The sequence below is a fragment of the Homo sapiens genome, chromosome 1 (assembly GCF_000001405.40).
Source record: "Homo sapiens chromosome 1, GRCh38.p14 Primary Assembly".
NCBI lineage: Eukaryota > Metazoa > Chordata > Mammalia > Primates > Hominidae > Homo > Homo sapiens.
Window position 1 is genome coordinate 153,597,631 of NC_000001.11, and position 123,676 is coordinate 153,721,306.

Consider the following 123,676-nt stretch of genomic DNA (forward strand, 5'->3'; position numbering starts at 1 on the left):
TGAGGCAGGAGAATTGCTTGAACCCAGGAGGCGTAGATGGCAGTGAGCCAAGATTGCACCACTGCACTCCAGCCTGAGCCATAGAGAGAGACTCTGTCTCAAAAAAACTTTTGCCAGGTGCAGTGGCTCACACCTGTAATCCCAGCACTTTGGGAGGCTGAAGCAGGAGGATCGTTTGAACCAGGGAGTTTGAAGCTGCGGTGAGCTAGGATCATGCCACTGCACTGCAGCCTGGGTGACAGAGTGAGACCTTGTCTCTAAAAAAAAAGAAAAGAAAGAAATCCACTTTTGTGTGTGTGTGTGTTTGTGTGTGTGTGTGTGTGTGTGTGTGTGTGTAGTCTCACTGTGTTTTTCAGGCTGGTCTGGAACTCCTGGGCTCAAACAAACCTCCCTCCTCAGCCTCCCAAAGTGCTGGGATGGGAGCTCACAAGTGTGAGCCACCATGCCGAGCGAAAAACAACACTTTTAACACTGGACAAAGAAAGTATGTTTAGTTTTTCAAAAGGGACTTTACTAGGAATCTAAATGTAAAATAAAACCAAATTTACAGAAAATACAAAAGTTGACACAGATAGTTTCAGGTTTCTTACCCTATGTGACAAAATGAGCTAGGCTCTCACCCTAAAGAATGATAGATCTGAGGCCAGGTGCGGTAGCTCACACCTATAATCCCAGCACTTCGGGAGGCCAAGGTGGGAAGATCACTTGAGCCCAGGAGTTCAAGACCAGCCTGGCCAACATAAAGAGACATCATCTCTACAGAAAACTTTTGAAAATTAGCCAGGCATGGTGACCCTGCACCTGTAGTCCTAGCCATTCAGGAGGCTGAGGTAGGAGGATTGCTTGAACTGGGGAGGTCGAGGCTGCAGTGAGCCGTAATCACACCCCTACTCCAGCCTGGGCAACAGAGCAAGACTCTGTCTCAAAAATAAAAAACAATGACAGGTCTGCTATAGATGGGTTTGACAGGCACAACTTATTGGGCACCCACCACTTCAGTCCCAAGAGGGTCAGACACTGGGCCAGGCCAGCGCTGGACCCCAGACGGAGGAAAGGCCTTCTCTGCTCCACTGTGAGGCCCCACAGAGACCTGCTTCTGGTTCTTCTCTCTCCTGATATGCTCAGGGAGGCACCTGGTTCACAGCTCCTGGGTAAGGGAGGCATGCCCTTCTCTTGCCCCAGCAGTCCTGAGGGAGGCCACAGGCTGAGCCCACTGACCCTCCAGTGGCTGCTTTTTCTCCTTTGGGATCTCTGTGGCTCCAGGCTCTGAAGCCAAAGCTCTGCCTGCTGTTACAGTCCTCTGACCTCCTCTGAAGTTCGGCTTCCTCCCCAGAGCCCTTAAACCCCCTAGCAACAGGCTTCTAATTAGCATCACACACATACTCATTTCCTGCCAGCTGTCCTACAGTCTTGGTAGGGTGGAAGGGCTGGTTTCATCCAAGTACTGCGGGCAGTGAGGGGAGCAAAGCCCATCTTCTCTCAAGAAAGCAGAAGTGGTCCTGGGGACAGAGATGGGGCTGGCCCAAACAGCCTGCAGCTGTTCCCTCACCCCTCCTAAGAGAGTCTCTCTCTTGTCTCTGATGCAGAGATAATATTGCCCTCTCTCACCAGTTTCCAACTCCTTTTATTTATTTATTATTTATTTATTTATTTATTTTGAGACAGAGTCTCGCTCTGTCACCCAGGCTGGAGTGCAGTGGTGCAATCTTGGTTCACTGCAACCTCCAACTCCCAGGTTCAAGCGATTCTCCTGTCTTGGCCTCCTGAGTAGCTAGGACTACAGGTGTGCACCACCACGCCCAGCTAATTTTTTGTATTTTTATTAGAGACGGGGTTTCAACATCTTGGCCAGACTGATCTTGAACTCCTGACAATCTGCCTGCAATCTGCCTGCGTCGGCCTCCCAAAGTGCTGGAATTACAGGCGTGAGCAACCACATCTGGCCCCTTCTCCCTTTGGAAGGAAAGATGGGAATGCTGAGTGGGGTGAGAGGGAACAGGCACAGTATTGAGGACTGGAAAATGAGAGAGGAGGCAGGAAGGGCAGCTCTATCCTGAATTGCCTCCAGGATTTTCCAGGAGATCCCCCATCCCCTGGGCTTCGAGGAGCCACCTCCTTCACCACCACAAGGCCTTGGCACCATCATCTTTGCTCTGTCTTCTAGAAGGCTCTTTGCCTTTTTCCTCCTCACCCCCTCCAGGCCTGCCCCTCTCCTGCCTTCTGTTCCAGCCCAGCTCATGCCTCCTCTAGGAAGCCTTCCTAGGTAGCACCTACTCTGCATTGCTGGTGACCCTGCTGTTCCCTAAAGCAGTAGTCTGTCTTCACAAGGTTTGTTTCTGTGCTCCCTAAAGGAATTGTTCTTTTCTTGAGCCCTAAAGGAATTTCGTAAACTATGTACTGGCTTGCACATTTTTCAGGTTGACAGCTAAGATTTTTCATCATGCTTAAATCATTGCCAAGTGTGCAGTTTCTGAAGTGTTTTACATATTGCAACGTTTTAGAATATAACTGCTAAGATTCTGTTCTAAATATATGTTCAATTAAATCTAAATATCAGGCCGGACGCGGTGGCTCACACCTGTAATCCCAGCACTTTGCGAGGCCGAGGTGGGCAGATCACGAGGTCAGGAGATCGAGACCATCCTGGCTAATACGGTGAAACCCCATCTCTACTAAAAATACAAAAAATTAGCTGGGTGTGGTGGCGGATGCCTGTAATCCCAGCTACTTGGGAGGCTGGGGCAGAGAACTGCTTGAACCCAGGAGGCGGAGGATGCAGTGAGCCGAGACCGTGCCACTGCACTCCAGCCTGGCGACAGAGTGAGACTCTGCCTCAAAAAATAAATAAATAAATAAATAAATAAATCTAAATATTACAATGACTTGATACCCTCCACCATCCATTTATTTATTTAATTATTCATTTATTTTTTGAGACACAGTCTCACTCTTTTGCCCAGGCTGGAGTGCAGTGGCATGATCTCGGCTCACTACAACCTCTGCCTTCCAGGTTCAAGTGATTCTCATGTCTCAGCCTCCTGAGTAGCTGGAATTACAGGCATGTGCCACCACATCCAGCTAATATTTGTATTTTTTAGCAGAGACGGGGTTTCAACATGCTGGCCAGTCTGGTCTCGAACTCCTGACCTCAGGTGATCTGCCCACCTCAACTTCCCAAAGTGCTGGGATTACAAGCATGAGCCACTGCACCCGGCCTCCATCATCCATTTAAAATATGTATGTATGATAGAACAACCATACAGGAGATCAATAAGGAAACAGAGAACCTAAACAACATTATAGACCAATTGTCCCTAAGAGTATATATAGAATACTCCACCTGATGGCCGGGCGTGATGGTTCACGCCTGTAATGCCAACACTCTGGGAGGCCGAGGCGGGTGGATCATGAGCTCAGGAGATCAAGACCATCCTGGCTAACATGGTGAAACCCTATCTCTACTAAGAAAAATACAAAAAAATTAGCCGGGCATGGTGGCGGGTGCTACTCAGGAGGCTGAGGCAGGAAAATGGCGTGAACCCAGGAGGCGGAGGTTGCAGTGAGCCGAGATCGCACCACTGCACTCCAAGCCTGGGTAACAGAGCGAGTCTCCATCTCAAAAAAAAGAAAAAAAGAAAAAAAAAGAATACTCCACCTGATAGCATCCGAATACACATTCTTCCTAAACACACACTGAATATTTTCCAGGAGAGAGCACATGTTAGGTCACACAGAAAACCTTAACAAATTTGAGAAGATTGAAATCATGCCAAATATTTTTTATGATCACAATGAAATCACACTAGAAATCAATAGCAGTAGGAAAACTAGAAAACTCACAAATATGTGGAAATTGCACAACACACTTTTGAACAACCAGTGGGTCAAAGAAGAAACCACAAGGGAAATTATAAAGTATCTTGAGAAAGGCCTGGCATGGTGGCTCATGCCTGTAATCCCGGCGCTTTTGGAGGCCGAGGCAGATGGATCACGAGGTCAGGAGATCGAGACCATCCTGGCTAACACGGTGAAACCCCGTCTCTACTAAAAAAAAAAAATACAAAAAAATTAGCCGGGCTTGGTGGCAGGCGCCTGTAGTCCCAGCTACTCGGGAGGCTGAGGCAGGAGAATGGTGTGAACCCGGAAGGCAGAGCTCGCAGTGAGCTGAGATCGCGCCACTGCACTCCAGCCTAGGAGACAGAGCAAGACTCCATCTCAAAAAAAAAAAAAAATTGAGAAAATAAAAGCAAAAACACAACATACCAACACTTATGAGATGCAGCAAAAGTAGTATAAAGAGGGAAGTTTATAGTGGTAAATGCTAAATTTAAATAAAAGAAAGATGGCCGGGTACGGTGGCTCACACCTATAATCCCAGCACTCTGGGAGGCTGAGTGGGCGGATCACCTGAAGTCAGGAGACCAGACTGGCAACATGGTAAAAACCTTGTCTCTACTAAAAATACAAAAACTTAGCGGGGCCTTGTGGCATGTGCCTGTAATCCCAGCTACTCGGGAGGCTGAGGCACGAGAATTGCTTGAACCTGGGAGGCGGAGGTTGCAGTGAGCTGAGATCGTGCCACTGTTGTCCAACCTAGGCGACAGAGCAAGACTCCATCTCAAAAAACAAAACAAAAGAAAAAGAAAAAGAAGAAAGATCTCAAATTGACAACCTAACTTTACACTTTGAGGAACTAGAAAAAGAAGAATAAACTAATCTCAAAGTTAGCAGAAGAAAGGAAATAATAAAGTTTAGAGCAGAAATAAGTAAAAGAGAATAGCTGGGCACGGTGGCTCACACCTGTAATCCCAACACTTTGGGAGGCCAAGACAGATGGATCACTTGAGGTCAGGAGTTCCAGACCAGGCTGGCCAACATGGTAAAACCCTATCCCTACTAAAAATACAAAAATTAGCTGGGCGTGGTGGCATACACCTATAGTCCCAGCTACTCGCGAGGCTAAGGCAGGAGAATCACCTGAACAAGGGAGGTCAAGATTGCAGTGAGCCAAGATTGTGCCACTGCACTCCAGCCTGGGTGACAGAGCAAGATCTGTCTCAAAAAAAAAAAAAAGAAAAGAAAAAAGAAAGAAAAGAAAAGAAACAGAAAGTAAAATTGTATTCACTGTGGGGAGGGAGAAACAGTTGTTGTTCAAAGGGTATAGGGTTACAGTCGTGCAAGATGAAAAAGTTCTGGAGATCTTTTGTACAATGTATATACGGTTAACAATACTGTAATGCACACTAAAAAAAGAGGTAAATTTGTGTCTTTTTTACCAGTTGACAGATAGCGATAGATAGATAGATAGATAGATAGATAGATAGATAGATAGATGATAGATAGATAGCAGATAGGTAGATAGGTAAGTAGATAAATAGATGATAGATTGATAGATACATAGATGGATGGATGGATAGATAGATAGAACCACCCCCCTCCCCCCGCCACCAACAAGACATGTTAACTCATTCTTTATCATTCAGTCAAGGTAGCATAGTAGGCCGGGCACGGCAGCTCATGCCTGTAATCCCAGCACTTTGGGAGGCTGAGGCAGGTGGATCTCTTGAGGCCAGGAGTTTGAGACCAGCCTGGCCAACATAGTGAAACCCCTTCTCTACTAAAAATACAAAAATTAGCTGAGTGTGGTGGCGCCAGCCTGTAATCCCAGCTACTGGGGGTGGGAAAGGAGGAACAGTACAACACCTTGAGTGCCACCCTGTTCCAGGGCAGATCAATTTTAGAAGGCTGAGGATCTGTAAGTGGATGCCAATAAAACTATTGTGCCTGTGCATCTTTTTGGAAAGTCTTAAGCTGTTCCCATTTAAAAACTGCTGATGCCCAGTTCTGCAGGGTGGGTTTCCTACTGGGATCTCCCTCAGTGCAAGAGCAGGGGAGAAACCAAGGAACTGGCAATGTCCCCTCCAGCAGCTGCAAGTCATGGCTTCCATTCCACCTGGCCTCCCACACTCCTTCTTCCTTGCACCTCTACTTCTCCATCCCACAACTTCTGTCTGTATCGGGATAGTCTACTAATGAGAATTCAGAGCCTCAGTGCCACTCATGGCTCAAGACTAAGGGTCATGGGGGTTCCCTCTCTTGGCTTTGGAGCCCCCCTCCCTCTGTCTCTGTATAGGGGAGCTTCTTCCTTCTCCCTTCCTTCTTGTCCCTCTTGCCTATTAAACTCTCCGCTCCTTAAAACCACTCCACGTGTGTCCATGTCGTTTTATCTAAACTGGCATGAGCACCAAGAACCCTGGTGTTCCTCCACTCATCAGAGCCGTATCATTTTAGTGCGTTGGCCAGGAAAGGAAATTCGTTCATCAGACTGAGTCAAGGAAACTTATTTTAAGCTATTTGTGGCCTTTAATAATTGAGTAAGGTGTACTCCTATGAACAAAATTTGGAGCATGTTTATTTCTCTGCCTGGTTCCTCTAGAATTTGGAAACTATCTGAATCAAGCTTGACAAGCAGAGCCAATAAAAGCCGCTTTGGGAGAACTGGCCTCATACCTTGTCTACACAGTCTCTGGACAGGGTTCCTAATCTGTAGTCAGTAAAGAATGTCATTTTTTAACACGTCTGGGAGCTCCGAGTTTATCTTGGGACCTCAAGAGGAGAGGATCACCCAACTAACAGGTATTTGAGGTTTGTATCCTCAAATACAAACTTTAGGCTTTAATAGTCTTATCTGAAATTCCTTGTGAAACAGAGTTTCATCAAAGCCAATCAAAAGGCCTGTGTACAAATAACCATTCTTGCTGCACTTTATGCAAATAATCAGGGCAAGTATAAGACTACAGTTTATTCATAACTTGTTTTTACCAAGAACGAGGACTAGAGAGAAAAATTGTGCTCCAAAGCTTATCATACATTTTTTTGTTTTTTGTTTTTGTTTTCAAGCTTTTCGCCTACATTTTAGACTAACCCTGCTTATTCCTGTGAATCAAGCAGTGATCTCCTGCAGCTTGGAAGAAAAATTAAGGGATGGGTAATATAAAATCTGAATCAATATATTAGTTCTGGGCAATTATTCTGCAAATTCTACCAGGTAATAAAAGTGAGTAGGGTGCCCATAACCCAGAGGTTTCTTCGTTTAGGAAAATAAAACCAAGGAACTTCATAGACCCCCAAAGGGGAATTCTATATCTTGACAGGTAAAAGTTTAGATGGAAATTATCTACCACACCACACTTATGGAAATAGCTATACTCACTCTATTATTTGCAATAGGATTATACATGGTAGCACCTTCTAACTGAAATATTAAACAGAGAGTTTCCATTGCTGTCATATTTTGCTTAATCATTATCCTTATAGCAGGGATAATAGCTACTAATGAAAAGGAAGCATAAAAGTTTTACTACCACTGAATCTGCTAGGACTTTTTATTGGGTTTAGTGATGCAGTTTTCAATGAAACATGCTGCTTTCGGATTAATGCCTCTAGTTAAAAGAAAATCTACAAGTACTTAAAAATCAAATCAAAATTATTGATCCCCGAGTGGCTACAATGCCTCTTTAATAAATTCCAGTCTTCTTTATGGAATTGGTTAACCCCTTTATTAAGCCCTCTCTTGCTTATGTGTCTTGTATTGATATTTGGACCCTGTATACACAATACTATAACTCAAATTGTTTCTTCTCATCTAGAAGCAATCAAACTCCAAATGGTGCTGTAAACAGAACCACACATAGACACATCATTCTTCTGAGGACCCTTAGATTGACCCCAGGAGGAGCCCTAGCTGCTCTTCCCCATTCGACGCCCTTTTGCAACAAGAAGTAGCCAGAAGGAGTCGTCGCCCAAAACTCCCTAACAGCAGTTAGTGTGGCATCTCCACAGGGGGGAATGTTGTAGGAGTTATTAAGAAATTATTTTAGGCAGATAGAGAGGAAAATGGGTCCTTGGGTCCTTGGGAAGTTTTTTGTTTTGTTTCTTTTTCTTTTTTTTTGAGACGGAGTTTTGCTCTTGTCGCCCAGGCTGGAGTGCAATGGTGCGATCTTGGCTCACCACAACCTCCGCCTCCTGGGTTCAAGCGATTCTCTGGCCTCAGCCTCCCGAGTAGCTGGGATTACAGGCATGCGCCACCACGCCCGGCTAATTTTGTATTTTTAGTAGAGACGGGGTTTCTACATGTTGGTCAGGCTGGAGTTTTCATTTTTTTGAAGCATCTCCAGAAAAGTTTCTTGTAAAGCCCCGGCTCTTAGAGCCAGGTTGGCAACCTTTGATATGCAAATGCAAGCCCTTAGAAACTGGGTCCACCCAAACATGGTGATTCCCCCGGCCTTCTTGCCCTTTCCCCACATGTTCCTGGCAATGTGGCTGCCCTCACATATCCCCAGGTGTGTAGACCTGCATTTGCATATTAAAAGGCTAGGGTGGGGCAAGGTGCGGTGGCTCACGCCTGTAATCCCAACACTTTGGGAGGCCGAGGCGGGCGGATCACCTGAGGTCAGGAGTTCCAGACCAGCCTGACCAACATGGAGAAATCCCGTCTCTACTAAAAATACAACAAAAATAGCGGGGTATTGTGGCACATACCTGTATTCTCAACTACTCGGGAGGCTGAGGCAGGAGAATTGCTTGTACCCGGGAGGCGGAGCTTGCGGTGAGCCGAGATTGCACGCCATTGCACTCCAGCCTGGGCAACAAGAGTGAAACTCCATCTCAAAAAAAAAAAAAAAAAAAAAAAAGGCTAGGGTGTGAGGGCCAGCTTTTTCCGAGGGCTACGTGAATGACACGCATAGTCAAACCAATCCCCTGAGCCCTATACAAATCAGACTCCTCCTCCTCCAGCCTCTGTATATATACCTAGATGGTATCTGTGGCAGGTGGGGTTCCCTCTCTCAGCTTTGGGGCCTCCGTCCCTCTGTCTCTGTACAGGGGAGCTTCTTCCTTCTCCCTTCCGTCTTGCCCCTTCTTGCCTATTAAACTCTCCGCTCCAAAAAAAAAAAAAAAAAAAGACTAAGGGTCATGGTCCCTCTCTCGTGGAATTGCAGTGAGGACTAAACGGGACTTACAGTGTGCCTGGAAGTTGAATTTGAGTCTGAGTCTGGGCTAAAAGGGCCCAGAGATGGTGACCTAAGGCCTTTGGCCCTTTATGGAGGAGGATGGAGGGAGCTGCTGGCCCACAGCTGACAGTGCCTGTTGGAATTTAGGAGTTCTGGCTCCTTTCTTGCTCTGCCTTTGAGGTTCTTCTGTGAGATTCTCTCTTATCACAGGGCCCAAGGGCTAAGACCACCAAAGCATAAAACGTTTCCAAGGAGTGGGAAGGTTTTAATGAGCATCCCAGAGGGACCAGGGGATACAAACTCCAAATCCAGCCTTTATATCATCATTATTTCAAGCAACAGGAGGAGGCTCAGCCTTGCTTAGCTCATTCCCAGATGAAGAGGCAGCTGGAGGGAAGTCCCTGAAAGTGCCTCTCTACCCAGCAGAGGGGCTAAGGGAAAGTGGAGAGGTCTCTGCTGCTGCTGCTGCTGCTGCTGCTGCTGTTGCTGCTACCACTGCCACCAAGAGCAGGGAGACCTCAAGCACCAAGCTGACCTTTGGAGGTCAGGACGGACCCAGAATCAGGCAGGAATTTGGCAGGAACATCAGACATTGGAAGGTTAGATGAGACTGAACAGGTGAGAAAACTCTTAGGGTCCCCAGACAGCATTGAGATCTCACAGAGGGGCCCCAAGGGCCTGCGACTCCAGGAGCTGAGACCCCCCAGGGAGGGAGGTACCTCTAGACTGAGACACTCACAAAGGGACCCCAGTTCAGCAAGGGTCAGAGGAAGGTCTGGAGGGAGAAGAGAGTAAAGGGCCCTGGGTGGGCAGGAGGCTGAGGAGGGAGCCTGGGGAGAGCACCAGGGCGGGGCATCAGGCCAGTGCCTGGAAGGTGTGGCCAAAGGGGTCTCTAGCTGCTGCTCTGCTGCTCCTGCTCATGGATGAGTTTGGCGATGGGGCCGGTGATGCCGCCTATCAAGGTCCAGTACTCATCGAAGCTGATGCGCCCATCATGATTGGCATCCAGGTTCTGGATGAGCTTATCCGCAGCCTTCCGGTTCCCTGTGTCCTGGGGAGGAAGCAGGGTCAGCAATGCTGATGGTGGAAGCCCCAGAGAGACTCCAGGCAGGACCCTAGGCAGAGACCCAGGATCTGGCCTGCACAGCTGCTTCCCTTGGGAAATGCAAATATAGCCCTCACTGGCTAGGCCTAAGCATCCTGAGAAGACAGAGGCCTGGGGGTGTAGAAGACCCTGGAGTTAGCGGGGACACTGGAAGGATAGAGGCCTCAGCAGGGAAAGACACCCTCAGAGGCCAGAGGCTTGCAGGGGAGGGAAGGGGAGAGGGAGGCAAGGCCCTTGGGTGAGAGGCCTTACCGACAGCATGTGGTTCAGCTCTTTCTGGAGCATCTCGCGGAAGCTGCTCTTGCTGATCTTGTTCTTGACCAGGCTGTACTTAGACACATATTTGTAGAAGTTTTCCACCAGGACAATGACTGCCTTCTCCAGCTCCGTGTAGCAGTCTGACATCTCCCTGCTTCGCCTGCTGGCGGGGCCTGGACACCAGGAGGAGGGGAGATGAGAAGAGACACCCACAGGCCATACCTCCTCCTCCTCCACACCCACCCTAGGCCCTGGGTCCCTCCTCCTGCCTTGTTTCTGGTCCCTGGAGAAGAAGGTGGCAGGAAAAGGGGAACAGAGTGGGTGGGGGAGAGTGAGCCCTGGAATGAGAACTATGCGGCTCCTCTAATCCAGGTGCTCCCCAGCTCAACCGCCTCAACAGGTTCTCCAGGCCCTGCCCCAGCCCCAGGCACCAGGTTCCAGCCCTAGGGAGCAAGATCCCTAGTGTCAGAGCCCTACGGGGCAAGAGGCTCTCATGGGAAGAGAAGAGTCCACCTGTTCTCCCACCCTGCTCCACAGCTGGCCCACCTCTCCCGGGGCCAAGCATGGCTGGGACAGCTGGGATGAGCCATGGAGGTTAGGGGCAGAGGCTACTGCCTCCCACTCCCAGGACTGGCTGAGACCCCAGCCCCAGGCAACAAAGCAGAAAGGAAGATGTAGGCCTTCCCCAATCCCTTGCCGGGCTCCAGGACAGTGAGTCCCGGGTCTCAGAACCTGGCTGCCCCTTATGGGAAAGGACAAGGTCCAGATCAATTGGATCAGATTTTGTGCAGCTCTCCCAACACACCCCGCCACACCCTGCTAGCCTCTCCTCCCTTATTCCCATCCCTAAATACACAGCAGGACCCAAGAACACCCCCACCCACACATCGTTACCTAAGGCGGGGGCCAAGCCCAGTTACAGCCCAGCTGGAGTCGGACTCTGGACACAGCAGCAGACTGCCAGAGGGCACATGCGTCACCCTCTCACCCCAGGACAAAAGACACTTTCTAAGCGGATACAGCCTTCTGAATAACAGGATATGAGGGGAGCAGGCGGATCTGGATCTACTCTGTGAGTCACGGCCCATGCCCAAAACCCCCCCACATCAACCCCAGGCAAATCAGACTCCCTTCCCACCCCCAAGCCCAGGAATGTGCTCCAGTCACCCTCACCCGGCGGGTCCTGGTGAAAGGAGATGGACAAAACAGGGTCACAGCCACCATAGGGGCCTGAGCAAGCCACAGTCAGATTTGGAAGGAAAGGCTGCTCGGTCAGGCCCCACCACAGCCTCCTGTCCTGCCACCTGCTTTCCGTTGGCCACTTGTGGCCATTCCTACTCCCATGCCGGCTGCCCTGCCCTCTCCAGCCAGCCTGCCAATCACTCTCGCCCCGCCCAAGCCACGCCTCCGAAGGAAGCCTGCCTTGACCCCTGCACTGGGTGCCATCCTCCCTGACTCCCACAGACGTGTCTGTCATCACCACTCAGCTAGCACTGGCTGGGGCCCACTAACTGGTGAGGCCACGGTGTCTTTCTGGGTCCTGTCTTGTTCCTTGAGACAAGCATAGTTTTTCTTACACATGGCCAATGTATTTTCTGAACCAAGCGGCGGGACTCAGACTTTAGGACAGTTTTTTCAATCCTGGATATACACCACCCCCTGCTTTTAATCTCTGCATCTCTCCAGCCCACATTGCCTGGTCCAGTGCCTTGCTCAAGGTACACGTTCTATAAATATTCCACCTCCTTCCAGCCCTGATAACGGGTATTGCACGTCCTTGACCACCTTTTAAGCTTTTTCTTTCATGAAGCCTCTTCTGAAGGAAGGGTGGGACCAGGAGGGAACAGGCCAGGAAGCAAGAAGGAAGGAGAGTTGAGAGGAAGAGTCAGGCTGCGGCTTCTCTGAAGGGAAATCCTGCCCTTGTCTTCCCTCCTCCGCCTGCCCAAACCCTCTGGTCCTTGGCTGGGAGGATGGAGCAGAGTACCAGGATGGCAGGAAGCCACACGCTTTTCCATATTCTTTTATTTAAGTGTGTAACTGCGTGGTTCCCTGTCTATACCGCTGCAAGACTTTCATACAAACACTTTAACATTTACAGTTGAAGAGGAAGACCATTGTTCAACCTGTGGTCTGTCTGCTGTGCTGCCCTTGGGTTGGAGGTGGCTCAGGTTCATGACCAGTGTTCCAGGTGATTCTGAAAACCGTGCCCATTTCTGGAAGGACTGTGCCAAGTCCACTCCCAACCAAGACTTGGAAGTGGGAAGATAATTCAGAGAAACTCCCCACACTTAACCATCCCAATCCTTGTTCCCTAAATGAGGGATCTTGTGGGAAACGGTCAGGGAGAGGAAGAGGGAAGGAAATGGGTGGTGCACCTCCCTCTGCCACTCTCCCCACAAGCTAGCCCACCTCTCCCACCACCTGCCTCCTTGGAGTCATTTCTCTGAGCTGTCTCCTCCTGGCCTTCCTCAATACCATGACTCAACCCCTGCTTGGCCTCTGGCAGCAGCCAAGTGGCCAAGACACAGATGAGCCCCAGAGATGACTCTGCCACCTGCTCCCAGGAGTACTGGGAGACCCAGAGCGGGAGCTCCAGTGCCTCAGGGCTTCAGCTCCCAGCCCCTCCTCCCAGGAATCCACCCGCTCCCCACCTTCGGTAAAATGGACAGTGCTGGAGATAACCATCTGACAAGTGCTTTTCTGGAGCTTTTTCTGAAGGAAGGATAGGGTAGCAGGCAGGCAGGGATCGTTATCCTCCTCTGCCTCCCTCCCCTGGAGGCCAGGAGACAGGATCTGCCACCCCACCCACCCCACAAGCCACCTGCTCCTCCCGCCTGCCCCATTCCCCCACCAGCCAGGCCCCGGGTCTCCTGGTTCAGGGGTCGGGCAGATGTTCTATCCCATCAGCCGCTTCCTAGAAAGGTCAAGCAGGAGGTCGTTCCTGCATTGGCCCTGCCACAGGTAGATCCTGGCCTGAGTGGACAGTGTACACAGGAGCCTTCCAGAAATGTGGGAATGGGAGGACCACGTGTCCTCCAATGGGCCCTCTCACCTCAGGCCTCCAGCCCTACCCCAATGTTCTCATTGTCTTCCCCTTGGCTGATTCATCATTGAGCAACAAGCAGTCTCCCACCCCCACCCCACCCACCTCAGCCCAGCTTGCTGACTTCTCCAAAAGCCCAAATTGCCCTGACTCCATGCCCCTGGATCCCAGCCACTCCAGCCCCACCCTCCCACCCCCAGGTTCTGGGCTCCACGCCCTCCAAATGCCTCCTAACCACCCCTAGCATCCCCAGGCTCCTTCCGTCTGGAGCTCCAAACATCCACCACACCGTCCTAAGTCCACCTTCTCTTCTCACCCCACAGACACCTCTGGAGTCTTAAGTTTTTTCCAAGTGTTGGGATGTGTCCCTAGACTCCTGTCCCTCCTGGTCACTGTTCTCTCCAGAGCCTAGCCCACTGTCAAGCCTAAGTATGGATTCTCTGTGTCCCTTCCATCTACCTGGAATTCATTTGCTCACTTAGGCACCATGAGTTTGCTTACTCATTCATTTATTGGCTCATTCATTCACTCTCATTCATTCACTTGCTCATTCAATAATGCATTCACTCTCTTGCACATTCATTCATTCATTCCCTTTTTCATTTACTCATTTGTCCTCTCTAACTTCAATATATAGGGAAGGTGCCATCCGAACTGGGCTGACAATGCCACCTCTATCAGCAAGGCTGTTTCAAATGAAATTTCTCCAGCCTCAGCTGTTCCATTCTCTGCTCCTTCCTGTGTTCTTTCTCCAATTCCACAAGGCCCTCTCCAGGAACAGCTCCCGGAGCATAGTGGGGCCTGCTTGGCCCTGCCTCACCCCTTACCATCCTCACAGGATTCTGCGTCTAACTCTCTTTGTCTCTCTCTCACACACACACACACACACACACACACACACACACCGAGCAAGGACCTCGGCCATTCCTGATCCCCTCTGCTTGGGTGACCCATCACCCTTCCACTCACTTCAGTTCTTGGAGCAAGAAGCCAGCCTCTGAAATTTTTCCAGGCAAGTGAAGTTGGAGGAGTTCAGTGTGGATCTTGCCCCCGCCTCCCCCAACACACACACAGCTACCCCAGCCTCAACAACACTTACTAGAATGTGGGGAAAGGCAGAGCCAGCTCCCCAGCACCCCTGCCCTCACCACCATCCCCACTGGGCTGGGCAGGGGAAGGCTCCCATAGTGCAGGTGGCTCTGCCAAGAAAAGCAGCTCAAGCCGGGGCCTGCCTGGGTCCTGAGGTGGAGGAGCTGCCGAGGTTCAGCCCCCCTCTCTCTATCTTTCCCTCTCCCAGGGAGCTTGCAGGCTCCCCACAGCCTCACTCGGGTTCCTCCCAGATCTCATCATCCCTCTCAAGGAACAGCTCCTGGAACACAGTGGGGTCTGCTTGGGTCGTGAGGTAGAGGGGACGCCACCTCAGCCCCCGCCTCCTCTTCTCGGAATCTCAGGCTCCCTGGAAACTGCCTGGTTCCTTCTGGACCCCATCACCTCCCCTAGGACACAGCTCCCAGAGCCCAGCAAGGCCTGTGTCCAAGCTCTGACCACCCCCAACCCAGACCAACACGCATTTGTCCTCTCCTTTTGGGGAGGATCGAGTAGCTGTGGTCAAAGCTTCCAAATACTCTGCCCCTGGAGAGGAGCTCCGTCAGCTGCTGCGGCAGGGAGGGGGTCTCACCATCCCATCCATCCCTCTAAAGGCCTCACCCAGCCCCCAACCCCCCAGGACTCCCCATTCCTAAACTGGCCTGTGGGAGAAAGTTAATAATTACCAAAATCTTCCTGCCTGCTCTCTGGCAGGCCCCTCTCCCCAGGCCCCCTTCACTGCCCCTTCTCCTGGCCTCCCAATACTGTGGGGCCCTCCGGCAGCCGAAGACCTCCCAGGCCGGGCCCAGGGTGCTCACCTGCTGCCTCAGTCTGCCTCCTCTCCAGCAGGGCTCTGGGGCCTGGGCTCTGGCACTGCCAAGCAGCTCCCTGCGCTCAGCCCAGCCGGGACTCCTCCCCGCTGCACTCCCAGAATCTGTCCCACTCCCTCCCAGCCCTGCCCGCTGAGCTGGCTCGGTGGGGAGATAGTGGCTGAGCTCCTTCTTGACTTGGCCCTGGGGTTGGGCCCTTGTTAAAGGGATACACACCTTTTTTCACACCCCTCTACCCCCATCCCAGAGGGAGTGGTGAAAACTGGCACTCCCCCAACCCCACCCTCCCAGCCCCGCAGGGGCTGAGCAGAACCTGACAGGGTAGAGAAAGGAAGGGAAGGACTATCACCTGCCTTTCTCACCTGGGTCACTGGGATCCCAGTTTCAGGGGCTCCCAACAGACAAGTTCAGTTAACATTCCAGGCCAGCCTAACTGGCCACAGAAACCTCCTTGCCACTGGGGTTTCAGGAGTAACGCCCGACTTCTGTGCTCAAATCAGAAGGCAGATGCCAGGGACCTGTCTGGCTCCCTGGTCTTCTGTCTCTAGTCTGACCCATCAGCTCTACTGAGACCCAGCCCTAAGATCCCTCATGTACACCAGAAGACTCCTCTGGAAACTCCCCACACCCCACCGTTTCCCTAAGATACCCAAGGAAACTGGCCAGCTCGACCTCCCTACACTAGGGCAGCAGCTGAAACCAAAGAGGGGCCCACTTGCCCACTCCAGCGGGAATGATATTGGGTCACTGGGCACTCACCATGTGTCAGGCTCTCTGTAAGTGCTTTACATGATGTGTGGCATTGTCCTCCTGGCAATCCTGTGGAAGTAATATTCATATCCCCCATTTTACAGATGAGGAAACTGATACTAAGAGCATGCCCAAAATTCCAATGATAAGTGGCAGATCTGAGATTCAAACTCAGGCCAGTCAGCCTGTTTCTAACCGCCCCCCACCCCCACCCACCCCATTTCCCTGGTTGTGCCAGCCAGGGCTCAGAACACCTGGACTAATATCCTTTTCCCCAAGTGTGCACACATACCCTCCTCTCCTATAAGAGGGCCCGCCCATTGGCAAAGAGGAGCCTGTCCCTCAGAGAGGACCATGTTGCCCTTTTGGACCTGGTACCACCCTCAACCCAAACCCATAGGGAAAAGTGAGTCCCCATTCACTTCCACAGCCAACCACTCCAGCCCCACGTGCCCCACCCTACCAATGACTTTGCCTTTCACCCCCAAGCTCCTCTCACCCGTGGACCCTCAGGGAGGGGGTGTCCAGTCAAGACAACATGTTTCACTTTTTTCATTTTTTTTTATTAATCAAATGATACAAAACAACCATCATTCTGTCAATGCCCAAGCACCCAGCTGGTCCTCTCCCCACATGTCACACTCTCCTCAGCCTCTCCCCCAACCCTGCTCTCCCTCCTCCCCTGCCCTAGCCCAGGGACAGAGTCTAGGAGGAGCCTGGGGCAGAGCTGGAGGCAGGAAGAGAGCACTGGACAGACAGCTATGGTTTGGATTGGGGAAGAGATTAGGAAGTAGGTTCTTAAAGACCCTTTTTTAGTACCAGATATCCAGCCATATTCCCAGCTCCATTATTCAAATCATTTCCCATAGCCCAGCTCCTCTCTGTTCTCCCCCTACTACCAATTCTTTGGCTCTTACACAATTTTTATCCCTCAAATATTCATCCCTGGCCCAACCAGTCCCCTGAGCCTCCCTCTGGTGGAGACTCCTCCACCCATGAGCTCCCCAGAGCATCCAAGACAGAGTGCACAGAGACCTGGGGAAGGAAGCTGAACTTTGCAGAGATGAGGACAGGTGCAGGCTAGGGTACAGGGTGGTGGTAGAGGAGACAAGTTTTATCTCCAGGCCCACAGTCTCTCCCCAACACCCCCCAAGAATTCCAGAGGGAGTTCTCAGTGCCCCCGGACAGGCCTCTCCAGCTTCACACTCTTGGCCGCTTCTCCAATCAGCTCCCAGAAACTCCTGAACTCCAGTTTAGAGTCATTGCAGCTGCCCAGGTTGGCAATTTTCTCTTCCAGGCCACAGTTGCTCTGAGGGGAGTGAAGAAACCATGGCTCAGGGATGCAGCACCTTCCAATCTTCCCACCCCACCCTGCCCACGGGCAGACAGCAGGAGCAGAGGCTACCTAGCACTGGCAAGGGGGAAGAGCTGGGGGTTGCAAGTGCCAGTGTGGGTGGGGTCCCGGAGCACTTGCTTGGGAAGTCAGGGTACTGGCTGAGGTGGGGTGTGCTCCGTCCATACCGGCATGAGATGGGGCAGCTGCTGGGTGACCAGGTCCCGTAGCTCAGAAGGGGTCAGCGTCTCCTTCCCACCCTCCACGGAGTACTGGTGAAAGTTCTTGATGAGGGTCTCAATGGCCCTCTCCACATCACTGAATTCCTGAGCATCCTGAGGGCAGGGGACATCACAAACATCAGTGAAGCTCCATGCACCCCAAAACCCTGCTTCTCCAGGAGCCTAGCAAAGCCCCCAGGGCAGAAGGCAGCTGGAAGGCACACAGCTCCCACCCACTCCAGAGCCCAGAATCTAGCCCCTCTCCCCCACCCCCTGCTCGGCCTCCAGGCCACAGCAGCTACAGGTTGGGGAAGGCTTCCCTCCCCACACCCCCCACCGCAGGCAGAGCAGGTCCCAGCATGCACCCAGGCATCCTCTTCCCAGGAGGACTCCATCTGCATCACCCTGTGTGGGCCTCAGAAGAGGGTTCACATCTCACTCACAGGGTCTGGGGTGCAGGGCAAGGCCAAGGTGAAGGGCAGAAGTCAGTGGGGGGACATAGACCCTCAGGGTGAAGGAGAGGAGTGTGGGAGCAGAAAGGCCAGGAGTGAATGAGCCCACCTCTGCGTTGGCTGACCGACACTGTCCCATGGTGCCCACTGTGTCTGGTCCTTTGGTGAGAGTTCTGTTGTCCTATAGCTGGCCCCAGAGGAGCTGATGGCTCATGATCTGCTTAGAGGAGGGGGTAGGCCTGAGCTGAGGAGAGAGTCTAGCATTTCTTTCTCAGCTGCCCCCTTTGGCTCCATCTCAGATATTCTGTGCCTCACCAGGGGTTCAAAACCAACACCACATAGGCCCAGGCCCCGCCTGGGCTTCAGGAGCCAAGGTCATATCCCCCAGGCCAACGCATCTAGGGGGAATCCCTTGGAACTCACCTTAGCTTAATTCTTTCCACCTCCTCCAACCACCCACCTCTGCTTGAAACACACACACCAACCTCCAGGATCTGATCCCCCAGCTCTTACCCTAAGTGTGCCCTCTGGACAGCAGGCAGTATATTTGGGTGAAAAGCCTTGGGTTTCCTTACCTGTTGGCAGCCGCTGAGACAAGACAGGAGGAGCCAGCTCACCTGAGCTCAGCTCTTATACCTGGGGGAAGGGAGGGGAGGCAGGGGGCTGGGCCTAAGCCACCCCTGCTATTGCAGCAGCCTGGGCTATGAGCCAGCTTTATGGGCCCCACCCTCCGCTGGCCAGAGTTCCAGAGCCTACCATGACCCTGCCACGAGGAGGGAGCCACAGAGGGCTGGGGCTGGGAAACCCCTGGCCTCCGATCAGCATGCAGAGTCACAGAGAAAGAGAAGCGAGAAGGCTGGGGAGACAGAGAGGACTTCGAGACCTCATGGGGTCACCCTAGGAAGTGGAAGGGCCCTGGCGAACTGCAGGGCAGGGAAGGAGAGGGGGTCTGAATCTGTGACCAGGAAGGAGAAGCAGGAGCCTCTGTACCCTCCATGTGTGTCTGTCTGTCTCTCTCTCTCTCTCACGTGCACACACACACACACACACACGCACACGCACACTTCTCCCAGTCAGGCCCAGCTTGGATACTGACACTCAAGCCTGCCTGGATCCCAGAGCCCAGCCTTTACCAGTCCTGGAGGCAGAGAGATGAATGTAGAGAACTTGGATCAGGAGGAAGCCAGAGAAGGGCAGCCTGATGGAGGGAGGCAGATTGAGTGAGTGTTTGCCTGACCTCCCTTCAGCTCCCCTCAGCGGCCCAGAGTGCACAAATGCAAGGCCCACTTGAGCTGCTTGGCAGCTAACACCAACTCCAAACTGGTCGGGCCACGTGTTTCTCTCTCCCTCCCTCAGAGCCCCATGCCTTCCCTAACCCAGCTGCAGAGCAACAGCCCCCCATCCAGGACCCAGAATGACATCCCAGAGAGCCCAACCCCAGTGGCCCTCCTCACCTGCCCAGGCCCAGACACCTAGAACCTGAAGTCACTGGGAGGGGGTAGGAAGAAGGGCAGAGCAGTAGGCATGAGTCAGGGCAAGGATGGGGTGCGGCCCAGAGCCAAAGTTCCCAGGATCCTTTCCTAAACGCTGAGATCAGAGCACACCCCACTACATCCCTCCTCATGTCACCTTCTCAACCTGGGGCCCTGTGTGTCTCAATGGAGAGGACCTTCCAACAATGTCTCATTCTGAGAGTTCCTCTGAAGGGCTTCAACCTGCAGGTCCCTCTGAGGGTCTCTCAGCCTGTGGGTTCCTCTGAGAGTGACTTAGCCTGGGTTCCTCAGGAGGAGGCTCAGGCTAGGGGGTTCCTCACAGGGCTTCTCACGGTAAGGGAGCCCTTCAGTGCAGGAGCCCCTCTTGAATGTCTCTGCCAATGGCCCTTTGGATTCCCAGTCTGGGAGTCTCTCTGAGGTCTCAGTCTGGGGCTCTCTAACGGAGGGTCAGGGAGCTCCCTCAGCCTAAAGGTTCCTCTGGACTCATAGCTGCCCTGCATGGATGCCTGCCAGTGAGGCAGTGACAGCCCTGGGAGGCTGGTCACCGAGATGCCCGCCCCTGCTCCCTCTGGTGGTGGCCGTGTACACCATATGCCCCTCAAGCCAGGAAGGCAAGGCAAGTTCTGCCTCCGGTGGCACCACCACACCCTCACCCCACGGTCCTTGAGCAGAACATCGGGCCCCTCCTTCTGGCTTCCCCACTGCTCCAGAGGGTAAGGGGAGGAGGCCCTAGTGTTCCTGAGCACCCAGCCAGAGAGGATCCTGGTTAATCAGAGCTCTGAAATCCACCTATTCTTGTCTTTATGACTTTAACTAAGATCTGTGTCCTGATCTTTAATACAGGAGTTAAAAATAGTGCCTTCCTCAAAGGACTGTGAGAATTAACTAAGACAATACAGGCAAAATGTTTAGCACTGCACCTGGTACTTAGTAAGCCCTCCATACCTGTTCACCACTATCATTGTCATCCAACGGACAAACTCCAAGAAAAAAGAAGCAGAGCAGGACCATGCAGCTGAGCCCGAGTCACCTCTCCTGCCCCACATCTCTGCCCCTACTTTTCTTTTTTCTTTTTGTTTTGTTTTGTTTTTTGTTTTTGAGATGGAGTTTTGCTCCTATCGCCCAGGCTGGAGTGCAATGGTGCGATCTCGGCTCACTGCAAACTCCTCCTCCTGGGTTCAAGTGATTCTCCTGCCTCAGCCTCCTGAGTAGCTGGGATTACAGGCACCAGCCCAGCTAATTTTTGTATTTTTAATAGAGATGAGGTTTAGCCATGTTGGCCAAGCTGGTCTCGAACTCCTGACCTCAAGTGATCCACCCACCTCAGCCTCCCAAAGTGCTAGGATTACAGGCGTGAGCCACTGTGCCCAGCCCTCTGCCTCTACTTTTCATATATTCATTCAACCATTTATTGGGCACCTGCTCTGTACAAGACCTGGTGCTAGATGCTGCGGAATTCAAAGATGAATAACATTCCCTGTCCTCAAGGGGCTCATAATTTTCAGATCCATCCTCAGGTCAAGAGAGAGCTTTCCCACTCTCTGGTCTCAAGAAAAGAAATCAGGATGGGGTGTAAGTAAGAAACATTTGTGTTTCAAGGAGGAAGCTTTATTTGGGAAGAGTGCGGTTCTGCTCGGCCCTGATCAGCTCTGCCCTGCCCACCCCATCTCAGCCAGGCGGCTTTACTTCTTCCTGATCTTCAGGTCTTTCTTCTTCCTGATTTCCTTGGCCAGCTCCCCAATCAATCTCCAGTACTCATTGAACTTGAGCTCCGAGTCCTGATTCACATCCAAGCTCTTCATCTTCTCATCAAGAGAGCCCACATCCTGAGGAGACACCAAAGGGAAGGGTAGAGTTAGAAACTGGGGTTCTTGAGAAAGTAGGGAGGGAAGAACTGTCAGCTGCTATTCTCTCAAGGCCCTTCCCTCAGAGAGCAGTGGCACCTGCCCCTTCTCTAAAGAAGGAGGCTGCAGCCCCAAAACTGCACCGCCACGGGGTGCCTCTCCAAGGAGCACCAGCAGAGAAAGGTGGGGGGGCCTGAGTCCTAGTGCTTGCCGTTGTGTAAATACTTCCACGATGGCTGCTTACAAACCACAAACAGGTTGTCGCTGAATACAAAGCTGGAAAGAAATCCACACAATCTTCTCTCACCAGCACACCACTGCAGCTGCTGTGGGATCGGCCCAAGGAATGCCAGCATCTCAGGGAGATGCTGCAGGGTTGGACCCAGTCAGAGCCTTCTGGGGCCACCCTCCTCTTTCTCAGAAAGCTGGAGAAGCTCCCAGTACTTAGCTGCTCATTTGCACAACCCTTGTGTCTTTTCATTTATCCAGCTGGGTCACTAGATCAGGGGAATGGCAAGGGCATGGAGTATCTGGGTTTTTAGGGGCCCTTGACAGGGTATCTCTCATAGGCCTGTGAAATCAATGGCAACAGTAAACTGGATGTCCTGATCGAAGGACCTGTTGCCAGATAAACAAGCACAACCAAAAAGTTGACTGTTGAACAATAGTTCAACATCAAACCAGAGAAGGGTGCCTCAGGCAGGGTGTGAGGCTCAAGGTTTGAACCAACATTTGGATGCAGACAGAGAAGACTCACTGAATCTCTAAAGGGAACAAAGCTGATTCACAGAAGAACTAAAAAAGACTTTTTTTTAAGTTACAACCACGTTTAATTATAAAATACTATAAGCACTGCCAGTGGAAGGCAAGGATGGCTACTGTAACATTATATTGGGGGTGCATTCAATCAGTAAAGAGAAATAAATAAGTATTAAGAAAGAAGAAGCAGGAAGGGTGCGGTGGCTCACGCCTGTAATCTCAACGCTTTGGGAGGCTGAGGTGGGCGGATCACTTGAGGTCAGGAGTTTGAGACCAGCCTGGCCAACATGGTGAAACCCTGCCTCTACTAAAAATACAAAAATTAGCCAGATATGGTGGTGGGAGCCTGTAATCCCAGCTACTCGGTAGGCTGAGACAGGAGAATTGCTTGAACCTGGGAGGCGGAGGTTGTGGTGAGCAGAGATCGCGCCATTGCACTCCAGTCTGGGCTACAGAGTGGGACTCTGTCTCAAAAAAAGAAAAAAAAATACAAAAATTAGCTCGGTGTGATAGTGCACACCCGTAGTCCCAACTACTTGGGAGGCTGAATCAGAAGAATCGCTTGAGTGTGGGAGGCAGAGGCTGTAGTGAGCCGAGATCAAGCCACTGCCCTCCAGCCTGGGTGACAGAGTGAGACTATCTAAAAAAAAAAAAAAAAAGAGCTGTGACAGAAACAAAACAAAGGCCAAATACCAAATACCATACCAGTATCAGTGGGTTCCACAGCCCTGGATTCAACCAACCTAGAACCAAAAATATTTGAAGAAAAAAATCCACAAAGTTCCAAAAAGCAAAACTTAAATTTTGCCCCATGCTAAGTACTAAGTTGAATCCATGTGAATGAAGTGATGAGTAGGCACTGCATTATGTATTACAAGTAACCTAGAGTTACTTGTAATTTAAAGTATACAGGAGGATGTGCATAGGTTATATGCAAGTACTATCTGATTTTATATAAGGGATTTGAGGCCAGGCATGGTGGCTCACACCTGCAATCTCAGCACTTTGGGGAGGCCAAGGTGAGAGGATCGCTTGAGCCCAGGAGTTCAAGACCAGCCAGGGCAACATTGTGAGACACCCATCTCTACAAGAAAAGGACAAAAAAAGGTAATTGAGCATCCAAGGATTTTGGCATCCAAGGGGGTTCTGGGAACAATTCCCATGGATACAAAATGACAACTATATATTTCATATTATACCACAGGGATATTAAAAAAAACCTTGAATAAATAGAAAATGGAATAAACATATATTTTTCTTAAAGAGAAAGGCTCAATCAGCTAAAAATGTTGATTTTCCCTAAAATATATCTTTTATATGATCCCAATTAAACTATCTACAGGATTTTTTTTTTTTTTTGAGATGGAGTCTTACTCTGTCGCCCAGGCTGGCGTGCAGTAGTATGATCTCAGCTCACTGCAACCCCCACCTTCTGGGTTCAAGCAATTCTCCTGCCTCAGCCTCCCGAGGAGCTGGGATTATAGGCACCCACCACCACGCCTTGCTAATTTTTCTATTTTTAGTAGAGATGGGGTTTCACCATGTTTGCCAGGCTAGTCTCAAACTCCTGACCTCAGGTGATCCACCCACCTCAGCCTCCAAAAGGTCTGGGATTACAGGCATGAGCCACCACGCCCGGCCTACAGGATTCTTTTTAACATTATAAAATGTTACTGGCTGGGCATGGTGGCTCATGCCTGTAATCCCAGAACTTTGGGAGGCCAAGGCGGGTGGATAACTCGAGGTCAGGCGTTCAAGACCAGCCTGGCCAACGTGATGAAACCCCATCTCGGGCAACCCGCTCGGGTCTCTCACACTGTGGAAGCTTTGTTCTTTCGCTCTTTGCAATAAATCTTGCTGCTGCTCAAAAAAAAAAAGAAAGAAAGAAAGAAAGAAACCCCATCTCTACTAAAAATGCAAAAATCAGCCAGGCATGGTGATGCACGGTTCAAGAATCGCTCGAACCCAAGAGGTGGAGGTTGCAGTGAGCCGAGATCACACCACTGCACTCCAGCCCAGCCTGGGTGACAGAGTGAGACCTCGTCTCAAAAAAATTAAAAAAAAAAAAAATTGAAGTTCCATTTCACTCAGAATTATATAAGCGTAAATCAGAAAAAGATATCATTTTCACATCATAGATTAGCAAAAAGTAAAAGCTCAATAACACCCAGTTTGGACAAGTACACAGGCATCGCATGAAGTGTGGGTAGCCATATAAACTGGTACAACTTTTTTAGGAGGCAAATTGGTAATCACAAAAATTAAAAATGAAAGCTGGTCTCGGTGGCTCACCCCTGTAATCCCAGCACTTTGGGAGGCCGAGGCAGGCAGATCATCTGAAGTCAGGAGTGCGAGACCAGCCTGGCCAACATGGCGAAACCTCGTCTCTACTAAAAATACAAAAATTAGCCAGGCGTGGTGGCACAAGCCTGTAGTCCCAGCTACTCAGGGAGGCTGAGCCAGGAAAATCGCTTGAACCTGGGAGGCAGAGGTTGCAGTGACCCGAGATCATGCCACTGCACTCCAGCCTGGGTGAAAGAGCAAGATCCTTTCTCAAAAACAAATTAAAAATGAACATGCCACTTAACCTAATATTTCTACTGCCAAACATTTACCTTATGTTGTTATTTTTCCACCAGTATGTAGGTATACAAACAGATATTTGCAAGAAGGAAGAAATGGACATAAGAAAAATTTCCATCAATAAAGGATTGGGCTGGGCATAGTGGCTCATGCCTGTAATCCCAACACTTTGGGAGGCCAGGGCAGGAGGATCACTTAAGCCTAGGAGTTCAAGACCAGCATGGGCAATATAATGAGGCCCTGCCTCTACAAAAACATTTAAAAATTAGGCCTCAGTTTCCATATATGTGAAGTGAGGAATGGGGACTGTGTTTTCTCTTGGCCTCCTTCCAGCTGTGATGGTCTGTGAATCTCCTGGAAGCCAGCTCTGGGTCCAGTCCTGTCTTGGGGAAATTAGACCAGAAAAGCACAGAACATACACAAGAACCCAACAGCATCATCTGATACAAGCCCATACTCCCACTGGCACACAGTATCTTTGCTTACCTAATTACATGCACGCACACGTACAGAGGCCCTGTCTCTACAAAAAAATTAAAAAATTAGCCAGACATGGTGGCACATGCCTGTAGTCCCAGCTACTCAGAAGGCTGAGGTGGAAGGATCACTTGAGCGTAGGAGGTAGAGGCTGCAGTGAACTGTAATCACGCCATTGCACTCTAGCCTGGGCAACAAAGTGAGACTCTGTCTCAAAAAAAAAAAAAGAGGTATCAGTTGTAAGCTGGTAAGAACGATACAGTGGAGAAGGAAAATTTGAGGACACAAGAAAGAGAGGAGTAATTTCAAGAGGAAAGTCTTTTTTTTTGAGACGGAGTCTCGCTCTGTCGGTCACCCAGACTGGAGTGCAGTGGGTGAGAGGGGATGGGATCCAGGGCACCAGTGAAGGGTTGGCCTTAGGGGCAGTGACGTATCATTTGCATAACAGAAGACTGCTGATTTCGGGGAGGGAGCACATACAAGTTTCCTGATTGCTCCTATTTTCGTTTCCTTTTTTTTTTTTTTCCTTTGAGACAGTCTCCCTCTGTTGCCCAGGCTGGAGTGCAGTGGTGCAATCTCAGCTCCCTGCAACCTCTGCCTCCTGGGTTCAAGCAATTTTCCTGCTTCAGCCTCCCAAGTAGCTGGGATTACAGGCGCACACAACCATGCCCAGCTAATTTTTTAAATATATTTTTAGTAGAGATGGGGTTTCACTATGTTGGCCAGGCTGGTCTCGAAGTCCTGAACTTCTCAGTGAGTAAACTTCTCAGGAAAAGGGAGAACGTGGAAAGATGTACTGAGCTTTGAGGAGAGAAGACAAATTGTGAAATAATTATCTGAAAGAACTGGTAAATGAATCAACCAGGGAAACACAGAACCGCCAGGTATTGCCAAGGGTCCCTTTTGGGGTCTGTGGTTATAGATTTAAAGTGAGACAAGTCAACAAAGCTATGCATTTTTCTCCAGCCAGATTCAGCTATCCAAGTGCAGGTGCAGAACAGTGGATTTAACTGGCAAGTTACTATAGGTGAAATGGTGGATTAACTGGGTTGAGAACAGAGAGAGACAGAATCAACGGGGTTAAGGCAGTGATTACAATTAGAAGCCTTAGAACCTGAGGTGAGGAGGAAGGGCAATGAGGACCCGAGGGATGTTGATGGAAGATGCAAAAGTGAGAGGGTCGAGAGACTGAAGGTACCTGAGGAGTCAGGGAAGTGCTGAAGTGGAGAAGCTAGAGAGGGGAACAGAACTGGAATGACAGGAGGAGGTCAGCAGATAAAGGGAAACTTGAAATCAAGATTTTGGAAGTTGTGCGTTATTTTGTTAATGACACAGTCTAAAGCATGAACAGAGGAGTGGGATGCTGAGATGTAAGAAGACAAATCTTTTTGGAAATGAGGAGTTGAGAAAATTGAAAGGCCCAGATGTTGGATGAATTGTCTGTGCGGATGCTGAAGCCACTGAGAATAACAACAGAAGCAGTGATGAGAAGAAAACAGTGAGCCAGGAGCTGAAGAGCTGTAAGGAGCGCAATAAGAAGAATGGCAGGTGGCAGATGATCTTCCAAGGCGCTGGGAAGTCTTAGAAAGAAGAAGAAACTAAAATCTAGAGATAATGGAAAGCAGAGAGGTCACTTCCTCCATTTCCAGGCCCAGAGGAAGTTGAATTTAGGAAAAAAAAAAAAAAAACCACAATCACTGCTTGACAAGGATATAAGGAATGCTGTCCCTTCAGGAGAGAACCTGAAGTTTCCAGTAAAAAAGATGAAAAAGGAAACGTCTGGCTGGGCACAGTGGCTCATGACTGTAATCCCAACACTTTGGAAGGCCAATGCAGGAGGATCACTTGAGGCCTAGAGTTTGAGACCAGCTTGGGAAACACAGAGAGACCACATCTCTACAAGTAACTTAAAAATTAGGCCAGGCGCGGTGGCTCACGCCTGTAATTCCAGCACTTTGAGAGGCCGAGGCAGGTGGATCACCTGAGATCAGGAGTTCGAAACCAGCCTGGCCAACATAGTGAAACCCCGTCTCTACTAAAAATACAAAAATTATCCAGGCATGGTGGCGGTTGCCTGTAATCCCAGCTACTCATGAGGCTGAGGTAAGAGAACCACTTGAACCCAGGAGGCAGAGGTTGCAGTGAGCCAAGATCGCACCATTGCACTCCAGCCTCGGTGACAGAGTGAGACTCTGTCACAAAAAAAGAAAAAATTAGCCAGGCAGTGTGGCATGCGCCTGTGGTCCCAGCTACTTGTGAGGCTGGGGCAGGAGGATTGCCTGAGCCCGGAAGGTCAAGGATGCAATGAGCTGTGATCGCACAGTGGCCTGGGCAACAGAGTGAGAAACCCTGTCTCAAAAAAAAGTCTGAGAAGTTGGAAGTTGTAGGGGATTTTGCAGATGAAAGACCATGAGTTTCAGAGACTCACTGTGTTCAAGGAGTCCATATTCACACACTTCAACGTGCCTGTGGATTTTCAGAAAGGATGTAAAACAAACTGTCAACAGCCAGAATGACCAGGCCTCTTCGAGGCCAGAGTCGATGAAATTTAAGACCTGACTCCAGCCTGTGAGTGCGAGAGAAGGAATGACTCTTACACCCTAGTAAGGGGATGCCCATAGCGGGTAGGGAGTCTTCACAGATGCACCCACAGACCCCCTACACTGAGGTCTATGACTCCATGAATTTGGCTGTGTTTTCATTTTTGATAAGCCCCTTTCCACTGCTAGGCCTCAGTTTCCATATATGTGAAGTGAGGAATGCGGACTGTGTTTTCTCTTGGCCTCCTTCCAGCTCTGACAGTCTGTGAATCTCCTGGAAGCCAGCTCTGGGTCCAGTCCTGTCTTGGGGAAATTAGACCAGAAAGGCACAGAGCATACACAAGAACCCAACAGCATCTTCTGACACAAGACCATACTCCCACTGGCACATAGTATCTTTGCTTACCTAATTATATGCATGGACACACAAACACACACATGTACACACCAGGCAAGAAAACTCACAACCGGGTCAGGCGCAGTGGCTTGCGCCTGTAACCACAGCACTTTGGGAGGCCGAGGCGGGTGGATCACCTGAGGTCAGGAGTTCGAGACCAGCCTGGCCAACCTGGTGAAACCCTGTCTCTACTAAAAATACAGAAATAGGCTCGGCGTGGTGGCACACACCTGTAATCCCAGCTACTCAGGAGGCTGAGGCAGGAGAATCACTTGAACCCCGGAGATGGAGGTTGCAGTGAGCCAAGATCACACCACTGCACTCCGGCCTGGGCAACAGAGTGAGACTTTGTCTCGAAAAAACAAAAGAAAACCTGCAACCATTGACACATGCAGCCACCCACACCCTTTCTTGTGGTCACCTCACCGTACTCGGCACCATCACGTCCTAAACACAGTGTCCCATAATCATCATCTCACAAAATCTCAGTCCCAGACTTCTGCCTACCTTGAGCAGATGGGGCAACTGCTGGGTAACCAGCTCTTTGAACTCGTTGACGCTGAGGCTATCCTTCCGGCCCTCCTGCCTTGCAAAGGTGAAGAAGGTGGTGACCACGGTCTCAATGGACTCCTCTAGCTCTGTCAGTGGTTCTGCTGCCATTAGGACCCTGAGGCCAAAGCTGATGTCCTCAAGGGGCTAGCTGACCTTTGTCAGGGCTGACCTGTGGAAGAGAGAAGGAGCAGAGAGGGAGAGTCAGGGAGCCCCAAGATGCAGGAATGGTTCAGAAGGTCCCTGCCTTGGTGTTATCACATCAGTCTCAGCCTGGAGGGGGCATATGGGGAAAGAGGGAGAGGACAGGGGTTGAGCTTGGGGCAGCAGACCAGGCAACGGCATCTCAGTTTTGGTGGGGGCAGGAGATTCAGCTCCAGAAACCCCCTCTTCTGTAGGTCTCACAATCCGGGATCCTTTTTAAATGTCTGTGGCTTAGGGACCCCTCTGTGGTGATCCCTCGATCTGGAGACCCCTCTACTTGAGAGGAGGTCTTCAGTTGAAGGTCCTTCTTGGAGTCCTTCAAGTCTGGTGGCCCCTCTGTGGCGTGTCTGTCTCAAGAATCCCTTCTTGTCTCACCCAGACTCACAGGTCATAAGGTTGTTTGTCTCCAAAGCTTGTTTATGTTGGGCCCTGGTCTCCGGCCACTCGCATCCGCCCACACACACTCTAACCGCTCCTCCCAGCAGAGAAGCACAGGGTCTGGCAAATGTCCCCTGTGGTCAGAGCTGGCTCCGTCTGAACAGACCCATTTTCTCTGCCCCGCTCCACCCTTACCTCTCCTCAGCGGCAGCAGGGCAGAGTGCTGAACCCAGGACCCCACAGATCCTCCCCGCTCCTGTCTCCCGGTGACAAGGGTCCTGGAACGGGGCGTCTCTGACTCCCTGCTCCAGGACGGGTTTAGTACAGGCACTCACAACCCCCTGGGGTGCGGCGGGTGGGGCTGGAAGAGGCATTCTCTTTTCTGTCCACCCCGTCACACACTCCTGCACGCGCTGTTGCTCGATCATCCAAAGCTCCTTCCTGAATTCCTGTCTGAGCTGGCTCTGGGGGAGGGACCTGGGAGCCCAGGAAGAAAAAATGATCTCCAGCCTCCCTCCAGGGTCAGCCATGAGACTCACCCGGCAAGGAGATGGGGTAGAGTGAGCTGGAGCCTCAGGGCTGAGGTTTATAAGCAGCGGGGAAGGAGGAGAGAGCTGCTTCCAAGCCCGGAGGTGTCAAATTTCCGTGGTCGATTCTGAAGACCAGAGACAGCCCAATCAGGCCGCTTGCCCTGAGCCCTCAGGTCTGGACCCGGGCTCCCTGCCAGCCACACGAGCGCCCCCACTTGGTCAGGGAGAGGAGCTGCCTGGACAGATCTCGTTCGGCAGGGGTCCCAGGGTCCTAGTCCTCTCAATACTGGGGGCTGCTGCCACCATACCCATGTCTAATCAGGAGTGTGTATGCTGAGGGGGGAAGAGGGAGGCAACCAATCAAGGGAGCTCAACACTGAGAGGCCCAATCTGAGACACACACAGAGGCCCCTTGGAATGAGATCCCACAAAGGATGCTACAGACCAAGATCCCTCAGAGAACCCCAGGCTGAGGCCCCACACACAGAGGGGGATCCAGGTTGAGACCCCCAGAGAAGAGTCCTGGATTGAAATCCCTCTGTGGGTTCTCAGACTCCCAAGACTAAGTTTCTCACTGAGGGTCCTCTCAGTGAGGCCCCATGGAGGAGCCACAGACTAAGACCCCCTCAGCAGAATTCCCCCCTTACCGGGCTCAACCAGCACAGCCAGCCACAGGTACTGCAAGGCCCAGCTTGGGGTAAGACATCCAGTGTCCCTCCCAGGACCTCCTTCCCACCTCTTTCCCCTGCACCATCCACTGCTGCCTGGAGAGAAAGGAACGGGGCAAGCAAGGCTGGGAAAGAGACAAGGGCCGCCTGTTCCAGCCCAGGAGACAGAGGGCGCCTCTGTCTGCTCCTGGCCCCTTGCCCCACAGGGTGTTCGTCTGTGAAGGGGTGGAGTCGGTGGGGGGGTCAGCGGGGGAGGGACTGTTGAAGACAGGTCTCCACACACAGCTCCAGCAGCCACATTTGCAACCTTGGCCATCTGTCCAGAACCTGCTCCCACCTCAGGCCCAGGCCAACCGTGAGTACCCTGCCCCACTGGGCTAGTCCCTGGCCTGCCAGCTTCAGGGAGAGGGGTCTTCAGAAGGGCTCCAAGAGGCTGGGGACCATAGCACTGTGGAGCACTGAGGATCTGGGAGGAGTCAGTCAGGGTGAGGGCAGTTTGGGATTTGGGGGAGACAGGGTTTGGAAGGTGGTGATGAGAGACAAATGAACTGAAGGTCGGAGAGAGAGCTGGCAGCTCAGCAAAGGAGGAAGCCAGTGGGGAACCCACCATGAGCTTCCTGACCGCCTGGCCCTCCCACAGGGAGCCCTCAAGTCCCTGCCAAGGCCCCCTCTGTCTCCCAGGTGTTGGGAAGGGTCCCAGCCCTCCCCTGCCTCGCCTCCTGTGGGGTAAGAAGAGAGCAGATACAACAGCTGTTTCTGCCCCCACCTCTCCTGCCAGCCTTAGTCTCTGCCACCCCCACCCTGCCTTGCCAAGAGCTCAGGTCCCGGGGGAGTCTGGGGGTGGCAGGGCAAAGCTCCCATGATATGGGGAAGCAGAGATGTAGGGTGCTGTGCCCCTTCCCAACTCGACCTCCACAGGACCTCCCCTTTCTCCTCCTCCCATTTTTGGCCCAGACCTCTTGACTCCTCTTTCCCCCCATTCTTACCTCTTTGTTTCCCCATCTCCCCTGCCCCCAAGTCCTCTCAGAACTGCCACCACGTAAAATCCCAGGCTGCTTTAGGGCTCCAGGTGACCTCCAGCTGCCCCTCTGGCATGGAGCAGGTAATCAAGCTACCAGCACCCCTCCCTCAAGCACCCCTTATCCCCTCATCAGCCACAGCTTGGGTTCCATCTCCCCCATGTCTCTGTGACAACTGCTTCTCAGGTCCGGAGTTCAGATGACACTCACAAGGGCCCCATTGAAGAACTGGGATGTCATTCGATCAGGGGCCATTGTCCAGCCCCCTAGGCCTGGGGAAGGATGGGGACATCTGATCCGAGACACCTGAGCTGCCCCCTCTGGGGTTGTGGAAGGCCAGACTGTCCCAGGGCCAAGGGAAAGAGGCCCCCCGGCTTGGCAGTCTTCTCTCTCAACAGACCACTCCTTTCTCCTTTCTTCTCCTACTCTCTCCCAGCCCCTTGAACTCAAAGGACCGCATGCTTTCAGCCCTTTCTCTCCCCCAACACACAGCAGCCCCATTCCCCTTGCTCCCACTATCCCCGAATCAACCAGGAGTGAGCAGTTGCAGGGACAACGCCTGCAGGTCTCCTCTCCCACTCCCTGGGAACTCTGGCTCCAAGGAAAAGGCTCAGACATTCCTCTCTCCCCTTCTGCCACCCACCAGATGGAAGGGATAATTTTGCAGAGGCAATGGGAGCATATCCCAAAGAAGCCAAAATGACATGTTCAGGAGAGAACAGAGTTGAAGGACCAAAAGGGGCCCCCAGCTGCTGACAGGAAACTCAGAGTCAGTGAGACCTCCCTCCCCCAGAAGGCGTACGCCACCCACTGGGGCTGCCATCCCCTCTACCAGGCTGACCGAGGGTACCAGACTGACTCCTTGCTAGGGGTGGGCAGCAGAAGGAAGGCTGTAGTGGACACCCCAGCCCACCACCCTCAACAGCAGAGCTTGGCTATGCTAGACAGGCAAGGTCCAGGGTAAAAATAGAGCCAGAGGAAGCATGGCCCAGTCCTGTGACCACCCCTGCCTGCCCCACCCTCCTCAATCCCTGCCTGGGCAGCCACTGCAGACATCTACCACAGGCCTCTGGAGCCAGCCCAGCTCCAACTGCTCTCTCTCCATGCCCCAACCCTGATTCCCTCTGGCTGGGGTACAGACTGAGGGACACAGAGAACAGGCCTGCACTTAGGTCTCTTGGGGTTTCCCTCACATTGTAAAATCTCAGGGAAAGATCAATTGCAGTAGGGCTCTAATCCCACAGCTATTTGAGCTGTCAGCCAGGGCCAGTCCTGAGGGTTCCCCTCACCTAGACCCCAGGTACTCCGGGCCTGGTCCTCAGCTCACTTCCATGATGGGGGTGGGTAGGTGCACTGCTGCAATGGGCTCTGAGCTGGAGACGGCGATGGAGACCCTCATCAACGTGTTCCACGCCCACTCGGGCAAAGAGGGGGACAAGTACAAGCTGAGCAAGAAGGAGCTGAAAGAGCTGCTGCAGACGGAGCTCTCTGGCTTCCTGGATGTGAGCATAGAGTGGTGGAGTGGGAGTGGAGTGGGTGAAGGTTGGGGGAATGGGGTGGACACCCCCTTGCTATCTCCCCACCCCACCTCCAGCTCAGCCTAGCCTCTTTCTTTCCTTTCCCAGGCTTCTCTCCTGGGTTTTTCCAGGCTCCCCTACTCCTCCTGGGTCAAGTCAAAATGCCCTGGTTTATTGATCACCTGTTAAGTGTTAGGCCCTGTGTAGATTCATCAATAATAAGACACACAGACTTAGAAGGGAAAGATTGACACTTAAAAGTAAACCATGAACTCCAGGAAATACACAGAGCCTTAACAGATGTACCAGAAAGGGTTATGAGAGATTATTAACCTGATTGAAGTCAGATGGCTTTCCTGAAGAGGTGGCACTTGAACCATGGATTTCCATTGGAAGATTATCTGGGTAAATGCAGACATTTTAGGAGGAGGTAACTGAATGAACAAAAGCATGGGAGAAAGAAGAATGTGGAGCATGTCAGTAGTTTCATTCAACTGGCATGAAGGATGTAGAAAACTAGGCTGCTAAGGCTAACCAGGGCCCCAAAGTAAAGAAGCCTCAGGATACGGTAGAAAGTGCACCGGTTTTGAGGTTTTATTGGACTGGGTTCAAATTCCAGCCCTGCTACTTTCTAGCTGTGGGACTTTGGGCATATTTATTTAACCACCGATTACCAATTTGTTTCTTCTCTAGAATGGAAATAATGAAACATACCTCACATTATTTGTATTAGAATTAAATTAGACAGTGCTTGTAAAGCTCCTAGTGTAGTGCTTGCTTTATTATAGGCACTGAACATACGGTAACTGGTGTCATTATTATTCATTCTGCCAGGTGAAAGAGCTTATGCTGTAGGCAACAGAAGCCCTCAAGACCTTTGAGGAGGCCTAGAAGAGTCCCATAATTCAATGCAGTTCCTCTCGCTCATCTTTGCCTCCTGCTCCTCAACCACCCCCTTGCCTCTGACTCAGTGCTGTACCCTTCCCTATACACCTCCCTCTTCCTCTCCTCCCACCACAGGCCCAGAAGGATGTGGATGCTGTGGACAAGGTGATGAAGGAGCTAGACGAGAATGGAGACGGGGAGGTGGACTTCCAGGAGTATGTGGTGCTTGTGGCTGCTCTCACAGTGGCCTGTAACAATTTCTTCTGGGAGAACAGTTGAGCAGACAGCCACATTGGGCAGCGCCCTTCCTCTCCACCCTCCCAGACCTGCCTCTTCCCCCTGCTTCCACCTCACCCCACTTATCCCTCTCCATAACCCCACCCTTGCCCACCCCACCCCCACCCCCACCAAGGGCGCAAGAGTAGCGGTCCAAGCCTGCAACTCATCTTTCATTAAAGGCTTCTCTCTCACCAGCCATCCGATGTCTGTCTCCTCTGGGATCTGGAAGTGGGTGGAGACGTGAAGACTGTTCACTCTCAACTCCCCTTATTTGGGGAAGTGTCTTATTTAGAAAGAGGTCAAGGTGCATTACATCTTCCTACTTGAGGAATGCTCAAGGTCCAGAAATGTGGGGGTTCAAGGTTCCAGTTGGAAGTCGAGGAGACATCAGCTTCTCAACTATAAAACCAGAGGAAGAAATAATCTTTTTTTTTTTTTTTTTTTTTTGGAGACACAGTCTGGCTCTGTCACCCAGGCTGGAGGGCAGTGGCACGATCTCGGCTCACTGCAACCTCCGCCTCCCAGGTTCAAGCGATTCACCTGCCTCAGCCTCCCGAGCAGCTGGGACTACAGGCGCCTGCCACCACGCCCGGCTAATTTTTTGTATTTTTAGTACAGACGGGGTTTCACCATGTTGGCCAGGATGGTCTCGATCTCCTGACCTCGTGATCCCCCCGCCTCGGCCTCCCAAAGTGCTGAGATTACAGGCATGAGCCACCGCGCTAGGCCGAAAGAATCTTCTTTCAATCAACGAACATTTACTTAAGTGGTACTATGTGTAAACACTGTAGGAACTGAGGCTCCAGCATTAAGCAAAATAACCACGATCCTTACCCTCACATGGGTAAGGATGCTGGGCCATTACTTACACACAGACACACACAAACACATACACACACGCACACGCCCAAGTGCCAGGAAGGAAAATGAAAGGGTCTTGACGTGCCAGTGGAGCAGAGGAAGGGTTGCAGATGTGTCATTCTCTCATTCCTCAAACATATGTACACTGTATTGTGCACATAGTCATTAGAAAAATCCCTTATTGAGGCCGGGCACAGTGGCTCACGACTGTAGTCCCAGCACTTTGGGAGACAGAGGCGGGCAGATCACTTGAGGTCAGGAGTTGGAGACCAGCCTGGTGAAACCCCATCTCTACTAAAAATACAAAAATTAGCGGGGCATGGTGGTACGCGCCTGTAATTCCAGCTACTCAGGAGGCTGAGGCAGGAGAATCGCTTGAACCTGGGAGGCGGAGGTTGCAGTGAGCCGAGATGGTACCACTGCACTCCAGTCTGGGTGACACAGCGAGACTCCATCTGCAAAAAGAAAAAAAAAAGAAAGAGAGAAAAATCCCTTATTGAGCAGGAAACATAGCTTATGCCCATAATCCTAGGAGTCGGGAGGCTGAGGTGAGAGGATCACCTGAGCCCAGTAGGTCAAGGCTGCAGTGATCCGTGATTCATTGCGCCACTGACTCCAGCCTGGACAACAGAGCCAGACCCCGTCTCAAAATAACAACAACAAATCAGAGAGAGAAAAGAGAAATCCCTATGTAGGTCTGCAACAAAATAAACACGGATGGCAGGTGTGGGGGGAGGACATGGAAACGCAATCGAGGACGCAAAGGTGCCCCACCCCAAGAAGGAGTAAACAGTATCTAGGCCAAGTTGGGGAGGGGAGGAAGTGAGGAGGAAAACATGGACGGGCGGTGGTGTTGGCCGGTGCAGGATGGGAGAGGAATTTGCTCCTAATACTGGCCTCCTGGGCCTTGGCTGGAGCATTTACGGCACTTCACAACTCTCAGACTGGGCGAGTGGCCATGAGGGGAAAACCAGTGCAAATTCCCCAGGCCCAATTGTCCGGAAGAAGACGAGGCAAGTCCGCGTAAAGATTTTTAGACGGTGTACCTTGGCTAGGGAACGGAGGGGCGAGGGAATTCGGGACCCAAATCCCCTCTAAGGCCCACATTAATAACTACCCCCAAGAGGTTGCAGCGCAACCACTACTGGAACGTGAAGTCCCCGGCACGCCCCAACAACAGGACCATTGGCCACGCCCCTAGGGGCGGGGCACTGCATGGAAAGCCCCGCCTTCGCCCTAAGGCTCCGCCTCTGACCTCTGCGCAGGCGTAGCTCAAATCTTTCCCGCCCTCTAGTCGTGCGCGGATCTGACGCCTGACGTAATTGCGTAGACGCCATTTTAGCCGGTCAGACAAGCACTGGACGTGGCGGCCATTTTGTTTTGGACACCGAGCAGGAGCTGGCGGCCGCTGCAGACGAAAGGCAGGAAAGGGCAGGCCGGGTGAGCAGACGGATCGGCCGACTAGACAGCCAACCAGCAACAACGAACTGAGCTCGCATACTACCGCTTACGCATCTAACCAACCGCCCATCTAGCTAACCCGAGCCCCTCCACCGTCAACTCAGGTTCGGCCGGTCCCCGGCCCGCCTGCCGGAGCCGTGGTGGCAGCCCCGGGAGGAGCACTGGCGTCTGTTTCCTTCGGTGAGTTTCGGTAGTGAGAAGGAGCCGGGGGAGGTGCGGTCTTGAGGAGCGGAAGGGGCCGGCGGACGCGGAAAGGGGGTGGTGGCATGTGGACATAGCTACGGTGTTGGAGCGTGGAGGCCCCGGGGAGGAGGCGGAGCCCCTGCGAAGGGGCGGGGGAGGGGCTGAACTGGAACCTGGTGGCGGGATTGATGGAGGTTGGGGTTTGATAGGATAAAAAGGAAACTTGGCGGGTAGAGCAGAAGTGGAAGTCTTGACAGGGCTTTGAGGATGGTAGGGAGATTAAGAAGTACAAGACTTTGAGGAATGTTGGAAATTAATGGCGGCTTTAGGGTTAAGTTTTGTGGAGGGCTCTTTGCGAGCTAATTCCCAGGTGAATTTAGAAAACCTTTCCTACTCCCCCAGATCGTCAGTTTCTTGTTAAAGTCCCTACTTGATTCTGGAGTTGAAAGCCACTTTTGAAACTAGGCATGCATATATATATGTATATATATACATACATATATATATATATTTTTTTTTGGGGGGGGACGGAGTTTCGCTCTTGTTGCCCAGGCTGGAGTGCAATGGCACGATCTCAGCTCACTACAACTTCCGCCTCCCGGGTTCAAGCGATTCTCCTGCCTCAGCCTCCGGAGTAGCTGGGATTACAGCCATGCGCCACCACGCCCGGCTAATTTTGTATTTTTAGTAGAGACATTTCTCCATGATGGTCAAGCTGGTCTCGAACTCCCAACCTCAGGTGATCCGCCCGCCTCGGCCTCCCAAAGTGCTGGGAAAACAGGCGTGAGCCACCGCGCCCGGCCCTGCCTGTATTTTCACTGTAGATCAGTGGTTCTCAACTTTAGCTGCACATTAGAAGCACCTAGGTAGCTTTCCCCCGACCCCACAATTGGTTCATTTCCAAACCTCATTACCAGAGATTGTGGTTTAATTGATCTAGGCCCAGATGTCTGTATTTTCTATTTTTTTAATTAATTTATATTTTTATAGAAACGGGGTCTTACCATGTTGCCCAGGCTGGTCTCGAGCTCCAGGGCTCAAGCATTCCTCCCGCCTTGGCCTCCCAAAGTGCTGAGATTACAGGCGTGAAGCACCGCGCCCGCCCTGTCCGGCCCTATGTTTTAAAAGCTCCTTGGATAAGTCATATGTAGTCAAGGTTGAAAATGACTGCTCTAGAGTAAAAGCCAAACTCGGCCCGGTGCGGTGGCTCACGCCTGTAATCCCAGCACTTTGGGAGGCCCAGGTGGGTGGATCAGGTGAGGTCAGGAGTTCAAGACCACCCTGGCCAACGTGGAGAAACCCCGTCTCTACTAAAAATAAAAAAAAATTAGCCGGGCATGGTGGCACGTGCCTGTAGTCCCAGCTACTCAGGAGGCTGAGGCAGGAGAATGGCTTGAACGGGGAGGCAGAGGTTGCAGTGAACTGAGATCACGCCTCTGCACTCCAGCCTGGGCGACAGAGCCAGACTCTGTCTCAAAAAAAAAAAAAAGCCAGACTCCATACTTTGATTGCTAGATTGGCTTCTGCCGTTTTTGAGAAATTCCCGGGTATTTTGTGGGCCTTGAAGTTTGTTTGTTTGTTTGGGGTTATTTGTTTGTTTTAAAGAGATGGGGTCTCAGGCCAGAGTGCAGTGGCATGATCACGGCTCTTTGCAGCCTCCAACCCCTGGGCTCTAGCGATTCTCCCACCTCAGCTCCCCTGAGTAGCTAGGACAACAGGTGCTGGCCACCATGCACCGCTAATTTTTTTTTTTTTTTTTCTTAGTAGAGACTGGGTCTCGCTTTGTTACCCAGGCTGGTCTCTAACTCCTGGCTTCAAACCATCCTGTGCCCTTGCCCTCCCAAAGTGTTAGGGTTACAGGCGGTGAACCACCATACCCAGCCACCTTGAAGTTATAATAATCTGAGGTAATTGCCATAGAAACTTAAGAACTTTTGCTGGGCGTTGGGTCCCAGTGATCCCAACACTGGGAGGCCAAGGTGGGAAAATCCTTTGAGGCCAGGAGATTACGGCTGCAGTGGCCACTGCATTCCAGCCTGAGTGACAGAGCGAGACCCTGTCTCAAAAAAAAAAAAAAAAGAAATTTAAGCACTTGAAATGTGCCCTCGTGTGCTCTTTAGTCATCAGTGATAAGGCCTTTTTATTTATTTTTGGCTTGGGCCTTGCCACTTATAGAAATGATGTCACTATTGTGATTTGCTCATTTTACGTATTGTTCTTTGTAGATTCTCGGGATTCGAAGATGGCTGCACAGTCAGCGCCGAAAGTTGTGCTAAAAAGCACCACCAAGATGTCTCTAAATGAGCGGTGAGGCAGCCAACAGCAACTTCAACTCCTTCCTAAGAAAACATTACTTAACTTGGCCCTGGGGTCCAATGCACAAAGCCAATTTTAAGCTAAATACCAACAGAAGGCTACAGACCTCTGTTCTTAGTTGCATCTCATGTGGTACACAAAACAAATTGGGCGGTTGTTTCAAAACCCCTTATCAGTAGACTTTTATGTTAAGCTGTCTGAAGTATTTATTTGGTGGGATGTATTTTAAAAGACTCCTAACACTCTTCCTTTTCACATTTTTTTACGTTGATACTGGGGTCGTGCAGCACGGTAGCATGGTACCCTGGCTACAGTAGGCTTGCTGCCCAGTCCAAGGCCAGCAGTGTTGTGTCTGGCCTGTAAGAGGCAGGTAGCAAGCCATGAATATGTCCAAAGGCCCTTGAATGTCATTCTTGGGCCTTGTAAGAGGCACTCGCTTTGCTCCATTTCACTTTCTTTCCATTCTGCTTTTAGTTTGGTTTTGTTTTGGATTCTTCTACAGTTAAGTGTTCTTCTCTTCCATTCCATTATACTTCCTTGACAGAAATAATGAGTCTCTTCACAGGCTCATAAATGATCAAACTGATGTAACTTTGAAAAGTAACTACTTGGAGTCAGAAAAAGTGATGATTGGAGACTAAGAAAAGTAAAGATATTCAAAGGCAGTTTCTATCTCTGACAACTTTGTTCATTAAGAGTGCCTTTGTTTAGGCGCGGTGGCTCATGCCTGTAATCCCAGCACTTTGGCAGGCTGAGGCGGGCGGATCACGAGGTCAGGAGTTTGAGATCAGCCTGCCCAACATGGTGAAACCCTGTCTCTACTAAAAATAGAAAAATTAGCTGGGCGTGGTGGCGTGTGCCTATAATCCCAGCTACTCAGGAGGCTGAGGTAGGAGAATCACTTGAACCCGTGAGGCGAAGGTTGCAGTGAGCCAAGATCCTGCCACTGCACTCCAGCCAGGGCAACAGAGGACAGAGTGAGGCTCCGTTTCAAAAAAAAGAATGCCTTTGATCAGTGATTTCATTAAGTTGACTTTCGACCACTGAAATTTACTTAATGTCTATTTTTGCCTCTTCTGAGGCATATGTGCTTCTCTCCTTATCTCTTTGGCTATGATAAGCTAATTATTTATGTTTGCATAATATTTATGTTTGCATGTTAGTGACATATATTTTAAAATGTGATACACTCCTGTAATTTATGAGAGTATGTTCATTGCTGTGAGCTTTGAAGGTGCTCTAATCCTTCCTCATATTTGGCCTTAGAATGCACCTCGGATCCCCCAAGGTTTAGGCTTTCTTCATTTGTCTTTGAAACTATATCTTCTGTCTCTTGTCATATCTGCTTATTGCGTGTTTTTCATACCTTCCACCTCTCTAAAAGCCGTTACCTGAGCCCTCGTTATCACTTTTGGTTGAATGTGCTGCACTTAGCTGCATTTCTAAGTTTCTGATTCTTGCAAGTTTGTGGAAACAGAGGAGTCTTTAACCCACATCAGCCTTGATCTAAGTGTACCACTTTACTTAAAAGTTCGTGGGATCTGGAGCTCCTGGTCTAGCAAGCCATGAAAATGCCAATAAATGTTTGTAATAAAGCTTTTATTTAAACATCCATTTTGTTCGACCTTGAAGCTTTACTAATATGCTGAAGAACAAACAGCCGACGCCAGTGAATATTCGGGCTTCGATGCAGCAACAACAGCAGCTAGCCAGTGCCAGAAACAGAAGACTGGCCCAGCAGATGGAGAATAGACCCTCTGTCCAGGCAGCATTAAAACTTAAGCAGGTGAGAGAATGGGTCTTAATGCTCCAGAAGCAGCTGGTGATCTCTGTGAGGGAGTCCACTGAGGCTGTCAGGACGTGATGGATGATTGCAAAGTGGCTCAGGGCAAAAAGCTGAAACTTCTCTGGAAGAAAGAGAAGTTCAGAGAATTCCAATTTTGGCAGGTACCAATAAGTAACTTTTTACTGTCTTTCTCTTTTAGGGAGTTTGCCATCTATGTGGCCTGTTTCTGTTACCAATGAGTATTAATCTTTTGTTTTCTGATCCTTAACCCTTAACATAGATTAATGGCTTATTCCACAAAGAAACTTTATTTCAGCTTTAGATAATCTCACAGCATCCTTTACTCTCTGTTAAATGATTTACCCAACAGGGAAATAATTTTATTCTTTTTCCCATAGTGCAGGGAGTTTGCATGGCCTTAGTCAAAGGTTTTCTTTTTTTTTTTTTTTTTAGACGGAGTCTTGCTCTGTCGCCCAGGCTGGAGTGCAGTGGCACGATCTCGGCTCACTGCAAGCTCCGCCTCCCGGGTCCATACCATTCTCCTGCCTCAGCCTCCCGAACAGCTGGGACTAAAGGTGCCCGCCACCACACCCAGCTAATTTTTTTGTATATTTAATAGAGACAGGGTTTCACCATACTAGCCAGGATGGTCTCGATCTCCTGACCTCGTGATCCACCCGCCTCGGCCTCCCAAAGTGCTGGGATTACAGGCTTGAGCCACCGCGCCCAGCAGTCAAAGGTTTTCAATGCTAAAATATACAGAGTAGAGTGACCCTCATTTCCACAGCACCTAAAGTTTTACCAGTAAAGTGGAGCAAGAATACTGAGTAATTTGAGTTAGGGGTTCTCTTTTTCAAATTTACAGTGAGAGATAATCCTATTCAGACCTGAAATAAAACCTGCTCTTTATTATTCATAGAATTTATATGCAAGTCCGGACAGTGGCTGTGGAAGGATATGTCCAAGCTGTGGCTGGGCGTCTGGAGGGCAGTGCCATGCAACTGTAAGGGCTTTGGTAGCATTGCATGGCTATGCATAAATTCAGCAGTTAAATATAACACCCTTACACCCCCACCCTGAACCATTGGGCTCACTGACCAAAAATAAACAAGGGTGTCTGCTTCGGCTACCTTAAGCCTTGGAGTGACTGGATTCCTCCCTGACTCAGGAAAGCAGCAAAAGGCACCATTTTCCAAGAGTAAATGGAAGTTGCTGAAGATGAATCTCTGACAGATCATTCCAAAGGACCTTTCAACAAGAAGCTTTAAGTATAGGCTCTGCAGGAAGTAGTCCCTATCCAGAGTAGTACTATTAAATAGAATTTTTTTATGTTTTTGGTTTGGTTTGGTTTGGTTTGTTTTGAGACGGAGTCTTGCTCTGTCACCCAGGCTGTAGTGCAGTGGTGCAATCTCAACTCACTGCAGCCTCCGCCTCCCGGGTTCAAGCGATTCTCCTGTCTCAGCTACAGGCGCCCGCCACCACACCCGGCTAATTTTTGTATTTTTAGTAGAGACGGAGTTTTGTCATGTTGGCCAGACTGGTCTTGAACTCCTGACCTCAAGTGATCTGCCTGCCTCAGTATCCCAAAGTGTTCAGATTACAGGCATGAGCTACCGTGCCCAGCCAGAACTTTCTACAATGATGGAAATGTTCTGTATTTGCTCTCCGGTACAGTAGCCACTAGTCACATGTGGCTATTGAAAACTTTAAATGTGACTAGTGCAATTAAGGAGCTTAATTTTTTTTAATTTAATTTTAGGCCAGGCCTGTAATCCCAGCACTCTGGGAGGCCAAGGCAGGCGGATCACTTGAGGTCAGGAGTTTGAGACTAGCCTGGCCAATGTGGCAAAACCCCATCTCTACTAAAAAAAAAAAAAAGCCGGGCATGGTGGCGCATACCTGTAATCCCAGCTACTCAAGAGGCTAAGGAGAATCTCTTGAACCCAGGAAGTGGAGGTTGCGGTGAGTGGAGTTGGCACCACTGCATTCCAGCTTGGGTGACAGTGAGACTCTGTCTCAAGAAAATAAGTAAAATTTGCTTTTAATTTAGGCTGGGTATGGTGGCTCACACTTGTAATCCCAGCACTTTGGGAGGCCTGGGCAGGTGGATCACCTGAGGTCAGGAGTTCAAGACCAGCCTGGCCAACATGACAAGACCCCGTCTCCACCAAAAATAAGCCAGGCGTGATGACAGCTCCTGTAATCCCAGCTACTCGGGAGGCTGAGGCAGGAGAATTGTTTGAACCTGGGAGACGAAGGTTGCAGTGAGCCAAGATCGTGTCACTGCACTTCAGCCTGGGCAACAGAGCGAGACTGTATCTCAAAATAAAAATAATTGAAATAGCCACATGTAGCTATAGAGGCTGCCTTACACAGCACACCTCTAGAAGGGAAACTAAGTGGTATAGTTGACATCCTTAACTTCCCTGTTAATATTAAAGGCCGGTATTGGTGGCACTTAAGGATTGGAATGGGTAAAGAACTTCCCAGCACTGTACAGTTCTTTTAAAGCACAAAGCTTGGGAGAATTAATATATGCAGGATAACTGAACGCAAGAGACTTGTGGAATGCAGTTCTAACCTGATAATTGTGTGTTAATCGGGAGTAACAGGACAGGCCGTTACGGTTGGTTACACCTACTTATGCTAGATGCATAATGTTTGGAGCCTTCCCCACTGATGAGAAGCAATTTATGATCTTGTGCTAGAAAGTTAATAATGCTTCACAGCATCTTTTTGAGAGGTTGATTAGAAAACACACACATACACGTTGGTAGTCACTTGTGGGTGAAGCCTGAAGGGGCTATACAATTTATTTTCTTTCAGATTGACTGATGGCTTTATGGACAGCCAGGCTTACTAGGAGCTTGGTTGTGTTCAGGGCTATTGCTGTCCCTTTTTCCTTTGAAGGAATTTAATTCTCTGAGATGTAGTCTTAATGGTTTTCTTTTGAGAACAGATTCTTAAAAATACCCTATCTCTGTAGTGTGTCCTTGTTCTTATATATGGCCCTGAGTTTTGTGATCACCTGAATAATTCTAACATACGTTTGGCTGGCTGACTGTGGAGATACATTTGAGTTACATGTTTATTTTTAATTTAAGGTCATCATTGTTTTAAAGGAGCTGTTTGCAAGTGCAGGCATGGAATTAGGGATTTTTAAGAAATGTAAGGAAAGGAGATTTGACTTTCTTGTGTTTATTTACATCTTAAGGTAAAAAGTGGACCGTCTGGAAATAGATTCTCAGAGGAAAAATGGAGCACACGGGCCTTTTTGAGAAATCAATCTTGTTCTTAAGTCACAAGAACTCAAGTGAACTTGTAATTTAAGTTTTGCCCAGAGTGTGATGAACTTCCTATGGTGTTTGAGTAAGCCTTTGAAGACAGTGGTAGTCCATGGGCAGGTATGAATCAAGTCATATAATTGTCAACCTGTAGTTCAAAAGCAGTACAATCCAGGATTGAACTATAGAATGTTCTTACGAAAACTTAAGTTTCAACTGGCAGTGTATGACTTCTGTAGCCAAACTAGTGAGGTAATTTGTGGAGATGCCCATTTCATGGGACCACACTTGAGCTTCTTGGAGTTTCTGCTCTGGATCAAAATTCTGCTGCTTGTATAACATGTTCTGAGGCAAAGGCTTGCTTCTGGTTTGGGATCCTTTTGACACCCACAACAGGTTTATCTCCCTTCACACCAGCATCTCACTTGCTTCTTTTTCTCTGCACTTTGAGTTGCCAAATCCTGTTGGATTGCTTTTTTGATCTCAATCCCCTAACACCTTTTCTTCCAGAAGAGCTTAAAGCAGCGCCTGGGTAAGAGTAACATCCAGGCACGGTTAGGCCGACCCATAGGGGCCCTGGCCAGGGGAGCAATCGGAGGACGAGGCCTACCCATAATCCAGAGAGGCTTGCCCAGAGGAGGACTACGTGGGGGACGTGCCACCAGAACCCTACTTAGGGGCGGGATGTCACTCCGAGGTCAGTGCTGTGTACCCTGATAATTGTCGGGCCCTACTCCCTTCCCTTTTCTCTTGGGCTGCTTATGGACACGTTTGTTTAACATCTTTAAGCCTGAATTTGTATTAATATAATAACTTCTGAAATCACATATTTTTAATAGTGCTGCATGTCTTTTATCAATACCATTCCTTTTCTGATAATGTGCAATGGTGAGAGGCTATGACCTGCGTAACAACAGGTAATTCATGTCATCTCCATTCCATTTTAAAACACCCTGCTGTTGCTTGAATCAAAGCACATTCAAGTTCTAGAAACAAGTCAAACATAAGAAATTTATAGGTCTTTTGGCCTATATCTCTTTGTTCCTGGTGCTAGTAAAACACTGATACAGCTGGAAAAAGAGGACAAGTTGACCCACAGCACTTACCTATATATGTTCATTTGGGGCACTATTACTCTGTTCCCTGTATAGTTCTTGTTCCCTAGAAGAATCTGTTGAGATCAGGAACCATAGCATTTATTTTTAAATTTACCATAATGCTAGGCATCTATCTGATTATTCAGTAGATATTTATTAAATGTATGTACTTACTAATTGAATTAACTCCCAACTTCCAAAAATGGATTTGTGGTCAGACTTGTTGAATTGATTGAATAAAGAGTAGCTTAATCTGTTCACAGTATGCAGCTTGCCCCAGCCAACCTAAAAACTAACTGAATTACCTTCATTTAACCCTCACCGCCTTCCTTTGGTTAGAATCTACTTTGTGTCTCTTGGATTTACCTGCATATACATTGTATGCCTCCTCTCTAAGGTCAAAACCTGCTCCGAGGTGGACGAGCCGTAGCTCCCCGAATGGGCTTAAGAAGAGGTGGTGTTCGAGGTCGTGGAGGTCCTGGGAGAGGGGGCCTAGGGCGTGGAGCTATGGGTCGTGGCGGAATCGGTGGTAGAGGTTAGTCAGCTACCAACTTCAGAGAGTAGCTCCCCCTTACTTTCCTCCCTTAAAAACTCAGAGCCACCTTTCTGCACAGCTTCAAGTCATAGGCAGGCTTCTTTGTTTGTCTTGTTTTGTTATTTGAAACTGGCTTATTTTTCAAATTACCATGCTGGTAGTGCAAAAGTCTCATGATTTTTCCAAGAATCAATCAAGTGCATATTATAGAGCCAGATTATATGCCATCTTCCTCCAAGCTCTTGCAAATTTAAATTGTATAGTTGAAAATACCCCCCAAAATGGTCAGTTTAGGGTTTTGCCTTTCTCTGCCCCTGTCCCACCACCATCACCACCACATACCACCCTGTAGCTCCAAATCCTGGTTTGAGTCACATGAGAATATAGAAGAGAGAGAGAGATACAAAGATGAAGTAGAGTTAAGAGGGTGGTGAGACTTGGAGCTGGGCATTGGCTCTGAAACCAAATAAATTCAATGTCACATTTGGTGCCTGTGGAGAACCAGAGATGACTTTTTTTGCTTAAGGTAGAGAGCAAGATGGAATTATTATCAGTTAACTAACTGGCTCTTATTGATAATCTTGCCTTTGAAATTTATTGATGTTTGTCTTGTGACCTCATGACCCAGATTGGGAAAGAGTTTAATGATGTTGCTGCTGTTAATACTAAATCTCATGGGAGCCTTCTGGTTTAGAGCTTAGTGGAAAACTCCCAACACCTGTCCAGAAAAAAAACACTATTGAAGCCCCTGTGTATATTTGCTTTGGTTCTCTTAAAAGGTGTCTTGGGTCTTCCATAACTTATGACCTTGAAGTTGCCAAGGAATAATAACTGTTAGGAAAGAAAAGTTGATAACCAAGGGCTTGTTTTCTTCTCTCCCATTATATGATACTTACTGAGTGAAGTGCAAGCTAGTTTGGGTTTCAGGATGAAATAACATGTTTCCAAATTATCTTGACTTGGATCCTGAGAGACATCACGAGGGTGGGAGAGACTAAAATAGCTTTTCAAAAAGCTGAGTTTGTTTTGTTAACTGAATTCACACTGCTTCTCAGATAACCACAATTGTCAGTTGTCATAAGGTAACTAGAATTAAAGGTAGAAATAGCTAGGACAACTCAAAATATTTTTTCAAATCTCCCCTACATTGTTCCTGTGTCAGAAAAACTCAGTCTCCTGACACATGAGGTCAGCTAGCTCATTAGACTTGATAAGTTTAAGGACAGGTGAGATGACTTTCCAGAAGGGTCTCCAATAAACTTAATTTGAAAACTGTCTTGTCTTCACACCCCTGATGCTCTGTGCTCTTGTTACCACCTCCCTATCTTACCAAATGGGGTTATCTGTCATGTATTTTAATTATGAACTTAGTGAATCTCAAATGTTAGGTAATTTTATCTTAGGATTGATTAAGGTTTTTTAAAATTATAGTTGCCAGTTAATTATTTTCCTTTATTGATAGAATAAAATTTGTTAAAATAGCATTTAGAGATGATCATGTGATAGAGGATTCATTATGTGTGCTTTCCATGTGTTGCTTTCTACCCATTGTGTTTCCTTTTTTTCCAGATTTCTCCTCTTTGCCCTGCCCTTCAGCTTTTCTCAGCTAGGCCCCACTGCTCTAAGGGGCATTTACTACAGCACCTATTAAACTTACTTGTAACTGTCTCTTTTTTTTTTTTTTTCCCCTTTGGGCCAGGTCGGGGTATGATAGGTCGGGGAAGAGGGGGCTTTGGAGGCCGAGGCCGAGGCCGTGGACGAGGGAGAGGTGCCCTTGCTCGCCCTGTATTGACCAAGGAGCAGCTGGACAACCAATTGGATGCATATATGTCGAAAACAAAAGGACACCTGGATGCTGAGTTGGATGCCTACATGGCGCAGACAGATCCCGAAACCAATGATTGAAGCCTGCCCATCCTCCCATGAGAGACTCTTGTTAGTCAACACATCTGTAAATAACCTTGAGATAACAGATGAGAAGAAATCTGATTGATGCTGGATGGACCTATCACAATAGGCTGTGGACTTACTTGCCACCAGCTTGTGCATTTAGTGTGTTCCTTTTACTTTTTGATACTGTGTTGTATGAAACCCTTTTGTCCTTTGATTTGGTTTTTTGTTTTTGTTTTTTTAGGGGGGAGGGGGGGTTTCCCCTCCTTTGCCCAGACTTCTCTTTGAACACAAATGCATTAGCCTTGTGGCTAGAACACCCTCTTCCTACCTCTGTCTCCCCTCACTTGTCATATGCTCTGACATGCTAACATTTCTTTTGTTCATCCCTGTTGCCCCCACAGAAACATCCCAGAAAAACCGGTCAGTGTTCCTTCCTCCCTGATCCTTAGGTTTCTGAAATAGGGTTCTGTTACATCCTCTTCGATAGCCTGTTTAAAATGTTTAGAAGGTCTGGAGCTCAAAAATGCGTTCTTCCACATTGATAATTTAGTAAACTGAGAACATTGACATCACTACAGGGCAGCATAAGAGGTTGCTTACATGTGGTAGCAGCTCTGGTTTGATTCAAGTTGCTACCATGTACATTGACAGCACATATACCATAACCAGCGTGTTGGGTTGAATTGCACTTTCTACCTTTGTATGAGATTTACAGACTTTCCTTCTGGGTTTGTATCATGACCAGAGGGGTACTATAGGGTTGGTTTATACTGCAATATAGAGGATCAGAAGCCATTTGATTTGGTAGGTGTGTCAGAAGGGAGAATGATGGCAGACGAACTGCTGGAAGAGGTCAGAAGATAGCCATGCTAAAATGCAATTATATCCTCATGTTTATCCCAAACTAATCTTGGACTTTTCCACTCATTAGCTTTGTTTTGCCCTTGTTTCCCTTGAAGGTTTAAGTTCAACCATATTCTGTCAACTGTTCAGTTTCAGTGGAATCTTGTATTTCTGGTTCATTATAACAAACTGTTCGCTTAAATCCACCCAGGACTCTCTTTATTTGAGGTGCCTCAAAATGCCATGGCTACTTTAATGATGTTTTTTTTTTTTTTTCTTGTGACCGAGTCTCGCTCCTGTCACCAGGCTGGAGTGCAGTGGCGCGATCTTGGCTCTGCAACCTCCAACTCTCTGGTTCAAGCGATTCTCCTGCCTCAGCCTCCCGGGTGGCTGTGACTACAGACATGTGCCACCACACCCAGCTAATTTTTGTATTTTTAGTAGAGATGGGGTTTCACCATGTTGGCCAGGATGGTCTTGATCTCTTGACTTGGTGATCCACCCGCTTCAGCCTCCCAAAATGCAGGGATTACAGGCGTGACCCACTTTCAGCCTCCCAAAGTGCAGGGATTACAGGCGTGACCCACTGCACCCAGCCACTTTAATGATGTCTTGATATACCCCTTGTATGGTTGAGAGTTTCTTTCTTCTTACTTGTGTTAAAATTCTGGAGAGCCTGTGGCTTTGAGCAGAAAGTGAAGAATTTGACTTCCTCTGAGCTCTGCAGAAATAACACCACGCCCACAAAAACTCAAGGAAGATTGTCTTGGGCAACATTCTGGGCCCTTGGGCCCTGGCACATATTTCCCTTTTTCCCTATGTTGAGAGCTGAAGAGAAAAGAACCTAGTAGCGCCCAGCCAAGCCAGTTGTCATTGGGCTGCCTTTCACCCTAAACTGCCAGGAGGTTGTACTTACTGGGGGCTGGGAAGGAAATTTTGGTCAGGACAACCCAAACTTGAATCCTGTGATGTGGGGTGTCTGTAGGTCCCAAGGGAGATGGGCAGTGGGGGTCTAGCAGAAGGCTACAGGTTGGACGGTGACTGCAGAACTGAATCCCCAGTTCAGCTCCTTCTGCCTTTTCCAGTGCTAAAGCATGAGGACTTCCCCTCCCAGCCAACCTCCCCAACAACCCAAACAAGTGCAAAATGCCAGGCTCCCTCCTACCCCAGAGGAGACTGATGCTTAAGAGTTCTCTATAAAGGAGGTGACTGCCGTAGCCTAGGCTTCCTTCCTTCTACCTCCATGTCCTTCCTACTTCATTGAAAGAATTTATCCCCAAATCGCTTATGTGGGGCACAGGGAACTCTCCTATCAGCCAAGGGTCCTCCAGCCCCACCTACTGCTCACTACAGTTCCCAGGGTCTCCTGAGGCCTGTGTCCCTGTCATCCTCAGTCACTGGTCGTGTGGGACAAGGTGAGTAAACCTGACCTCCTCTGGGTCAGCCTTTCATTCAGCTGCCATGTGCTGAGGGCTTGCCATACCAACACAAGGCATCCTTTGTAAGGGTAACATTAGGAGCATAGGGAAGAGGTTGATGAGCTGGATCTTTTAAGACAAGGGAAAGTAGAGAAAATACACCAAGCAGAGGGAACCAAGTGTAAAGGTACAGTGCTAAAAGAACACCTGAGGCTGGGCACAGTGGCTTACGCCTGTAATCCCAGCACTTTGGGAGGCCGAGGCGGGTAGATCACCTGAGGTCGGGAGTTTGAGACCAGCCTGACCAACATGGAGAAACCCCGTATCTACTAAAAATATGAAATAAGCTGGGCGTGGTGGCACATGCCTGTAATCCCAGCTACTCGGGAGGCTGAGACAGAAGAATCACTTGAACCCGGGAGGCGGAGGTTGCAGTGAGCCGAGATGGCGCCATTGCACTCCAGCCTGGGCAACAAGAGTGAAACTCCATCTCGAAAAAAAAAAGGTGGTCCTGCTGCTATGAATAGATAGCTCCATGGACCCAGCAGGGGTTAGGGTAGAGGCTCCCACTTATGCCTCGGTGGGCTCTCCCACCTGCGTCACACCCTGGCTAGTGACCCAGTCAGACGTGCTGGGGACCCTGGCTGACCACCTGTACCAGGGGCAAGGAAGGAAGGAGAGGGGAGCATTGTGAAGCAGGGCAGGATGACTCTTGAAGGTGGAGACAGGCCCTGGACAGCTCTGGGACCCTTAATGGTGGCAGCAGCCCCCAGTCATAGGCCTCATTGTGTGGGCAGCCTGGGACAGCTAAGATCCCCATGAGGTCTCTTTAAAGGATTCACTAAATGCTCCATTTAGTCTTGGTTTGTTTTTTTGTTTTGTTTTGTTTTTTGAGATGGAGTCTCGCTCTGTTGCCTGGCTGGAATGCAGTGGTGCAATCTTGGCTCACTGAAAACTCCAACTCCCTGGTTCAAGCAATTCTGCCTCAGCCTCCTGAGTAGCTGGGATTACAGGCATGCGCCACCACACCCAGCTAATTTTTGTATTTTTAGTAGAGACGAGGTTTCACCATGTTGGCTAGGATGGTATCGATCTCCTGACCTCGTGATCCATCTGCTTCGGCCTCCCAAAGTGCCGGGATTACAGGCGTGAGCCACCACGCCTGGCGATTTTGTTTCTTACCCTTTAGTGTAAGGTGATTATCAGCTGAAGATTTAAACACATCCATGAGGAGATGGGGGAAGGGGTTCCTTCAGAAAGTCCTAAAGCTTTCCTCTGGAATTTTTTTTTTTTTTTTGGAACAGAGTTTCACTCTTATTCCCCAGGCTGGAGTGCAATGGCACGATCTGGGCTCACCACAACCTCCACCTCCCAGGTTCAAGGGATTCTTCTGCCTCAGCCTCCCGAGTAGCTGGGATTACAGGCATGCACCACCACGCCCGGCTAATTTTGTATTTTTAGTAGTGATAGGGTTTCTCCATGTTGGTCAGGCTCGTCTCGAACTCCTGACCTCAGGTGATCTGCTCGCCTCGGCCTCCCAAAGTGCTGGGATTACAGGCATGAGCCACCGCACCCAGCATCCCCTTTGGATTTTAATTCAAAGCACATACTCTCAGGAGTTTAATTTCAAGAGGAAAGCCAGTTCAGACAACAGAGAAGAGAAAGGAGGTGGGGGAAAGGTAGACGGGAAAGATAAAAGAAGAAAGGCCCCTAATGTTTTCCTCAGCACTGCCAAGGCAGGACCTCACCCTCAGCCTCTGACCCCTTTGTGATAAGCAGGAGTCCTGGGGCCTGGCCAGATAATTCACCCATGGGGGATGTGGGCAGATGGCAGCTCTCCAGAAGCACCAGTTAAGATAGCTTGAACCACAGACCTGACTACCTGCCCTAACCCCTCCCAGCTCCCACCTCTACTGCTGCCCCTCCAGTTCCTCCACTGAAGCTTCGTAAGGCTCCCCAAACAGAGGTTTGGCCTCCCAGAAAGCAGGATGTACCAGGAATATCCTCATCCCTATCCTTTGGAGCTCACAGAGGCCCAAAGAAGTCTGACTCTCAGGTCTTCCTCCCCAGTTAAAGGCATTACCAGACACCATTCTGTGAACCCTCTCTCCCACAAGAAAGGCCTTCTTCTAAGCCCCACCCAGGCTCTACAGAGGGTGCAGGTTGCAGGTGCCCTCCAGGCAGAGTGCACTATGTGTGCTGCCTGAGAGAATATAGCATGTTCCGGCAGAGCTTCCACCTGGGCCTACCCCAGAACCCACCTTGAGGTAGCCAGCAAGGAGAAGGCAGTTCAACCTAAGCATGGGGAGAACAGAGTCAGAAGAGTCTGAGAGGCAGGGAAGAGCCAGTGCTTCCAGGAGATGAGAAGAGACCTAAAGTCTAGAACAGAAAGGCTTGCAGGCACTGAAATCCCAAAAGCACCCAACTCATCACCCCAAGAAAACAAGCTGCTCCAGGATTCTGGCAGGGATGAGGATTGGCAGTGTGGACACAGCTGGGTTGGCAGTGTATCCTGACCACCAGCTTCCTGCCAAGTGTGTGTTTGTGCCAGTCAGCCTGTGGCAGACACAGCAGCAGGTGGCCCCAGCACATGCGCAGTGGCCATGGGGAGTGAGATCCCTAGGTCTGACTCTTTGGGGGACATTAGCCCTGCCATGGGTGAGTGGGGAGGAAGTCAATAGACTAAGATTATTGGGGGAACATAGGGGCACCCGATCCCATGCAGCCCATAAAACTAGAGGGGTACAGGACGTGAGTATTATGAAGTTTTTCCTAGTGGAGATATGGGAGGGAGCAGGGAGACAGACTGGAAGTGGCCTAGGTAGGAAGTCTGACCTAGGTGTGATTCTTGAGTTGAAGACAGGGAGAAAGTGAGTTGTTATTTCCTAGCCATTACTAACCAGTAGTGGCCAGACACAGTGGCTCACACCTGTAATCCTACCACTTTGGGAGGCTAAGGTGGGAGGATCACTTGAGCCCAGGAGTTTGAGACCAACCTGGTCAACATGGTGAAACCCCATCTCTATAAAAAATACAAAAAAAAAAAAAAAGGTCAGTTGCTGTGGCTCACACCTATAATCCCAGCACTTTGGGAGGCCAAGGCAGGAGGATCACCTGCAGTCAGGAGTTCAAGACCAGCCTGGTCAACATGGTGAAACTTCATCTCTATTTAAAAAATAGAAAAATTAGCCGGGAGCAGTGGAGGGCGCCTATAATCCCAGCTATTGGGGAGGCTGAGGAACAGGAGAACTGCTTGAACCCGGGAGGTGGAGGTTGCAGTGAGCGAAGATTGCACCACTGCACTCCAGCAGGGCAACAGAGCGAGACTCCATCTCAAAAAAAAGAGATTTTGGCCAGGCGCGGTGGCTCACGCCTGTAATTCCAGCATTTTGGGAGGCCAAGGCGAGTGGATCACTTGCGGCCAGGAATTCGAGACCAGCCTGGCCAACATGGTGAAACCCTGTTTCTACTAAAAATACAAAAATTAGCGGGGCATGGGGGCAGGGGGCCTGTAATCCCAGCTACTCGGGAGGCTGAGGCAGGAGAATTGCTTGAACCCAGGAGGCAGAGGTTGCAGTGAGCCGAGATCACACCATTGCACTCCAGCCTGGGCAACAAGGGCAAAACTACATCTCAAAACAGATATATATATAGATATATAGATAGATATAGATATATAGATATATAGATAGATATATAGATATATATAGAAGCTGGGTGTGGTGGCATGTGCCTGTAGTCCCAGCTACTTGAGAGGCTGAAGTGGGAGGGTCACTGGAGCCCAAGAGGTCAAGGCTACAAGGCTACATTGAGCTGTGATCACACCACTGCAGTCCGACCTGGGTGACAGAGTGAGACTCTGTCTCAAACAACAACAACAACAACAACAACAAGCTGGGCGCGGTGGCTCATTCTTGTAATCCCAGCACTTTGGGAGGCCGAGGCAGGTGGATCACTTGAGGCCAGGAGTTTGAGACCAGCGTGGCCAACATGGTGAAACCCTGTCTCTACTAAAAATACAAAAATTAGCCGGGCATGGGGGCAGGGGGCCTGTAATCCCAGCTACTCAGTAGGCTGAGGCAGGAGAATCTCTTGAAACAGGGAGGCAGAGGTTGCAGTGATTTGAGATTGCACCACTGCACTCCAGCCTGGGCGACAGAGCAAGACTCCGTCTCAAAAAAAAAAAAAAAAAAAAAGAAACAAAAACACCCCAAAACAAACTAACCAGTAGAAAGCGAGATGTTTAGAGAGATGGTGGAAAGCTGTATAATACATCAAACTCAACCTGAGCTCCATTTTCTCTGCCCACCCAGGGCTTGCAGAGGTTGCAGGCATCGTGATGGATGCCAGGCAGTAAATACCTATGCATCTGCTGCCTAAGTTTTGTAATGGCTGGCAGCCAGATTAACTGCACCAGATCATCATCCACACCTCCTGCTGAATGGAGATGCAGCTGCACCAGGCACCACAGCTGCTGAACCCAGGTGCTATACACCATACCCAAGCTCAGCTGGGTCCCCAGCCCTAGCTGACCAGGCTGTGTGGCTGCAGGTCAGGGTGCCCCACCAAGCATCAGTCTGCTCAACTGTAAGCATCAGGTGAGAGTTTAGACATAAAAATGCTTGTAAAATATAAGTCCACTATCAGCTGGGCATGGTGGCTCATGCCCATAATCCCAGCATTTTGGGAGGCCAAGGCAGATGGATCACTTGAGGTCAGGAGTTCAAAACCAGCCTAGCCAACATGGTGAAACCCCATCTCTACTAAAAATACAAAAATTAGCCAGGTGTGGTGGCGTGCGCCTGCAGTCCCAGCTACCTGGGAGGCTGAGGCAGGAGAATCACTTGAACCTGGGAGGCAAGAGGTTGCAGTGAGCTGAGATCATGCAACTACACGCTGCACTCCAGCCTGGGTAACAGAGAGAAATTCTGTCTCAAAAAAAAATTATATATATATATAATTTTTTACATACATAATTATATATATATAATTTTATATATATAATACATAGACATATATATATATACACACACACACATATATGTATATAAGTCCCATATAAATAGCTGTAAATCCCCTATGCTGGACAATTGTGGGGAAGATAGAAACCCAACAGGCTCTCTGAGGCAGTCTGCAGAAAGTGGGCTTTGCTTGTGGAGAACCATAGGAGGCTGCTGGAATACAGGAGGATCATGGTCTCTGAATTTTCCTGCACAACGTCTCACTAAATCTGCCCCTCCCTGTCCTCTCCTCCTCCCTTTCTCCTCATATCTCGGTAGGTACCCTCTGCCCTTTTATTGCTCATACTTTTCCTTTATGATACAATTCCTCCTAAGAAAACCAAATACTTGGAACAGAAATGGGGAGGTTGGAAAACAAGACTCATTAGAGAAGCCTTCTGGGTGGTGATCAGGCCTTGGAGGTGGGAACACCATTTCCCTGTGACTTGTGCCCAAGTGAATAAAATCGTACTTTAGATCTAGAGCTTCCTGTAGAGCAGACAAGTGAATTTTCCAGCTGTTGCACAACCAGGAAGAACCTTGTAGCTCTAAATTAATCTTTTTTGCCAGCTCTGTGAAAATGATTCTGAATCCTTTAAATATTTTTCCTTTGACAGCTGGCACAATGTTTGTCAATAGAGGACACTGGAGGAACATTTCAGGAGGAACCATTACTTCCTTGTTCTGGTGGGTCCCGGAACATGACTTCAGGACTCATCTCCGGCAGTGCATGGCAGCCAGTAGTACCCAGTGGGCAGCAGCTTCAGGCTGTTTCATAAGGGAATGCCTCCTGTGAGCCACCTCCCATACACAGCTTTCCCAGGCACTCTAGAGTGTAGAATTCTAGAGGTAAGTTCTGGAAGGCAGATTTCTGGCACATTCCACCAACATGCCATCAGAGCAACTTCTGAGTCATTCAGTGAGCCACAGCCATGCCCTTTTCTTTTTTTCTTTTTTTTGAGATGGGGTCTCACTCTGTTACCTAGACTGGAGTGCCATGGCTTGATCTCGGCTCACTGCAACCTCCACCTCCCAGGTTCAAGAGATTCTCCTGCCTCAGCCTCCCAAGTAGCTGGGCTTACAGGTGCTCACCACCACACTTGGCTAATTTTTGTATTTTTAGTAGAGACAGGGTTTCACCAAGTTGGCCAGGCTGGTCTCGAACTCCTCACCTCAAGTGATACACCCACTTTAGCCTCCTAAAGTGCTGGGATTACAGGCATGAGCCACCACACCCGGCCTTTTTGTGTGTGTGTGAAGCAGAGTCTCGCTCTGTCACTCAGGCTGAAGTGCAGTGGTGCCATCTTGGCTCAGTGCAACTTCCACCTCCTGGGTTCAAGCGATTCTCCTGCCTTAGCCTCCTGAGTAGCTGGGATTACAGGCATGTGCCACCACACCCGTATTTTTAGTAGAGACAGGGTTTTGCCATGTTGGCCAGGCTGGTCTCGAACTCCTGACCTCAAGTGATCCACCTGCCTCAGCCTCCCAAAGTGCTGGGATTACAAGCATGAGCCACTGCACCCGGCCAAGCCATGCCCTTTTCAACAATGTCTGGATCTCAGACCTGGTGGCTAGAGCTCTTCCCTGTGTGCTCTAACTCTAGGAGTAACAGCCGCTCCTAACATCTGCTCTTCCTATGTGCTTTAGAGTTCTCTCTGCTTATTAGCCAATTCCTCATTACTCCAATCCCCCATCACCAAATAGAGTTGATAACTCTTTACAGTAAACTATCCCTGTTGATATTGTGTCATTTGTCTCTCTTCATTGGACCCTGACATACAAACAGCATGGTGGTTGTATGTGCAGTAGTTGGATGGGAAGGGGCATTCTTAGGACCTGCATCTTCAGTCTCTCTGGAAAAGCCAAGGCCTGGAGGAGGGCCACAGCTATACGATACAGGTGAAGGCAGGCAGGAAGGGGCTTTTGTGCTGAATACCTTGGGCCTAAAGTGTGATAAATGTTTAGAGAATGAAAAATTACACTAGCACTGGCCTTCAACCTCTTATCAAATTTCAGGGATTCTTCAAGACCCTTGTCCAGTTTTCCTCACAAGTGTCCCAGGAACAAAGGACAGAGTCTAAAATTCCTTTCAGCACTACTTTTCTCTAAGCAGGGGTATTATGAAATCTGACTGGTATTTCAGAATGCAGACTGACCTGGAATATAGAGACTACAGGCAAGATCAGTCAGGAGGCCTTTGCAATAGACCCCATGAGAAATAAAGTTCAAGAAAAAGGAAAGCATAAAAACAAAACACATGCTTTTCCTCAGAGAACCAGCCTTTGAAGTCAGATTACTAGATAACCATACTAAAAAATTATTTGTTGTTGCTGGGCACGGTGGCATACGCCTGTAATCCCATCACTTTGGGAGGCCAAGGCGGGTGGATCACCTGAGGTCAGGAGTTTGAGACCAGCCTGGCCAACATGGTAAAACTCCGTCTCTACTAAAAATACAAAAATTAGCCAGGCGTGGTGGCAGGCACCTGTAAGCCCAGCTACTCAGGAGGCTGAGGCAGGAGAATTGCTTGAACTCGGGAGGCAGAGGTTGCAGTGAGCCGAGATCGCGCGACTGCACTCCAGCCTGGGAAACAAGAGTGAAACTCCATCTAAAAAAAAAAAAAAAAGAGCCAGGCATGGGGGCGGGCGCATGTAATCCCAACTACTCGGGAAGTTGAGGCTGGAGAATTGCTTGAACCCGGAGGTGGAGGTTGCAGTGAGCTGAGATCATACCCCTGCACTTCAGCCCAGGCAACAAAGCAAGACTCTATCTCAAAAAAAAAAAAAAAAAAAAACTGTTGTTTATCTGAAATTCAAATTTACCTGGTGTCCCAAGTGTTTTGTTTATTCTGTTTGCTAAATCCGGCAATAGGGAGTATTTAATCTAAAGAATTGAAGAGGCACCTGAAAGGACAGTGGCCTAACACACAAGGGCTTCTTGTGCAAACAGTGGGCCATCAACCTCCAAGGCCCTCTCCCAGCCCAGGTCAACACCTGTTCTCTCTTTGCAGTACAAGCCTCAGAGATTTCAACACTTTTCCATTCCTCTTCAACACTGTCACTACTTTCTCCCCTGGGCTTCCTTTTCCCAAGGCCTGACTGTGAAGCAGGTTGCAGTTGCCTTGCCACTTACTCCCAAAATAAGCTCCTAGCCTCTCGCAAGAGCTTTACCTCTAATCACCAGAGAGGAAGATACAGGGATACAAACGTAATCAACGACAAAAAGTGTATAAGGTGGTTTTTGGTGTGTGTGTGTGTGAGACAGAGTCTTGCTCTTTCACCCAGGCTGGAGTGCAGTGGCATGATCACAGCTCACTGCAACCTCTACCTCCCAGGCTCAAGTGATCCTCCCACCTCAGCCTCTCGAGTAGCAGGAACTACAGGTGTGTGCCACCATGCCCAGTTATTTTTTTTATTAATTTTTTTGTAGAGATGGGAGTCTCCCTATGTTGCACAGGCCGGTCTTGAACTCCTGGCTTCAAGCAATCCTCCCGCCTCAGCCTCCCAAAGTGGTGGGATTACAGGCATGAGCCACCCCACCCAGTGTAAGTGTATAAGGTTTTAAAAGTTATCACAGTTGGGGCTGGGCTTGGTGGCTCACGCCTGTAATCCCAGCACTTTGGGAGGCCGAGGTGGGAGGACTGCTTGATGCAGGAGTTCAAGACCAGCCTGGGCAACATAGGGAGGCCTCGTCTCTACAAAAAATAATAATAAAAAAAAAGTTATCACAGTTGGGGTCTTAGGTTTAGAGCTGCTGACCACCAAATCTCACAGTGATTCAAATGCCTTATCTTCCTTTATTACTGAAGATGAAGCTCAAAGCTGAACGTTCTGGTGCCCATTTATCACTATGGATGCCTTTGCCTGTCCTCCAGGAGCATTTCTGCTCATACATCCTTCCCCATGGCCTAGGGAATTGGGAGCCACGGGAACACATTAGAGCCTAGGAGACAGATGTAAATTATCTGGAAAGCCATGAAAAACCAAACCGAACTAAACTAAGGAAGGAATCATTGTCTTCATAATTCTCAGGGAAAAAGAAAACCATGGAAGGGTGTCTTGAGGCCAGGAGTTCGAGAACAGCCTGGGCAACATAGGGAGACCCTGCCTGTACCAAAAAAATTTAAAAAATTAGCCAGGCATGGGGGCAGGTGACTGTAGTCCCAGTTACTTAGGAGGCTGAGGCAGGAGGATGGCTCGAGCCCAGAAGTTTGAGGTTACAGTGAGCTATGATAACATCACTGCACTCCAGCCTCAGCAACAGAGTGAGACCTTGTCTCTAAAAATGAAAGGAAAAATAAGTGAACTAAGGAAACTTTAAAATTTATTTTTATGGCCGGGCGCGGTGGCTCATGCCTGTAATCCTAGCACTTTGGAAGGCCGAGGCGGGTGGATCACGAGGTCAGGAGATCGAGACCATCCCGGCTAACGTGGTGAAACCCCATCTCTACTAAAAATACAAAAAATTAGCCGGGCGTGGTGGTGGGCGCCTGTAGTCCCAGCTACTCGGGAGGCTGAAGCAGGAGAATGGCATGAACCCGGGAGGCGGAGCTTGCAGTGAGCGAGATTGCACCACTGCACTCCAGCCTGGGTGACAGAGCAAGACTCGGTCTCAAAAAAAAATTTTTTTTAATTTTTATTTTTTGAGACAGGGTCTCACCCTGTCACCCAGGCTGAAGTGCATGCAGTGCCACGATCTTGGCTCACTGTAGCCTCAACTTCCTAGGCTCAAGGTCCTCCTACTTCAGCCTCCCAAGTAGCGGGGACCACAGCTGTGAGCCACCATGCCTGGCTAATTTTTTTTTTTTTTTTTTTTTTTGAGATGGAGTCTCGCTCTGTCGCCCAGGCTGGAGTGCAGTGGCGCGATCAGGGCTCACTGCAAGCTCTGCCTCCCGGGTTCACGCCATTCTCCTGCCTCAGCCTCCCGAGTAGCTGGGACTACAGGAGTCCGCCACTGCGCCCGGCTAATTGTTTGTATTTTTAGTAGAGATGGGGTTTCACCGTGGTCTCGATGTCCTGACCTCGTGATCCACCCGCCTCGGCCTCCCAAAGTGCTGGGATTACAGGCGTGAGCCACTGCGCCTGGCCGCCTGGCTAATTTTTTATTTCCTGTAGAGACAGAGTCTCACTAGGTTTGTTGCCCAGACTGATCTCGAACTCCTGGGCTCAGGTGATCCTCCCGCCTCAGCCTCCCAAAGTGCTGGGATTACAGGAGTGAGCCACCATGCCCTGCCTGCATGTTTATATTATTCAGCCTTAAAAAGGAATGAAATTCGGATACATGCAGTTTTTTACATATTTAATGCCATTAAAAATATACTCTTTAGAAATAGACCAGGCGTGGTGGCTCACGTCTGTAATCCCAGCACTTTAGGAGGCTGAGTTGGGAGGATCACCTGAGCCCAGGAGTTCGAGACCAGTCTGGGCAACAAACATAGTGAGACCTCTTCTCTACAGAAAATGAAAAATTAGTCAGGCATGGTGGCTAACACCTGTGGTCCCTGCTACTTGGGAGACTGAAGCAGGAGGACCTCTTGACCCCAGGAGGTGAAGGCTACAGTGAGCCAAGACGGTGGCACTGCACTCCAGCCTAGGCGACAGAGAGAGACCTTGTCTTAAAAACAACCAACCACAATAAACTCTTTAGAAATAGAAAACGATACTATGAATATAATGTGGCTTTCTCATAAAGTGTTTTTGTTTTTGGTTTGTTTTTGTTTGGTTTGGGTTGCTTTTTTTTTTTTTTTTTTTTTTTTTGAGGCGGAGTCTCTCTGTTGCCCAGACTGGAGTGCAGTGGCGCGATCTCGGCTCACTGCAATCTCCGCCTCCCGGGTTCAAGCGGTTCTCCTGCCTCAGTCTCCCAAGTAGCTGGGTGCCCGCCACCATGCCCGGCTATCTCATAAAGTTAACATGGGAAGGCTATGGACAACTGCAGGTATTCGCGTTTATTTTCACCTTTAAAGAAAACGAAAAGTATCCACTCCAAAAACTGGTTCCTTTCTACAACCTGAACTTTGGAGATTTTCAAGACCAGCCACAAGGCCTCTACTCCTACGGCCTGGCCCTCCTCCCCGCCCGGTTCGCGCTAGACTCCATTTCCCAGAAACCCCGGTGTCTTGGTGGAGACAGCATTTCCCGGGCGCCCCCTCACGGGGCGGGGCAGTGCGGCGCGGCTCCGGTTCCCGGCGGCCCTCGCGGCAGGTTTCGGGCTTCAGGACAATTCGTGATGGCGGGGGCTGGTTCCGCCGCTGTATCGGGGGCAGGGACCCCGGTGGCGGGGCCCACAGGCCGCGACCTTTTCGCCGAAGGGCTGCTGGAGTTCCTGCGACCCGCTGTGCAGCAGCTCGACTCTCACGTACACGCCGTCAGGTGCCCGGGAGGGAAGTTGGGGGCGGGGCCTGTCTCTCTGGCTTTGTAGGGGCGGGGCCAAGAAAGTGTTCTGGCTGGGAGTGGGCATAAATTTAGGAAACTGATTCGAGGCGGGGAGGACAGGCGGGAAGGCCGCAGGTGGAGGGTTCAGCGGAGGCCGGCTTCTCTCAGTACTTGGTAAATACGTAGGGGAGTTCGTTTCCTGAGCTCCGGTAACTGCCTGACCTTGTAGGCCTTGTACCTCTTTGCAGAGAGAGCCAGGTAGAGCTCCGGGAACAAATTGACAACCTAGCCACAGGTGAGTGAGCATCCCTGTGTACCCGGAATTCTTCAGCCCACTTTCAGGACCTTAGGTTTTTGCCAACCCCTGGGCTGAGTTTCTGTCACTTGCTTCCAGGGCATCAGGGCTGCCAAAGGACTCCTCCTTTCAGGGATGTCTTAAATCTCTAATGGCTGTGGCCCGTTTGGGTGCAAGTGTTTTCCATCCCATTACCAGCCTGCTTTCCCTCAGAACAAGAGATAAGCCGTTAGATCTTAGCTGCACCTTACTTCCATCCCCAGAACTGTGCCGCATAAATGAGGATCAGAAGGTGGCCCTGGATCTTGACCCCTATGTTAAGAAGCTACTTAATGCCCGGCGACGCGTTGTCTTGGTTAACAACATTCTACAGAATGCTCAGGTAAAAGAATATCTTACCAACAGTGATTCTTTGCCCTTTTTTGTAAGTCCTCAACACAGTGAAAGCCACTGTAATTTTAAAATTCTTTGGGGAAAGGGAAATTCACTTCTCCCAGTACTTGAAAAATACCTAGGAAAATTCGTCTCATTCTCACTATTCAGTTGCTGCCATTTACATTCTTGTGTGTGTGTGTGTGACAGTCTCCCTCTGTCACCCAGGCTGGAGTGCGGTGGCTCAATCTCAGCTCGCTGCAACCTCCGCCCCCTGGGCTCAAGCAATTCTGCCTCCGCCTCCCGAGTAACTAGGACTACAAGCGTGCACAACGCCCAGCTAATTTTTGTATTTTTTTGTAGAAGTAGGGTTTCTCCATGTTGCCCAGGCTGGTCTGGAACTCCTGGGCTCAAGTGAGCTTCCCACCTTGGCCACCCGAAGTGCTGAGACTACAGGAGTGAACCACCACACCTGGCTATTTATTTTTATGATACAAGGTCTATCACCCAGGATGGAGTGCAGTGGCATGATAAAGGCTCACTGCAGCCTCTACCTCCCAGGCTCAAGCGATCCATCCACCTCAGCCTCCCAAGTAGCTGGGACTACAGGCATGCACCACCATGTCCAGCTAATTTTTGTATTTTTTCTAGAGACAGGGTTTCACCATGTTACCCAGGCTGGTCCCAAACTCCTGCATGCGAGTGATCCACCTGCCTGGGCCTCCCAAAACGCTGGGATTACAGGCGTGAGCCACTGCACCCGGCCTGCCTGGCCTTTTTTTTTTTTTTTTTAAATAAAAAGACAGGATCGGCTGGGCGCGGTGGCTCTTGCCTGTAATCCCAGCAGTTTGGGAGGCCGAGGTGGACAGGTCACCTGAGGTTGGGAGTTGGAGACCAGCCTGACCAACATAGAGAAACCCCGTCTCTACTAAAAATACAAAATTAGCTGGGCGTGGTAGCGCATGCCTGTAATCCCAGCTACTTGGGAGGCTGAGACAGAAGAATCACTTGAGCCCGGGGGACGGAGGTTGCGGTGAGCTGAGATCGCACCATTGCACTTCAGCCTGGGCAACAAGAGCGAAACTCCGTCTCGGGAAAAAAAAAAAAAAAAAAAAAAGACAGGCTATCACTATGGTGCCCAGGCTGTTCTCAAACTGGGCTCAAGTGATCTTCCTGCCACTTCCTCCTAAATGGTGCTGGGATAGGCATGAGCACCATGCCTGGCCTACATTTTTTTTTTTTTTTGAGATGGAGTTCTCCCTCTGTCACCCAGGCTAGAGTGCAGTGGCACGATCTCATTTCATTGCAACCTCCACCTCCCGGTTTCAAGCGATTCTCCTGCCTCAGATTACAAGCACCCGCCACCATGCCCAGCTAATTTTTTTGTATTTTTTAGTAGAGACGGGTTTTACCATGTTGGTCAGGCTGGTCTTGAACTCCTGACCTCAGGTAATCCACCCGCCTCAGCCTCCCAAAGTGCTGGGATTACAAGTGTGAGCCACCATGCCCGGCCTACATTCTTATATATACTTTTGAAGACTGACTTTGAGGTAGATCACGCCCGGTATTTTTCAGCACCTAGTTCACTTACACTCTCAAGCCTTTCACAGTGGTTAAGATTCCAAACCTTCCTTGTCTTGTAGGAACGACTGAGACGGCTAAACCACAGTGTTGCCAAGGAAACAGCCCGCAGGAGAGCAATGCTGGATTCGGGAATTTACCCCCCTGGCTCCCCAGGCAAATAACAGATGAGCCTATGGACTCAGTAGCACAAGTACTGTTCCCCAGCTGCCTTGTTTCAACAGACATGCAAAGATCCTAGGAGACAGTCCCCATAGACCTTCAGACATTAAAAAGGGAGCCGTACAGTTTGTTTGAAGCACTTCGTCTTACCCATTTATGTAGGGGCCCCAGGAAACCTACACACAGCCAGAATGAGGTTCCCAAAGGACTTACATTAATTATGGCTCTTGCTTCCTTTCACAAATGAGCTGAGGCCTCTACTTTTTTTTTTAAGCTGCATACGTGAGGCTTACCTTCTTCAGGACTAGTTAACCAGAGGGGCTTCCTTTGTATGTTACATGCCTGGTTACATGGGCCTGGACAGCATGTCCTCTACCTGTGACTTCTCATTTTCCTGTTTACACTGGGGATTTGGAGGGGGCAGGCAAAGTCAAAGTGAATGACCTCTGTCCACCCACTTTTTTATTGCACTGGCTTGAATACAGTAGCAGTGTTGATAGAATCATTTTATTCAATAAATACTTAAAATGATATTCTAGTTTACTCTGGTATATGGAAAGGTTCCAGGAGTTTGTCCTTTAATTCAAAGACAGCTTCAAATTGTGATCTGAGTATTTATAATTAAATGACTCAATTATCATTTTCAACAAAAGAGTACACAAAGCCAAAAGCAAAAAAGGTTGCCACATGCAAAAAAACAAACAAACAAAAAACACCAACCAGAAAGACCAAGAGCCCTACTAGGAAGTACTTTAATAGTTTTTCTTAGAAAAAAAAATTTCCAGACACTTAACATTTCACAACATTTCAACAGCAAAGTATTAGTTGAGAGAGGGGTTTTCAGGAGTTGGAGATTATAGAATATTAGGAAGAAATGTTGGTATCCTCCATTATAGATGGATGGCATAGGTCACAAATGGGAGACTGGCAGCTAAGCCAATATCAAAACCCAGTGGAATGACACTTCTATGGAGTTTACTTTTCTTCCTGCTATCTTCCCTATCCCACGGAAATGTCTGTCACCATGTAAAGCCCAGTAGCAGGCAGCTTAGGCTCCAGTCTTCCCCCTTGGGTAGGAAAAGGAGTGAAGGGAATGTCACTCCTGAGTTTCCATGCTTTCTTCTTCCTCTCCTTGAGGTGGTTCTTCTGTATTCTCCTCTTCTTCCTCTCCTTCCTTCTTCTCTGGTGGCTTCTCATAAGCCTTTTCTGAAGGTGTTACTATCACTCCATCCCAGGTAGATATTTCAGAAGCAAGATCTAGGAAAGAGAAAAAGGTGATTTAGACGAGTAGCCCAGCATAAAAGTCATTACTTACACTGTGGAAATATTAAAGACATTTAAGTAGTGTACAGCTTCTCTGTACCAGATTACAATACAAAACCCCTGACCCACAGTGGTCACTCACAGCTGGCATCACCCTCCTGGCCAAGGATCTTCCTAAAGCCACCATGTGAGAGGATTCGGACGAGAGTCTGAGCTGTATAGCAGACCATGTCCTGAAGGAAAGCAAAGTGAGAGTAAGCAAGGAAAATCAAAGGACCTTATTTGAGTAATACCCTTCTGAAAACAGAGATTAAGACAGCTTTTTAAATCTCAGGACCAAAGTCTTTCAGAATCCCCAAATTCCTGACCCGTAAAGACCATATTCCGCTTTGCCTGCTGAGCAGCAGTATTCAAAAGAGTGGGGCAAAACAACTCAGTTCATATCTGTCCCAATACCTGCTGTTCTAGGGTCATGACTGTGTGTACTCTAAAGTTGCCACTCTCACAGGGGTCAGTGATACCCACTGAACCTGGCAGGAACAGTCCTGCAGCCAGAATCTGCAAGCAGCGCCTAGAACACAGGGAGGTATGAGGTATTAAAGGAATGCACAAAATAGTTTACAACCAACCCTAAACCCAAAGCATGCTGTACCTGTATGCAACGTTTAGGGCCAAAGGCTGTCTGGTGGGGTTGTTCATCACAGCATAATGGCCCTGAAAAATAATAAATCCAGTAGGTGTGCCATCAAAATGGCACTTCTGATAACTAGAACTTTATTTTTTAGAGACAGGGCCTCACTTTGTCATCCAGGCTGGAGTGCAGTGGCGCAATCATAGTTCACTGTAACCGCGAACTCCTGGGCTCAAGCAACCCTCCTGACTCAGCCTCCTGAGAAGCTAGGACTATAAGTTCAAGCCACTACAACTGGCTAATTTTTTTTTTTTTCTCTTGTAGAGACAGAGTCTCGCTATTTTGCCCAGGCTGGTCTCAAACTCCTGGCTTCAAGTGATCCTCTGGCCTCAGCCTCCCAAAGTGCTGGGATTACAGGCATCAAACTAAAACCTTAAATGATCACGAGGAAAACTGGTCATTAAGGTCTAAGTCTAGCCAAAATTTTCATGTTCAGAAGCAATTCTGAAATGGCTGCTCACTCATTTCTCTCTACTACCATGATTAAATGGTAGCAGTCATGAGAAGAAAACGGGACACTATAACTCAGTAACTACTCATTTCATTGAATATACAAAAAAAAAAAAAAACTTTGAATTTTTTCTTTTTTTTTAAACAAATGTCTCTGAGTCATGTAAATGTTGAATTTTTATTGGATTACTTGTCTACCAATAAAATTTCTTTTAAGCTTCACCAAATTTCAGACTCTGGTGAATTTCAGAGTTACTACTACTACTACTACTACTACTACTACTACTACTACTAGTAAATAAGGATGATGAGGAACTCCAATTGCCCATCTTTACTTACTAGTAGGTCAAGGATCCAGGGTGTGAGGGGCTCAAAGCCAGGAAAACGAATCCTCAAGTCCTTCAGTAGTCTGATGAGAACTTTAACTCTGAAAGTAATAGTGACCCAAACATTAAAATCAATACGATCATGTATTTCCATGCCTAAGGTAGAATTGAAGCTGACTATGCTATTTCCAGAACTATACATTCTCTGCTTTCTCTAAATCTTAATTTGCTTCCTTAAGGTAAAAATAAAAATCCAGACACGAGGTCACAGGCAAAATAGTTCTGTCAGAGGAAGTATGGGGGTATCCTGCTATTCACTGCAGTTAAAAAGTTTATCTTAATCCAAATGGTTAGAGAGGGACTCACGTGGACTGAGAAGCATTTTCCTCGAACCAGCGGGCATGTCGGATGGCTGCTAAGGCACTCTGCAATACTTTGATATCCACTAAAAAGACAAGCATGATATGCCAGGATGAAACATTTTCATTAAACAAGCTACTCATTACCACTGCTACAGTCTTAAAAACTTGGAAGGAGGGCAGGATAGACGGAGTCTCGCTCTGTTGTCCAGGCTGGATTGCGTACAGTGGCGTGATCTCAGCTCACTGCAACCTCCGCCTCCCGGGTTCGAGCAATTCTCCTGCCTCAGCCTCCTGAGTAGCTGGGATTACAGGTAACCGCCATCATGCCCCACTAATTTTTTATTTTAGTAGAGACGGGGTTTCATCATGTTGGCCAGGATGGTCTCCAACTCCTGACCTCAGGTGATCTGCCTGCCTCAGCCTCCCAAAGTGCTGGGATTACAGGCGTGAGCCACCGCACCCGACCAACTCTGCAATTCTTTAAGCCACCCTGTGTTTCTCATATCAGCAAATCACTTGTCTAAAAATCACTAGAAACATGCAAGATCTGTTTTCTTCAAAAGCCTATCCCCCTCCATAAATATTTTCTCAGTCCTTTTTAAGTCCTCCAAATGCTTTCTTGGTCACCCCATCTGAAAATTCCACTAGCAAGCTGATAAACTATTTCCAAATTACAGAGGGAGAGAGCAAAGTTCAGAATAAACCTAAGTTCTTCAATTCCCAGGAAGCTGCATGTGGAATAGCAACAAGCTAAGTAAACTAAACAGCAACAATACCATGTTTTGAATATCCCCTAAATTTTCCAGCAATGGAAAAAAAAGAACTAACAATGGAGTTCTGGATCCAGTTTTCGAAGATTGGGTGGCACTGTTGTAATGAGAATCTTCACTGTAGCATCAGAAGAACTGATTTCAAAGCCAGTTTCGTTGGTCAGCATGGTTAAAACTGAAAAAACAGAATAAACAAAAACTATAACTCACATTTCCATTAGATGATCAAAGTTAAATCCAGGGTGGGGGGGAACAGGTGGATTTTTTAAAACAGCACAAAGTCCAGAATGAGAATTTAGAATACAGAGCTTTAGAAGGGAGATCAAACAGATCTCCCTTGAACACCTTGAACACCTGAAGCCCCTGCCAAAAACTCCCACAACATAAAACTCTGCATTTACTCTTCCATCTGGTCTGATCTGATTTTGTTGAAAGTGTACTTACAATTACAAGACCTGGTTCCTATGGCTACTAAATACAGAATCAGCAACAAATGCAAACCTTCAGAAGGATCCTGTGCTCTTAGGCTTTCCACGACTTTGTTCCCCAGGGCAGCAACAGCTTCCACTAATTGACAGAAAATGACATAATGTTATAATAATTTATTTGCCTAGACTTTCTATGTATCTCTAAGCTACTTTGCACTCTCATTTCTGTCCCATATCCAAGGCTGAAGCAAGGGTAAGTAATAGAATATATACTTTTATAAGAGAAAGCCAAGGCCTGGGCAGAAAAATTGGAAGACTCAGGGAACAGGACCCCTCCTGTACTCATATCCTCTTTCTACAGCAGGGTTTTTCAGGTCAGTGGCAGTTAATAACATTTTGGGCTAGACAAATCTTTGGGGTGATGGGGATGTAGGATGTTTAACAGCATCCACGGCCTCTATCCTTTTTCTTTTTTTGAGAAAGGGTCTCACTCTTGTCACCCAGGCTGCAGTGCAGTGGCACAATCACAGCTCACTGCAGCCTCAGCCTCCCGGGCTCAAGCAATCCTCTCACCTCAGGCTGCTGCTTTTTTTTTCTTTTTTTCTTATTTTTGAGACAGGGCCTCACTCTGTCACCCAAGCTGAAGTGCACTGGCACGATCTCTGCTAACTCCAACCTCTGCCTCCCAGGTTCAAGCAACTCTCCTGCCTCAGCCTCCCAAGTAGTGGGGATTACAGACGCCCACCACCACGCCTGGCTAATTTTTATATTTTTGGTAGAGACTGGGTTTTGCCACGTTGGCCAGGCTGGTCTTGAACTCCAGGCCTTGGCCTCCCTAAGTGTTGGGATTACAGGCGTGAGCCACTGCACCCGGCCCCACCTCAGGCTTCTGAGTAGCTGGGACCAAAGCATGCACCACCATGCCCAGCTAATTTTTTTCTTTTTGTAGGTACAGGATCTCTCTATGTTATACAGGCTGGTCAAACTCCTGGGGTCAAGTGATCCTCTTGCCTCAGCCTCCCAAAGTGCTGGGAATACAGCCACCACACCTGGCTTCTACCCTTTTTTGATGCCAGTAGCACCCCCTTGTTTTAACAATCAAAAGTACCGCCAGATACTGCCAGATATCCCCTGGGTGGCAAAATTACCTCCAGTTGAGAAACATGGCCGTACAGTAACCTGCTATACATTCTTTCAGACACACACACTCCAGCGTTTGTCCCTTATCACTCATTAAAAAACATTTGTCAGGCAGGGTGCAGTGGCTCACGCCTGTAATCCCAACACTTTGGGAGGCCAAGGCGGGCGGATCACCTGAGGTCAGGAGTTTGAGACCAGACTAGCTAACATGGTGAAACCCCGTCTCTACTAAAAATAGAAAAATTAGCCTGGCATGGTGGCACTTGCCTGTAATCCCAGCTACTTGGGAGGCCAAGGCAGGAAAACAGCTAGAACCCAGGAGGTGGAGGTTGCAGTGAACCGAGATCACGCCATTACACTCCAGCCAGGGCAACAGAGTGAGATCCGTCTCAAAAACAAAAACTAGAAACATTTGTCTTACAAACATCCTTTCTCACAAGAAATTTGAGCTTTCAAGATCCGTAAGGGCTGGGCACAGTGGCTCACGCCTGTAATCCCAGCACTTTGGGAGGCTGAGGTGGGCAGATTGCTTGAGCTCAGGAGTTTGAGACCAGCCCGAGCAACACGGTGAAACCCTGTATCTACAAAAAATACAAAAATTAGCTGGGTGTGGTAGCACACATCTGTAGTCCCAGCTACTCGGGAGGCTAAGGCGGGAAGATCACTTGCTGTAGTGGAGGTCAAGGCTGCAGTGAGCTACAATGGTACCACTGCACTCCAGCCTGGCCAACGGAGGGAGAATTTGTCTCAAAACAAAAAAAGATACCTAAACCCCTAATCCAAGTGCTATGTTCTGTTCCCATGACCAGAAACAGGCACACTCACACGTTGGCAGAATCTTGAGTATCACCACCAGGTCAGCCACATTGTGTCCTGTAGTCATTGTCCCCTTTTTATAGGATCCCACCTGTCGAACTTCTTCAATTTGCTGTTGGAAAAAGGATTTCGGGGAAAAACAATTTAGAAGAAAAAAAGGTGCCTAGGTCCTCCCAGAACTGTTACAACACAGCTACCTGTTACCCAAATTAAGAAGTAGCAGAGGTGAAATCACCCCCAAAACCACCACATGAAAGCCTGATACATCACAGCTAGCATAACAATGATACAAGTCTTGTCCCCAAGATCAGTACTACAAAGAAATTCCACTGTACTTTCTCATTTTAGGCTTGGCTTTGGATAATAGACAACTGAAAATTAAAAGTCAAGAGCCAAGGCAATTTCCACACTACCAAAGCTGCCCTTTCCTAAAACTAAATCATCAAAAACTCACCACTTCAAATGTCCCTGGAGCCACAATCAGATTATCAATCACATTGTTTATTTTTGTCACCAGAGAAAGGATAGATGCCTGAAAAACAGTATGAAACAATACTTGAAAATGAAAAATTATAAGCAATTTCTCAGAATTTGAATATTTTCTCCTAATCCCTTCCATACAAGCTGACTCAATACTGACATAGGGCTTTAAAAACACTTCATTCTGGCCTTGAATATATGGGAAGAGAACAACTCTTTGTCCCCAGTAAAAATAAGAATGCATATGTAATTTGTTTATATATCCACCTGGCTATCTCCACCCACAATGAGAAATAAGGAGAACAATTAAACCCTTTGTGGATTTCAGGCTCTGTTAACACCATTCTTAACCTTACCAACAGTTACTCTTTACCAATACTTTTAACTGCTTTAGAGACATTTCTGGAAGACAGCCAAAAGAACATACCTGTTCAGCAGAATTGGGAGCCAGGTCCTGATTCCTCTTCAGCAAGGCCTCACTGAAGGAAGTTTCATCAGGTGCTGGCTTGACCCGGGGAAAGGCCATTTCACACTAAACCAGAAGTAAACAACTACATTCTATTTGCCGAAGATAATATACAGGAGAGATTGTTTTTTCTATTACTACGACAGAAAAAGGTTAAAAACAGAAAATTCTACACTTGTTTTTACTGCTTAATTTGTTCAATTAGCTGGGCGTGGTGGCTCACACCTGTAATCCCAGCTACTTGGGAGGCTGAGGTGATAGCTGGGCGTGGTGGCTCACACCTGTAATCCCAGCTACTTGGGAGGCTGAGGTGAGAGAATCCCTTGAACACAGGAAGCGAGGTTGCAGTGAGCCAAGATCGCGCCATTGCAACTCCAGCCTGGGCAACAGAGTGAGACCCTGCCTCAAAAAAAAAAATTTATTCAAAGGCCAGGCACAGTGGGTCACGCACACCTGTAATCCCAGCACCGTGGGAGGCTGAGGTGGGCAGATCACTTGAGGTCAGGAGTTCAAGATCAGCCTGGGCAACATGGTGAAACCCCGTCTCTACTAAACAGACATACAAAAATTAGCTGGGCATGGTGGCAGGTGCCTGTAATCCCAACTACTCAGGAGGCTGAGGCAGGAGAATCGTTTGAACCCTGGAGGCAGAGGTCCTGATTCCTCTGCCTCCCAGGTTCAGTGCAGTGAGCCAAGATTGCACCACTGCACTCCAGCCTGGGTGACAGAGTGAGACTGTCTCAAAAAAAATAAAAAGTTCAAACAAGGATAAAAGCTGGAATAGCCATAATTTAAGCTATCACTATCTTTATAGTAACAGATATACCATAAATACAATTACTTGTTCAGAACAAAGATTATAATCATGTTTAATGCCAACAGTAGCCAAGGAATTATTCTCCCCACCATGCTTACACTGTTTCTGTATGTAAAGCAACACACAGTTGACTCAAAACCCCAAATCTTTTCACAAATCACTTTCCCTCCCTATTTCAACCATCTTTTTTTTTTTGTAGTGGTGCCATCTTGGTTCACTGCAACCTCCGCGTCCCGGGTTCAAGCAATTCTCCTGCTTCAGCCTCCCAAGTAGCTGGGATTAGACACATGCCCAGCCAACTTTTTTATTTTTAGTAGAGACGGGGTTTCACCATATTGGCCAGGCTAGTCTCAAACTCCTGACCTTCAGGTAATCCATCTGCCTCGGCCTCCCAAAGTGCTGAGATTACAGGCGTGAGGCACTGTGTCTGCCCTCTTCAACCACCATCTAACTTCATTAACTGGGAGATACTGGGCTCCATTTCAACAGTGACCAGAAAATGTGTATCATTAACCCAAGGTACTCACCAAATAGAAGTCAAATGGGATATGTGGTACAAAGGGCCTGAACCTAAAACATGAAAAACAGCCAAATTATTCCCTAGGTAGGAATCAAGCGAGATGTAAATAACACGCCAACAATTTTGAAAACATGTCAGTCCTCAGAATGAGTGACAAAGTCTCCGGGGAGGGAAAGAATCATTCTTAGCATAGTGGGGCCAAATTCATTTAACAGGAGTGCAGGAAAAGACCACAGTTGGCTCTCGCAAAACCAAGTGACATTAGTCTACTCTAAAACTCCTATTTAGATGACAAGCAGAAACTAACAACCAAGTGCAGAGATGCTAAAAGCTGGTACTCACCCTCCTCCTGGGCCTCCTCTGGAACCAAAGCGCCCACCACGACCACGGCCTCTGTCACCCCTAGAAATGCAGATTTTATTTTGACCTCATTGAAGGAATACCCACCGGCCATATCATCTTAGGTTGGCTACTTTCATCCCTCGGAACCTCCCAACGGTAGGCAAGAGACCCCACTCACACTTACACTTGTCCCCATTCCAAATGGTGCCCAGTTACACCCCCATAACCTCCTCTAAGTTAATCCAACCCCCATCAAGTAATGATGGGGCTCAGTGAGCCCTACACTTAATAACCCATAATCCTGGGCCACACGAATCCTAATACTTCGGAGGCTAAAGATTGCTCATTTCTTCACTAAGGTACACATTTATCGGGCGTGTCCTAATGTCAAGGCCTTCGCACTGAGGATGAATGCGGCTCGCTCCAGCATTCTCAGCCCGGATGACGGGGGCGGGGGAAAGGTGGGGAGCTCCTCCAGGGGCTTGAGGACACCCCCTCATCGCAACCCTTCAGAGACAAAGGTGTCGAACCCCCCTCCCCACTCCTGGGCCCGAACCCCATCCCGGGCCCAAGTTTCCCCGCCTCTACCGGCCTCCATCTCTCCCACTATCCTAGACCAGGAGTTCTCAGGTTTTTGGCCAGCCCCCGGATACATGGCCCTTTCTGATACTCCGACTTCTTTCGGCCCACGTTCACAAAGTTTTCCGTCGAATACCTGAAACCTTTCGACCGCTTCGACCCACTTACCTCATGGCGCCTTAAAACACGAACAATGGAGGCCGCACCAACCGCCCCTTCCTCTGAGTAGCAGACAACTGAAGAGGCGTCTTGCCGGCGTGTCCCAATAAAACCCGGTGCGATTGGCTCCCGCCTTACCCCATCGCTTATGCCTATTGGCTTACTTTGTCAAACCGGGCTTATGAACCAATAAAAAACGCCTACTGTGTCAGGAACTAGCCAATAAGAACTGGTTCTATAGTAATGACGAATTTTTGATCAGACATTAGGTGGCACTAAAGAAGTCAGGACAACGACTACGTAGTGTTCTATAACAATCATGAGAAATTTTAGTTCTAGATAGCAGAGTGGCGCAGCGGAAGCGTGCTGGGCCCATAACCCAGAGGTCGATGGATCGAAACCATCCTCTGCTATCGGAGTTTTTTCATTGCCCTGTACGGCATACGTAATCTACGTTTCTTTAGTGAAGGAAAATATCTTGCCAATTTTCCTACCTCAAAAATGCAACCAATATCAGCTATTTTTGCCACTAGCAGTTGAAGTTGATGGGGAAAAGGGAGTTTAGGCAACTATGAACACTGCACGTCTACAAACTCGAAGCAGGAGAAACAGGTTTTAGATAGGAGAGGAGTATATTGATTGAATTAGTGTGGAAAACATGGTTTTCCATGTCCATGGAAACAGGTGATCCACCCGCCTCAGCTTCCGAAAGTGCTGGGATTACCGGCGTGAGCCACAGCGCCCAGCTTGGTTACATAAATTCTTTAGTGGTGATTTGTGAGATTTTGGTGCACTCATCACCCGAGCAGTATACACTGAACCCAACTTGTAGACTTTTATCCCTCACCTACCTCCCTTCCATAAGTACTTTTTCGATATTTAATTTACTACAGCAGAACGTAAACATCTTAAGTCTAAACGTATTCTGGCCACGTAACCACCATCCAGATTAAAATAAATATTATTAATTTTTAAAAAACAAGCAAACAAAAAGCGGACCGAGTGCGGTGGCTTGTGGCCACCCAGCACTGTGGGAGGCCGAGACGGGTGGATCACCCGAGGTCAGGAGTTCGAGATCAGCCTGGCCAACATGGTGAAACTCCGTCTCTACTAAAAATACAAAAATTAGCCGGCGTGCTGGCGGGCGCCTGTAATTCCAGTTACTCAGGAGGCTGAGGCAGGAGAATCTCTTGAATCCGGGAGGCGGAGGTTGCAGTGAGCTGAGATGGCGCCACTGCACCCCAGCCTGGGCGATAGAGGGAGACTCCGTTTAAAAAAAAAAAAATCTTACTTGAGGTTTGTTGAGCTTCTTGAATCAATGGCTTCAGGTTTGTCGTCCATTTATTAAATTTATCAGCTATTATCTCTTCAAGTATTAGTTTTACCTATTATTTCCCTCGTTCCTGAACTCCAAATAAAGACGGGTTAGACTTTTCCCCCAGTAATCTCTTTGTCTCTTACCCTCTCTTCTATTATTTCATTTTATTTAGACACAGGGTCTCACTCTGTTGCCCAGGCTGGAGTGCAGTGGTGCACCATCATAGCTCACTGCAGCCTCAACCTCCTGGCCTCAAGAGACTCTCCCATTTCGGCCTCCCTAGTAGTTGGGACTACTCAAAGGCACAGGCCACACCACTCCGAGCTAATTTTATTTTTTTTTTTGAGATGGAGTCTCCCAGGCTGCAGTGCAGTGGCGCTATTTCAGCTCACTGCAACCTCCGCCTCCCCGGTTCAAGCGATTCTCCTGCCTCAGCCTCCCGAGTAGCTGGGACTACAGGCGCCCGCCACCACGCCCAGCTAATTTTTTTTTTTTTGTATTTTTAGTAGAGACGGGGTTTCGCGGTGTTAGCGAGGATGGTCACCATCTCTTGATCTAGTGATCTGCCCGCCTCGGCCTCCCAAAGTGCTGGGATTACAGACGTGAGCCACCATGCCCGGCCCTGCCCAGCTAATTTTTGTATTTTTAGTAGACATGGGGTTTCACCATGTTGGCCAGACTGGTCTCAAACTCCTGACCTCAGGTGATCCTCCTGCCTCTGTCTCCTAAAGTGCTGGGATTACAGGTGTGAGCCACCTCCTTTGGCCCCGGGCTTACTTATTTATTTATTTTTGTAGAGATGGGGTACTTTATATGTTGTCAAGGCTAGTCTTTGTTTTGTTTTTGTTTTTGTTTTTGTTTTTGTTTTTGTTTTTGTTTTTTTTGAGACAGAGTTTCGCTCTTGTTGCCCAGGCTGGAGTGCAATGCGTGATCTTGGCTCACAAACTCTGCCTCCCAGGTCCAAGTGATTCTCCTGCCTCAGCCTCCCGAGTAGCTGGGATTACAGGCATGCACCACCATGCCTGGATAATTTTGTATTTTTAGTAGAGACAGGGTTTCTCCATGTTGCTCAAGCTAGTTTCGAACTCCCAACCTCAGGTGATCCACCCACCTCGGCCTCCCAAAGTGCTGGGATTACAGGCATGAGCCACTGCAAAGGCCTTTTACCCTCTCTTTTTATGCTTTTCATTCCTTTTTATCCATTCTTCATTTTAGGTAGTTTCTGCTGTCCTTTCTTCCAATTTATTACTTGCTCCTCAGTTTAGTCTAACATAGTATTAAATCTATCATTTGGTTCTTAATTTTGGTCTTTTAATATTTTGGGTCTGTATTATTATTATTTTTGAGACAGGGTCTCACTCCTGTTGCCCAGGCTGGAGTTCAGTGGCATAAACACAGCTCACTGAAGCCTCAACCTCTTGGGCTCAAGCGATCCTCCTGTGTCAACCTCCAGAGTAGCTCGGACTATAGGCATATGTCACCACACCCAACTAATTTTTTAATTTTTGGTAGAGATAAGGTCTCACTATGTTGCCTAAGCTGGTCTCCAACTCCTGGGCTCTAGTGATCCTCACCTCAGCCTCCCAAAGTTCTGGGATTACAGATGTGAGGCACCAAGCAGGACCTTAGATTTTCTATTTATTCTACTCCCAGGTTGCCCCTAGGAGTGCAGCCTTTTGAGATCCTAGCCCAAAACACGAAGGTGGTTTACCAAGGTTATCACCTTTGGGGACATTTGGACTCCTTTTTTTTTTTTTTTTTTTGAGAGTGAGTTTCCCCCTATTGCCCAGGCTGGAGTGCAGTGGCGCAATCTCGGCTCACTACAACCTCTGCCTCCTGGGTTCAAGTGATTCTCCTGCCTCAGCCTCCCGAGTAGCTGGGCTTACAGGCATGCACCACCACGCCTGGCTAATGTTTGTATTTTTAGTAGAGATGGGGGGTCTCACCATCTTGTGCAGGCTGGACTTGAACTCCTGATCTCATGATCCATCCATCTCAGCCTCCCAAAGTGCTGGGGTTACAGGCATGAGCGACCGTGCCTGGCCCTTTTTCTTTTTTTTAATTTAAAAAAATTGAAATGGGGTCTCGCTCTGTTGCCCAGGCTGGTCTGAAACTCCTAAGCTCAAGCCATCCTCCCGCCTTGGCCTCCTAAAGTGCTGGGATTACAGGTGTGAGCCACCACACCCGGCCTGGACTTCACCGGCCCCACACAACCTATTTTCTGCCACTAATTCCAAATCAGCAAATGACCCCAGGGTAAAATCAGCCCTACTGCTGGGCTTACTTCTCTACTTTCCTGTACTTTCATGCTGTCACACCAATAATTTCTCACTATCTTATTTTTTTAATTATTATTATTTTTTGAGATGAAGTTTTGCTCGAAATGGAGTGAAATGGTACGATCTCAGCTCATTGCAACCTCCGCCTCCTGTGTTCAAGCAATTCTGCCTCCGCCTCCCAAGTAGCTGGGATTACAGGCACCTGCCACCACGCCCGGCTAATTTTTGTATTTTTAGTAGAGACGGGGTTTTGCCACGTTGGCCAGGCTGGTCTCGAACTCCTGACCTTAGGTGATCCACCTGCCTTGGCCTCCCAACGTGCTAGGACTATAGGCGTAAGCCACTGTGCCTGGCCTCACTATCTTATTAGTTCTTTTATTATTATTTATTTATTTATTTATTTATTGTTTTTTTTGAGACAGGGTCTTGCTCTGTTGCCCAGGCTGGAGTGCAGTGGTGTGATCTCGGCTCACTGCAATCTCTGCTTCTGGGTTCAAGTGATTCTTGTGCCTCAGCCTCCCGAGTAGCTGGGATTACAGGTGTGCACCACCAAGCCCGGCTATTTTTTTTTTTTTTTTTTTGAGACAGAGTTTCACTCTTGCTGCCCAGGCTGGAGTGCAGTGGTGGGATCTCGGCTCACTGCAACCTCAACCCCCTGGGTTCAAGCAATTCTGCCTCAGCCTCCCGAGTAGCTGGGATTACAGGCACCTGCCACCACGCTTGGCTAATTTTTTTTTTTTTTTGAAGAGACGGAGTCTTGCTCTGTCACCCAGGCTGGAGTGCAGTGGCGCGATCTCGGCTCACTGCAAGCTCCGCCTCCCAGGTTCGAGCCATTCTCCTGCCTCAGCCTCCTGAATAGCTGGGGCTACAGGCGCCCGCCACTGTGCCCAGCTAATTTTTTGTATTTTTAGTAGAGACAGGGTTTCACCATGTTAGCCAGGATGGTCTCAATCTCCTGACCTTGTGATCCGCCCATCTCGGCCTCCCAAAATGCTGGGATTACAGGCTTGAGCCACTGCGCCCGGCCCAGTTCTTTTATTTTTATTTTTATTTATTTATTGTTTTTTGAAACAGGGTCTTGCTCTGCTGTCCAGGCTGGAATGCAGGTGCGCAATCTTGGCTCACTGAAACCTCTGCCTCCTGGGTTCAAGTGATTCTTGTGCCTCAGCCTCCCTAGTACCTGGGATTACAGGCATGCACCACCAAGCCCGGCCAATTTTTTTTTTTTCTTTGAGACAGAGTTTCACTCTTGTTGCCCAGGCTGGAGTGCAATGGCATGATCTTGGCTCACCGCAACCTCTGCCTCCCAGGTTCAAGCGATTCTCCTGCCTCAGCCTCCTGAGTAGCTGGGATTACAGGCATGCGCCACCATGTCCGGCTAATTTTTGTATTTTTAGTAGAGACAGGGTTTCTCCGTGTTGGTCAAGCTAGTCTCGAATTCTCAACCTAAGGTGATCCACCCGCCTCGGCCTCCCAAAGTGCTAGGATTACAGGCATGAGCCACCGCACCTGGCCTACACCCAGCTAATTTTTGTATTTTTAGTAGAGACGGGGTTTCATCATGAAGGCCAGACTGGTCTTGAACTCCTGGCCTCAAGTGATCAGCCCACTTCCGCCTCCCAAAGTGCTGGGACTACAGGTATGAGACACCATGCCCAGCCAGTTCTTTGATTTTTAAAAAAGTATTTCATCCAACACTTTTAGTTGTCTGTAGCTTTAGGGCTAGTTCACCATTATTGAAAGGAGCTCAATTACTAAACTATATTTCTAGTCCAGTCATTTCTTCTGAGCTCCAGCTCCACTAGTCCGAGGCCTATCAGACACTTCCACTTGATTATCTATAGGCACCTCACATCCAATAAACTAAAAGTATCATCCTTCCAAAACCTTCTTCAGCTTCTCAGCTAATGGGATCAACATCACCTAGATCTGTTATTTGTATAATGTCCTCACTTCCCAAAGTTCAACTGATTCTACTTACAAAACATCTCCCCATCTGCATCTGCTGTCTACCTCTACAATCTCTGGAATCCGCCATCTCCATTACAGGACAAGAACATTATGCCTGTCACACAAAAGCTTTCATAATCTTCCCTCCACTGCCCTCTTCCCTGCCTCTCTTCCTCAGTCATCCTACATGCACACACCTTACATCCTAGATCAGGGCTGAAAACACAAACTCCTACTACAGCCAGGCAGGTAATGCACCTGAGTGAAGCAGGGTGCCTAGGAACCATAATGAACTAGACTCATTTCAAGGAGATAATGGATACTTGCTCTGGTTAATTGCTCATGGAGGGATGCAGGACAATATATTGCCAGCTCTTCCAATATTTTAAGGAAAGTCAGAAATCCAGGTTGGGCCTGGTGGCTCACACATGTTATCCAGGAATTTTGGGAGGCCAATGCAAGAGGATCGCTTGAGCCTAGGAGTTCAAGACCAGCCTGGGCAACATAGGGAGACCTCCATCTTTGAAGGAAAAAAAAAAAAAAGTCAGAAATCCAAATATTCATGTACCATCTTTTTTTTTTTTTTTTTTTTGAGACGGAGTCTTGCTCTGTTGCCCAGGCTGGAGTGCAGTGGCGCAATCTCGGCTCGTTGCAACCTCTGTCTCCCGGATTCAAGCAATTCTCTACCTCAGCCTCCCAAGTAGCTGGGATTACAGGCGGCCGCCACCATGTCTGGCTAATTTTTGTATTTTTAGTAGAGACGGGGTTTCACCATCTTGGCCAGGCTGATCTTGAACTCCTGACCTCATGATCCACCCACCCTGACCTCCCAAAGTGCTGGGATTAGAGGCTTGAGCCACCTTGCCCGGCCCCATCTTATGATATTTAAGTGTGGGGAATTAAATACAATATACATAAAGAGAATGCAAGCCAAAGCATGCCTGCCATCTCAAGTTGGCCTATCGACCACAATTTGCTCTAGATAATAAGAATATTCAAGTCTCCTAAAATTCCATATATAGGAAATGTACTTCAACATTCTGCTCTGTCTACACAGAATACCTTTCTCATCCTTCCATCCTCTTGAATTATTTCTTTTTTGGAGATTTTCTGGCCCCAATCCAAGCAGAATGAATAGCCCTCATCTGAGTCCTTTAGCAATTTATCCATGTCTCCCCTGTAGTGCTTAATGCATGTTGCATTACGGTTATTTGTCCCAAATGGAGCTCCTCAAAGGCACGGACTATATATATTCATCTTTATGCCCTCGGCACCTAGTGGGTGCTTAATGCACCGAAGGTTCTCTGGAAATGTTTGCTGACCTGAAGTTTGGTGATCTTATGTCCTGCTTAGGCGCAGCGTTGGAGAGGTTGGCGCTGCAATGCCGTCAATAACCCCCGATGACCATTAGAGGGCACACTGATTCCACAGCAGTCTGCACCGGGGGCCCAGCTGTCAAGTGCTCCAAAACCCACTCCCCAATTTACGCCTCCAGTGGTCATCTCCCACAGCCTTCATTTTAACAACCCTCAACACAAAACAGTCATTTTCTTGGGGCGTCCCTGAGGTGTGAACCTCCTCCCTCCCAGACACCCACCCACTCTCCCCATCTTCCTACAATTTGGGCGCTAAAGATTTAATTCCTCTCTGACACCAGATCATTTTTTCACAGCTAATCTGCACAGTCTGGAAGGTGGCAGGGAGGGAAAGAGAGGGAGATCATAGAAGGAATGGGTAACAAGCACTCTGGGCTCACCTTCAACTTTAACGGACTTTCCAGAAACCCGTCACCTTCCACCCCACACCCAAACACACACATCCACGCACTCACTCAGTTTCCTGCCAGGATCCCAAACCAGCACACCTTTCCCTCTTCCCCCGAGGAGACCAGGTAGGAGGCGAGGGAAAAGGTGGGGCGCAAGTGGGCCCCGGTTGCTTCCACACACACCCTCCGTTCAGCCGTCCTTTCCATCCCGGCGAGGGCGCACCTTCAGAGGGTCCTGTCCTCCAAAGAGGTAGGCGTGGGGCGGCCGAGACCGGGGAAGATGGTCCACGGGGAAGCGCGCGGGCTGGGCGGCGGGGAGGAAGGAGTTAAAGATCCTGGATTGGCTCTTCTGTCACTGAGTCTGGGAGGGGAAGCGGCTGGGAGGGAGGGTTCGGAGCTTGGCTCGGGTCCTCCACGGTTCCCTCCGGATAGCCGGAGACTTGGGCCGGCCGGACGCCCCTTCTGGCACACTCCCTGGGGCAGGCGCTCACGCACGCTACAAACACACACTCCTCTTTCCTCCCTCGCGCGCCCTCTCTCATCCTTCTTCACGAAGCGCTCACTCGCACCCTTTCTCTCTCTCTCTCTCTCTCTCTAACACGCACGCACACTCCCAGTTGTTCACACTCGGGTCCTCTCCAGCCCGACGTTCTCCTGGCACCCACCTGCTCCGCGGCGCCCTGCGCGCCCCCCTCGGTCGCGCCCCTTGCGCTCTCGGCCCAGACCGTCGCAGCTACAGGGGGCCTCGAGCCCCGGGGTGAGCGTCCCCGTCCCGCTCCTGCTCCTTCCCATAGGGACGCGCCTGATGCCTGGGACCGGCCGCTGAGCCCAAGGGGACCGAGGAGGCCATGGTAGGAGCGCTCGCCTGCTGCGGTGCCCGCTGAGGCCATGCCGGGGCCCCGGCGCCCCGCTGGCTCCCGCCTGCGCCTGCTCCTGCTCCTGCTGCTGCCGCCGCTGCTGCTGCTGCTCCGGGGCAGCCACGCGGGCAACCTGACGGTAGCCGTGGTACTGCCGCTGGCCAATACCTCGTACCCCTGGTCGTGGGCGCGCGTGGGACCCGCCGTGGAGCTGGCCCTGGCCCAGGTGAAGGCGCGCCCCGACTTGCTGCCGGGCTGGACGGTCCGCACGGTGCTGGGCAGCAGCGAAAACGCGCTGGGCGTCTGCTCCGACACCGCAGCGCCCCTGGCCGCGGTGGACCTCAAGTGGGAGCACAACCCCGCTGTGTTCCTGGGCCCCGGCTGCGTGTACGCCGCCGCCCCAGTGGGGCGCTTCACCGCGCACTGGCGGGTCCCGCTGCTGACCGCCGGCGCCCCGGCGCTGGGCTTCGGTGTCAAGGACGAGTATGCGCTGACCACCCGCGCGGGGCCCAGCTACGCCAAGCTGGGGGACTTCGTGGCGGCGCTGCACCGACGGCTGGGCTGGGAGCGCCAAGCGCTCATGCTCTACGCCTACCGGCCGGGTGACGAAGAGCACTGCTTCTTCCTCGTGGAGGGGCTGTTCATGCGGGTCCGCGACCGCCTCAATATTACGGTGGACCACCTGGAGTTCGCCGAGGACGACCTCAGCCACTACACCAGGCTGCTGCGGACCATGCCGCGCAAAGGCCGAGGTGAGACGCTGGCACACCCCGTCCCGCCGCTTAGCCGCAGGGCCTCCCCTCTGACCTGCCGGAGGCATCGGGACTTTCTCTCTCATCTGGGGGCACTCTTCTTTCTCCTCGCCGTTCTTCATTCTACTTTCAGCTCCCTGGCCCTTTCTACAGCTGAGTTTCTATTTCCCTCTCTTCTTCCGCCACCCCCACCACGTCTCTATCCTCTCATCTCCCCGACCCCCACTCATTCCCTCCCACCCTAGCACAGCTCGGTTCCGGTCCCTTTTTCCCTCCCACATTTTCTCTCTTCCCTATAGCCTTCTCCCTTCTTTCATCCTCTCCTCTCATTGCGCCTCATCCCCTCTCTTCTCCCCCTCCCTCTCCCTCCTCTCTCCCTCCTGGCCCCATCCTTCTCCACCTTCAGCTCCACTATCCCCCTCTCCCTACCCGTTCCTTCCTCCCTTCCGCCTCCCCCTTCCTCCTCCCGCCCACCGCCCCGCACCCGCCCGTTCCACCCTTCGACTTTCTCCTGCTGTGGCCTAGGCTGAGCCGGGAGTTACCACTTAACTCTCACTGGGTCTCTCCTGCACCCTATCTCTAAACTTCCTCCCTTGGGTGCCCCAGCTTTCCTACTCCTGTCTCTCCCGCAGTACCTAGGCTTCTCTCTCTGACTCTCCGTCTTTCTCCAGTTATCTACATCTGCAGCTCCCCTGATGCCTTCAGAACCCTCATGCTCCTGGCCCTGGAAGCTGGCTTGTGTGGGGAGGACTACGTTTTCTTCCACCTGGATATCTTTGGGCAAAGCCTGCAAGGTGGACAGGGCCCTGCTCCCCGCAGGCCCTGGGAGAGAGGGGATGGGCAGGATGTCAGTGCCCGCCAGGCCTTTCAGGTGAGTACCTAGGTTTGAAGCCCAGGCTGTCTCAGCTTGTGGCACATCATTTCTGGGCACTGTGTCCCTCAGCGTCTGAAAGAATTCCAGAAAAGAGGTTTTTGTCTGTTTGTTTCTTTATGCACTCCTGGTAACTCACAGAACAGAAAAGAGGTTGGTGATGCTCACTGGGAATTAGGCAATGAAGGGCAGGGGACTGCCCAGGGGCGCTTCGCCACCAGCAGGCTAAAAAGATAAGAAAATGGGCTTGAGGCGGGAGGAGGATAAAGTCCCACAGCCTGGACAGGACTTGGAGAAGGCATCCCATTGGATCCCCTGCTTTGGAATGGGCATCACTTCATGCAGGGCATAGGGTCCAGTTTGACCTTGAGCTAAGCAGAGACGCAGCTCTGGGAGGTGGGCTCCCAACTGTTGGGGCCCCACAGTACTAGGGAATAGTCAGCTCCCAACTCTCTGCTCTCCACTGACCCCTTTCTCAGGCTGCCAAAATCATTACATATAAAGACCCAGATAATCCCGAGTACTTGGAATTCCTGAAGCAGTTAAAACACCTGGCCTATGAGCAGTTCAACTTCACCATGGAGGATGGCCTGGTAAGAAGGGGTCCCGGGACCCTCCAGCGTGGACCTCCAGCCCCCACTCCATGACCCTCTGCCAGCCTCCATCCTTCCCTATTCCCAGTTCTCCCCTTCCTTCCCTCCCTTCCCATTGTTCCATGTTTCTCGTGATGATGGAGGAGGACACTGGCAAGTTCAGCCTCTGAAACTCAGGTCATCATCAGTAATATGGAGACGATACATCCTGCCCTGTCTACCTAGTAGGATTCAGGAAGTGATGCTAATCCAAAGGCATCGTTTAAATAGTAAAATCTCCCTGTGATATAGGGGTGTTATTTTCTCCCATCCTCTTCCAAAATCCCAGTGCCTCTTGTTCCCTTCCCCACAGCTCCCACCTCCATGCCCTTCATATGCCCACCCCAGCCGACCTCTGTTTGCCCCTACAGGTGAACACCATCCCAGCATCCTTCCACGACGGGCTCCTGCTCTATATCCAGGCAGTGACGGAGACTCTGGCACATGGGGGAACTGTTACTGATGGGGAGAACATCACTCAGCGGATGTGGAACCGAAGCTTTCAAGGTCAGGGCCTGGAGGTGGCTGGAATGGGCTGCCTTGGGGGATGAATCCCAGGTGCCCAGTGTCAAGCCATGAGAAGCCTATTGTCCTGCAGCAGTTACCTATGCACACCAGCCTTTTCCTCCACAGCTTTTTTCAGGCCCATCCCTCAGAAGTCCTACAAAGTGTCCAATCTCAATCATCCCTGCTGGGCACTGAGTTCTTTTACCTTTCTTTTTCTTTTTTCTTTTTTTTTTGAGATGGAGTCTCGCTCTGTCCCCAAGACTGGAGTGTGGTGGTGCAATCTCGGCTCACTTCAACCTCCGCCTCCCAGGTTCAAGCAATTCTCCTGCCTCAGCCTCCTGAGTAGCTGGGATTACAGGTGCCCTCCACCAACACTTGGCTAATTTTTTGTATTTTTTTTAGTAGAGACAGGGTTTCACCACGTTGGTCAGGCTGGTCTTGAACTCCTGACGTCAGGTGATCTGCCCGCCTCAGCCTCCCAAAGTGCTGGGATTACAAGCATGAGCCACAGTGCCCGGCCGTTTTACCATTTACTATCATTCTGTATACATGTATGTTTGGAAGGCAAGGCAAAAAAGATTAGAGGATGAAGAGATGAAGTGGGGCACCCCTGAACTTCTATTCTCTCAAACATAGTCATCTTCCCCCATGTCCTCAGGTGTGACAGGATACCTGAAAATTGATAGCAGTGGCGATCGGGAAACAGACTTCTCCCTCTGGGATATGGATCCCGAGAATGGTGCCTTCAGGGTAAGTTTGTGCACCCAGAAGACAGTGCCAATTCCAAATGACATCTCACCCTCCTACTTCCCCCCCACAGCCCTGCCAGGGCACCTGTTTATCCTGTAGCCATTCCACCATGCCTGGACACTTACAAGAGCCCTGGATAAAACAGACCCAGCTCCAGTCTGGGGAAGCCACCAGAATGATAGGGACTCACAGGCATCACACTTGGGGAGCCCCATGCCTGAGGAGGGAGCACAAGCCTGCCCTCGGGGAGCTCCGAAGGGAGGCAGGCAGGACCGCCTCCCAGCAGAGACAGGGCTGTGAAAGATGCACATTACACAGCTCTGCAAGCGAGCAGGGACAGGAAGGCGCTGAGGCCAATGGCCACAAGGGACAGGTCATCCAGAGAAGGCCTCCTGGAAGACGGGCACATGGACTGGGCCTGCGAATGTAGGCTAAGGTGAACATTACCTTCTCCTGTTTTCTACCAAGAAAATAAGTAGAGAAAAATCAATGCTTGGTTGGTACTTCAACCAAGATTATAAACTCCCTGAGTGTAGAGATCGGGTTCTAAATGGAGTTTTCTTTATAAACCCCTTGATAGTTTTCAGGTGTTTCCACTTGAGTACTATGTGTGTGGTATGAGGTCCTGTGTCCAGTTGCAGTGGGGACTTGGTAAGCAGGTGACAACCCAGATATATATGTAGGCTCTAGAAGCAGAGCTGGGGTAGGTGGGAGGTGAGACTGCTGCACTCACAGCATGCCTTCCCCGCAGGCCCTGGCCTAGCCACCACTCCTGCTCTCCCTTAGGTTGTACTGAACTACAATGGGACTTCCCAAGAGCTGGTGGCTGTGTCGGGGCGCAAACTGAACTGGCCCCTGGGGTACCCTCCTCCTGACATCCCCAAATGTGGCTTTGACAACGAAGACCCAGCATGCAACCAAGGTGACTGCCCCTTGCCTTCCAGGCCTCCATCCCAGAGATGCTGCATCCTTCCCCTAAGCACAGTCGAGTAGGTGCTCCTGTCCCATGCTGAGGGCTTTCTGGAGAATGACTCCTGCCTTTTTCTTCCCTTCATCCATCATCCCAGTTCACTGATGGACTATTAGAAAGTTCTTCCTCCTGCTGTCTAACCCAAATCTCTCTTGCTGCAATATGGACTCTCTCCTGCAGATCACCTTTCCACCCTGGAGGTGCTGGCTTTGGTGGGCAGCCTCTCCTTGCTCGGCATTCTGATTGTCTCCTTCTTCATATACAGGTGAGCTGTGATGTGGGGGGTTGAGTGAGGCTGGGGGACCCGGAGAACCAATAGCAGAGGAGGCGGTGGGGACCCAGAGGGAAGAGGGCAGGGGTGAAGGGGCACCAGGGGAAAACCAAGGGAGATGAGGAAGAAAGGAGGCTTAAAAGCCAGAGGAGAAAGAAAGAGAAGGGAATGGCAGGGCGAGGGGAGGAGACAAGGATAGGAATGGCCAAGGAGAGTCAGAAAGATCCAAGAAGCAGAGAAGTTGATGGGTGACATCATAGGGGCGTGGACTGGTTTTCCTTGCTACTCTTGCAGGCCAGATAGGAAGCAACTTTCTGAACCTTTGCAATCATGCCCATGTTAGCTGAGGAGGGTGAGCCCTGGTGTGTGCCAGGTGCCCAACCTAGAATGGAGAAGGGAGCTGAATGAGCCTTGTTCCTGCCGTCCAGTGGAGGCTAAAATGAAGTACAGGAGGAGTTAATGATATACAAAAGCAAGGAGGGAGGGGAGAAAAATCACTGCTGGTTGAGCATATAATGTGTGCCAGGCACTTCCACGTACACTATTTCTTTCTTTCTTTTTTTTTTTTTTTTTTTTTTTTGAGACGGAGTCTCGCTCTGTTGCCAGACTGGAGTGCAGTGGCATGATCTAGGCTCACTGCAACCTCCGCCTCCCAGTTTCAAGCAATTCTCCTGCCTCAGCCTCCCATGTAGCTGGGACTACAGGCACATGCCACCACGCTCAGCTAATTTTTGTATTTTTAGTAGAGACAGGGTTTCACCATGTTGGCCAGGATGGTCTCGATCTCTTGACCTCATGATCCACCCACCTTGGCCTCCCAAAGTGCTGGGATTACAGGCATGAGCCACTGTGCCTGGCCTCATGTTCACTATTTCTTTTCATTCTTATAATAGTTAAGAATGAAATAGATATTGCGGCCTCATTCCCAAGTAAGGACATTGAGGTGATTCCCCCAAGGTCCCCAGTAAGGCAGAATTTCCCCCAGCCATCCTGATTCTCAGTCCAGAGGATAGAATTCCCCCTCCATCTCTGAGTGCATGGTGTGGTCCCACGGCTCTGAGGAGGGGCTGCTGAGCACCCTGCCCTGGGTCAGCGGCTCAGCCACAGGCTCAGATGCAGCCTTCGTATCCCAGGAAGATGCAGCTGGAGAAGGAACTGGCCTCGGAGCTGTGGCGGGTGCGCTGGGAGGACGTTGAGCCCAGTAGCCTTGAGAGGCACCTGCGGAGTGCAGGCAGCCGGCTGACCCTGAGCGGGGTAAGAACGCTGGTGTTTGTGTTGGGGGGCAATAAAGGAGAGGTGGGTACAAGGGGCAGTGCCTGAGGGATAGGTAAGGGAGCAGGATTCTAGTCCCAGCTCTGCTTTCACTTGCTGTGTGACCTTGAGCGACTCATAGTCCCTCTCCGAGACTGTCTCAGATGATGATTACAGCAGCAGAGCCTCCCTCACAGGGCTCTTTTAAAGGTCAGAGGAGATAGTACCTGTGAAAACACTTTAAAAAAAAAAAAAGTAAATGAGGAGGAAATTTTATGATGTGGAACATAAAGCAGGGTGGGCCAGGCACAGTGGCTCACATCTGCAATCCCAGCACTTTGGGAGACCGAGGCAGGAGGATTGCTTGTGCCTGGGAGTTCAAGACCAGCCTGGGCAACAGAGCAAGACATCGTCTCTACAAAGAATACAAAGATTAGCAGGGCATGGTGGCGCATACCTGTAGTCCCAGCTACTCTGGAGGCTGAGGTGAAAGGATCATCTGAGCCCAGGAGTCTGAGGCGGCAGTGACCTAGGATAGCACCACTGCACTCCAGCCTGGATGACACAATGATACTACATCTCAAAAAAAAACCCAACAACAAAAAGGAAGGGTGACACAAAGATAAGGCAGGATAAGGCAGGGAAATAAAGACCAGAGCACAAGCAATCAGGATGCAGACTGGGCCCACCGGCTGACCATTCCTCCTGCTCTCCCTCCTTTCAGAGAGGCTCCAATTACGGCTCCCTGCTAACCACAGAGGGCCAGTTCCAAGTCTTTGCCAAGACAGCATATTATAAGGTGGGCCTGGGGAAAGATCACTGGGCCTTGGGACTGGGGCAGGAGTGTACTCTGATGGAGGACTGGTGGGGGGTTCTGAGGGAAGGAGTAAGCTGGTGGGGAGCAGCAGATGGGGGCCCTGGGGGTGGGCTATTGGGAACAAGTGAGGGTCCTGAGGGCAGGGATGGGCTGTCGGGAGCAGCTGGAATTCCCAGGACATGGGACCATGCTCTTCACAGTGACAGTCTCCATTCCATGCCCAGGGCAACCTCGTGGCTGTGAAACGTGTGAACCGTAAACGCATTGAGCTGACACGAAAAGTCCTGTTTGAACTGAAGCATGTAATGTGGGGAGTGAGGCAGTGGCATGGAGAAGGGGCCCTCGGGGACGCAAGGGAGACTGGCCAACAGAACTAGTTATGGAGGGACCTCAGGGTACCCCAAGAAAGGGGCAGGGACTGGAGCCCTGGGATGGACCTTCATCTTGTGGGTGGGAGTGGGGGTATCCTAAGCTAGGAGAAGAGACCACTGGAGATAACCTGGAGGAATCTTGAGGGGCCATATGTGATGTCCCTGGGGGAGAGAGGGCTTAGGATGCAGAGGGAGTAGGAGCAGATTCTGGGGAGGGTGGGCTAAAGGACATGGGTGGGAATCACCAGGGAAGATCTTAGTGATGGTTGCAGAAAGTGAATAAGGAGTTAAGAAGAGTGAGGGTCCCTGAAGCTAGTGAGCAGCTTGGTGAGGAGCGAGGTCTCTGTCAAGCTCCTGATGCTGGTCCCACTTGCAGATGCGGGATGTGCAGAATGAACACCTGACCAGGTTTGTGGGAGCCTGCACCGACCCCCCCAATATCTGCATCCTCACAGAGTACTGTCCCCGTGGGAGCCTGCAGGTGAGGGGGACAAGGGGTGTCAAGAAACCTGGGTTCTAGCCCTGGCTCTGCCCCTGACTGGCCATAAGACCCCAGGCATGCCTCGCCCTCTTTCTGACCTTTCTGGCCCCATCTGTAAAAATGGGAGTTGGGGAAGGGCAGTGGCACTAGAGTCAATCCAAAGTTTTGTCCTGTTCTACCAGTTCACATCAGTAGGACCCTGCACCCTCCTCCAACTCCCAGGGGGATCTGCAGGGGATTGGTCTGACTCTTATTGCCCCAGCAGGACATTCTGGAGAATGAGAGCATCACCCTGGACTGGATGTTCCGGTACTCACTCACCAATGACATCGTCAAGGTATGCCCCTAAGCACCTATTGGATGTGTAGAGCAGGGGCCAGGCATGCTTCTCCTGGCCACGGGTGTAGGTCCCACTCCTGGCCAATACCTCTGCCCACTCACATTTCCAGGGCATGCTGTTTCTACACAATGGGGCTATCTGTTCCCATGGGAACCTCAAGTCATCCAACTGCGTGGTAGATGGGCGCTTTGTGCTCAAGATCACCGACTATGGGCTGGAGAGCTTCAGGGACCTGGACCCAGAGCAAGGACACACCGTTTATGCCAGTGAGCCTTGACTCTTGAACCTAACACCTGCCCCCAGCACCACCCAGTAGGGAGACTGATGCAAGGCCTCTGATGGGCTTGGGCATGCTTGTCCTGACTCCAGCCTCAATTCATTCACCCATGAAAAAGGGAAGGCCAGACGAAGTGGTTTCTAAGGCCTCCTCTAGCTCTAACACTCTGTGATGCATCCAGATCAGTTTCGGCCACACCCTTGTTTCCCCCTCACCCCTTAGCTTTGGGCTCCCTCACTCGGTGACTACCGACCTCTGACCCACAGAAAAGCTGTGGACGGCCCCTGAGCTCCTGCGAATGGCTTCACCCCCTGTGCGGGGCTCCCAGGCTGGTGACGTATACAGCTTTGGGATCATCCTTCAGGAGATTGCCCTGAGGAGTGGGGTCTTCCACGTGGAAGGTTTGGACCTGAGCCCCAAAGGTGAGAGGAGCACACCTTCCTTAAACCCAGCCACAGTCTCAACGAACCCCAGCCCCAGGGAGAGGGTCCCCTGGCAGCACCACCACACCTTCCTTCTGTAATGGGGTTCAGTCACCACCCTTTGACCCATTGCTGCCAGTGACCAGTCCCCCGCCCCCATGCCTTGGTCTTGGACTTCCCCTGCCATCTCAGCTGGTTGCCCCAGTCTCTCACTAGGCCCTTGGCCAGCCCCACCCCTCAGCTCCTCTACCCCCCCAATACAGAGATCATCGAGCGGGTGACTCGGGGTGAGCAGCCCCCCTTCCGGCCCTCCCTGGCCCTGCAGAGTCACCTGGAGGAGTTGGGGCTGCTCATGCAGCGGTGCTGGGCTGAGGACCCACAGGAGAGGCCACCATTCCAGCAGATCCGCCTGACGTTGCGCAAATTTAACAGGTCCCTGGTGTTTGTCATGGATCCCCCAGGCCCTTCCTCCACAGCCACCATTTACCTAATGCTTCTGGCTCTGGCTTATCCCAGCAGTGGCAGAGGGAGACCACTCACCTCCTCCCTGTACATAGTCAGCTCCAGCTCAGCACAGCCTCATGACCCTCTTCGCAAGTACAGCATGACTCAGCTGTCCCCACAGTCCCCTGCCATTCATGCCCCTTCCCTCCACCATCGACACCCCACACCCTTCCTGCCCACTCGCCTTGCTGGCCTCTAGACTTCTCAGCAGTGTGTAGGATAGATGGGCCTCCCGCCTCCTGCCCTGTAGGCTCTTGGCCCTCCACGGGAGCTCCTGCCCCACCCCTTGATTTCCCTTCCCCAGCGTGCCCACCAGGCCCAGTTCCTCCAGACACACCCTTCTGTGGACATCACTTTGTCCGCAATTGACCCTTGTCATTCTCCACCTCCTTTACCTCCTTCTAACTCACTGGGTTCAACAAAGATGAACAAAATGTCCATATGTCTGAAGCTTCATACTTGACCTTGGGGTCTCAGAAAAGAATTGAACTTTCTTCCTTCTGTTTTCCCCTGCTCCCCGGTATCCTGCTATGCCCTCAACCCTGAGCGTCTCTAGAGACCTCACTGCAGTCTGGAGGGGGAAGTGCCTAGGGGCGGGCGCTCACGGTAGGCTGTGCTGCTCCTCTCTTACCACCCCCACCGCCACCCTCTGCCCCCAGGGAGAACAGCAGCAACATCCTGGACAACCTGCTGTCCCGCATGGAGCAGTACGCGAACAATCTGGAGGAACTGGTGGAGGAGCGGACCCAGGCATACCTGGAGGAGAAGCGCAAGGCTGAGGCCCTGCTCTACCAGATCCTGCCTCAGTGAGTGCCTGAGTCTGGGGACCCCCCCCAACACAAAGCCCCTGTCCCGACCCCCAACTCTGATCCTGCACCTGCCCTGACCCCTTAGCTCAGTGGCTGAGCAGCTGAAGCGTGGGGAGACGGTGCAGGCCGAAGCCTTTGACAGTGTTACCATCTACTTCAGTGACATTGTGGGTTTCACAGCGCTGTCGGCGGAGAGCACACCCATGCAGGTAGGCCAGGGTTCAGCCACAGGTGCCAGGCAAGCTCAGCATCTGGATCCCACCAGACCTGCCTTCTGGTTCTGCTTTACCCACCTGACCCCAGGTGGGGTCCCCTACTTCCTGTCTCTCTTAGCTTCTCTTCCCTTCCAGGTGGTGACCCTGCTCAATGACCTGTACACTTGCTTTGATGCTGTCATAGACAACTTTGATGTGTACAAGGTGAGGGTGGGAGTGGGGATGGGAAGGGACAGACAGACATGGACAAGGTCAGAAAAAGATGAGGGGTAGGCAGAATGATGTGGAGTCTTAAGAGAGGAGATCGGGGACACGGGCAGAGACAGTGACACAGGGAGACCCGGGAACAGGCAGAGAACCCATGTGGGATGGGGGATGAGCAAAGACAGATGAGGGTACAGAATGACAGACGCTGCACCCGGTGTGACGGTGTGGCCGGCCGCACAGTTGCAGCCGTCAAGTCCTGCACCCCCTCGCCACTCCCACAGGTGGAGACAATTGGCGATGCCTACATGGTGGTGTCAGGGCTCCCTGTGCGGAACGGGCGGCTACACGCCTGCGAGGTAGCCCGCATGGCCCTGGCACTGCTGGATGCTGTGCGCTCCTTCCGAATCCGCCACCGGCCCCAGGAGCAGCTGCGCTTGCGCATTGGCATCCACACAGGTAAGGCCACTGAAGGTGCAGGCGGGCATCCAGAGGCCAAGGCTTCGCAAGGGAAACTTGTCCCCTGGCCCAGCCCCTCGCCCTTTCATCTCTCTCTCTCTCTCTCTCTCTCTCTCTCTCTCTCTCTGTCTCTCTCTCTCTCTCTCTCTCTCTCTCTCTCTCACACACACACACACACACACACACAGAGCTGGGACCTCAGATCCTGCCTCCTGCCTGTCTTGGATTGTCCACCTACCTCCCTTAACACCCCTCCCTCCCTCACTCGCTGATGGGCTCTGCTCCTTCCCTTGCTCCTCCCAGGACCTGTGTGTGCTGGAGTGGTGGGACTGAAGATGCCCCGTTACTGTCTCTTTGGGGATACAGTCAACACAGCCTCAAGAATGGAGTCTAATGGGGAAGGTACAGTGCCCCCTCCTAGAGGGAATGGGGAGGGCAGGGTGGCTGAGGGAAATGCCATCCTGGGGCAGCCTGTGCCTGCACAGCCCGTTTCAGCTCCTAGCCCTTTCGCCTCCCAAGTTCCCCTTCTCATAATATTAAGAGTTCAACCTGGGCTCATCAACTTGACTGTAACCAGAGACTCAGGTTCCTGCTGCCCCTCTTGTCAAACGATGTAAAAGTATTTCCGGGCCAGTGCTGGAGAGTTCCCAGCAGGAATCTGATTTTAAGACCCTCTGTGGGCCGGGCGTGGTGACTCACACCTGTAATCCCAGCACTTTGGGAAGCTGAGGCAGGCGGATCACCTGAGGTCGGGGGTTCGAGACCAGCCTGACCAACATGATGAAATCCCGTCTCTACTAAAAATACAAAAAACTAGCCAGGTGTGATGGCAGGCTCCTGTAATCCCAGCTACTTGGGAGGCTGAGGCAGAAGAATTGCTTGAACCCGGGAGGCAGAGGTTGCGATGAGCCAAGATTACACCACGCACCCCAGCTTGGGCAATAAGAGTTAAACTCTGTCTCAAAAAAAAAAAAAAAAAAAAAAAAAAAGACCCTCTGCTCCACCTTTGATGTGGTAAAGATGGCTTCAGAGCCAGCATAAGTGAGGCTGTGAATCTCAGCTCCACAGCTGGCTGTGTGTCAGTTTGCTATACCTCTCTGAGCCATGGTTTTCCTCATCTGTAAAAAGAGGGAAAAAATCTATCTCACAGGAATTATGTGAGAAACCCATTAAAAATGTCTACCACATAATTGTCATTTAACTTTTCCAAGCCTTAGCGGATTATCTGTAAAATGATGTCTATCTCAGGATTGCAAGAAGCCTAGCACAAACCCTGGTACCCAGCAGGCACCTAATAAATTCTTACTCCTACCCGCCCCTTGCTCTTGCCTCCTGTTTATCTTCTATCCTTCTGCTGTATTCGACACAATTCAATGCAGTAAACATTTATTGAGTGACTACTGAGTGCCAGGCCCTGGGATAGTAACATGGCCCAGATCCAGAGTTAGCTGAGAAATTCATGTGGACCCCATCTAAACCTTATGGTGAAAGAAAGGCTGCTTGGGAGCCAGTCCTGGGAGCCCAGAGGGATCTAGTTCGGCAAATATTCCCTGGGCACTATTTTGGGGGCTGTCAGAGTACAGCCCCTTGTTGAGGGTCCAGTCCTCAAGGAGCACATTCCCAGAAATTGTTCAACATTCTGGGCGCTGGGGGTGCTTGTAATCCCAGCACTTTGGGAGGCCGAGGTGGGCAGATCACTTGAGGCCAGGAGTTGGAGACTAGCCTGGCCAACATGGTGAACCTCCTGTCTCTACTAAAAATACAAAAAATTAGCTGGGCGTGGTGGCACGTGCCCGTAATCCCAGCTACTCAGGAGGCTGAGACATGAAAATCACTTGAACCCAGGAGGTGGATGTTGCAGTGAGCCGAGACTGCACCCCTGGGCAACAGAGCGAGACTCTGTCTCAAAAAAAAAAAAGAGAGAAAGAAAGAAAAGAAAAGAAAGAAACTGTTAAACACAACAAGGCCACTGTGATTGATGCAAACCCCAGAAGTAGGGACATGAGTTCAGACAGTGGTCAAAGAGAGGGTGTGGCAATATTGGGCCCCACTCCATCACTGACCTCCTCAGCCACTTGGGCAGATCACCCTGGGCCTCAGTTCCTCGGCCACAAAATGAGGGTATAGCATGAAATCATGAAAGCAACAATTTACATAGTGCTTCCTAGGTAGCACATTCCGTTTGAATACTTTATGGATGTTAAATTTAATCCTCACAACAAGGTTTTGAGATGGGTACTGACACTATCAGCATTTTACAGATTAGGAAAATGAAGCAGAGAGAATTTATTTTACATACCTAAGCAAGTATCCAAGCTGAGGTTCATACTGAGGCAGTGCAGGATCCAAAGTGCCAGCTCCTAACCACCATGCTGTGTAGAGCCGGGTGACACTCCAGAGAGTGCTGTCCAACAGGATGTTCCATAGTCATGAAAATGTTCTGTATTCTGTGCTGTCCAATACAGTAGCCTCTAGGCACATATGGCTACTTATCACTGGAAATGTGACGGGTGCAACTGAGGCCCTGATTTTTTTTTTTTTTTTTGGAGACAGAGTTTCGCTCTGTCGCCCAGCCTGGATGGAGTGCAGTGGTGCAATCTCGGCTCACTGCAACCTCCGCCTCCCAGGTTCAAGCGATTCTCCTGCCTCAGCCTCCCAAGTAGCTGGAATTACAGGTGAGTGCCACCACACACAGCTAATTTTTGTATTTTTAGTAGAGACGGGGTTTCGCCATATTGGCCAGGATGGTCTCGAACTCCTGGCCTCAAGTGATCCTCCTGCCTCAGCCTCCCAAAGTGCTGGGATTACAGGTGTGAGCCACAGCACCCAGCCTGAATTTTTAACTGTATTTAGTTTAAATTAATTTAAGTTGAAACAGGCACATGTGATTAGTGGCTACTGTATTGGATTACACAGCTCCAGAGTTCTAAATGAGAGGCTAATGTGGTCACGCACTACATTCAGGGGGTGGGGCCCCTCTGAGCTAGAGGGCTTCCTGGCCCAAAAGAGGGAGAGAGGGTACCTGTCCACCTGTCCACCCCCACAGTCCCTGGTCTCTTTTGCCTCTACTTTCCTGCTCTCCTCTCTCACATTGCTCACCTTCCCTTCTCCCCTGTCCTACCCAGCCCTGAAGATCCACTTGTCTTCTGAGACCAAGGCTGTCCTGGAGGAGTTTGGTGGTTTCGAGCTGGAGCTTCGAGGGGATGTAGAAATGAAGGTAGAGGGAGAAGCCTCTGCCCTCCCCACCTTTTGGGGTCCTAGAGGGAGTTACCCTTCTCAAGCAGCCAATGCCACTCCCATCCCTAAGGCTCTCATCTGACTGGGGAAAGGGCATGTGCCACTCCCCAGCCCATCCTCTTTTTTCCCTCCAGGGCAAAGGCAAGGTTCGGACCTACTGGCTCCTTGGGGAGAGGGGGAGTAGCACCCGAGGCTGACCTGCCTCCTCTCCTATCCCTCCACACCTCCCTACCCTGTGCCAGAAGCAACAGAGGTGCCAGGCCTCAGCCTCACCCACAGCAGCCCCATCGCCAAAGGATGGAAGTAATTTGAATAGCTCAGGTGTGCTGACCCCAGTGAAGACACCAGATAGGACCTCTGAGAGGGGACTGGCATGGGGGGATCTCAGAGCTTACAGGCTGAGCCAAGCCCACGGCCATGCACAGGGACACTCACACAGGCACACGCACCTGCTCTCCACCTGGACTCAGGCCGGGCTGGGCTGTGGATTCCTGATCCCCTCCCCTCCCCATGCTCTCCTCCCTCAGCCTTGCTACCCTGTGACTTACTGGGAGGAGAAAGAGTCACCTGAAGGGGAACATGAAAAGAGACTAGGTGAAGAGAGGGCAGGGGAGCCCACATCTGGGGCTGGCCCACAATACCTGCTCCCCCGACCCCCTCCACCCAGCAGTAGACACAGTGCACAGGGGAGAAGAGGGGTGGCGCAGAAGGGTTGGGGGCCTGTATGCCTTGCTTCTACCATGAGCAGAGACAATTAAAATCTTTATTCCAGTGACAGTGTCTCTTCTTGAGGGAGAGAGGGTTGCCAGAAAACAGTCAGTTCTCCACTCTCTACTTCAAATAAGACTCACTTCTTGTTCTACAAGGGTCTAGAAGGAAAAGTAAAAAAAAAAGACTCTCGATTCTTAAGCTGGGAATGCAGGCTCTGAGAGTAGTAACAGCCTATGAATTGCCCAGCAGTGCTGAAACTGGTTTAAGGACCCATTTACATCCTTAAGAATTATTATTATTGGCCGGGCACAGGGGCTCATGCCTGTAATCCCAGCACTTTGGGAGGCTGAGGTGGATGGATCACCTGAGGTCAAGAGTTCAAAACCAGCCTGGCCAACATGGTGAAACCCAGTCTCTACTAAAAATACAAAAATTAGCTGGGTATGGTGGCACGCGCCTGTAATCCCAGCTACTCAGGAGACTGAGGCAGGAGAATCTCTTTTTTTTTTTTTTTTTTTGAGACGGAGTCTCGCTCCTTCGCCCAGGCTGGAGTGCAGTGGTGCCATCTCGGCTTACTGCAAGCTCTGCCTCCCAGGTTCACCCCATTCTCCTGCCTCAGCCTCCCGAGTAGCTGGGACAGGCGCCCACCACCTCGCCCGGCTAATTTTTTGTATTTTTAGTAGAGACGGGGTTTCACCATGTTAGCCAGGATGGTCTCGATCTCCCAACCTCATGATCCGCCCGCCTCGGCCTCCCAAAGTGCTGGGATTACAGGCGTAAACCACCACACCCGGCCGAGAATCTCTTGAACCCAGGAGGCGGAGGTTGCAGTGAGCCGAGATGGCGCCACTGCACTCCAGCCTGGGCAACAGAGGGAGACTGTCTCAAAAAAAAAAAAAAAAAAAAAAAAAAAAAAACCAGGCACACTCTTGTAATCTCAGTACTTTGGGAGGCTGAGGTGGGCAAATCACATGAGATGAGGAGTTCGAGACCAGCCTGACCAACATGGAGAAACCCAGTCTCTACTAAAAATACAAAATTAGTTGCCAGACGCGGTGGCTCACACCTGTAATCCCAGCACTTTGAGAGGCTGAGGCAGGTGGATCATGAGGTCAGGAGTTCGAGACCATCCTGGCCAATATAGGGAAACCCCGTCTTTACTAAAAATAGAAAAATTAGCCAGATATGGTGGCACATGCCTGTAGTCCCAGCTACTCAGGAGGCTGAGGGAGGAGAATCGCTTGAACCTGGGAGGCAGAGGTTGTGGTGAGCTGAGATTGCACCACTGTACTCCAGCCTGGGCAACAGAGCGAGACTCTGTCTCAAAAAAAAAAAAAAAAAATACAGAATTAGCCGGGCATAGCGATGCATGCCTGTAATCCCAGGTACTCAGGTGACTGAGGCAGGAGAATTGCTTGAACCCAGGAGGTGGAGGCTTCAGTGAGCCAAGATCTCACCACTGCACTCCAGCCTGGGCCACAGAGCGAGACTATCTTAAAAAAAAAAAAAAAAGGCTAGGTATAGTGGCTCAACCCTGTAATCCCAGCAGCTTGGGAGGCCAAGGTGGGTGGATCACAAGGTCAGGAGTTTGAGATCAGCGTGGCCTACATGGTGAAACCCCATCTCTACTAAAAATACAATAATTAGCCAGGCACGGTGGCTCATGTCTGTAATCCCAGCACTTTGGGAGGCTAAGGCGGGTGGATCACCTGAGGTCAGAAGTTCGAGACCAGCCTGACCAACATGGAGAAACCCCATCTCTACTAAAAATACAAAATTAGCCAGGTGTGGTGGTACATGCCTGTAATCCTAGCTACTAGGGAGGCTGAGGCAGGAGAATCACTTGAACCTGGGAGGCAGAGGTTGCGGTGAGCCGAGATCGCGCCATTGCACTCCAGCCTGGGCAACAAGAGTGAAACTCCATCTCAAAAAAAAAAAAAAAGGTACAATAATTAGCTGGGCGTGGTGGTGGGTGCCTATAATCCCAGCTACCCAGGAGGCTGAGGCAGGAGAATTGCTTGAACCCGAGAGGCAGAAGTTGCAGTGAGCCGAGATTGTGCCATTGCACTCCAGTCTGGGCAACAAGAGCGAAACTCAATCACACACACAAAAAAGTATTAGGGACCTAAAGAGCTTTTGTTTATGTGGATATCTATTGATATTTACCATAGTAGATATTAAAACAAATCCTTATTTATTTATTTTTTAATTTTTTTTTTTTTGAGTCAGAGTCTTGCTCTGTCACCCAGGCTGGAGAGCAGTGGCGCGATCTCCGCTCACTGCAAGCTCCACCTCCTGGGTTCACCCCATTCTCCTGCCTCAGCCTCCCGAGTAGCTGGGACTACAGGCGCCCGCCACCGTGCCCGGCTAATTTTTTTGTATTTTTAGTTGAGACGGGGTTTCACCATGTTAGCTAGGATGGTCTCGATCTCCTGATCTCGTGATCCGCCCATCTCAGCCTCCCAAAGTGCTGGGATTACAGGCGTGAGCCACCGCGCCCAGCCACAAATCCTTATTTATTTATTTATTTATTTATTTTTTTTTTTTTTTTTTTTTTTTGAGACGGAGTCTCGCTCTGTCGCCCAGGCCGGACTGCGGACTGCAGTGGCGCAATCTCGGCTCACTGCAAGCTCCGCTTCCCGGGTTCACGCCATTCTCCTGCCTCAGCCTCCTGAGTAGCTGGGACTACAGGCGCCCGCCACCGCGCCCGGCTAATTTTTTGTATTTTTAGTAGAGACGGGGTTTCACCTTGTTAGCCAGGATGGTCTCGATCTCCTGACCTCATGATCCACCCGCCTCGGCCTCCCAAAGTGCTGGGATTATAGGCGTGAGCCACCGTGCCCGGCCCGACAAATCCTTATTTATTAACTCATGTAAGATAACAATAATAAGCCTATTACATGTTAATAATTGTTGACTGCTTTATCAAGAACATTCTTATGTGAAACCAGCCTTTTCAGTGTGCAGTGGTGAAGAATGCATGCAATACTAATTGGGTGCCACTGCCTTGATTTATGTAAAGCCACAGCAGTTTTACCCCCATTGCTTTTGCACTTCGATGCAATGTGTCAACTCTGTCAAAAAGGCAAATAACGTATTAGAATTATTATGAAAATCGTTTGACCTCATCTATGCCCTGAAAAAATATTTGGGACTCCCAGGATTTGCGGACCACACCTTGAGAACTGTTATGTTACTCAATGGCTGGCATACAGTAGGAATCAGATAATTAGTATGGACTGAATGGAGAGGCCTGGGAGCTGGGGAGGAAGTGGGGGTCGGGTGGGAACATATGGATGCCTTTCAACCCAGGTGAAATTTGGGGATTGTCCACGTGCTCCTCCATTCCCCATGTCAGTGTAGACAAATGTTGAGTCATAGTTTGCAAAATGCCTCTCAGCTGGGCCAGGAGCCCTGGTTTCCCTGCTGGACCCACCCCTCACCCCTCCTTCCCAGGCAGGCAGGCAGGCAGGAATGCGGGGGAGAGGTGGCTGCAGCTCCACCGCCCTCATGGGGGAGGAAAGTGCCAGACATTTCTTCAGGACCATCCATCAAGTGCAGGCAGGCCTCTCCCCTGACCTCCCAGGCCTCTTCCTGGAGTCCACCCTGTGGGACCTGGACGTAGGGTGGCCACTGGGAGCTTGGAGGTCTGGCGTGGCACTGCTCCCTGGTACACGGCTGGCAGTTTGGGATAAAGAAAGGATAAATTGCTCCCCTCCTGTCCAGTGACTCTTGTTTTGTGCTTCCCGCCCACCCTTTTTGGCACCAGTCAGGCTCAATTTATCGGGAGAGGGAGCAGACATGGTCCAGTCCTCTCACCAGCCAAGCCGGGGATGAACAGCACTGGGAAGGCCTAACCAAGAGTGGTTGTCCTGTCAACCACAGCTACTGAACTTCCTGATGGGCCCCGGTGGCCCTGTAGCCTCCCATGCCCCAGTTCCTCCCCACAAGGGGAGCAGACAGCCCCTGAAGAGACTGGCTATGATAAAGAGAGCTGTGAGGCCTAGGAAGTTAGATCAGGGTGGAGCTGGGACAGCTACGGGGACTTGGGCTCTGGGGAGAGGAGCCTTAAATGAGGTGGGGAAGAGGGGCAGGGAGTGGACGACTGAGGAGCTCCAGAAGCACAATTCTAGGAAATTGCCGGTCAGATCCTTCCGAGGCAGCCTGGCTCCACTGCGGGCACCGGGAGGGGAAGGGGCTGTGCGGCGGAGGTGAGGAGGGGCCTAAGGAGTCGATGATTTCAGCGGCCCGAGAACTTTCACTGGAACTAAGGAGATTTCCTTCCGGAGGAAGGCCCCTGAAGCCAGGAAGAACTGGGAAAGCCATTCCTAAGGGGGCACCAGGAGGGTAGCAATAAAGCCCTCCCCACAGGCCGGGGAGACCGTCTTGTGCCAGGAACCTCCGCCCACATGGGAGGGGCAGTCTAGCCTCTCAGTTTCCCGGGCTGTCCCGCCTAGTACGTTTGGGAGGGGTGAGGGCCACAGGGTTTCCCCAGAGTATGGTAAGAATAACAATAATAATTGGCATTCGATTGTGCCTTGCAGTTGACAAAGGCTTTCACATACATTATCTCATCAGCCCACGTAACGCCCCTGGAAGAGTGGGGCGGGCTGAGAAGGCAGCTCAGCAGGCGGGTGGAAGGGCCAGCTGGAGGCTGTGCAGAGGGAACCCCCGCCCAGCCAGCCCCGAACAAGGCCACGGCCTGGAACAAAAATGGAGCTGACAGAAACAGACAAATAACCTCCTCCCTCACCCGCTCTTTTCTCTACGTCAAAGGGTTTGAGTCATTTATCACAGCAGTATATTTAGTAATAATTATTTTTAAAAAAGATTTATACCTTTCAGGACAGATCCGTGGAATCTAATTAAGCAGAGCCCAGTTTTGCAGACTGAAAGTCAATTTTTTAATTAAATTGCAGGAGCTATAAAAATAAATAAATTAACCATTTAAAAAAAAAAAAAGAATGCGGTCCAGGAAGATTTAATCTCTTTGGGTTGGAACGCAAGTAAGATTCCAGGCGAGGTGTTTACCACCAAGATGAAGGGTCGGGATGCGGATGAATTTGGTGTTGCACAAAGACAGGAGAGGACGCTCTGGAGGAAGATGAGACCACGTCCCATGCCTGCTCCCAGACTGCATTCTACCAGGAACAGGGGAGGTGGTGGCAAAAACCTGCTTGACTGTACCTCAAACCATGGTTAGAGAAGCAGTGAGAGAGTCCAGATAGGAAAAGACCCCAGCCATCCACTTCCATACCACATACACTGGCACCAGTGAGTCAGAGGATAGGCTGGTTGCCCTTTAAGAACCTTTCCAAAGGGAAGATTCCATAATCAGGCATATCTGCTCATGACAGTGGCACCCTGTCTGAACTTGATGCAATCATCCCAGTATGACTATCTGTCTTTGGCTTCCAAATGTGGACTACATATGGTATGCCTTGGCTATTGCATGTCCAATGATCAGGTCAGCCCACTAAACTTCAGGCAGGGAAAAACTAGGCCAAAATACCATGCAGATCTCAGTGTTCAAAACTGGCACAATTACACTCCTCTATCAAATGAGAGGCAGTGCAAAGTTGGGTAAGAGGCTGGACTCTGGAGATAGCCTGCCTGGATTTAGATCCCAGCTCTGTCACTCATAATCAATGTAACCTTATGCAAACTACTCAGCTTCTCTCTGCCCTGAGTTTTCTATTCTGTAACTCAGGAATGATCTTAAAACCTACTTCATAGGTTTGTTTTGAGAATTACATGACTTAATAATTCCTGTTACATGCTCAGAACACTGGCAGGTAATAACAATTAGGTAAGTGTTTGTTGGTATGATTAAGAGTCAACAGTATACAAATCATAACGCTAGATTTTTTTTTTTTAATTGAGACAGAGTTTCACTTTGTCTCCTAGGCTGAGCAAGAGTGCAGTGGAGCAATTATAGCTCACTGCAACCTGGAACTCCTGGGGTGAAGTGATCCACCTACCTCAGCCTCCCGAGCAGCTAGGCCTACAGGAGCACACCACCCCCACCAGCTAATTCTTTTTTTTCTGTTTTGGAGATGAAGTCTCACTCCGTCGCCCACGCTGGAGTGCAATGGCATTATCTCAGCTCACTGCAGCCTCCACCTTCCAAGTTCAAGTGATTCTCCTGCCTCAGCCTCGCTGGGATTACAGGTGCCTGCCACCAAGCCTGGCTACTTTTTGTATTTTTAATTAATTAGTTTATTATTATTATTATTATTATTGAGATGGAGTCTCGCTCTGTCGCCCAGGCTGGAGTGCAGTGGCGTTACCTCTGCTCACTGCAACCTCTGCCTCCCGGGTTCAAGCGATTCTCCTGTCTCAGCCTCCTGAGTAGCTGGGATTACAGGTGTGTGATACCATGACTGGCTAATTTTTGTATTTTTAGTAGAGACAGGGATTCACCATGTTGGTCAGGCTGGTCTCGAGCTCCTGACCTCGTGATCTGCCCACCTCAGCCTCCCAGAGTGCTGGGATTACAGGCGTGAGCTGCCATGCCTGGCCTAATTTTTATATTTTTAGTAGAGATGGGGTTTTGCCATGTTGGCTAGGCTGGTCTGACCTCAGGTGATCCACCTGCCTTGGCCTCCCAAAGTGCTAGAATTACAGGCATGAGCCACCATGCCTGGCCCCCAGCTAATTTTTAAAAATTTTTAGTAGGGACAAAGTTTCACTATGATGCCAAGGGTGGACTCAAACTCCTGGCCTCAAGTGATCTTCTTGCCTTGGCCTCCCAAAGTACTGGGATTACAGGTGTGAGCCAACGCACCTGGCCCATAATGCTAGATTTAAGGAGTTGCTTACATCTGAAGAATAGTGGGAAGTGAAATGCAGCACCTGATTGAACTCCTTAATGAGAGATACTAGTAAGATCTAAAAATCTTTGTATTAGAAAAAGTGCAGATTAGGCCGGGCGCGATGGCTCATGCCTGTAATCCCAGCACATTAGGAGGCTGAGGTAGGCAGATCACCTGAGGTCGGGAATTCGAGACCAGCCTGACCAACATGGAGAAACCCCATCTCTACTAAAAATACAAAAAAAAAAAAAAAAATTAGCCAGGCGTGGTGGCACATGCCTGTAATCCCAGCTACTGGGGAGGCTGAGGCAGGAGAATCATTTGAACCCAGGAAGCGGAGGTTCCGATGAGCCGAGATGGCACCATTGCACTCCAGCCTGGGCAACAAGAGGGCAACTCTGTCTCAAAAAAAAAAAGAAAGAAAAAGAAAAAGTACAGATTATGCAATCTAACTGCTTATCCAGGTCTGAAATCCTTTTAAAAATATCTGTGATCTTCAGCTGGGCACGGTGGCTCACACCTGTAATCCCAGCACTTTGGAAGGCCGAGGCGGGTGGATCTCTTGAGGTTAGGAGTTCAAGACCAGCCTGACCAACATGGTGAAACCCCGTCTCTACTAAAAATACAAAAATTAGCTGGGCATGGTGGCGCATGCCTGTAATCCCAGCAACTCAGGAGGCTGAGGCAGGAGAATCACTTGAACTCGGGAGGCAGAGGTTGCGGTGAGCCAAGATTGCATCATTGCACTACAGCCCGGGCAACAAGAGCGAAACTCCTCAAAAAAAAAAAAAAAAGGCCGGGCGCGGTGGCTCACGCCTGTAATCCCAGCACTTTGGGAGGCCGAGGCGGGCAGATCATGAGGTCAGGAGATTGAGACCATCCTGGCTAACACGGTGAAACCCTGTCTCTACTAAAAATACAAAAAACTAGCCGGGCATGGTGGCGGGTGCCTGTAGTCCCAGCTACTCGGGAGGCTGAGGCAGGAGAATGGCGTGAACCCAGGAGGTGGAGGTTGTAGTGAGCTGAGACTGCGCCAGTGCACTCCAGCCTGGGCGACGGAGTGAGACTCTGTCTCAAAAAAAAAAAAATGGTTAGGCGCGGTGGCTCACGACTGTAATCCCAACACTTTGGGAGGCCAGGGTGGGCAGATTACAAGGTCAGGAGTTCGAGACCAGCCTGACCAACATGGTGAAACCCTGTCTCTACTAAAAGTACAGGAAGATTAGCCGGGCATGATGGCTGGCGCCTGTAATCGCAGCTACTCAGGAGGCTGAGGCACAAGGATTGCTTGAAACCGGGAGGCAGAGGTTGCAGTGAGCCAAGATGGTGCCACTGCACTCTGGGCTGGGTGACAGAGTGAGACTCCATCTAAAAAAACAAAGAAAAAAAAAGAAGAAGAAGAAGATGGAAATGTTTCAATCATCACAATTCCTTTTGAGGGAACAGAAACTCATTTTATTTATGGAAAAGGGGGCTTGACCCTGAAACTGCCATCTAAGGAAGGTGCATCTTTTTTTGCTTTTTGTTTGTTTCTTTGGGTTTCATTTGTCTGTTTGTTTGAGACAGGGTTTTGCTCTGTCACCCAGGCTGGAGTGCAGTGGTAAGATCTTGGCTCACTGTGACCTCCGCCTCCCAAGTTCAAGCAATTCTCCTGCCTCAGCCCCTCGAGTAGCTGGGACTACAGGCACTCACCAACGCACCCAGCTAATTTTGTATTTTTAGTAGAGACGGGGTTTCACTATGTTGGTCAGGCTGACCTTGAACTTCTGACCTCAGGTGATCCACCCACCTCGGCCTCCCAAAGTGCTGGGATTACAGGCATAAGCCACTGAGCCCGGCCTGTTTCTTTGTTTTTTTGAGACAAGAGTCTCACTCTGTCACCCAGGCTGGAGTGCAGTGGCATGATCTCAGCTCACTGCAACCTCCGACTCCCGAGTTCAAGCGATTCTCTTGCCTCAGGTTCCTGAGCAGCTTGGATTACAGGCACACCACCGCGCCTGGCTAAATTTTTTGTATTTTTAGTAGAGACGGGGTTTTGCCACGTTGGTCAGGGTGGTCTTAAACTCCTGACCTCAGGTAATCTGCCCACCTCAGCCTCCGAAAGTGCTGGGATTACAGGTGTGAGCCACTGCGCCTGGTCGAGTTTTTTTTTGTTTTTTTGTTTGTTTGAGATGGAGTCTCGCTCTGTTGCCCAGGCTGGAGTGCAGTGGCACTGTCTCGGCTTACTGCAACCTCCGCCTCCCGGTAAGCAATTCTCCTGCCTCAGCCTCCTGAGTAGCTGGGGCTATAGGCTCATGTCACCACACCTGGCTAATTTTTGTATTCTTAGTAGAGACGGGGTTTCGTCATGATGGCCAGGCTGGTCTCAAACTCTTGACCTCGTGATCTGCCTGCCGTGGCCTCCCAAAGTGCTGGGATTACAGGCGTGAGCCACCAGGCCCAGCCTTTTTTTTTTTTTTTTTTTTTTTTAAGATTAATGACCTTGGGCAGGGTGAGGTGGCTCTCACCTGTAATCCTAGCACTTTGGGAGGCCGAGGTCAGTGGATCACGAGATCAAGAGCTCGAGACCAGCCTGGCCAACATGGCAAAACCCCGTCTCTACTAAGAATACAAAAATTAGCCAGGCATGGTGGCACGAGCCTGTAGTCCCAGCTACTCGGGAGGCTGAGGCAGGAGAATCACTTGAACCCTGGAGGCAGAGGTTCCAGTGAGCCTAGATTGTGCCAGTGCACTCCAGCCTATGCAACAGAGCAAGACCCTGTCGCAAAAAAAAAAAAAAAAAAAGATTAATGACCTTATTATTTCTAGAAATAACATACACTTAGAAAAAGAATTACAGAGAAGAAATAAAAAATCACCTAAGAGGCCAGGCATAGTGGCTCACACCCATAATCTCAACACTTTGAAGGCCCAGGCAAGAGGATCAATTGAGGACAGGAGTTCAAGACCAACCTGGGCAATATAACAAGACCTCATCTCTACAAAAGAAAAAAAAAATTAGCCAGGTGTGGTGGCACATGCCTGTAGTCCTAGCTATTCAATAGGCTGAGGCAGGAGGATCCCTTGAACCCAGGAGTTCAAGGTTACAGTGAGCCATGATGGTGCCACTGCACTCCAGCCTGAGTACAGAGTGAGACGCAGACTTACAAAAAAAAAAAATCACCTAAGATTCTGACATCAAAATAGTCATTATTGGCAGTGCATGGTGGCTTACATCTATAATCCCAGCTTGTTGGGAGGCCAAGGCAGGAGGATCACTTGAAGCCCAGGAGTTTGAGACGAGCCTAAGCAACATAGCAAGACCCTATCTCTACAATTATAAATATAGTATTTGTTAATATTTGGCCAGGCGTGGTAGTACATGCCTGTAGGCCCAGCTACTTGGGGAGAGGAGGCAGGAGGATCACTTGAGGGCCGAAGTTCTGGGCTGTAGTGCACTATGCAATCAGGTGTCCCCACCACATTGGGCATAAATCTGGTGATTTCCTGGGAGCAGGAGACCACCAGGTTGCCTTATAAGGGGTAAACTGGCCCACATCGAAAACAGAGTAGGTCAACATTTCCATGCTAATCAGTAATGGGATCCAGCCTATGAATAACCACTGCACTCCAGCTCGGGCAATACAGCAAGACCCTGAATTTTTTTTCTTTTTTTTTTTGAGACAGTCTTGCTCTGTGGCCCAGGATGGAGTGCAATGGTGTGATCTCAGATCACTACAACCTCCACCTCCGGGATTCAAGCAATTCTTCTGCTTCAGCCTCCCAAGTAGCTGGGATTACAGGTGGGCGCCACCACACCTGGCCGTACCCACATTTTTTAAAAATTAAAAAAATAAAAATAAGGCCAGGCACGGTGGCTCACCCTTGTAATCCCAGCACTTTGGGAGGCCAAGGTGGGCAGATCACCTGAGGTCAAAAGTTCGAGACCAGCATGGCCAACATGGCAAAACCCTGTCTCTAATAAAAATACAAAAATTAGCCAGGCGTGGTGGCGGGCACCTGTAATCCCAGCTACTCGGGAGGCTGAGACAGGAGAATTGCTTGAACCCAGGAACTGGAGGTTTCAGTGAGCCAAGATCGCGCCATTGCACTCCAGCCTGGGCAACAAGAGTGAAGCTCCATCTCAAAAAAAAAAAAAAAATTTAGCCTGGCGTGGTGGCACGTGCCTGTAGTCCCAGCTACCAGGGAGTTTGGGGTTGGAGGATTGCTTGAGCCCGGGAAGCAGAGGTTGCAGTGAGCTGAGATCCTGCCACCACACTCCAGCCTGGGCTACAGAGTGAGACACTGTCTCAAAAAAATAAAAAATAAAAATAAAATGTAAAAAAATCTGATGAACATCATTCCAATGTGAATTATAAATTGTTTGATGTTAGGTATTTATTTATTTATTTATTTTATTTTTTATTTTTATTTATTTATTTGTTTTTTTTGAGATGGAGTTTCACTCGTTGCCCAGGCTAGAGTGCAATGGCGCGATGTCGGCTCACCACAACCTCCACCTCCCGTGTTCAAGCGATTCTCCTGCCTCGGCCTCCTGAGTAGCTGGGATTACAGGCATGCGCCACCACGCCCAGCTAATTTTGTACTTTTAGTAGAGACGTGGTTTCTCCATGTTGGTCAGGCTGGTCTGGCTGGTCTCAAACTCCTGACCTCAAGTGATCCACCCGCCTTGGCCTCCCAAAGTGCTGGGATTACAGGTGTGAGCCACCACGCCTGGCCTATGTTAGGTATTTAATATAAATGCCTTTCATATTTATAGAAAAGCCATTCCAGCTCCCCACCTCTTCCAATGGTCCTAGAGAGGTAGGGGGCAAGACTCAACTCAGGAGGTGGGGCTCAGAAATAGGACCAAGTTGACGACTAGCTAAAACAGGGACTGAAGAGAAGCAGCTTTCCATGACATGCCCAACAGTGTGCCCTGTCAGTTCACCATTGCCATGGCAACACTGGGATGTTTCCGCCCCTTTCCATTGCAACAACCTGATGACCTGGAAATTACCAACCTTTTCCTAGAAATTTCTGCATAGCCCGCTTCTTAATTTGCATGTAATTAAAAGTGAGTTATAGGCTGGGCGAGTTGGCTCACGCCTGTAATCCCGGCACTTTGGGAGGCCGAGACGGGCGGATCACTTGAGGTCAGGAGTTCCAGACCAGCCTGGCCAACATGGTAAAACCCCATCTCTACGAAAAATATAAAAATTACCCAGGAGTGGTGCTGCACGCCTGTAATCCCAGCTACTCCAGAGGCTGAGTCAGGAGAATCGCTTGAACCCAGGAGGCAGTGAGCTGAGATCTCATCACTGCACTCCAGCCTAGGTGACAGAGCAAGACTCCATCTCAAAAAACAAAAACAACAACAACAACAAAAAAAGTGAGTTATAAATATGACTGCAGGCTGGGCGTGGTGGCTGACGCCTGTAATCCCAGCACTTTGGGAGGCCAAGGTGGGTGGATCATGAGGTCAGGAGATCGAGACCATCCTGACTAACATGGTGAAGCCCCGTCTCTACTAAAAATACAAAAAATTAGCCAGGCATGGTGGCGGGTGGCTATAGTCCCAGCTACTCGTGAGGCTGAGGCAGGAGAATGGCATGAACCCGGGAGGCGGAGCTTGCAGTGAGCTGAGATCGCGCCACTGCACTCCAGCCTGGAGAGACAGCGAGACTCTGTCTCGAAAAAATAAAATAAAATAAAATAAAAATGACTGCAAATGGCCTTTGAGCTGCTACTCTGGGTACACTGCCGATGGGGTAGCTGTGCTCCCCAGGGAGCAGCACCTGTGCTGCTGCTGTACCCTGCTGCTTCAATTAAAAGTTGCAGTTTAACACCGCTGGCTCACTATTGAATTCTTTCCTGGGGGAGACCAAGAACCCTCCCAGGCTAAGTGGGGCCCACCTGCCCTGCATAGCACTGGCTTTTTTTTTTTTTTTTTTTTTTTTTTTTTGAGACAGGGTTTCCTTCTGTCACTCAGGTGGGAGTGCAGTGGCTGGAGTGCAGGGATGACTTCTTGGCTCACTGCAACCTCCACTTCCTGGGCTCAAGTGATCCTCCCACCTCAGCCTCCCAAGTAGTTGAAACTACAGGCCCACACCACCACACCTGGCTAATTTTTGTGTTTTTTGTAGAGATAGGGTTTTGCCATGTTGGCCAGGCTGGTCTCCAACTACTGGGCTCAAGCGATTTGCTCACCTTGACCATCCAAAGTCCTGGGATTACAGGCATGAGCCACTGAGCCAGGCCCAGCATTGTCTTTTCTAAGTAGGCAGAGGTCCGCTGTCTCTTCTAACAACAGTGCCCACCCCCTCCTACCCCTCCATTTGGAGTCTCAGCAGTACAACATCACTACAGATGCTCTTTGACTTATGGGGGATGGAGTTACATCCCAATATGTCCGTCCTAAATTGAAAGTATTATAAATTGAAAATATATTTAATACAACTAGCAAGTATCTATAATAATTAAAAATTAAATATTAGCCAGGCACAGTTGCTCACACCTGTAATCACAGCACTTTGGGAGGCTGAGGTGGGCAGATCACATGAGGTCGGGAATTCAAGACCAGCCTGACCAACATGGAGAAACCCCGTCTCTACTAAAAATACAAAATTAGCTAGGCGTGGTAGTGCATGCCTGTAATCCCAGCTACTCGGGAGGCTGAGGCAGGAGAATCACTTGAACCGGGGAGGCAGAGGTTGCGGTGAGCTGAGATCGTGCCATTGCACTCCAGCCTGGGCAACAAGAGTGAAACTCCATCTCAAAAAAAAAAAAAGAAAAAGAAAAATAGTAAGTCAAAGACCATCTGTAGTTTCTTGAGACACTTCTCCAAGATCTTGGCTAGGCATGTGGTTCAAACCTGTAATCCCAGCACTTTGGGAAGCCAAGGCAGGAGGATTCCTTGAAGCCAATAGTTCAAGATCAGCCTGGGAAATATAGAGACTCTATCAAAAAAAAAAAAAAAAAAAGAGACAGAAAGAGGAAGGAAGGGAGGAAGGAAGGAAAGAAGGGAGGAAGGGAGGAAGGAAAGGGGAGGAAGGGAGGGCGGGAGGGAGGGAGGCAAAAGAAAAGAGAAAGAAAGAAAAAGAAAAAGAAGAAAGAAAGAGAAAGAAAGAGAAAGGGAGGGAGGGAAAGAAAAGAAAAGGAAGGAAGGAAAGAAGGAAGGAAGGAAGAAAAAGAAAGAAGGAAAGAAAAAGAAAGAAAGAAAAGAAAGAAAGAGAAAGAAAGAAAGAAAGAAAGAAAGAAAGAAAGAAAGAAAGAAAGAAAGAAAGAAAGAAAGAAAGAAAGAGAGAGAGAAAGAAATCTCCGGGCTCTGACTCCAAACTCTGTCACTCTGGATGAGTGCCTGTGGGTTTGCCCTAGTCTTTCCCTGTCCCTTTGACAACCTGCCTCCTTATCTGGGGCAGAATCTTCCAGGTGCAGCCCGAGGAGTGCAGACAGAAGGCAATTGTCACCTCCATACCTATTATGGAACTTGTGGCCACACATACACTCCTCCCTCTACCCCCACAGAATTTCTCACATTGCTCCTGTTAATCCAAGTCTCTTCCACCTGGTTCTCTGTTAAATTTTAAAGTTAAAAAATAGCTATTTTGCTAAAGATTTCATACAGGATTTGGGGGAAAGGAGGGATATGTCACCTAGAGACCAGTTTTTGTTTTTGTTTTGTTTTATTTAAAAACTCCAGTGGACAGTTTTGCTGTCTCCTCAAAGTCCCTCTGCAGCTGGCCCAAGCCAGGGTGGATCCAGGTTTTGTGGGACTTGGAGTTTACACAGTTTGGTGGGTCCCCTTTAAAAAAAAGAATACAGGCCAGGTGCAGTGGCTCATGCCTGCAATCCCAGCACTTTGTGAGGCCGAGGCAGGCGGATCACGAGGTCAGGAGATTGAGACCATCCTGACCATCATGGTGAAACCCCGTCTCTACTAAAAATACATAAATTATCTGGGTGTGGTGATGTGTGCCTGTGACCCTAGCTACTCGGGAGGCTGAGACACGAGAATCGCTTGAACACAGGAGATCGCGTCACTGCATTCCAGCCTGGTGACAGAGCAAGAGTCTATCTCAAAAAAAAAAAAAATGGTTACGAAATAAATATTTAATTAGAAAGTGAAAAGAAATTACAAATTTCAAAAACCTGACAGAAATCCAAACATCTCACAATCTAGAAGGATATCTTTATTAGTAACTACCCATCTCACTTCTATAATATTAACTACTACTTTTCTCTTTTTTCCTTTTTAAAAAAATTTTTTAAAGTTTTTTTATTTTCTTTTTTTTTTTTTTTTTTTGAGACGGAGTCTCGCTCTGTCGCCCAGGCTGGAGTGCAGTGGCGTGATCTCAGCTCACTGCAAGCTCCGCCTCCCGGGTTCACGCCATTCTCCTGACTCCACCTCCCGAGTAGCTGGGACTACAGGCGCCTGCCACCACGCCCGGCTAATTTTTTTGTATTTTTAGTAGAGACGGGATTTCACCGTGTTAAGCAGGATGGTCTCGATCTCCTGACCTCGTGATCCGCCTGTCTCGGCCTCCCAAAATGCTGGATTACAGGCGTGAGCCACCGCGCCCGGCCTAAAGTTTTTTTATTTTCTGTCAGACACTCTACAGCTCAAACTCCTACTTTTCGCACTGCGTACTCTGATTGTTATTTCATATAACAATGATTTTGTAATACTTCTTTCTTTTTCAGACACGATCTTGCTGTGTCACCCAGGCTGGAGTCCAGTGGCATAATCATAGCTCGCTGCAGCCTCAATCACTCAGGCTCAAGCAATCTTCCCACCTCAGCCTCCTGAGTAGCTGGGACTGCAGGCACACACTCTGTCTAATTTTTAGAATTTTTTTTTTTTTTTTTTTTTTTTTTTTTTTGAGACGGAGTCTCACTCTGTCACCCGGGTTGGAGTGCGGTGGCGCGCTCTCGGTTCACTGCAACCTCTATCTCCCGGATTCAAGCGATTCTTCTGCCTCAGCCTCCAGAGTAGCTGGGATTACAGGCGCCCACCACCACGCCCAGCTAATTTTTTTGTATTTTTAGTAGAGATGGGGTTTTTTCATGTTGCCCAGGCTGGTCTCAAACTCCTGGGCTCAAGTGATCTGCCCGCCTCAGCCTCCCAAAGTTCTGGGATTACAGGCATAAGCCACTGTGCCCAGCCCATGATATCATTTTTTTATGGAGGAAAAAGAAAGATAGTTCAATCTTTTCTCTAGCAAAATCAAATGAAGTTTGTTTATTGATTGATTGATTGATTGATTGATTTTTATTTATTTATTTATTTTGAGACGGAGTCTTGCTCTATTGCCCAGGCTGGAGTGCAGTGACGCGATCTCGGCTCACTGCAAGCTCAGCCTCCCGGGTTCATGCCATTCTTCTGTCTCAGCCTCCCTAGTAGCAGGGACTACAGGCGCCCACCACCACACCCAGCTAATTTTTTTGTATTTTTAGTAGAGACAGGGTTTCACTGTGTTAGCCAGGATGGTCTCCATCTCCTGACCTCGTGATCCGCCTACGTTGGCCTCCCAAAGTGCTGGGATTACAGGTGTGAGCCACCGTGCCTGGCCCAAAAGAAGTTTATTTTTATTTATTTTATTTCTTTTTCTTTTGAGACAGGTCTCACTCTGTCACCCAGGCTGAAGTGCAGTGGCATGATTACAGCACACTACAGCCTTGAACTTCTGGGCTCAAGAGGTCCTCCTGCCTCAGACTCCCAAGTAGCTGGGACTACAGGCATGTACCACCACGCCTGGCTAATTTTTTAATTTTTTTGTAGAGGCACTGTCTCATTATTTTGCCCAGGCTGGTCTTGAACTCCTGGCCTCAATCAATCCTCCTGCCTTGGCTTCCCAAAGTGCTGGGATTACAGGCGTGAGCCACTGTGCCTAGCCCATTTATATATTTTTAATCTTTCACTATTATAAATGCTATGTCTAATCCCATACCTATACCTAATGTGTTATCTCATATCTATGTTTCATTCAATATATCTGTAAGATAAACTCCTAGAAATGGGATTAGTGAGTCAAAAGATATAATATGCATTTGCAACTTTTATATCTATTCCAAATTGACCCTATATAGGGTTTAACAACTTGCACACCCGCCAGCAATGCATGATAGTGACGAATTCCCCAAAACTTTGACAACAGTATCAAACTAAAGTGGCTTCGTTGGCTGGGGTAAATATCCGAGGTTCGTCGTCTGGTACCAAGAAAATTTAGGACACAAACACACAGGAGGAGTTTCGTGGTACCTCAGTTTAGCTTTATTTGGACTTGCAACCCGGGAGGCGGAGGTTGCAGAAAGAAAAAGGAGAACAGCTTTCTCTCTGGCAAGAAAGAGGGGCTTCCCAAAGGAAAAGACTGGCCGGCAGCAGAGTTCGCCGGATTTTATAGGCAGGCTTGAAAGGCGATGTCTGATTTACGTAGGTAAATCAAATTGGTTCAATCAGGTGTGACGTTTATATAGCTTGAGGGGAAGGCTGGCCACCCCACCCTAATCTTATTATGCAAATGAACTCTCCCCTTGCCAGGTGCCATATTATCTGCTCCTTACTGTACACTGTGGCTGACAAAGAGAAGGAAAGATGGAACTGCCATTTTGAACATGATTGGCACAACTGTTGGCATCTATGTCTGCAGCTCGATTTCACAGGCTGCTCTTTGTTAGAAAGGAAAATGATCTGGGGTTGCTTTTCATTAAAAGGAGAACCTCCTGGTGGCTCATGCCGGTAATCCCAGCACTTTGGGAGGCCGAGGCAGGTGCATCATGAGGTCAAGAGTTCGAGACCAGCCTGGCCAACATGGTGAAACCCCGTCTCTACTAAGAATACAAAAATTAGCTGGGTGTGATGGCACGTGCCTGTAACCCCAGCTACTCTGGAGGCTGAGGCAGGAGAATCACTTGAACCCAGGAGGCGGAGGTTGCAGTGAGCCGAGATCCTGCCACTGCACTCCAGCCTGGGTGACAGAGCAAGACTCCGTCTCGAAAATAAATAAATAAATAGGCCGGGTGCGGTGGCTCATGCCTGTAATCCCAGCACTTTGGGAGGCCAAGGCAGGTGGATCACTTGAGGTCAGGAGTTCAAGACCAGCCTGACCAAAATGGTGAAACCCCGTCTCTACTAAAAATACAAAACTTAGCTGGGCTTGGTGGGGCACGCCTGTAACCCCAGCTACTCGGGAGGCTGAGGCAGGAGAATCCGGAGGCAGAGGTTGCAGTGAGCCCAGATTGTCCACTGCACTCCAGCCTGGGCAACAGAGAGAGATTCCATCTCAATAATAATAATAATGGCCAGGTGCAGTGACTCATGCCTGTAATCTCAGCACTTTGGGAGGCCAAGGAGGGCAGATCACCTGAGGTCAGGAGTTTGAGACCAGCCTGACCAATATGATGAAACCCTGTCCATATTAAAAAAATATAAAAATTAGCTGAGCGTGGTGGCATTCACCTGTAATCCCAGCTACTCGGGAGGCTAAGACAGGAAAATTGCTTGAACCCAGGAGGCGGAGGTTGCAGTGAGCTGAGATCGCACCATTGCACTCCAGCCTGGGCAACAAGAGTGAAACTCCATCTGAAAATAATAATCAATCAATCAATCAATAAAAATAAAAGGAGAACCTTACCAAGGACTCCCATATCCTATCTGCCTAAGTAGATTCTTTTTTTGTTTGTTTGTTTAATTTTAAGACAGAATCTTGCTCTGTTGCCAAGGCTGGAGTGCAGTAGCACAATCTCAGCTCACTGCAGCCTCCGCCTCCCAGGTTCCAGCGATTCTCCTGCCTCAACCTCCCGGGTAGCTGGGATTACAGGCACGTGCCACCAGGCCCGGCTAATTTTTGTATTTTTAATAGAGATGGGGTTTCACCATGTTGGCCAGGCTAGTCTCAAACTCCTGACCTCAGATGATCCACCCACCTTGGTCTCCCAAAGTGCTGGGATTACAGGCGTGAGTCACTGCGCCCTGCCATCTTCTTAACTCCTATATCAAAACTGGGATTCTTGTCAACCTGACAGATAAAAAGTGGTACCTCAGTTTAGCTTTATTTGCTCCATTTAAAAAATGAGGTAGTCTGGTGCAGTGGCTCACGCCTGTAATCCCAGCACTTTGGGAGGCTGAGGTGGGTGGATCATCTGAGGTCAGGAGTTCGAGACTAGCCTGGCCAACATGGTGAAACCCCATCTCTACTAAAAATACAAAAATTAGCTGGGTGTGATGGCACATACCTGTAATCCGAGCTACTTGGGAGGCTGAGACAGGAAAATCACTTGTACCTGGGAGGCAGAGGTTACAGTGAGCCGAAATCACACCATTGCACTCCAGCCTAGGCAACAAGAGTGAAACTCCACCTCAAAAAAACAAAAACAAAAACAAAAAAAAAGCAACAAGCTAGGCACGGTGGCTCACGCCTGTAATCCCAGCACTTTGGGAGGCTGAGGCAGGCGAATTACAAGGTCAGGAGTTCGAGACCAGCCTGGCCAACATGGTGAACCCCGTCTCTACTAAAAATACAAAAAATTAGCTGGGCATAGTGGTGGACACCTGTAATCTCAGCTACTCGTGAGGCTGAGGCAGGAGAATAGCTTGAACCTGGGATGCAGAGGTTGCAGTTAGCCGAGATCACGCCACTGCAATCCAGTCTGGGCAACAGAGCGAGACTCCAACTCAAAACACACACACACACACACACACAAAATACATATAGTAAAGTGTACAGCTCAATAAAGTTTTACATGTGTATACATTCATATAACCATCACCCAGAAAAAGATAGGATTGTTCCCAACAACTCAGAGGTTCTTTCCTGTCCCTCCTAATCAATACCTCCCCTGACCTTCAACCCCTTAGATGTAATCATTATTCTTACTTTTTTTTTTTCGATGGAGTCTCGCTCTGCCACCGGGCTGGAGTGCAGTGGCATGATCGCGGCTCACTGCAACCTCCGCCTTCCAGGTTCAAGTGATTCTCCTGCCTCTGCCTCCCGAGTAGGTGGGACTACAGGCGTGTGCCACCACGCCCAGCTAATTTTTGTATTTTTAGTAGAGATGGGGTTTCACCATGTTGGCCAGGATTGTCTCGATCTCTTGACTTTGTGATCTGCCCGCCTTGGCCTCCCAAAGTGCTGGGATTACGGGGTGAGCCACTGCGCCTGGCTTATTCTTACTTTTATTGACATAGATAACTTGTTTGTTTGTTTGTTTGTTTTTTAGAGAGATGGTGTCTGGCTATTGTCATTCCCCAATTGGTTCTTCTGGCCACTGAACACACGAAACCAATCCACTGAGACCCTGTTATTGCAATAAAGAGTTCAATCAATGCAAGGCCAGCTGTGTAGTACAACTAGAGTTATCACTCAAATCAGCCTCTCTGAAGGCTAGAAGGTTAGGGCCTTTCTTTCTTTCTCTTCTTTTTTTTTTTTTTTTTTTTTTTGATGGAGTTTCACTCTTGTCGCCCAGGCTGGAGTGCAATAGCGCAATCTCAACTCAGTGCAACCTCCGCCTCCCAGGTTCAAGTGATTCTCCTGCCTCAGCCTCCTGAGTAGCTGGGATTACAGGTGTTAGCCACCACGCCTGGCTAATTTTTGTACTTTTAGCAGAGATGGGGTTTCACCATGTTTGTCAGGCTGGTCTTGAACTCTGGACTTCAGGTGATCCGCCTGCCTCAGCCTCCCAAAGTGCTGGGATTACAGGCGTGAGCCACCATGCCCGGCTCCCTCCCTCCCTCCCTCCTTTCCTTCCTTTCTCTTTCTCTCTTTCTTTCTTTCTCCCTTCCCTTCCTTTTTTCTTTCTCCCTTCCCTTCCTTTTTTCTGTCTCTCTTTTTCTCTTTCTTTCTTTTCTTTTCTTTCTTTCTTCTTTCTTTCTTTCTCTCTCTTTCTTTTTTTCTTTTTGAGACTCTTTATGTCACTCAGGCTGGACTGCAGCGAAGCAATCTCGGCTCACTGCAACCTCCACCTCCCCGGTTTAAGCAATTCTCATGCCTCAGCATACTGAGTAACTGGGACTAGAAGCTCATGCCACTACGCCCGATTAATTTTTTGTGTTTTTAGTAAAGATGGGGTTTTGCCATGTTGGTTAGGCTGGTCTCAAACTCCTGGCCTCAAGTGATCATCAAAGTTAGGGTTTTTCAAAGATAGTTTGGTGGGCAGAGAACTAGGGAATGCGTGCTGCTGTTTTGTTGGGGATATAATGATAGGGGTGTGGAAAAATGTCCTTGTGTGCTGAGTCGGCCTCTGGGTGGCGGGGGGCGGGCACAAGACCATTTGGTTATATCATGAGCACAAGTCTGGGTAAGGTCAGTAAGTTGCCAGAATGTATTAGGTTGGTGCAAGAGTAATTGCAGTTTTGACCATTTCTTTTGCACCACCCTGATAGAAGTCTGACTTTTTTCTTTTTCTTTTTTCTTTTTTTTTTTGAGACAGAGTCTTGCTCTTGTGGCCCAGGCTGAAGTACAGTGGTGCGATCTCAGCTCACTACAACCTCCGCCTCCCAGGTTCAAATGATTCTTCTGTTTCAGCCTCCTGAGGAGCTGGGATTACAGGCATGCACCACCACACTCAGCTAATTTTTGTATTTTTAGTAGAGATGGGGTTTCACCATGTAGGCCAGGCTGGTCTCGAACTCCCGACCTCAGGTGATCTGCCCACCTAAGCCTCCTAAAGTGTTGGAATTACAGGCGTGAGCCACCTCACCCACCCTGAAAAACATTTTAAAAGACCAATCTTAGGTTCTACAATACTGATGTTATCTATAGGAGCAATTGGGGAAGTCACAAATCTTGAGACCACCGGCCACATGACTCCTGAGCAGTAAGGGATTATAGAAACTATGTCTATATTTTAGTAGAATTCACGTCCCTCCCATAATCCTAATCCTGTGGACTTTCATTAGTCTTATAAGGCAGTTTTCACTCCCTGAGCAAGAAGCGGGTTAGTTTTAGGAAGGCACTATTATCATCCTTGCTTTTAAATTAAGCTATGCACTAAATTCCTCCTATGGGTAGCTTGGCCTATGCCTAGGAATAAGAGAAGATAGCTAGCCTGTGAGGCTAGAAGCAAGATAGAGTCAGCCATGCTAGATTTCTCTAAACGGGCATAATCTTTGCAAAGGCAGTTAAACTATGTTGTCCAGACTGGTCTCAAACTCCTGGCCTCAAGCAATCCTCCCGCCTCAGCCTCCCAAAGTGCTGGGATTACAGGTAGGAACCACCACACCCAGCCATTCTTATACATGCTTTTTAGTAGCCACAGGTACTCATTTCTCTCAGCTATATACTTATAAATGCTGTATCATGGGATAGGCAATTGTTTGGCTTTGGTAGATACTGCTCAACAATTTACCAACGTACTGTTGGGGTTCAAAAAGTAATACCCCAAAGACTGGTGCTTTGACATGCTGTGGCCTTAAACGTGCTTTGATCCTCTGCAGGTGGATCACAAGGTCAGGAGTTAGAGGCCAGCCTGGCCAACATGGTCAAACCCTATCTCTACTAAAAATACAAAATTAGCTGGGTGTGGTGGCACACACCTGTAGTCCCAGCTACTCAGGAGGCTGTGGTAGGAGAGTCACTTTTACCTGGGAGGCGGGGGTTGCCGTGAGCTGAGATCATGCCACTGCACTCCAGCCTGGACGACAGAGGGAGACTCTATCTAAAAAAAAAAAAAAAAGTCCAGGCTCAGTGACTCATACACATACTCGCCAACACTTAGTACTGTCAGTCTTTTCAATTGTAGCTCTTCTAGAAAGTGTTTAGTGATATCTCATAGGTTGCTTTTTGAAATTTTAAAAGTGTGGGCCAGACATGGTGGCTCATGCCTGTAATCCCAGCAATTTGAGAGGCCAAGGAGGGCACATCACCTGAGGCCAGGAGTTCGAGATCAGCCTGGCCAAATTTTTTTTGTTTAAGAGTTGGGGTGGCCAGGTGCAGTGGCTCACGCCTATAATCCCAACACTTCGGGAGGCCGAGGTGGGCAGATCACAAGGTCAGGAGTTTGAGACCAGCCTGGCCAACATGGTGAAACCCCATCTCTACTAAAAGTACAAAAATTAGCTGGGCGTGGTGGCAAGTGCTTGTAATCCCAGCTACCGGGAAGCTGAGGCAGGAGAATCGCTTGAACCCGGGAGGTGGAGGTTGCAGTGAGCCGAGATCACACCACTGCACTCCAGCCTGGGTAACAGAGAGAGACTCCGTCTCAAAAAAAAAAAAAGAAAGAGTTGGGGTGGCTGGGCATGGTGGCTCACGCCTGTAATCCCAGCACTTTGGGAGGCCGAGGTGGGTGGATCACCTAAGGTCAGGAGTTTGAGACCAGCCTGGTCAACATGGTGAAACCCCATCTCTATTAAAAATTCAAAAATTAACCAGGGGTGGTGGTACTTGCCTATAATCCCAGCTACTCGGGAGGCTGAGGCAAGAGAATCACTTGAACCCAGAAGGCGGAGATTGTGGTGTGCCAAGATTGCGCCATTGCACTCCAGCCTGGGCAACAAGAGCGAAACTCCGTCTCAAAAAAATAAAATAAATAAATAAATACATACATAAATTCAAAGCAGGAACCCTCTCATCATCTTTGCTATCCACTAAGAGCCTCACACTTCAGAGCACCTTCTTGCAAGCTGCTGAATCAGTGAATGAACCTCATGTAATAAAGGTTTTTCAAGGCAAGCCAATAAGACATAAAGCCATCTTCTCAAATCCAAAGTAAAGTCTCTTTCTCCAAACCAATTACTCAGATATTCCAAGACAGTAGCTACTGTTGTCTGATTCATTCTGCTAGCAATACTAACCAAGGGAGGAAAACCAATTTGAACATAATTAATTCTAGGACTTTCATTTGTAGCTGTCAGTGACCACACCAGCATATAAACTTTCACTCAGACAAAATTTCTTCTAGCCTTCTTCATCTTTAGATTTTGGCATAGTCACATTACTATCCAACTGTCGTGATTTGCAGTGACTTCTATGTTTGTGCACATTCTGTCTTACGTTGAAAACGGTGCCACTTTCTATTGCCACTGAAGTATTGGGGAATAACCTTCAGGGGCAGGTTGGCATCCTAAAAGAGAAACCTTCACACCTTGCTTCCTTTTCAACTTCATTTTTTTTTGAGATGGAGTTTTGCTCTTGTCGCCCAGGCTGGAGTGCAGTGGTGTGATCTCAGCTCACTGCAACCTCCGCCTCCTGGGTTCAAGTGATTCTCCTGCCTCAGCCTCCCGAGTAGCTGGGATCACAGGCTCCTGCCACCACGCCCAGCTAATTATTGTATTCTTAGTAGATATGGGGTTTCACTATGTTGCCTAGGCTGGTTTTGAACTCCTCACCTCAGGTGATCCACCTGCTTCAGCCTCCCAAAGTGTTGGGATTACAGGCGTGAGCCACCGTGCCCGTCCTTCCTTTTCAACTTATTTGGGTCAGTTTGAGGTACCACAGCATCTGGACATTGAGCTGCTTTGGTATGGACCTTCCTCAGGTATTCCTGAGGCATCCTCTGGGATAACGAGGGATTGAAACCTTCTGTCTGGTGGCAGAGGGCCAGGCATCAACTCCTCTTCCACTGCAGACTCTGCTGGTACCCATGCCATGATTTTCAACCCAGCCAGTTCCCCACAGAATCTTTTTCTATTCCCTTTCTCTTCCCAACTTCTGTATCCATTTAGTTTTATCTATATTTTTATTCCTTCCAATTGAAACAAACTTTAAGTAACTTGTAAAATAGACACAATTATTTTTTCTCAATACTTTTACAACTTTCCTTGCCAAAAATATATCTTGCTTTTATTTATACACTTTGTATACAGAATTGTTTCTTTTATATCTAGTAGGTTTTTTGTTTGTTTGTTTGTCTATTTTGAGATGGAGTCTCTGTCACCCAGGCTGGAGTGCAGTGGCGCCATCTCGGCTCACTGCAACCTCGGCCTGCCAAAGTGCTGGGATTACAGGCATGAGCCACCACACCTGGCCATATCTAGTAGTTTTAATTACATATACTAACTATAATTTTTTTTTTTTAAGATGGAGTCTAGCTCTGTCACCAGGCTGAAGTTCAGTGGAGCAATCTTGGCTCACTGCAACCACCACCTCCCAGGTTCAAGCGGTTCTCCTGCCTCAGCCTCCCGAGTAGCTGGGATTGCAGGCATGCACCACCACGCCCAGCTAATTTTTGTATTTTTAGTAGAGATGAGGTTTCACCTTTGTTGGCCAGGATGGTCTCGATCTCCTGACCTTGTGATCTGCCCACCTCGGCCTCTCAAAGTGCTGGGATTACAGGCGTGAGCTATCGTGCCCAGCCTCTACTAACTATAATTTTAATTCTTAGTAATCCTAATTTCTAGTGAAAACCTAGGAAGTAAGTAATTTTTTTTTAAGAGATAGGGTTTTGCTCTGTCACCCAAGCTGGAGTGCAGTGGCACAATCATAGCTCACTGCAGCCTCGACCTCCCAGGCTCAAATGACTCTCCCACCTCAGCCTCCAGAGTAGCTGGGACTAGAGACATGCACCACCATGCCTGGCTAATTTTTTTTAGTTTTATTGTAGTGATAAAGGTTGCACCATGTTGCCCAGGCTGGTTGAACTCCTGGGCTCCAGTTATTCACTTGCGTTAGCCTCGCAAAATTACAGGCGTGAGTCACCACAATCAGCCCAATTTTTGTTTATTAAAAGATCTATCTAAATATATTTAGGTTTTCTATATTGTATATAAATAAGATGCCACAGTATAAAACTTATGTTTAATAATTAATGTTTCAGTATTTTAACTTATTTAGAAATGACTCAGACATTTCGTGATTATCTGTTACTTAATTTAACATAATATGACATAAGAATTTATTTTATTTTATTTTATTTTATTTTATTTTGGCCGGGCACAATGGCTCACGCCTATAATCCCACCACTTTGGGAGGCTGAGGCAAGCGGATCACTTGAGGTCGGGAGTTCAAGACCAGCCTGAACAACATAGAGAAACCCTGTCTCTACTAAAAATACAAAATTAGCCGAGTGTGGTGGTGCATGCCTGTAATCCCAGCTACTCGGGAGGCTGAGGCAGGAGAATTGCTTGAACCCATGAGGCAGAGGTTGCGGTGAGCCGAGATCACACCATTGCACTCCAGCCTGGGCAACAAGAGTGAAACTCCATCTCAAAAAAAAAGAAATCTCACTATGTTGCCCAGGCTGGTCTTAAACACCCGGACTCAAGTGATCCTCCTGCCTCAGCTTCCAAAAGTACTGGGATTACAGGATTACAGGCATGAGACACCACACACGGCCTTTATTTTACTAACAAATTTAAAGCTAGTTTTATTTATCAAAAATTGTCACATACACATAGCACATATAGGTATATAGACACACAAACAGAAGTACATCTTATAGCTTTCATAAAAAACTATAATTAGCTGGCTTTCAAATAGTTTTTTTTGCCATGTGTGATGGTGCATGCCTGTAATCCCAGCTACACAGGAGACTGAGGTGATAGCATTTAAGCCCAGGACTTTGAGACCATTCTGGACAACATAGTGAGGTACTGCCTCAACAACAAAAAACATAAAACAAAAAACAAAAATAGACTGGGGACAGTGGCTCATGCCTGTAATCCCAGCACTTTGGGAGGCTGAGGCAGGCGGATCATTTGAGGTCAGGAGTTCAAGACCAGCCTGGCCACCACAGTGAAACCCCATCTCTACTAAAAATACAAAAATTAGCCGGGCATGATGGTGCAAACCTATAGTCCTAGCTACTCAGGTGGCTGAAGCAGGAGGCGGAGTTCGCCTGAACCCAGGAGGCGGAGATTGCAGTGAGCCAAGATTACGCCATTGCACTCCAGCCTGGGCGACAGAGCAAGACTCCATCTCAAAAAATAACAAAAATAAAATAAATAAATAAATAGTTTTTCTTCTTGCCATTCAGACTATCAATCTTCTAATTACCTGTTTTATTACCCTAAGCAACAGTTAGCTAGGCAGTCCTAAATTTGCATGTCTAAAGGGATGAATCTTAGGTAAAACAAGGTAGAAAATTTAGATCTCAAAGGCACAGAGCTTAAACCAGGCCCACATATTGTACCATCATTTGCCCAAACCGAGGAAGAGTGGGTAAAAGCCCAGTTAAGACAAGATGCCAACCTTGGCAACAGAATGAAACTCTGTCTCAAAAGAAAAAAAAAGACATGATGCCAAGGAAAAGCACCTTAAACAAAGTTATAACTTGTTATGTAATTCTTTTCTTTTTTCTTTTTTTTCGCCTATAGTTCTAGCTACTTGGGAGGCTAAGGCAGGATCACTTCAGCCCAAGAGTTCAAGGCTGCAGTGATCTATGATTGCAGCACTAAACACCAGCCTGGGCAACAGAGTGAGACTCCAACTCTTCAGTTTTCCATAAAATCCAGATCCTGCACAACACCAACTGTTTTGTTTTTTGTTTTTTTTTTCTGAGACACGGTCTTGTTCTGTCACCCAGGCTGGAGTGCAGTGGTATGATCATGGCTCACTGCAGCCTCGACATCACATTCTCCCACCTCAGCCTCCCAAGTAGCTGGGACTAAAGGCATGTACCACCATGCCAGGCTAATTTTTGTATTTTTTG

At 49.3% G+C, this 123,676-nt stretch overlaps 8 protein-coding genes, 2 non-coding genes and 2 pseudogenes across 50 annotated transcripts, besides 23 other annotated features; 6 read left to right on the forward strand and 6 right to left on the reverse strand.

Moving 5' to 3' along the window:
- Positions 7,400–8,355: an enhancer, noted in NCBI's record as "H3K27ac-H3K4me1 hESC enhancer chr1:153577506-153578461 (GRCh37/hg19 assembly coordinates)". NCBI's record gives its function as "activates a minimal SCP1, AML or CMV promoter by ChIP-STARR-seq in naive H9 embryonic stem cells {active_cell/tissue: H9 hESC(naive)}" and the evidence as "EXISTENCE:reporter gene assay evidence [ECO:0000049][PMID:30033119]".
- On the reverse strand, positions 9,253–15,507 carry S100A16 (S100 calcium binding protein A16). Of its 5 annotated transcripts, XM_047446559.1 has the most exons (4): positions 11,548–11,725; positions 11,269–11,400; positions 10,369–10,547; positions 9,253–10,062 (listed from the first exon to the last, which is right to left on the reverse strand). In XM_047446559.1, exons 3-4 carry the CDS (start codon positions 10,519–10,521, stop codon positions 9,904–9,906), a joined length of 312 nt encoding a protein of 103 aa, XP_047302515.1. In that variant the 5' UTR covers positions 10,522–10,547; positions 11,269–11,400; positions 11,548–11,725; the 3' UTR covers positions 9,253–9,903. The 5 variants fall into 5 exon arrangements, 4 of the variants coding, with proteins under 4 accessions (XP_047302515.1, NP_001303936.1, NP_525127.1 ...); NM_001317007.1 differs by having other exon boundaries at positions 11,269–11,725; NR_133645.2 differs by lacking the exons at positions 11,269–11,400; positions 11,548–11,725 and adding an exon at positions 15,322–15,507 and having other exon boundaries at positions 9,256–10,088.
- Positions 10,698–11,897: an enhancer, noted in NCBI's record as "CDK7 strongly-dependent group 2 enhancer chr1:153580804-153582003 (GRCh37/hg19 assembly coordinates)". NCBI's record gives its function as "activates an origin of replication core promoter dependent on BRD2, BRD4, P300/CBP, MED14 and CDK7 cofactors, with strong dependence on CDK7, by STARR-seq in HCT116 cells {active_cell/tissue: HCT116}" and the evidence as "EXISTENCE:reporter gene assay evidence [ECO:0000049][PMID:35650434]".
- Positions 10,698–12,286: a biological region, named in NCBI's record as "CDK7 strongly-dependent group 2 enhancer GRCh37_chr1:153580804-153582003".
- Positions 11,573–12,286: an enhancer, noted in NCBI's record as "H3K27ac-H3K4me1 hESC enhancer chr1:153581679-153582392 (GRCh37/hg19 assembly coordinates)". NCBI's record gives its function as "activates a minimal SCP1, AML or CMV promoter by ChIP-STARR-seq in naive H9 embryonic stem cells {active_cell/tissue: H9 hESC(naive)}" and the evidence as "EXISTENCE:reporter gene assay evidence [ECO:0000049][PMID:30033119]".
- Positions 15,508–16,624: 1,117 nt separating the features above from the next.
- On the reverse strand, positions 16,625–18,695 carry S100A14 (S100 calcium binding protein A14). Of its 2 annotated transcripts, none has more exons than NM_020672.3 (4): positions 18,665–18,695; positions 18,199–18,306; positions 17,605–17,751; positions 16,625–17,392 (listed from the first exon to the last, which is right to left on the reverse strand). In NM_020672.3, the coding sequence occupies exons 2-4, from the start codon at positions 18,226–18,228 to the stop codon at positions 17,255–17,257; spliced, it is 315 nt and encodes a 104-aa protein (NP_065723.1). In that variant the 5' UTR covers positions 18,229–18,306; positions 18,665–18,695; the 3' UTR covers positions 16,625–17,254. The 2 variants fall into 2 exon arrangements, with proteins under 2 accessions (NP_065723.1, XP_005245419.1); XM_005245362.2 differs by having other exon boundaries at positions 18,603–18,695.
- Positions 18,634–19,134: an enhancer, noted in NCBI's record as "H3K4me1 hESC enhancer chr1:153588740-153589240 (GRCh37/hg19 assembly coordinates)". NCBI's record gives its function as "activates a minimal SCP1, AML or CMV promoter by ChIP-STARR-seq in primed H9 embryonic stem cells {active_cell/tissue: H9 hESC(primed)}" and the evidence as "EXISTENCE:reporter gene assay evidence [ECO:0000049][PMID:30033119]".
- Positions 18,815–18,864: a silencer, noted in NCBI's record as "silent region_1341". NCBI's record gives its function as "represses an Ori minimal core promoter by ATAC-STARR-seq in GM12878 lymphoblastoid cells {active_cell/tissue: GM12878}" and the evidence as "EXISTENCE:reporter gene assay evidence [ECO:0000049][PMID:35858748]".
- Positions 21,169–36,731, reverse strand: S100A13 (S100 calcium binding protein A13). Of its 27 annotated transcripts, XM_047427433.1 has the most exons (8): positions 36,328–36,731; positions 34,525–34,610; positions 34,404–34,433; positions 33,381–33,448; positions 30,491–30,607; positions 29,853–29,968; positions 28,690–28,903; positions 21,169–21,408 (listed from the first exon to the last, which is right to left on the reverse strand). In XM_047427433.1, exons 7-8 carry the CDS (start codon positions 28,840–28,842, stop codon positions 21,265–21,267), a joined length of 297 nt encoding a protein of 98 aa, XP_047283389.1. In that variant the 5' UTR covers positions 28,843–28,903; positions 29,853–29,968; positions 30,491–30,607; positions 33,381–33,448; positions 34,404–34,433; positions 34,525–34,610; positions 36,328–36,731; the 3' UTR covers positions 21,169–21,264. The 27 variants fall into 27 exon arrangements, with proteins under 27 accessions (XP_047283389.1, XP_047283401.1, XP_047283400.1 ...); XM_047427445.1 differs by having other exon boundaries at positions 29,853–30,607; positions 34,535–34,610; XM_047427444.1 differs by having other exon boundaries at positions 29,853–30,607; positions 33,381–33,481; positions 34,535–34,610.
- Positions 29,297–30,122: an enhancer, noted in NCBI's record as "H3K27ac-H3K4me1 hESC enhancer chr1:153599403-153600228 (GRCh37/hg19 assembly coordinates)". NCBI's record gives its function as "activates a minimal SCP1, AML or CMV promoter by ChIP-STARR-seq in naive H9 embryonic stem cells {active_cell/tissue: H9 hESC(naive)}" and the evidence as "EXISTENCE:reporter gene assay evidence [ECO:0000049][PMID:30033119]".
- S100A1 (S100 calcium binding protein A1) lies at positions 30,804–34,409 on the forward strand. Its single transcript, NM_006271.2, has 3 exons — positions 30,804–30,866; positions 32,879–33,032; positions 34,068–34,409. Exons 2-3 carry the CDS (start codon positions 32,892–32,894, stop codon positions 34,209–34,211), a joined length of 285 nt encoding a protein of 94 aa, NP_006262.1. The 5' UTR covers positions 30,804–30,866; positions 32,879–32,891; the 3' UTR covers positions 34,212–34,409.
- Positions 30,949–31,772: an enhancer, noted in NCBI's record as "H3K4me1 hESC enhancer chr1:153601055-153601878 (GRCh37/hg19 assembly coordinates)". NCBI's record gives its function as "activates a minimal SCP1, AML or CMV promoter by ChIP-STARR-seq in primed H9 embryonic stem cells {active_cell/tissue: H9 hESC(primed)}" and the evidence as "EXISTENCE:reporter gene assay evidence [ECO:0000049][PMID:30033119]".
- Positions 36,410–36,519: an enhancer, noted in NCBI's record as "active region_1750". NCBI's record gives its function as "activates an Ori minimal core promoter by ATAC-STARR-seq in GM12878 lymphoblastoid cells {active_cell/tissue: GM12878}" and the evidence as "EXISTENCE:reporter gene assay evidence [ECO:0000049][PMID:35858748]".
- CHTOP (chromatin target of PRMT1) lies at positions 36,436–48,676 on the forward strand. 5 transcript variants are annotated; one of them, NM_001206612.2, is made up of 6 exons: positions 36,436–36,713; positions 38,942–39,023; positions 40,665–40,818; positions 44,613–44,799; positions 45,597–45,734; positions 47,434–48,676. In NM_001206612.2, exons 2-6 carry the CDS (start codon positions 38,959–38,961, stop codon positions 47,637–47,639), a joined length of 750 nt encoding a protein of 249 aa, NP_001193541.1. In that variant the 5' UTR covers positions 36,436–36,713; positions 38,942–38,958; the 3' UTR covers positions 47,640–48,676. The 5 variants fall into 5 exon arrangements, with proteins under 5 accessions (NP_001193541.1, NP_056422.2, XP_016856482.1 ...); NM_015607.4 differs by having other exon boundaries at positions 44,616–44,799; XM_017000993.2 differs by lacking the exon at positions 45,597–45,734.
- Positions 36,860–36,939: a silencer, noted in NCBI's record as "silent region_1342". NCBI's record gives its function as "represses an Ori minimal core promoter by ATAC-STARR-seq in GM12878 lymphoblastoid cells {active_cell/tissue: GM12878}" and the evidence as "EXISTENCE:reporter gene assay evidence [ECO:0000049][PMID:35858748]".
- Positions 60,839–60,918: an enhancer, noted in NCBI's record as "active region_1751". NCBI's record gives its function as "activates an Ori minimal core promoter by ATAC-STARR-seq in GM12878 lymphoblastoid cells {active_cell/tissue: GM12878}" and the evidence as "EXISTENCE:reporter gene assay evidence [ECO:0000049][PMID:35858748]".
- Positions 61,024–64,222, forward strand: SNAPIN (SNAP associated protein). 3 transcript variants are annotated; one of them, NM_012437.6, is made up of 4 exons: positions 61,073–61,256; positions 61,508–61,554; positions 61,818–61,936; positions 63,570–64,222. In NM_012437.6, the coding sequence occupies exons 1-4, from the start codon at positions 61,114–61,116 to the stop codon at positions 63,669–63,671; spliced, it is 411 nt and encodes a 136-aa protein (NP_036569.1). In that variant the 5' UTR covers positions 61,073–61,113; the 3' UTR covers positions 63,672–64,222. The 3 variants fall into 3 exon arrangements, 1 of the variants encoding a protein (NP_036569.1); NR_052019.1 differs by lacking the exon at positions 61,508–61,554 and having other exon boundaries at positions 61,024–61,256; NR_052020.1 differs by lacking the exon at positions 61,508–61,554 and having other exon boundaries at positions 61,024–61,242.
- ILF2 (interleukin enhancer binding factor 2) lies at positions 64,158–73,363 on the reverse strand. Of its 2 annotated transcripts, none has more exons than NM_004515.4 (14): positions 73,288–73,363; positions 72,541–72,600; positions 72,206–72,248; positions 70,823–70,927; positions 70,370–70,447; positions 69,925–70,027; positions 68,033–68,098; positions 67,590–67,706; positions 66,766–66,844; positions 66,413–66,500; positions 65,585–65,646; positions 65,389–65,503; positions 65,075–65,165; positions 64,158–64,926 (listed from the first exon to the last, which is right to left on the reverse strand). In NM_004515.4, exons 1-14 carry the CDS (start codon positions 73,290–73,292, stop codon positions 64,766–64,768), a joined length of 1,173 nt encoding a protein of 390 aa, NP_004506.2. In that variant the 5' UTR covers positions 73,293–73,363; the 3' UTR covers positions 64,158–64,765. The 2 variants fall into 2 exon arrangements, with proteins under 2 accessions (NP_004506.2, NP_001254738.1); NM_001267809.2 differs by having other exon boundaries at positions 70,823–70,946.
- Positions 73,383–73,762: a silencer, noted in NCBI's record as "silent region_1343". NCBI's record gives its function as "represses an Ori minimal core promoter by ATAC-STARR-seq in GM12878 lymphoblastoid cells {active_cell/tissue: GM12878}" and the evidence as "EXISTENCE:reporter gene assay evidence [ECO:0000049][PMID:35858748]".
- On the forward strand, positions 73,620–73,691 carry TRX-CAT1-1 (tRNA-iMet (anticodon CAT) 1-1). The gene has a single exon. It is a non-coding gene; the product is annotated as a tRNA-Met (tRNA).
- Positions 73,803–73,942: an enhancer, noted in NCBI's record as "active region_1752". NCBI's record gives its function as "activates an Ori minimal core promoter by ATAC-STARR-seq in GM12878 lymphoblastoid cells {active_cell/tissue: GM12878}" and the evidence as "EXISTENCE:reporter gene assay evidence [ECO:0000049][PMID:35858748]".
- Positions 74,493–74,572: an enhancer, noted in NCBI's record as "active region_1753". NCBI's record gives its function as "activates an Ori minimal core promoter by ATAC-STARR-seq in GM12878 lymphoblastoid cells {active_cell/tissue: GM12878}" and the evidence as "EXISTENCE:reporter gene assay evidence [ECO:0000049][PMID:35858748]".
- Positions 74,583–74,632: an enhancer, noted in NCBI's record as "active region_1754". NCBI's record gives its function as "activates an Ori minimal core promoter by ATAC-STARR-seq in GM12878 lymphoblastoid cells {active_cell/tissue: GM12878}" and the evidence as "EXISTENCE:reporter gene assay evidence [ECO:0000049][PMID:35858748]".
- Positions 80,295–81,276: an enhancer, noted in NCBI's record as "H3K27ac-H3K4me1 hESC enhancer chr1:153650401-153651382 (GRCh37/hg19 assembly coordinates)". NCBI's record gives its function as "activates a minimal SCP1, AML or CMV promoter by ChIP-STARR-seq in primed H9 embryonic stem cells {active_cell/tissue: H9 hESC(primed)}" and the evidence as "EXISTENCE:reporter gene assay evidence [ECO:0000049][PMID:30033119]".
- NPR1 (natriuretic peptide receptor 1) lies at positions 81,058–96,362 on the forward strand. Of its 3 annotated transcripts, NM_000906.4 has the most exons (22): positions 81,058–82,199; positions 82,871–83,070; positions 83,550–83,663; positions 84,074–84,209; positions 84,868–84,959; positions 85,746–85,881; positions 86,110–86,194; positions 87,334–87,454; positions 88,176–88,250; positions 88,493–88,570; positions 89,016–89,120; positions 89,386–89,457; positions 89,570–89,726; positions 90,004–90,159; positions 90,423–90,591; positions 91,323–91,469; positions 91,558–91,681; positions 91,823–91,891; positions 92,176–92,350; positions 92,654–92,752; positions 95,476–95,567; positions 95,722–96,362. In NM_000906.4, exons 1-22 carry the CDS (start codon positions 81,479–81,481, stop codon positions 95,782–95,784), a joined length of 3,186 nt encoding a protein of 1,061 aa, NP_000897.3. In that variant the 5' UTR covers positions 81,058–81,478; the 3' UTR covers positions 95,785–96,362. The 3 variants fall into 3 exon arrangements, with proteins under 3 accessions (NP_000897.3, XP_005245275.1, XP_016856863.1); XM_005245218.3 differs by lacking the exon at positions 88,493–88,570; XM_017001374.3 differs by lacking the exons at positions 90,423–90,591; positions 91,323–91,469; positions 91,558–91,681; ... (3 more) ...; positions 95,476–95,567; positions 95,722–96,362 and having other exon boundaries at positions 89,960–90,051.
- Positions 81,277–82,257: an enhancer, noted in NCBI's record as "H3K27ac-H3K4me1 hESC enhancer chr1:153651383-153652363 (GRCh37/hg19 assembly coordinates)". NCBI's record gives its function as "activates a minimal SCP1, AML or CMV promoter by ChIP-STARR-seq in primed H9 embryonic stem cells {active_cell/tissue: H9 hESC(primed)}" and the evidence as "EXISTENCE:reporter gene assay evidence [ECO:0000049][PMID:30033119]".
- Positions 81,799–81,858: a silencer, noted in NCBI's record as "silent region_1344". NCBI's record gives its function as "represses an Ori minimal core promoter by ATAC-STARR-seq in GM12878 lymphoblastoid cells {active_cell/tissue: GM12878}" and the evidence as "EXISTENCE:reporter gene assay evidence [ECO:0000049][PMID:35858748]".
- Positions 86,875–87,376: an enhancer, noted in NCBI's record as "H3K4me1 hESC enhancer chr1:153656981-153657482 (GRCh37/hg19 assembly coordinates)". NCBI's record gives its function as "activates a minimal SCP1, AML or CMV promoter by ChIP-STARR-seq in naive H9 embryonic stem cells {active_cell/tissue: H9 hESC(naive)}" and the evidence as "EXISTENCE:reporter gene assay evidence [ECO:0000049][PMID:30033119]".
- Positions 87,377–87,876: an enhancer, noted in NCBI's record as "H3K4me1 hESC enhancer chr1:153657483-153657982 (GRCh37/hg19 assembly coordinates)". NCBI's record gives its function as "activates a minimal SCP1, AML or CMV promoter by ChIP-STARR-seq in naive H9 embryonic stem cells {active_cell/tissue: H9 hESC(naive)}" and the evidence as "EXISTENCE:reporter gene assay evidence [ECO:0000049][PMID:30033119]".
- Positions 89,280–90,479: an enhancer, noted in NCBI's record as "CDK7 strongly-dependent group 2 enhancer chr1:153659386-153660585 (GRCh37/hg19 assembly coordinates)". NCBI's record gives its function as "activates an origin of replication core promoter dependent on BRD2, BRD4, P300/CBP, MED14 and CDK7 cofactors, with strong dependence on CDK7, by STARR-seq in HCT116 cells {active_cell/tissue: HCT116}" and the evidence as "EXISTENCE:reporter gene assay evidence [ECO:0000049][PMID:35650434]".
- Positions 89,280–90,675: a biological region, named in NCBI's record as "CDK7 strongly-dependent group 2 enhancer GRCh37_chr1:153659386-153660585".
- Positions 89,978–90,675: an enhancer, noted in NCBI's record as "H3K4me1 hESC enhancer chr1:153660084-153660781 (GRCh37/hg19 assembly coordinates)". NCBI's record gives its function as "activates a minimal SCP1, AML or CMV promoter by ChIP-STARR-seq in primed H9 embryonic stem cells {active_cell/tissue: H9 hESC(primed)}" and the evidence as "EXISTENCE:reporter gene assay evidence [ECO:0000049][PMID:30033119]".
- On the reverse strand, positions 92,075–92,163 carry MIR8083 (microRNA 8083). Its single transcript, NR_107050.1, has one exon. It is a non-coding gene; the product is annotated as a microRNA 8083 (primary transcript).
- Positions 96,363–100,626: 4,264 nt separating the features above from the next.
- Positions 100,627–120,691, reverse strand: GEMIN2P1 (gem nuclear organelle associated protein 2 pseudogene 1; annotated as a pseudogene).
- RN7SL372P (RNA, 7SL, cytoplasmic 372, pseudogene) lies at positions 106,458–106,755 on the forward strand (annotated as a pseudogene).
- Positions 120,692–123,676: the final 2,985 nt, after the last annotated feature.

Coding starts and splice junctions, on each gene's coding strand:
- S100A16 (XM_047446559.1), bottom strand. CDS start 10,521: ATGTCAGACTGCTACACGGAGCTGGAGAAGGCAGTCATTGTCCTGGTG. Junction 10,063..10,368: donor AGCTGAACCACATGCTGTCG/GTAAGGCCTCTC, acceptor CTTCCTCCCCAG/GACACAGGGAACCGGAAGGC.
- S100A14 (NM_020672.3), bottom strand. CDS start 18,228: ATGGGACAGTGTCGGTCAGCCAACGCAGAG. Junction 17,752..18,198: donor GTCGGTCAGCCAACGCAGAG/GTGGGCTCATTC, acceptor CCCTGCCCTCAG/GATGCTCAGGAATTCAGTGA. Junction 17,393..17,604: donor AGCTGCCCCATCTCATGCCG/GTATGGACGGAG, acceptor CACTCCCCTCAG/AGCAACTGTGGCCTGGAAGA.
- S100A1 (NM_006271.2), top strand. CDS start 32,892: ATGGGCTCTGAGCTGGAGACGGCGATGGAGACCCTCATCAACGTGTTC. Junction 33,033..34,067: donor AGCTCTCTGGCTTCCTGGAT/GTGAGCATAGAG, acceptor CTCCCACCACAG/GCCCAGAAGGATGTGGATGC.
- S100A13 (XM_047427400.1), bottom strand. CDS start 34,521: ATGCACCTTGACCTCTTTCTAAATAAGACACTTCCCCAAATAAGGGGA. Junction 30,608..33,380: donor AGCCATCTGACTTCAATCAG/GTTAATAATCTC, acceptor CTTTCTCTCCAG/GCAGCAGTGGATGGTGCAGG. Junction 29,969..30,490: donor GGCTGTGCTGGTTGAGCCCG/GTAAGGGGGGAA, acceptor TCTGGTCTTCAG/AATCGACCACGGAAATTTGA.
- CHTOP (NM_001206612.2), top strand. CDS start 38,959: ATGGCTGCACAGTCAGCGCCGAAAGTTGTGCTAAAAAGCACCACCAAG. Junction 40,819..44,612: donor CAGCATTAAAACTTAAGCAG/GTGAGAGAATGG, acceptor CTTTTCTTCCAG/AAGAGCTTAAAGCAGCGCCT. Junction 45,735..47,433: donor TGGCGGAATCGGTGGTAGAG/GTTAGTCAGCTA, acceptor CCTTTGGGCCAG/GTCGGGGTATGATAGGTCGG.
- SNAPIN (NM_012437.6), top strand. CDS start 61,114: ATGGCGGGGGCTGGTTCCGCCGCTGTATCGGGGGCAGGGACCCCGGTG. Junction 61,257..61,507: donor TCTCACGTACACGCCGTCAG/GTGCCCGGGAGG, acceptor ACCTCTTTGCAG/AGAGAGCCAGGTAGAGCTCC. Junction 61,555..61,817: donor AATTGACAACCTAGCCACAG/GTGAGTGAGCAT, acceptor TTCCATCCCCAG/AACTGTGCCGCATAAATGAG.
- ILF2 (NM_004515.4), bottom strand. Junction 70,448..70,822: donor CTCCCAATTCTGCTGAACAG/GTATGTTCTTTT, acceptor ACTGTTTTTCAG/GCATCTATCCTTTCTCTGGT. Junction 65,647..66,412: donor CCTGGATCCTTGACCTACTA/GTAAGTAAAGAT, acceptor ATTATTTTTCAG/GGCCATTATGCTGTGATGAA.
- NPR1 (NM_000906.4), top strand. CDS start 81,479: ATGCCGGGGCCCCGGCGCCCCGCTGGCTCCCGCCTGCGCCTGCTCCTG. Junction 83,071..83,549: donor GTGCCCGCCAGGCCTTTCAG/GTGAGTACCTAG, acceptor CCCCTTTCTCAG/GCTGCCAAAATCATTACATA. Junction 87,455..88,175: donor GCCGGCTGACCCTGAGCGGG/GTAAGAACGCTG, acceptor CCCTCCTTTCAG/AGAGGCTCCAATTACGGCTC.